Source organism: Salmo salar, chromosome 09 (assembly GCF_965601325.2).
Source record: "Salmo salar chromosome 09, fSalSal1, whole genome shotgun sequence".
In the NCBI taxonomy this organism is placed as follows: Eukaryota; Metazoa; Chordata; class Actinopteri; order Salmoniformes; family Salmonidae; genus Salmo; species Salmo salar.
Genome location: NC_138299.1, coordinates 31,654,104 through 31,798,282, shown reverse-complemented (window position 1 = coordinate 31,798,282; position 144,179 = coordinate 31,654,104). Strand labels below are relative to the sequence as shown.

The window sequence follows — 144,179 nt, the reverse complement described above, 5'->3', positions numbered from 1 at the left end:
GTAAACAAATGAGAGCACCTGTGGAGTGGGAGTGGAGCTAGGCACTGCAGGGCCTGGATTAACCTCCACATCACCAGAGGAACAGAGGAGGAGTAGGATAAGGGTATGGCTAAAGGTTATACAAACTGGCCGTCTATCACATTCGGAACAGAGACTAAAAGGAGCAGGTTTCTGGGCACGATAGCATAGATTTAAGGTATAGTGTACAGACAAAGGTAAGGTAGGATGTGAGTACATTGGAGGTAAACCTAGGCATTGAGTAATGATGAGAGAGATATAGTCTCTAGAGACGTTTAAACCAGGTGATGTCATCGCATATGAAGGAGGTTGAACGACATGGTTGGTTAACCTCTCACATCTAGACCTTCCGCTAGCGGAACACCTGCTCCAATATCCAATGATAGGCGTGGCGCGAATTACAAACTCCTCAAAAATACAAAAACTTCAATTTTTCAAACATATGACTATTTTCCAGCAATTTAAAGACAAGACTCTCCTTTATCTAACCACACTGTCCGATTTCAAAAAGGCTTTACAGCGAAAGAAAAACATTAGATTGTCAGCAGAGTACCCAGCCAGAAATAATCAGATACCCATTTTTCAAGCTAGCATATAATGTCACAAAAACCCAGAAGACAGCTAAATGCAGCACTAACCTTTGATGATCTTCATCAGATGACACACCTAGGACATTATGTTATACAATACATGCATGTTTTGTTCAATCAAGTTCATATTTATATCAAAAACCAGCTTTTTACATTAGCATGTGACGTTCAGAACTAGCATACCCCCCGCAAACCTCCGGTGAATTTACTAAATTACTCACGATAAACGTTCACAAAAAACATAACAATTATTTTAAGAATTATAGATACAGAACTCCTTTGTGCAATCGAGGTGTCTGATTTTAAAATAGCTTTTCGGCAAAAGCACATTTTACAATATTCTGAGTAGATAGCCCAGCCATCACGGCTAGCTATTTAGACACCCACCAAGTTTAGCCCTGACCAAACTCCGATTTACTAATAGAAAAGTTTGATTACCTTTGGTGTTCTTCGTCAGAATGCACTCCCAGGACTGCTACTTCAATAACAAATGTTGGTTTGGTTCAAAATAATCCATTGTTATATCCAAATAACGGCGTTTTGTTCGTGCGTTCAAGACACTACCCGAAGTGTAAATAAGGGTCATGAGCATGGCGCATTTCGTGACAAAAGATTTCTAAATATTCCATTACCGTACTTCGAAGCATGTCAACCGCTGTTTAAAATCAATTTTTATGCCATTTTTCTCGTAAAAAAAGCGATAATATTCCGACCGGGTATCTGCGTTTAGGTAAACAGACGAAAGAAAATAAAGCATGGGGTCGACTCGGGCACGAGCCTGAGTCTCAGAGTACTGTAACCAGCCACTATCCAAACGCGCTACTTTTTTTCAGCCAGAGCCTGCAAAGCCACGATTCAGCTTTTTGCCGCCTTCTGTGAGCCCATGGGAGCCGTAGGAAGTGTCACGTAACAGCAGAGATCCCCTGTAATGGATAGAGATAATCAAGAAGGGCAAGAAATTGTCAGACAGGGCACTTCCTGCATGGAATCTTCTCAGGTTTTGGCCTGCCAAATGAGTTCTGTTATACTCACAGACACCATTCAAACAGTTTTAGAAACTTTGGAGTGTTTTCTATCCAAAGCTAATAATTATATGCATATTCTAGTTTCTGGGCAGGAGTAATAATCAGATTAAATCAGGTACGTTTTTTTTCCGGCCGTGAAAATACTGCCCCCTAGCCATAACAGGTTAAGGCATATTGAGCAGGGCTAGAGGCTCTACAGTGAAATAAGACAGTAATCACTAACCAGGACAGTAATGGACAAGGCATATTGATATTAGAGAGAGGCATGCGTAGCCAAGTGAACATATGGGTCCAGTGAGTGGTTGGGCTGACTGGGGACATGGCGATTCAGACAGTTAGCAGGCCAATGCTAACAGTTAGTAGGCCGGGGCTAAACAAGCTAGCAGTTAGCAGACCGGGTCTAGCAAGCTAGCAGTTAGCAGACCGGGTTAGCAAGCAAGCAGTTGGCAGACTGGGGCTAGCAGTTAGCAGACCGGGGCAGGCAAGCTAGCAATTAGCAGACCAGGGCAAGCAAGCTAGCAGTTAACAGACCGGTGCTAGCAAGTTAGCCTTTGGGGGACGTAGCGATGGGGGTAAGTCTGTTTTTGCCTCTTCGTGCAGTGACGTCGATAGACCAGTCGTGGAATTAGTAGGGTTCCAAGTAGCTCTAGGTAGCTAGTAGGCCGCGGTTAGCAGAATGGGCCTTCAGCGGACGTCGCGCCTGAGGGGCCTGTTGGAATCCTTTGGCAGATTATGTCGGTATTCCAGTCGTAGAGGATCGGCGGGGTTCCGTGCCCCGTACCGGCAGTAGAAGGGGTCCGGATATTGTAGCCCAGGAGTGGGCTTCGGTGGTAGCACAGGAGCCCTGGCCGGGCTAGCTTCAGGCTAATTGGTGCTTGCTCCGGGATGGAAACGCTAGCCAGGAGTAGTCACCCGGGATTGCGGTTAGCTTGTTGCAAAGATCCAGATGAAAATGTTCAGAGTTTGCGGTAGGAATCCGGTGATATGGGGGGAAAAAATAATAATAGGTCTGGTTTGAGTCACGTTGTTCGAACTGGCGAGAGCTTTCCGAGTTAAAGGTTAGCTGATGACCGCTAGCAATGGTTTGCTGACTGATAGCTGGTAGGTAGTTAGCTGGCTAGCTTCAGTTGAGGGATTCCAGATCCGAAGTAAATAGAAATACTTTAGAGAAAAAAACAGATCCACGCCACATTGGGTGAGGCGGGTTGCAGGAGAGTATTTGGAAGTTGAGGTTTAGGAAAATATTTTTAAAAGATATGCGAAGAAAAAGATGTAAAAAGATATATACAAGGGACACGACAGGACAAAGACAAAGACGTTTGACTGCTACGCCATCTTGGATTAAGGCTATTAAGTCATGCCCCTCTTTGTCCTTGACCTTTCCTAAATAAGTCTATATAACACAATGCCGTTGTTGTTATTATGTGTTTTTATGGTTTTCCCCGTTGCTCCACCTTCATCTGACAGTAGGACCTATGCCCCTCCTTCTCCCGACTGTGGAATGTGCCGTGCACAATTGATAAACACCACGATAATTGCCTTGAAACTGAACCTAAACTAAACCAAAACTAATTTCACACATATATAACAACAGATTAAATAAATGAAGTAAATAAAGTATGATGGGGAGAAATGAGTTCTTCTGATTCTGAGCCTCAGCACCAAATGAAACGTGAGAGAGGAAGGGACAGCACCATTTAGATAGAACAAGCCGGTGACAATGCTATGGGCCGATTTTCAGCAATAAATGTCTCCACTGAGAGAGCAGGCCCTACATCTCATGCAAAAAACAACACTCACCAGCTTTCGTTGTTATGTGACATGCTACAGCATTCAGGGCTGTACTGTGGCTAAGGCGCACACGGTCAAGGACACACTGCCTGGGATCTGTCTGTTGATGAGCTGGAGGCGTTCATTTCAATTCTGTATATTCATGGAGCATTCGGTGGAAAGTGCGTGTATACGGTATAGTTGTCTTTGGAGAAAGCATGTCACAGGATCGCTTCAGAGAGATGTGAGATCATGTGTTACCTCCATTTTGATGACAAAGAAACAGACAAATTCGCCATGGTATCCGACGTATAAATAATTGATAGTTTTTGACTGCTGTCATATCGACAGTTATATTCATTGTAATGCCATTATTGATTTTGTACTGATTTTCAAGCACACTTGGCTCTTATAATGATGTTTAGGCTACTGATGTTTTCATAATTTGACCGTGTGTCCTGCCGACCGTACGTCTTAGTGGTTGGGGTATTTTTATTTTTTATTTTGTCATTAGAAAAATACGCTTTTACCATGTTCCAACACATACGCTTTCTGTTTCATAGTTGTAACAAAGGCACTCCACGAATAACATTGATTGAACACTTGAATTGTTGTGTTTTTTGTGTCTTTTTTATTTTACATTTAACCTACAGTAACATAAACTAATGAAAATGCTATTGTGTTATTTTAAATAATATTAAAATCCTATTTTAGTGTTAACGGTTTTAGTGTTAACGGTACTTACACCATTAAATGTAAATAGTTATGCTCAAATATAAAGGGATGCTACAACTCTATCAATAAAAGTAGGATGTTCTTTTCTGGTAGAGCACCTATGCTTTTCCACTTACCTTGTCATGTTGTCATGGTTATCAAGTGATAAAAGGAAAAGGATTCTGAGTGTACATTGGCTGAATGTAACTGGCGTAAAAGCATGGGAGCATCCGAAAGACTTCTCAGAAAACCGACATGGCTTGGTACACTCAGTCAGGATGCACTTTAGAGAAAATGCTTGTGACTCCTTCCTGAAGGATTTCAGCAGGCCACATGTCAAGCTGATGTATCAGTGTGCTGACGATGCCATAAGAGAGGGCTTCAGTGAGAGATAGAGAGAGAGGAGAGGAAGGAGAGGAAGCCTGGTGATTGGGTGGGTCTCCATCATGAGACTTTATCTGGCCACCCTGCTGTCAGATCACCCTCTTAATGACAATATAAATCCTGTTATGCAGTTTACATAACATAAGAGGGAGACAGATTAATCCTTCCTCAGCATATACAAGTATAAAATGAAAAACGTCCGTCTCCATTTGTAATATCTCTCACAACAGTCTAACAGAATTGTTATTCTGATATTTATCAGCCAATAAAACAAGGGGGCTGTCTAGCCTGGCATGTGCCGGTAATCCTTTAACGTGAAGACATAAAGGGTGGAAAGGGAGAAAAATCTCCCCAATAAGCCCTGTTTTCTCACCCCATTACACCGCTCCCTTGTCGGGAGGCTCCAAGGGAGACAGAGGATGCACTTTTGTCATGATGGATCAGGGGCCTACTTGTCTTTTCTGAGCCAGAGCAGTAATTGGGTTTCATAGTTAGGTGCACTCTACCGCAACTTGAGCCAGTTCGCCTGCAGATAACAAACAGATTTCGAACATTGTTGTTAGATACATACAGTGCCTATGAAATACACCAAAAACAATAGTTTAATTTTGCATACCTACACATCCATCTCATTATGCTTGATTATAGCACAGCCACATTATTTTTAAGAATTGAAGAGCATCACCATGCCAGTGAGATGTGTAAATGTAGGATGACTTACATATTGACTTACACAGTAAGTTGACAACAATTGTTTGTTACATTGTGCTCCTTTCATTGCAAACAGAAAGATATGCACTATTCTGTGATCTTCAAGGCTGCGATGTGGGTGGATTTCGTGACAAGCTGTAAGGCACCAACACACTAAGGTGCACACACACACACACACACACACACACACACACACACACACACACACACACACACACACACACACACACACACACACACACACACACACACACACACACACACACCCCACACAAGTTATGATCAAGGACATGGATTGCATGCTTCATCCTAACTGTGGAATGGGTCTGTCACTCTAAATCTTCCCTCCAAACTTTACATAATTAAAAATACAAGAGCCACCAGCTGTTTTATTCAGAAACGTTTTGACATGATCAGTTCTTAGGCTCTCAAAAGCTTTTCTTCAGTTTGCTGGTTATCTATATATAGAAATGTACTGTCTGTTTGGATGGATGTCTAGCTGTGGTGCTTCATCAAACCTGCAAGGGTTCAGTGGTGTATGAAACCTCAGTTAGTGTGTGAGTGTGTCATGACTGCGTTGTGAGCCATCTCGTCACCACACATAAACCCTCCTATGCTACGCGTGCCTGGTAGCGTCGCAGAAGGAAATGGAATCTGATATAATTCTCGAGGTGAGGCTGCTTGGATTATACAATGCCAACATTCCAAGGCCTTGATTAAGTCCCTCAATTAACATGGTGCTTCATCAGCATGCCCCACACATATAATCTACTCTAAGGGAGCGGAGAGGTAGAATGATAATATAATGATCCCTTTTTGATATGGGACATTAAACCCCAATCTCCCTCATCAGCATGTCATCAGGACTTCGCAGTGATTCCAGCAGCACCAAATCGATATCGGTTTCAATTGGTTGTCTTGTATCTTTTTTTGGGATGCATTACAGAGCTTGTTAATTGAGGCGGGCTCAAAGAGGGGTGTACTAATCAACATCACTGCTGACTGAGTGCTGGTTAACCTCATAACATTCTGACTTGTTTGAGGCCATGTGTGGTAGCAAGTAGTCAATCCATCATCTGGACTCAGTTAAACGCCCCCCTCCCCCCTTTCATCTATTTATTTTTTGCTCTCTGTCTCTGTGTCTATATCTCGCTAACCTCTCTCTCTCTCCCCTCTTTCTCTCTCTCCCTCCCCTCCCTGCTCCCTCTCCTTCCCTCTCTCTCTGCACTGATAAACAACTGAACATCTGATAAACACAGACAGATTCTAAGCCACTACCCTCCAGAGCCATACTGATGCTTGTGCTCGGTCGACAGCTGTTCCCAACATCCAAAACTGCTGTGCATGGGTAGTTAAAGACGTGGCTTGCTTGGTTTCCCATTTAGCAATGTAATTAATGTTACGGTCTGTGAAATCTCTAATTACTATGATTTACCCCAGCAATGAGGCGGGATGGGGCAGGTAGTACGGTGAGGAAGGGGGAAATAAGTAATCTAAGCAGCACTGTCACAGATCCCATCAAGACTTTGTGAGTTTAGGAAAGTGACAATCACAATTCTAATCAAGTGTGCACAATGTGTAGACAGACAGAAAGAATGCTCAATATGTTCCGCTTGTTAGCGTTTATCTTCTCCTGTTTGGCCTGTGCACAAACTGAAGCATAGTCTGTAACTGTGAAGGCTGTTTTGTATTTTTATAGACATTCATTCTTTAAGCCATAGTATGCATCGAACAATCACCCTGTTGCAGGTTAACTTTCCTGTAATGCAGGAAATATAAAACGTATAATGTATTTGAGTTTTAAAAAGTCTTCTGAAGTTTGTATTTTCCACTTAAAAAATGTACCAACCCTACAAAAATGTCCATTAATTATAATCCACATAATAATTCACATTTCCTGTTGATAATAATTCAAATTTCCTGTTGCTTTAGGATTATTTTCCAACTGTAGCAAACTGGCTCAAATTAAGATCCTACATCTGTAGATCTTTATAATGCCTCTAGGAGTGTTTCATCTTCTGTTCTGCAATAAGAATCCTATACAGATTTAGGATCTTCATTTGAGCCAGTTTACTACAGCAGGAAAATAATCCTGCATCAACAGGAAATGTAAATTATTATGTGGTTTATAATTAATGGCATTGTTTTGTAGGGGTAGATACATTTTTCATTACGGCAAATCAAGTCTGACATTTTGAAGTAGAAATTACAAACTTTAGAAGCCATTTTAAACCTTCAATATGCTTAAAGTTTGTCAGCAACAAAAGCATGATAAAATTAAGATCCTACATCTGTATTATACGCAGACCTGCACATAATCTTCTGCAAGTCTCTCCTTCCTTACCCAGTGAGAACACAGTTGAGCTTCAGAAGAAGCAGGTACAGAGGCTGTTTGGGTGGACATAGCTGACATGAGAAACAAGATTTTCTTGTCTGATGGAAGCAAGATTGAACTCTTTGGCCTGAGGGCCAAGCATCACGTTTGGAGGAAACCAGGGACCATCTCTACGTTGAAGCATGGTGGTAGCAGCATCATGCTGTGGGGATGTTTTTCAGTGGCAGGGACTGGGAGAATAGTCAGAATCGAGGAAAAGATGAACAGAGCGAAAACTTGCTCCAGAGCGAAGGTTCACCTTCCAACAGAACAAAGACCCTAAGCCAACAGCTAAGACAATGCAGGAGTGGCTTCGGGACAAGTCTCTGAATGTCCTTGAGTGGCTCAGCCAGAGCCCAGACATGAACCCGATCTAACATCTCTGGAGAGACCTGAAAATAGCTGTGCAGCGGCGCTCCACATCCAACCTGACAGAGCTTGAGAGGATCTGCAGAGAAGAATGGGAGAAACTCCACAAATACAGGTGTGCCACGCTTGTAGCTTCATACCCAAGAAGATTCAAGGCTGTAATCGCTGCCAAAGATGCTTCAACAAAGTACTGAGTCAAGAGTCTGTAAATGTGATATTTCAAAATTTCTAAAAACCTGTTTTTGCTTAGTCATTATGGGGTATTGTGTGTAGATTGATGAGGAAAAGCTATAATTTAATCAATTTTACAACAAGGCTGTAATGTAAAAAAAATATGGGAAAAGACAAGGGGTCTGAATACTTTCCGAATGCACTTTATAATGTTCTAAGTTGGAAAAAGTCTAAAGACACATGCAACATGGTGAAATGTTGTAATGTCCACATTGCCTGTCAGGACCTTTAAATCAAAAGTGCAGTTAAAAAATTACGAATAAGAATAAGAAATAAAAGGAACAAGTAATCATTATCCCTGTGATAACTGTATCTTGCTGCCATTATCTAGGATGTGAACAATGCACTACATCAAGTAAAACGCATAATTCTTGAAGAACAGTCCCTCTGGTCTGAAAATGTAATAGCTTTCCTATTCCACCCTGTACATCAATGATTCATCTAGTCATTATACCCTGCCTATGGGGTGATGTGTTCATGATCAGAAGTACAGTATACTGTAGCTACAGTATACTGGTCCCCATTGAACTCCCATTGCCCTACGATCAATTCCAGTTCTGTCTCTACCTGTGGTTCCTCCTGGCTTTATAAGCCATTAATCTTTTGCAAGGAGGTGCAGTGATCTCAGGCTAAATATAGCCCCATAGCTGAAGGTTTTTGCAGCGTTGCTGAATGAGTGATTGCAGCTGCCGAAATGTTCCTGCTTCTCTACTGAGTTACCCAGAGAAATATTCACTGGAAAGTGAAATTAAACTATAATTCAAATCTTTGAGTTAGAGTTAGAGTAAGCTTTTGATGAGACTGTTGTGGTTTATTCAGTTCAATACCCTTGTTAGGAATAATAACTACAAAGCAAATATGTAATTATTGAGCAATGATTTTTTTTTCAGCTGGCAGTCCTAACAATTTTTGTCTAAGTCCTACTGCATTCCAATTAGTAGTGTATCATATGGTGGTACCGTTTATACACTGAGTGTACAAAACATTATGAAAACCTGCTCTTTCCATGACATGGAGCAACTACATATGAATGTTTTGTTCACTCAGTGTATTTACTCAGGATATGTTGCGTTCGTGATGACATGTGACTATAGCATGTTACTAGTACTATATAATGCATTCATTTCGAAATTGACAATTTTTCTCATCTCAGCAGCCTCTTCTAATTAATAACATACACTATGTACACAAAAGTATGGGGACACTCCTTTAAATTAGTGGATTTGGCTAATTCGGCCACATCCGTTGCTGACAGGTGTATAAAATTGAGTGCACAGCCATGCAATCTCCATAGCAAAACATTGGCAGTTGAATGGCCTTACTGAAGAGCTCAGTAACTTTCAAAGTGATTACGTCATAGGATGCCAGCTTTCCAACAAGTCAGTTCGTTAAATTTCTTCCCTGCTAGAGCTTCCCATGTCAACTGTAAGTGCTGTTATTGTGAAGTGTAAACGTCTAGGAGCAACAATGGCTCAGCCGCAAAGTGTTCGAGAACACAGAATGGGACTGCCGAGTGCTGAAGTGCACAGTGTGTAAAAATAGTCTGTTCTCGGTTGCAACACTCACTACCGAGTTCCATACTGCCTCTGGAAGCAACTTCAGCACAAGAACTGTTCATCAGAGCTTCATGAAATGGGTTTCCATGGCCGAGCATCACCATGCACAATGCCAAGTTTTGGCTGGAATGGTGTAAAGCTTGTCGCCATTGGACTCTGGAGCAGTGGAAACGCATTCTCTGGAGTGATGAAGCAAGCTTTACCATCGGGCAGTCTGATGGACGAATTTGGGTTTGGCGGATGCCAGGAGAACACTACTTGCCCCAATGCATAGGGCTAACTGTAAATTTTGGTGGAGGAGGAATAATTGTCTGGGGCTGTTATTCATGGTTCAGGCTTAGTTCCAGTGAAGGGAAATCTTAATACTACAGCAATTCTAGACAATTCTGTGTTTCCAACAGTTTGGGGAAGGCCCTTTCTTGTTTCAGCATAACAATGCCCCAGTGCACAAAGCGAGGTCCGTACAGAAATGGTTTGTCAAAATCGGTGTGGAAGAACTTGACTGGCCTGCACAGAGCCCTGACCTCAACCCCATCGAACACCTTTGGGATGAATTGGAATGCCGACTGCGAGCCAGGCCTAACAGCAGTGCGCCGACCTCACAAATGCTCTTGTTGCTGAATGGATGCAAGTCCCCATAGCAATGTTACAACATTTAGTGGAAAGCCTTCCGAGAAGAGTGGAGGCTGTTATAGCAGCAAAGGGGGGACCAATTCCATATTAATGCCCATGATTTTGGAATGAGATGTTCGACGAGCAGATGTCCATATACTTTTGGTCATTACATTTTTTGTGTATTATATTTTAGTGACTTCAAATATAATTTTTGCCCAGGTATTTATTTGGAGTTTAGGAGTTTTATGGAACAGTTTTGTCTGGTTTTGTCTGGTCATGTCTGGTTTTGTCTGGTCATTCCTAACAGTAGTCTGTCTCAGTCCATTTACGACCACCTTGTCTATCTCTACCTCTCCTCACCCCCAATTTAAACCCTGATTCTGCCCACATAATGACTAGTGCCCACAAACCCAAGACTCTCAAATTAGGATTCTACATGAGCATTGTAAAGGCCAACAGTAATCAATTGTCTGATAGCTAATATGATGCACTGACTATCCACTAGAGTTTTGCTCAAGGTCAATGGGGTAGTCTGATATGCCTTCAGTTCTTCCCATATAGCATGTGCCAGCCTAATATGTCAGTGTCACTGTCAAACTCATCCAGTTTGGAATACAGTGTTACCTATGCTGAGCCATATATCGCCTAAAAGGACTGTAAAATGTGTCTGGTTTATTTAAAGGCTCATGATATGCTTTGTCTCTGCCATATGGAGATGGAAACATTCATTTCTGTCAGTGGTACTGTAACATGCAAATATTTGAGCATTGTTTATTGATGACATTCTATTCAATCCACTTTCAGAACTCAATGTGCCAAGAGTCCTACCCTAAATACGGATGCTTCAGAGGCTAATAACTAAAGCTGAGTCAATTGCCATGTTAGAATAGTCACTTCTTTATTCCAAAGTTTAATTAAATTCTATGATGCATCCGACAGAATGCCAATTTTGTCAATGTGTGTAATATTGACTCCAAACATAGTTGAATCAGCATTGTCCACCCCTAACCTCTGTCTTATTTATTGCACCATGCGGAAAGGCTTTTGAACATATCTGTATATCGTTTGGCTTTCTGTGAGTCATTCTATTCAATGAGACATCCAAGGTGACATAAAAATAGTTACCAAGTTACCAATTTCTATGCCCAGCTGACCGAAGTAGGTTAGACAAGGTACGGTGAAACCCAAGATGTGATATGGTGAAGATGACAATGGACATTCACAGATCTCTACTGTATGTCAGATGCTTGTCTCCTTCACCGTAATTCTACATCAGATGGATCACGTCTATCACCATCAGATACAGAAAACTGCCACTCAAACGGAATTAACTTCTCTCTGATGCATATCTCTGACGGAATCTCATCTTGAAATTAGTCTTTTTTTTTCTCGCCTCCTTTTTTGTGCTAATATTCAGTTCTTCCGACTGGGAAATTATTGACAGGCGCTTTGTCTTTGCTTCACTCCAGTGTGCTTGATTTAGATTGCAAATGTGACAGTCTTATCTGCATAACCACAGTATTAAAATTGGCCTGGTTTTCAAAGCAGCAGAAGCACGGGGCCTTAATGTTGCCTGTAGCTAGTTCTCCAAATAATCACCTTGGTAAATACAACATATTTTTGCAACAGGGAATATATGACTACCCCATTTAGTGGGTACTGTACATTTCAACACATAACAACATCCTAAATATATTTTCTGCCGAATTTCACATTGATAAGTCAGAGCAAGAAGTTGCCCCATGGGAGACGTTTTTATTAGCGACTGATCAATATTTGAATACTTCTGAGACGGACAATCATTGGGCTGGAAGTGATGCACTTGTCCCCATCTTCAAATGATTGACCATGATAACCATCTCCCATGTTGCTGTATTGATCCCTCGATGGGACGCTGCTGGGAAGTCGAAGCTAAAACACTATAGTAGAACTCACACTTTTCATTACCCTCATTGTGTTAGTTGTAACACCGAAAAATAATATTGGATTCTTGAGTATCCTGATATCATCTGTGTGTGTAGATAATAATGTGGACCTTGTATTGAGGGAGGACACTAGACACTAGAAACAGCAACCTTGTTCTCACCCCTCCTCCACTCCTATATCGTTTGGCTTTCTGTGAGTCGTTCTATTCAATGAGACATCCAAGCTGCCATAAAAATAGATACCAAGTTACCAATTTCTATGCCCAGCTGACTGAAGTAGGTTAGACAAGGTAAGGTGTGTAGATAATAATGTGGACTTTGTATTGAGGGAGCACACTAGACACTAAAGACAGCACCCTTGTTCTCACCCCTCCTCCCTCCCTCCTTTTCTCTCTCTGCTCTCTGCAATGCAGCATCTCTGCCAGGAAACGACTCTATCGACTGTCTGAGACTCTGCAGTCAGTCGTAGCCTCGTGGCCAAAGATTATGATGGATACCATTGATTTATTTCTGCTCTTCTCTTCCTGCCGTTTGTATTGAGTGTCTGCCTATATCCCTACACGGTGGGGTACTCTGTACACCGTGGAAGTGAGAGCGAACCTGATTCTTTTGGTAGCCGGACCCTTCACTGGTGAAACATGAACAAATAAAACACAATACCTCTTGCCTCGATCTTTACAAGGCGCAGATTACACACAAGATCTTTATATATTTAATCATGGCTTGTAAGGAATAAAGAAAGAGAGAAAGAGAGAGAACAGCTAGTGTGGTGTATAAATCAGGATAAATTCCAGCTGCAAAGACACAATCAAAGACAGCAGTGAGTAATTTTAATGTCATGCATATCATTTTGTTTAATGGTGGAGGCAAGCAAGGTATTTAAACTGTTTGTATTTTAATGGCTTTTTTAGCGTTGGCCAATATGATGGGCTGGGACTGGGATGAGCGTAGCCGTTCGGCAGGTCTATTTTACAGTCCTGTCCTCTGGGGAGCCCAATGTTATTTGTCACGCATGGCAGATGAGATAAGTTCAAATACAGAGATAAGTTAATATGGGTCATTTTATCCTTCAAATTAAATTGGGTTTTGAGGGCATACCTTTCACTCATAATCTGTAGAAATACACAGCTGTAAACCGACTGCTGGGAAAAAACATTTTTCAAACATGGCTAGATCATATACTTTCATTAAAGGACAACTGCATGCAGGAGATTTTCTCACTAAGCCATTACTGTCTCACCTTACTGTCATTATTTGAGAAATGAACGCCAGCATGTAAACCCATATAACCGCCCTCATGTTTGACATAGTTATAGTAATACTAGAAAATGCAAAGCCATATGTGAGGAAATCCATGGGTGACAGAACAATATAAAGAACAGATAGAGAGATATATGGAAGCCTTGGTCTAATGCAAAGCTCTATTTAATGGCAGTATATGTCAGCAGACAGGAGCTATATAGCTACCTAACCTGAAAATGGTCTTACATTAGACCAAGACTTCCATATCTTTATATATATATATATATATATATATATATATATATATATATATATATATATATATATGTATATGTTTAATTGTCACATACACCGGATAGGTGCAGTGAAATGTGTTGTTTTACAGGGTCAGCCATAGTGGTATGGCAGCTCTGGAGTAAATTAGTTTTAAGTGCTTTGCTCAAGGGCACATTGACATATTTTCTCCTTGTAAATTATTGTAACGAACCAGTGACCTTTCAGTTATTGGCCCAACACTCTAACCGCCAGGCTACCTGCCACCGTTAGTGACCTGGAATGGATTAGTGCCTGGACAATAGCCTTATTTGGAAGCATTACAAACTTAAACCACATAAATTCCAACATTAAGCTGTGGGTTGTCCAGATACACTCTTAGAAAAAAAAGTGTTATCTAGAACCTAAAAGGGTTCTTCGGCTGTCCCCATAGGAGAACCCTTTGAAGAATCCTTTTTGGTTCCATGTAGAACCTTTTTGGTTTCAGGTAGAACACTTTTGAGTTCCATGTACAACCTTTCACACAGAGAACTCTACATGGAACCCAAAAGGGTTCTACCTGGAACTAAAAAGGGTTCTGCTATGAAACCTTTTGGAAACCTTTTTTCTAAGAGTGTAGAATATCATTGACAATAGACTGTCACAGAGATAGATTTGATAAATGTGATAGTGTAGTAAAGTGTGAAAAGGCCTCAGCAGGTGACATTAACAGGCTTGTTCTGTGACAAAAGGCTGAGGTCTATTGGATAGCTATTTGCCCAGTTTCTCTGGCTGGTCACTGTTCAAGCCATTGGCCTAATTTACACCAGTAAAAGTGATGGGGTTGCCTGGCAGCTGAGCTAGAGCACTAGTGGTTAAATATATCATAGTTAGGATAGGTCAGACTTACTGGCCAATGGTAAGGATGCTGGACACTGCAATTCATCACGATGGGTGACAAATAACTGATCATTTAAATTGATTGGGGAGACAGGAAGGAGGAAATGGAGAAGCTTTGATTTGCAATGTAAAGGAAGTACAGGCTATAATTATAGCCATTTAAGCAGTGGGATTGGTGTCACCAATCTCTTTTGATATGTGCTTTTGCGCTCATACTATTCAGCATCACAAAAGGGGAGCAACGTCGCTGACTATTCAATGAGTCAAGAGGCTCTATTTTTTTTAACTCCTTTTGAAATTGAATTCCTATTATAAAAAAATTAAGAAAAATAAAGCAAAGGCAAGGTCATTCGAATAAGGCCTTGTGGATTATGCTCAGCATTCTAATTGATTGTAGAATAAAACATTTGTAGCTAGCTGGGAGAATTTCATTGTGATATAATAGCTAGAGAACTATTAGAACCCTTATTAACAACACTCTCCATGGTTACAGATTTGCACGATGAGACAATAGTTTTAATGACCAGTTGTGTAGTTCCCGGACCATCAGTATGCACCAAGGGAAACTACTCCTTTGTCAACATACAGATGTAGGATCTTAATTTGAAATATATTGTCACAGCAAAATAATCCTTCAGCAACCGAATTTGAACGTTTAGTCCATAAAGCTGCTAGGCTATCAGCTGGCCAAAAGTAGGCTATATGAAAAGTGCAATGTGTCTTAGTGTGGATTTTCAGGGAATTTATGTAAACCACGAAGCTCATATGCATTTTCTGCAGTGCAGGAAAATTCTCAGAAACAAAAGAGTGATCAAATTAAGATCCTATATAAACTCATCAAAAAAAGAAACATCCCTTTTTCAGGACCCTGTCTTTCAAAGATAATTCATAAAATCCAAATAACTTCACAGATTTTCATTGTAAAAGGTTTAAACACAGTTTCCCATGCTTGTTCAACGAACAATAAACAATTAATGAACATGCACCTGTGGAACTGTCGTTAAGACACTAACAGCTTACAGACGGTAGGCAATTAAGGTCACAATTATGAAAACCTAGGACACTAAAGAGGCCTTTCTACGGAAAAAAAAACACCAAAAGAAAGATGCCCAGGGTCCCTGCTCATCTGTGTGAACGTACCTTAGATATGCTGCAAGGAGGCATGAGGACTGCAGATGTGGCCAGGGAAATAAATTGCAATGTCCGTACTGTGAGACGCCTAAGATAGCGCTACAGGGAGACAGGACGGACAGTTGATCGTCCTCACAGTGGCAGACCACGTGTAACAACACCTGCACAGGATCGGTACATCCGAACATCACACCTGCGGGACAGGTACAGGATGGCAACAACAACTGCCCGAGTTACACCAGGAATGCACAATCCCTCCAACAGTGCTCAGACTGTGCGCAATAGGCTGAGAGAGGCTGGACTAAGGGCTTGTAGGCCTGTTGTAAGGCAGGTCCTCACCAGATATCACCAGCAACAACGTCGCCTATGGGCACAAACCCACCGTCACTGGACCAGACAGGACTGGCAAAAAGTGCTCTTCACTGATGAGTCACAGTTTTGTCTCACCAGGGGTGATGGTCGGATTTGCGTTTATCGTCGAAGGAATGAGCGTTACACTGAGGCCTGTACTCTGGAGCGGGATCGATTTGGAGGTGGATGGTCTGTCATGGTCTGGGGCTATGTGTCACAGCATCATCGGACTGAGCTTGTTGTCATTGCAGGCAATCTCAACGCTGTGCGTTACAGGGCAAACATCCTCCTCCCTCATGTGGTACCCTTCCTGCAGGCTCATCCTGACATGACCCTCCAGCATGACAATGCCACCAGCCATACTGCTTGTTCTGTGCATGATTTCCTGCAAGACAGGTATGTCAGTGTTCTGCCATGGCCAGTGAAGAGCCCGGATCTCAATCCCATTGAGCACGTCTGGGACCTGTTGGATTGGAGGGTGAGGACGAGGGCCATTCCCCCCAGAAATGTCTGGGAACTTGCAGGTGCCTTGGTGGAAGAGTGGGGTAACATCTCAGAGCAAGAACTGGCAAATCTGGTCCAGTCCATGAGGAGGAGATGCACTGCAGTACTTAATGCAGCTGATGGCCACACCAGATACTGGATGTTACTTTTGATTTTGACCCCCCTTTGTTCAGGGACACATTGTTCCATTTCTGTTAGTCACATGTCCGTGGAACTTGTTCAGTTTATGAATCTTGTTATGTTCATTCAAATATTTACACATGTTAAGTTTGCTGAAAATAAACGCAGTTGACAGTGAGAGGACGTTTATTTTTTTGCTGAGTTTATATACAGCAATTTGATAATGTGGAGATGATTCTACTTTTTATATGGAATTAAAAGCCAGTCAGTCTAGTTCATTAAATATCAAAACGCTCATCTAAATAATGTATAAAGCATTGCCCTAAAAACAATGCAAAAAGTAAACGTAGTTTTTGTTAATTAATCAAAAGTGCATCCACAGTCGACCGACCAGGCAGGCCAGCTAGGACACTAATTAATTCAGGTCCAAATGCATTACTTATTCATGTATGCTATATCAGTAAGCAGCACTTACCATTGTCTTCCCCTCTTTTAATTATTTAAGATCCACTCATTTTCCTCCCCTGGTTTTGTCTGACACATGCATATTATCTATTTCGTGCTGACAGGTGCCATTCTCTCCCGCAGTAAACTGCCCTAACCCAAAGGGGGTTTGAGTGTGTAAAATAAACATGAATTGTCGAGGTCTGCACAGACAATATCAAACTGGTAATGCATGTATTAGTATTGTTAGTTCCCTATTCAAATAGACATGTAATTCAGTATGAGCAATCACATTTTTATGAACGTTTCCAGCTCTCGTTCACCTTCAACAAGCATAGAGGGATAGCAGAGGCCAAGGGGGTGACACACTGAAGCAGGAGTGAGTGGTGGAGGACACCCTTTAGATATAAAGAGCTGTTTAAACATGAACACTTTTTAAGGTAAGAGTCATACTTAATTAACACATTCAAGTAATTTAGATAACTATAGCATCTGAAATAAAAATGCTATTAAAACAGATTTTTGGGGGGATTGAACCCAGCCAGGAATAGAATAGGGACAGGACACATTGGCTATGGACCTATGGACCCTGGTCAAAAGTAGTGCACTATATAGGGAATAGGGTTCCATTTGGAATGCAGTTATTATTCTGTAAACTGTGATCTTTACAGGATTCCGACCCCCATTATCAGCTCACACTGCAAATACTGACAAAAACAGTAACTTAAAGTGGAAATGGAGCGGAGTATTAAACATATTCCCTGCAGCGTAAATACAGTCCATAAATATTTAATCCCTTGATAAAGGTCAGTAACAACTACTGTATCATTTAAATACAAATTCAGAGCTATATTGTACGCTGAATTTTTTTTTAATACTAATACAACTGCTCAGAGAAAGAGATGTTTAACTTCTATGGGCTAGGTGGGATGCCAGCGTACCACAGCCAGTGAAATATCAGGGCGGCAAATTCAAAAACAACAAAATGTCATAATTCAACTTTCTCAAACATACGACTATTTTACACCATTTTAAAGACACACGTCTCCTTGATGTAACCACATTGTCCGATTTCAAAAAGGCTTTACAGCGAAAGCAAAACATTAGATATTATGTTAGGAGAGTACATAGACAAAAATAATCACACAGCCATTTTCCAAGCAAGGACATGTGTCAATAAAACCCAAAACACTGCGAAATGAAGCACTAACCTTTGACGATCTTCATCAGATGACACTCCTAGGACATTATGTTACACAATACATGTATGTTTTGTTCGATAAAGTTCATATTTATATCCAAAAACATAATTTTACATTGGCGCGTGATCAGAAAATATTTTGCCTCCAATACTGCCGATCAGCACAACAATTTACAAAAATACTCATTATAAATGTTGATAAAATATTAAACTGTTATTCAAGGAATTATAGATGAACATCTCCTTTATGCAACCGCTGTGACAGATTTCAAAAAAGCTTCACGGGGAAAGTACACTTTGCAATAATCTGAGTACTGCCCTCAGAAAAATACACCAGGCAATACAGATACCCGCCATTTTGGAGTCATCTAAAATCATAAATGGCATTAGAAATATTCACTTACCTTTGATGATCTTCATCAGAAGGCACTTCCAGGAATCCCAGGTCCACAATAAATGTTGTTTTTTTCGATAAAGTCCATAATTTATGTCCAAATAACTCCTTGTTGTTTGCGCGTTCAGTAAGCTACTCCAAATGTAGGAAGCGCGCCGAAAATTTCACGACAAAAAGTTATATTTACGTTCGTTGAAACATGTCAAATGTTGTAAAACATCAATCTTTAGTGCCTTTTTAACGTAAAACTTCAGTAATATTCCAACCGGACGATTGTCATTCTCTCGGTCATCAGACTCCAGGAGGTCTTGTTCGCTCTCTGTTGACTGCAAAAGCCTGAAACACGTTCTAAAGACTGTTGACATCTAGTGGAAGCCGTAGGAAGTGCAAATTGAACCCTAAGTCACTGTATACTGAATAGGCTCAGTTTTGAAAAACTACAATCCACTTCCCGGTTGGATTTTTCTCAGGTTTTTGGCTGCCATATGAGTTCTGTTATACTCACAGACACAATTCAAACAGTTTTAGAAACTTCAGAGTGTTCTCTATCCAAATCTACTAATAATATGCATATTCTAGTTTCTGAGCCAGAGTAGTAACCTGTTTAAATTGGGTATGTTTTTCATCCGGCCGTGAAAATACTGCCCCCTAGCCCAGACAGGTTTTAACAAGTAATTAATATTTTTTTTTTTAAAGGTAGTGGTCAGAAGTATTGTATCCCATTGTCAATACCTCAGCACCCTCCCCTTGCGGGGATAACAACGCTGAACATTTTTCTTAAATGTTTTATGAGATTGGAGAACACATCGGGAGGGATCTTAGACCATTCCCACATACAGAATTTTTCCAGATCTTTGATATCCTTTGTCTGAACTTATGGACCGCCCTTTTCAATTAAAAATAGGTTTTCCCAAAAAAATGGAACGTTGCTAGAAATGCCAGGGTCGATTTCTGGTCCTCGTCCAGCCCTAATGGGGTTGAAGTCTAGAGACGGGCCATTGCAAAATGTTGATTTTGTGTTCAAATAACAATTTATTTTTTATTTTGATGTGTTTTTGGAGTTACTGTTTTCCTGGAAAATCCACTTGCGTCCCTCCTGGTAGCGGCAACCAGGTTTCTATCTAAAATGTTCTGGTAAAAAAATTACTTGTTAAAGAAAATCTCTTTCTCTGAGCAATTGCATTAGTATAAAATAAAACATATTTTTTGTGTGCATATAAAATAGCTCAGCATTTGTCTTATGCTGTATTTTTTGCTAATCTTTATCAAGGGATCCAATCAATTTGCACCCCACTGTATATCATTTTAATAATTGTGATAGGGTGTGGATGTAACGATGTACGCTGAGAGTCGGGAAGCAAGTTCAGGGAGTGAGTGATTTAATCAATAAACGAAACATAAAACAAAACAAGAAACGTGAACAACGCACAGACAGGAAACTGAAACATAAACAATGACGCCTGGGAAAGGAAACAAATGGAGTGACATATACTGTATAGGGAAGGTAATCAAGGAAGTGATGGAGTCCAGGTGAGTCTGATGATGCGCAGGTGCGCGTAACGATGGTGCAGGTGTGCGCCATAACGAGCAGCCTGGTGACCTAGAGGCCGGAGAGGGAGCACACGTGACAGTGGATGTGATTATGTTGCTAGCCAGGTATCTACCCTATCCAGTATCTCTCCTTTGCCAGACATGGGTAGAGTCGAGCAATAATGGTCTGGAGCCTGGAGGAGGCTTTGTTTGCTCTCTCAGGCTGTTTGTTTGTGCTGCTGCTACCTGCCTAGCCCACCAAATAGGATATCATTTTTTATTTCATTTTGATTCGTGTGAACAGAAGTGCCTCGCGGCACAGACACTCCTCTTATCTATCAGGTCTCTCAGTCACAGGAGAACTGCCTGACTTTACCTCTGCCTTGAGTGAAGCTCAGAACACAGACAACAGTCTGTCACTACTCGTCATCAATCAGAATTCCGTATTTTAACGCTCACTGATATTTTGTTTACATTTAATATCGTACACTGACATTTATAGGGAAATATTTCATGCCCTCCATTAATTAACATTAAGATTCAAATCTAGTCTTGGAAATATCACTGTTTAAATTTCCAATGTATTCACGTACTTATGCATACAGTATTTGCATGTACTCAGAATAGCACAATAAGGTTCAACTCAAATTCTCATTAAAAGGTTAAACATTACATTAGAAAAAAGCTATAGTCGAAATCCTGTTTTGATTTAATTGGGTACTAAAGTAAATAATTTTGAGTGCATGAAATAGTGTTTCTTATAGCTTTCAGAACATATCTGTACTCGTGTGGTTGAGGAGGGAGTGTATGTTTTATTCATTAGCTGGCGTAGATGTGGATTATCGGAGTATGTTCATCAATAACATGGGAAATCTCACACACAGCTCCACAGGGGGTGGCTCTGCTTGTCAGGTTTGGGTGGGGGAGGTTGAGGGTTTACATTGAATGACTCCTCTCGTATTTCCCCAGCTTTGTTTTGTAACGCATTATTTTGATTGTGGCGTAAGTCTTATTGCAAGTGTTTCTTCTGTTTCCCCGTTCTGAATTACAAAGGTTATGGGGTTGATTTATTCTATTTATCTCTCCCTCTCCTTCTCTTTCTGTATCTCTCTAGGCAGAGCGTAACGCTTGGTAAGCCCTTGTGCTGGATCAACATTTCAACAGTGAGCTGCATTGCTGAAAGAAGCTCAAATCATACAACTCTGAGTGATCAACATAGAGTACATGGCCATGGACACATTTTATTCAGGAAGAAATATTTACAGTGACTATTGAGTGTGGAAATTACAATTTGCTGTATGTCATGATTGAATTCATTGGTACAATGTAAATGTTTTGGTGACGTATACAGTGTTGACTATGTATAATGAATGGTGACATACAGTGCCTTCGGAAAGTATTCACATCCCTTGACTTTTTCCACATTTTGTTACGTTACAGCCTTATTCTAAAATAGATTTTTTTTATCATCAATCTACACACAATACCCCATAACGACAAAGCAAAAACTGGTTTTAAGAAATGTTTTCAAAGTTAAAATAAAAAAACTAACAGAAATATCACATTTACATAGGTATTCAGAGATGTTCAAGTCCGGGCTCTGGCTAGGCCAATCAAGGACATTCAGAGACTTGTCCTGAAGCCACTCCTGCGTTGTCTTGGCTGTGTACATAGGGTTGTTGTCCTGTTGGAAGGTGAACCTTTGCTCCAGTCTGAGGTCCTGGGAGCTCTGAAGCAGGTTTTCATCAAGGATCGTCTGGACTTTGCTTTATTCATCTTTGCCTCAATCCTGACTAGTCTCCAAGTCCCTGCCGCTGAAAAACATCCCCACAGCATGATGCTGCCACCACCATGGTTCACCGTAGGGATGGTTCCAGGGTTCCTCCAGACATGACGATTGGCATTCAGGCCAAAGATTTCAATATTGGTTTCATCAGACCAGAAAATCCTGATTCTCATGGTCTGAGAGTCTTTAGGTGCCTTTTGGCAAACTCCAAGCGGGCTGTCATGTGCCTTTTACTGGCCACTCTACCATAACGGCCTTATTAGTGGAGTACTGCAGAGATGGTTGTCCTTCTGGAAGGTTCTCCCATCTCCACAGAGGAACTCCAGAACTTTGTCAGAGTGACCATCAGGTTCTTGGTCACCTCCCTGACTAATGCTCTTCTCCCCTGATTGCTCAGTTTGGCCGGGCGGCCAGCTCTAGGAAGGTCTTGGTGGTTCCAAACTTCTTCCATTTTAGAATGATGGAGGCCACTGTGTTCTTGGGGACCTTCAATGCTGCAGAAATGTTTTGGTACCCTTCACCAGATCTGTGCCACGACGCAAAACTGTCTCGGAGCTCTAAAGACAATTCCTTCGACCTCATGCCTTGGTTTTTGCTCTGACATGCACTGTCAACTGTGGGACCTTTAATAGACAGGTGTGTGCCTTTCCAAATCATGTCCAATCAATTGAATTTACCCCACATGGACTCCAATCAAGGATGGTCAATGGAAACAGGATGCACCTGAGCTCATAGCAAAGGGTCTGAATACTTATGTATGTAAAGTATTTCCGTTTTTAAGTTTTAATACATTTGCAAAAATGTAAACAAAAAAGTTTTTGTCATTATGGGGTATTTTGTGTTGGTTTCTGAGGATTTTTTAAAAATGTAACCCATTTTAGAATAATGCTGTAAAGTAACAACATTTTGAAAAAGTGAAGGGGTCTGAATACTTTCCGAAGGCACTGTATTTATCAGTAGCATCCAGTGTGTTATTTGTAAACAATACTTCTATTGTCAAATCTGTTAAATGTGTCTCTGGTCTCCAGTGTCTCTGGCCAGAGAATGACGTCTGCCATCAAGCCAATGGAATATTTAATCTATTCGCCTGTAGGAGTGTTATCCATTTCATTCAATTTCTGTTTGAGGAAGAAATACTAAACCCTATCTGTGCATCTCACCGCCTTTCAGCAGCTGAGGGAAGGCCATCATTATGATTCGCAGCACGATCCCACCAGGGTAAATGGAGAGCGTTTAAATGAACTGTCGAATTCTTAATTTCCCCCCTTTCGGAAAGTGAAATGGTCTGCAATGTTGAATTTTGTTCGGTGACAGAACAAAAATTGTCAAATATTAGCTTCCCAATGCCTTCTCTGCCTGGGCTTTCATCATTGGAGAGGCTGCATTTAATGATACAAAATAATTTGTAAATCTCTGTGGCAGGAAAGATTGATATAATTTTAGATACCGTACCACTGGGACATAGTCATAATCAACACCAAATACAAAATGGGGCCTAGAAACATACTTTCTAAATCAGCTAGCTCAGGAGTGTCATTTCCAAATCTACAAGTAATACAGTACAGTCGTGGCCAAAAGTTTTGAGAATGACACAAATGTTAATTTTCACAAAGTCATCTACCTCAGTGTAACGGCTGTCGGGAGAGAGAGTAGACCAAGGCGCAGCGGAGTTAGTGTTCATCATTGAATTTAATAACAGAAAGAACACTGTACAAAACAAAACAAGAAAACCGACAGCCAAACAGTCCTGTCAGGTGCAAAACACTAAAAACAGAAACAATTACCCACAAAACCCCAACCGGAAAAACAGGCACTTATGTGTGACTCCCAATCAGCAACAACACTCTACAGCTGTGCCTGATTGGAAGCCACACGGCCAAAATCAATTAAACAAACCAACATAGAAAAATGCACATAGAACGCCCACCCAATGTAACACCCTGGCCTAACCAAAATAAAGAACAAAAACCCCTCTCTATGGCCAGGGCGTTACACTCAGTTTGTATGATGGCAATTTGCATATACTCCAGAATGTTATGAAGGGTGATCAGATGAATTGCAATTAATTGCAAAGTCCCTCTTTGCCATGTAAATGAACTGAATCCCCAAAAAACATTTCCACTGCATTTCAGCCCTGCCACAAAAGGACCAGCTGACATTGTGTCAGTGATTCTCTCGTTAACACAGGTGTGAGTGTTGATGAGGACAAGGCTGGAGATCACTCTGTCATGCTGATTGAGTTCGAATAACAGAATGGAAGCTTCAAATGGAGGGTGGTGCTTGGAATCATTGTTCTTCCTCTGTCAACAATGGTTCTCTGCAAGGAAACACGTGCTGTCATCATTGCTTTGCACAAAAAGGGCTTCACAGGCAAGGATATTGCTGCCAGTAAGATTGCACCTAAATCAACCATTTATCAGATCATCAAGAACTTCAAGCAGAGCGGTTCAATTGTTGTGAAAAAGGCTTCAGGGCATCCAAGAAAGTCCAGCAAGCGCCAGGACCGTCTCCTAAAGTTGAGTCAGCTGCGGGATCGGGGCACCACCAGTACAGAGCTAGCTCAGGAATGGCAGCAGGCAGGTGTGAGTGCATCTGCATGCACAGTGAGGCGAAGACTTTTGGAGGATGGCCTGGTGTCAAGAAGGGCAGCAAAGAAGCCACTTCTCTCCAAGAAAAACATCAGGGAGAGACTGATATTCTGCAAAAGGTACAGGGATTGGACTGCTGAGGACTGGGGTAAAGTCATTTTCTCTGATGAATCCCCTTTCCGATTGTTTGGGGCATCCGGAAAAAAGCTTGTCCGGAGAAGACAAGGTGAGCGCTACCATCAGTCCTGTGTCATGCCAACAGTAAAGCATCCTGAGACCATTCATGTGTGGGGTTGCTTCTCAGCCAAGTGAGTGGGCTCACTCACAATTTTGCCTAAGAACACAGCCATGAATAAAGAATGGTACCAACACATTCTACGAGAGCAACTTCTCCCAACCATCCAGGAACAGTTTGGTGATGAACAATGCCTTTTACAGCATGATGGAGCACCTTGCCATTATGCAAAAGTGATAACTAAGTGGCTCGGGGAACAAAACATCGATATTTTGGGTCCATGGCCAGGAAACTCCCCAAACCTTAATCCCATTGAGAACTTGTGGTCAATCCTCAAGAGGTGGGTGGACAAACAAAAACCCACAAATTCTGACAAACTCCAAGCATTGATTATGCAAGAATTGGCTGCCATCAGTAAGGACGTGGCCCAGAAGTTAATTGATAGCATGCCAGGGCGGATTGCAGAGGTCTTGAAAAAGAAGGGTCAACACTGCAAATATTGAGTCTTTGCATCAATTTCATGCAATTGTCAATAAAAGTCTTTGACACTTATGAAATGCTTGTAATTATACTTCAGTATTCCATAGTAACATCTGACAAAAACCTAAATACAAATACCTAAAGACACTGAAGCAGCAAACTTTGTGGAAATTATATTTGTGTCATTCTCAAAACTTTTGGCCACGACTGTATATATGCAGGAATTTCAGAATGAGGGTAAGGAACCACACTCCATATATCCTAATCAGCACTCATAATCATGTTTGTTATCACTGATCTTCTACTGTGAAAGTTGGAAAAGCTCAGCTCCTTCAGCTTTGAATAAAGTTTCATAATTTAAGTGTCACGCAGCTCCCTATTCTGCAGAACATCTAAACATGACCTTTGAAATTCTCTTTGACAGGTACCCAATTTCAGAAGTCAGGCTTTCTGCTTTGAAATGGGCAGAGAGGTCCATTATGTTCTATATAATGGCACCTTTTGAGTTCCCTTTGAAAATGAGCAAGATGGCCAGAAGTGCTCCAACTCAAAAATGAAAAGATATTTGCATAATGCACACCTGCAGTTCTTTCTAATTCATTCCTAAAGTGCTTACTCTCTGCCCCAAAAAATCTGGCGACTTCAAAACGCAGAAAAAGCTATTAATAATGGCCCGGTGAAAGTTCTCTACCCCTTTATGCCATAGTTTCACACAATAATGAACAACAGCTAGTTTTCTTCAATTAGGCTTAATGACATTATTTTGTTAGAGCCTCTCTTTGATCAACATGATCAGTTAGAAATGGTTGCTTAGACGTACAAAAAAGAATATCCAAACATCCACTCGTTTTGATGATCTACTTAGATCTTCCTATTTATCCAGTGTTGCTCCTCAATGCTTTATCAGTAGCATGCTCTCTGTGGGAGACTACAGAGAGAGGATGAAACATTTTACTCCACTTGTGCGGCTTAATAAGGGAAGGGGGCAGTGAACGAACAAGGGCCTCTGTAGCTCCTCTGAGTTTCTGGTGTTGGCAGGGATTTGATAAAGCCAAGCACAAAATCCAACCCCTGGGTCTACCTTCTAGAACTTAATCTCCAGAGTTGAAAGCACAGCTCATTCAGTCCTAGCAGGGACGCAGTGGGAGCTGAGCTGAACCCAATCAGTCTGAGAAGCATACTCCGCTCATCACTTCAGTTACACAGTGACCTGTAGTAGCTACACTCAAATACACTTCAGAGAAGCAAACCTACAGGCTACAGGGGAGCCCTGCACAGAAAGGCATTCTGAAGATACATGTTGTTAAGTAGCCTCATGAAACCAAACTGATCTTATGATAGCTTGCATTCTGTTTCACTTGAAACTAAACGTGAATGCAGTGGTCACTCTGCTTGACCAGGCAAGCAAGTAGTTGACTGTTTGGATTCAAACTTCCATAGGGCTCTATATCATCTTCTTCTTTCTGATTTAAGGAGTTTGGAATTATTTAGAGCAACCCACACAACCTCACACCATATGACTCATAGAATGACATATAGAATCACTAGGGTTTCTGTGATATGACTTGTCAACCAACCTCTCATCTTGGTGCTCACCAATAAACCCATTCCCAGCTTGTATAGTCTACACATCCCTGTGATAAGCTCTAAAAGGTTGTTTGAGAAGACTATTGATCCATCCAATAGCAGGCTTGTTCAGGTAATCAGCCCCTCTAGCTCATGGCTCATATGATACAGCAGGGGCTATTCAACTGGAAGCCCACTGTCCAGATTCAGCACGTTTATCAATTCTGAACATTAATCAAATAAATCCCGACAAAAAACTGATGTTTATAGTGCAAAAAAGGGGTCCTCGTTTAACATTCTCCAATGGGAGAATCTGTTTTCCTGTAGTCTCGTCCATTAAGTGCTGTCAATCAATATCACCTAACGTACCAGTTACAGCCAATCAGAGCTGTCAACAGGGGTACAGGGTCAGTCTGCCCACCTATCAGCTCTTTCACTGCAGATGAGATCACTAAACTGCCTGAAACACCAGCGCGTGCTTTGAGATTAACTCAGCGGTGAATAAAAAAACACCATGGACTCAGTTATGCCTAACATAAACTTTATCCGATCAACATCTAGCCTGCAACATCGCTTGTTTTGTAATCTGCTGAGCATCATGATCTACTTTTACATAATGATGTTTGGTGGCTAAGCAAGGGTAATAATGCTCTCAAGAGAGCAGCCTACAGTATATGATCTTAAGGAGAAAGTTGTTTTTCTCTGTAATTTCCGTCACAGGAAAGCCAACACATACTGTATCTTGCGAAAATGCCTGGTTGAGGAGTTAATATCAGTTGTATGATTTTTAGTGACATCTTCAATCAATTGAATGGACTTAATTTGGGACTACAGGGGAGGGATAAAGCAGTTATTGACATGATTGAAAAACTGATATCTTTTCAAAATAAATGTTATCTTCTCCTCTTATTTGAGCCCAAACAATACGCACCATTTCCCTACACAGAGCAAATATATATATATATTCAGTCATCATCAAATGAGTTAATGTGATGCAGGTCAACTTTGTTATAAGTATAAATGTGTTCCATTATTTTAACAATTCGATGCACTGAATTAGGCTAATCTTAAAGCACTTAAAGCACTTGGGATTATTTTTCTTCAAACCAGTATAAAAAACAATGTACAGACACAATTATAATCTTATAAAGCTCTTTTATTTTAATTTAATGTTGCTAAAAGTTCATTTTAGCAACATTGAATTAAAATAAAAGAGCTTTATAAGATTATAATTGTGTCTGTACATTGTTTTTTATACTGGTTTGAAGAAAAATAATCCCATGTAGAAAATGTCTGGCTCCCCTGTAAATAACCTTTTTTCAAATCTGGCCCCCGTAAGAATATAGTTGTATAGCGCTGTGATACAGTATGTCTGGGTAATGCACCGGTGTTGTCTTATGGCAGTGATGGTGATAGAATGAGTCAGTCCTTCATGCTGTTAAGCTGTAGCAGCTCTAATGGCCAGTTCTGTTTCTCCATCACCCGTCTGTACTGAGCTGTCTGTAGAGTAAGCTCTGATCTAAAGTGAAAAATCCTCTGAAATTAAGACTCTGATCCTCCTTTCAGCCACCGAGGGGAAACGGTTCAGGGTATGGACTCGTTGTCTGTTAGTCTCTCTGTGCTGGACAAGACCAGAACATGTTCTTCCATCATTGTGCTTCTGTCTACACTTCCACCGTGCGGTGCTGTAATCAGAAAGCTTCAATTAGACTCAGGCATACACTTGAGGCTTTATAGAAGATTAATATCTTCTAACAAACAACTTAGTAAAATTGGGACAAAAGCTTTTGATATTCACAGCAAAAAAATGTCCTAAATTTATAGTTGATGGTCCTTTATTATAGTCAGTTGACTACCGTAAATTCCGGACTATAAGCAGCAACTTTTTTCCCAGGCTTTGAACATCGCGGCTTAAACAATGACGTGGCTAATATATGGCTTTTTCCCGCTTTCAATTTTTTTTTCTCCAAAAAAACACATTCTGTGACGTGCTTAGTTTTTTAGCGGCATGAAGCTTTCATTAGACCAATGAAATTGCCGAACGGGTTAAGGTCAAACAATTTTCTTGTTTAATGTTTAGATTAAATCGAGCGCTCTCAAACTTCCCATCATTCTGATTACGGTAGTCATTTTGTCACCCTCATCATGGCAAAGACACGGAGAAATGCATATGATGCAGCTTTCAAGTTGAAGGCGATTGATCTGGCTGTTGGAAAATGAAATAGAGCGGCTGCACGGGAGCTTGGTCTTAATGAGTCGATGATAAGACGTTGGAAACAGCAGCGTGAGGAATTGACTCAGTGCATAAAGACAACAAAAGCTTACTGCAAATTTTTTATTTTAAGCCGTGTTTCGTTAAAGCCTATTTATTTTTGTTACAAGCCGTGTTTCGTTAAAGCCTATTTATTTTTGTTACAAGCCGTGTTTCGTTAAAGCCTGTGTAAAGTTAATTTGTTTCAATGTACCGGTAGGCACCTGCGGCTTATAGATATGTGCGGCTTATTTCTGTTCAAAATATATACTGCTCAAAAAAATAAAGGGAACACTAAAATAACACATCCTAGATCTGAATGAATGAAATAATGTTATTAAATACTTTTTTCTTTACATAGTTGAATGTGCTGACAACAAAACCACACAAAAATAATCAATGGAAATCCAATTTATCAACCCATGGAGGTCTGGATTTGGAGTCACACTCAATATTAAAGTGGAAAACCACACTACAGGCTGATCCAACTTTGATGTAATGTCCTTAAAACAAGTCAAAATGAGGCTCAGTAGTGTGTGTGGCCTCCACGTGCCTGTATGACCTCCCTACAACGCCTGGGCATGCTCCTGATGAGGTGGCGGATGGTCTCCTGAGGGATCTCCTCCCAGACCTGGACTAAAGCATCCGCCAACTCCTGTACAGTCTGTGGTGCAACGTGGCGTTGGTGGATGGAGCGAGACATGATGTCCCAGATGTGCTCAATTGGATTCAGGTCTGGGGAACGGGCGGGCCAGTCCATAGCATCAATGCCTTCCTCTTGCAGGAACTGCTGACACACTCCAGCCACATGAGGTCTAGCATTGTTTGCATTAGGAGGAACCCAGGGCCAACCGCACCAGCATATGGTCTCACAAGGGGTCTGAGGATCTCATCTTGGTACCTAATGGCAGTCAGGCTACCTCTGGCATGCACATGGAGGGCTGTGCGGCCCCCCAAAGAAATGCCACCCCACACCATGACTGACCCACCACCAAACCGGTCATGCTGGAGGATGTTGCAGGCAGCAGAACGTTCTCCACGGCGTCTCCAGACTCTGTCACGTCTGTCACATGTGCTCAGTGTGAACCTGCTTCATCTGTGAAGAGCACAGGGCACCAGTAGCGAATTTGCCAATCTTGGTGTTCTCTGGCAAATGCCAAACGTCCTGCACGGTGTTGGGCTGTAAGCACAACCCCCACCTGTGGACGTCGGGCCCTCATACCACCCTCATGGAGTCTGTTTCTGACCGTTTGAGCAGACACATGCACATTTGTGGCCTGCTGGAGGTCATTTTGCAGGGCTCTGGCAGTGCTCCTCCTGCTCCTCCTTGCACAAAGGCGGAGGTAGCGGTCCTGCTGCTGGGTTGTTGCCCTCCTACGGCCTCCTCCACATCTCCTGATGTACTGGCCTGTCTCCTGGTAGTGCCTCCATGCTCTGGACACTACGCTGACAGACACAGCAAACCTTCTTGCCATAGCTCGCATTGATGTGCCATCCTGGATGAGCTGCACTACCTGAGCCACTTGTGTGGGTTGTAGACTCCGTCTCATGCTACCACTAGAGTGAAAGCACCGCCAGCATTCAAAAGTGACCAAAACATCAGCCAGGAAGCATAGGAACTGAGAAGTGGTCTGTGGTCACCACCTGCCGAACCAGTCCTTTATTGGGGGTGTCTTGCTAATTGCCTATAATTTCCAACTGTTGTCTATTCCATTTGCACAACAGCATGTGACATTTATTGTCAATCAGTGTTGCTTCCTTAGTGGACAGTTTTATTTCACAGAAGTGTGATTGACTTGGAGTTACATTGTGTTGTTTAAGTGTTCCCTTTATTTTTTTGAGCAGTGTATATTTTTTTTAATTCAGTGGGTGCGGCTTATATTCAGGTGCGCTTAATAGTCCGGAAATTACGGTAATCAAATGAGAAAAGAATTCATTGCACAATATAAATTGCATTAGGAAACATTGTGAAACGGTACAGAATCAATGTTAGATAGATAGCCTAAATCTTACTTGCTCAGAGCTATTTTGCAAGCAAATGTTTTTCATCAGTACATGTCATATATAAACCATCACAATTGGATGTTTGAGGTGGGTTAAGAATTCAGGTTAAGTATGCTTATAGGGATACTGCATGTCGTTGAGTCCCACCTGGGATTTCATCCTGAGACCTTGTTGTTGTTGTAGTCCCAGTTCCCAGTGTGACTCCCCTGCCTCACCACTACACATCAGTCTTCCAACATGCCATGCCAGCTCTGTCCTGTCAGGGAAAAGAGGCTTTGCCATGATAAATGAGCAGCAGTGTGAGAGCTGTCAAAGAGCAGGCAAGCCAAAGGGCCCTATGCATCCATCCTTCCCTTTCTGTGTCAAGTGGAAGAGATTCCTCAGACAAGGACCCACAGTAGCTGCCACTGCTCCTCACAATAAGGCCAATTATTGGGTGTTAAACCCCGGGGTTATTGACAATGTCAATCAAGTATGACAGTAATCCAGATATGTTAAGTCACATGTACGATACTAACGGGTCTAGTTTCAGTGCACATTTAACACAAGGGCAAGTAGTGTACCAATGTCAGTGTAATTGTCTGTAACACTGAACTTCTAGCATTCACCTTGTTTGCATCATTGTTGTCTTCTCATCCAACTTATATTAAGGGAGTGGTTGAATAACAGCTCATCTAAGGCTGCAAATAACTAAATCAACCAACCATTTTGAAAAACAAATTTAAGTGCATGATTGATTTATTAATGAATTCGTTTTATTGCTATTGAAGAGACCTTGTTATGTAAACTTTACTTGGCTCCAGTAGCTACCCTCCATTTGATCTCATATAAGAAAGCGAAAGGATGGATTCTTCTGATCCTGTGGGAGATATGTGTATCATAAGCCTGAGCTGTTGTTTGAACCAAAACAAATTAGTCAATGTAGGACCACCGACAGTATTTTGGACTAGAGCCTTCTCGGTCTGAAGACGTATAGTTTGAACTGCATTTTCATTACGAACATTGCTACATTCTAGCAAAACAACAAGTTATTATTTTTCTCCTGTCCCAACTTTTTGTGAAGGTAAGTATCTACTCACACTGTCTGTTGCTTCAAAACACATTTTCCTGATTCATCTTTAATACTCCTTTGTGTGCTCTAAATCAGTCTAAATCAAATCAAATGTTATTTGTCACATGCGCCAAATACAACAGGTGCAGACTATACCATGAAATGCTTACTTACGAGCCCTTTCTCAAAGATGCAGAGTTAAAAATAAGAAAATAAAAACACGAGGAGTAAAATACACAAGAATGAAACTATATATATCAATGTGCAGAGGGTATGAGGTAATTGAGGTAGGCATGTAGGCAGGGGTAAAGTGACTAGGCATCAGGAGCGAAGAAAGCACAAATAACAAATTGCTTAATAGGTTGTGCATCCATATCACTTTGTAATTAACTGCAGTGTCATGTCATGCAGCTAGATCGGCCTTTAATCTTTTTACACAGATTTGTACTGCAGGGATTTAGTGACTTATTAACGTGATTGTGCGTGCATGTGTTTGTGATAGAGAGAGAGAGAACGATAGAAAGGTAAAAGATAGAGAGAACAAACTTTACCAATATACTTGTGCTTGTGTAATTTAGTCACCTAAAACAGGATGCGGTAGGTAATAAAAGAGTAGAGAGACAAACAATGACAAACATGATAAATACACATTAAGACACATATGAAGGCGCCGGCAAATTAGTAGCCATAACATATATCTGATTCAAAGTTGTCTATCCTATTTTAGGGATTCAAACAACAAAGCATTCATAATAAGAAGACATCATGAATCAGTTAATCATTACACTCATTAAGAAGCCTCATCGCTGTGGGTAAGAATGACCATGTTCTTACAATGATACCAACCAGTGGAGGCTCCTCAGAGGAGGAAGGGGAATATCATCCTCCTCAGTGAATTTCATAAAAATGTAAACAGTAAAACATTAAAAAAGTTATGCTTTTAGATGTAACTATTTAAATATAATCACATCACCAAATAATTGATTAAAACACAATATTTTGTAAAGAAGGTCAACAGTAGCCTCAACAGCACTCTGTAGGGTAGCACCATCATGTTGCCGGAGGACAGCAATCTTCCGTCCTCCTCTGGGTACATTGACTTCAATACAAAACCTAAGAGGCTCATGGTTCTCAGCCCCTTCCATAGACTTACACAATAATTATGACAACTTCCGGAGGATGTCCTCCAACCTATCAGAGCTCTTGCAGCATGAACTGACATGTTGTCCACCCAATCAAAGGATCAGATAATTAATCTAGTACTGAAATCATAAGCTACAGATAGCTAGCACTGCAATGCATAAAATATGGTGGGTAGTTGACTCAAAGAGAGAGAAAGACAATAGTTGTACAGTTTTGAAAAAAAAATCCAAAATGAAGGAGAAGAAAGAGAGAACTATATATAGAGAGAGATTATCATTTCTTTCGGTTTCACTTACTTAGCTAGCAACTGCAGCTAGCTAGTTTAGCCTATTGAAACACCCTGCTCAATCAGAAGAATTCTGTTGCATCCCGGTTGAAGGAAGTCGGTTCTTTTTAGCTATTGCAACGAGAAACTCGACAGTATAAAGCATTGACATCACAAAGAGGTTTATTTCATACATGACAGAAGATACATAGCCGGTTCATCTGCACACTTGAATACCTTGGCCTGCCAATTAGACTATGCTCATCCAATCTGATAGATATTTCCAATATTACACATTGAACACGTGCATACCATTCTAAACAGGTGTGCATAATAAATGCTGCTTATCTCTCAAACACTACATATTCTATGTTAGCTAGTCGGCTGTGACTTTCCAATACAACGCTGGAACTGTTCCAAGTCAAGGTAAGCTTTTGGTTTTACTAACTTATTGCCACCGGGGCATACCAGTGTAACTGCTTACTGACTGTACACTGTAACATTACTGCATGATTGTAGAGGGTTTACTAACGCATTAGTTCTATTAGCTATGCTGACTATGACGTTACTTTAGCTAATATGGTGACAACAATGAAGGCTGTGTGTAGCGGTTATGATATGGTTTGGCTTGGAAAGTTTTTTTTCGCCTGGTCACATACAGCTAATGTGTTGTGCATTGAAGTCCACAAGCGAAGGGAGGAGAGCGCATGGGTGCGAGAAGGAATACAACGTGGCTGTGTTTACGCGTGATCAGGGTGTATACATTCCACCGATTCTGTTGAAAAATGTTTCTTAAACGGAAGCAAACGGAACAAAACTGAGTTACACATACTTGAATTTGTCCAATAGAAACTCTCGTTTGCAATTATTGGACTAATGATTACGTCCTATATCAGCTAGATGTAGGCAAGAGTGTGCAAGGTGTGTCCATGTGTCACTGCCTGTCACCTCAAATTTGTCTTTTGACCTGTGCACACCTACGTTGTAAACTTTCATTCATAGGCTAGGTTGTAGCAACCTCATGTGGGGTATAGGGACAGTTTGAGTATAATGTAGCAGCCTAAACCTATTGCTGTTACATTGAACTGGGTGAATGGAATATGAATGACAGTCATCCAATATGCTGTAATAGAAATAAGGCCATGCTCATGAAAAAGACATGTCCTCCCTCATCTTAAACCGCACTGACCGCCACTGATGCGAACACTATGGATAGCGCCCCCAAGTGTGTGTACTACTTTCTGATTTATAAGCATTCCACCCAAGCCTGACCATAGTGAATGCCTGAAACATATCGCCTCCAGCCATACATTGATGCACACAGTGATGGCACTGAGGGGGAGTGGATGTTGAGGTTATGCTTTGACACATTGCAGCTATTAGCTGAGGAGAGGGCTGTTTCTGACGGCTGCTGAGGGTGATTGGTTGACAAGATGGCTCTGAGAAAATGAAATGCTGTGTGCTGACACACCAGTCAAGGCTAGTTCATGTCTGAGAAACAGTAGGAGATAGGGTTCTACCTTTACCCTCCCACTCGCCAAGTGCCCTTTTGTGTGGTGCTATAAAAAAAATTTGGGGGGGTTATACAGTTTTTGTCGTTATTGTTCTGAACCAACTGCCCCCAAGTCATCGTGATATCATCGAGTTCGCCACCCTCCACCCCTACCCTGCCCTGTACAGAGCAGCATAATATTTGATTAACACTTGATAACACTTGATTTACATCGTCATCAATATTCGGATAGCCTACTAGCAGCAGCCCTTCATCATAGCAGCGGGTGCTGGAGGTGCTGCAGCAACCCTCATACATTTTATAAATAAAAAGTTATAGAATGACTGCTGTCCGTTGACATGAAATCCTTCAGAATAACCTACTACACCATGAGTAGGCCTATAATTAAGCCACAGATGATCAATAGCTTATTTTTTTAAATAGCCTAGCTGCAGATTGTGTGTAGCCCGTTAACAAGTCAGAAACACGCTGCAAATCTGTCAGTGAACAGCATGCAGACAAAACAGGCCTTTCGCAATATGTCAAATACAATTGCATGAAAACACAGGTTGGAAAGCAAATTGCACCCGCTGAAAAGTGAAGATTCTAATCTGTCTGCTGTCGGCTACCAAAAGATTTTATAAACTTCCAAATAGGCCTATTGAGTGAACATTGTTTTACAAAGTAAAACAAGAGAGAGGTAGGCTTTTGGCAGGAGAGCATTGCGGCCATCGCTGGCAAGTGAGCTGCGCATCATTGTGTGAGTCAGTGAAAATAAAAAGCTTTTATAGGATAACAATTTCCTCCCCATGTTGCATAATGTGTCTCAACACACCTAGGCCTGGGCCATTGATGGAATCAAGACAAATCGTTTTTATTGATCTCAGATTCTCAGTTCTCAAAGTAGCCTGCCATTTTGATAATTTGTGCAATAAGCTATTAAAAAGTATTCTGCCAAGTCCCCAGTCAAGTAAAATGATGTATAATTGCATGAAATACTTTTATAAAATACAAAAAAATACTGACTCTAGGCTAGTAAAAATTCTGTAGTCCCCATGTGTGCAACTTCTGTAAGTGCCTCTACTCTACTGCCACTACGCAAATGCGATTACATATGCAATGCTTCCTTATAAAGCTTTAAAAAATCTATATTGAGCTAGCCAACTAGCATATTTACATCAGCATCAACATCAGCCTACCCCAAGGCCGCTGGGATTTTGTTTAATAAAATATATCCATAAAAAGAGGGGCAAAGTCAAATCAAATTGTATTGGTCACATACACGTGTTTAGCAGATGTTATTGCGGGTGTAGCGAAATGCTTGTGTTTCTAGCTCCATTTTACATTTACATTTTACATTTTAGTCATTTAGCAGACGCTCTTATCCAGAGCGACTTACAGTAGTGAATGCATACATTTCATACAATTTCATACATTTTTTTTTTTTTCCTGTGCTGGCCCCCCGTGGGAATCGAACCCACAACCCTGGTGTTGCAAACACCATGCTCTACCAACTGAGCTACAGGGAAGGCAGCTCCGACAGTGCAGTAATATCGAACAAGTACTACCTAACAATTTCACAACAATACACACAAATCCAAAGTAAAGGAATGGAATTAAGAATATATAAATATATGGATGAGCAATGTCAGAGCGGCATAGACTAAGATACAGTAGAATAGAATTAAGCAATAAGGCCCGAGGGGGTGTGGTATGGCCAATATACCACGGCTAAGGGCTGTTGTCATGCATGCCTGGACACAGCCCTTAGCTGTGGTATATTGGCCATATATCACAAAGATGCCTTATTGCTATTATAAACTGGTTACCAACGTAAATTAGAGCCGTAAAATTAATGTTTTGTCATACCCGTGGTACACGGTCTGATATACCATGGCTGTCAGCCAATCAGCATTCAGGGCTCAAACCACCCAGTTTATAATACAGTGTATACATATGAGATGAGTAATGCAAAATATGTAAACATTATTAAAGTGACTAGTGTTCTATTTATTAAAGTGGCCAGTGATTTCAAGTCTATGTACATAGGCAGCAGCCTCCAATGTACTAGTGATGGCTATTTAACAGTCTGATGGCCTTGAGATAGCAACTGTTATTCAGTCTCTTGGTCCCAGCTTTGATGTACCTGTACTGACCTCGCCTTCTGGATGATAGTGGGGTGAACAGGCAATGGCTCGGGTGGTTGTTGTCCTTGATGATCTTTTTGGCCTTCCTGTGACATCGGGTGTTGTAGGTGTCCTGGAGGGCAGGTAGTTTGTGATGCGTTGGGCAGACTGCACCACCCTCTCGAGAGCCCTGCAGTTGTGGGTGGTGCAGTTGCCATACCAGGCGGTGACACAGCCCGACAGGATGCTCTCAATTGTGCATCTGTAAAAGTTTGTGAGGGTTTAAGGTGCCGAGCCAAAGTTCTTCAGCCTCCTGAGGTTGAAGAGGAGCTGTTGCGCCTTCTTCACCACATTGTCTGTGTGGGTGGACCATTTCAGTTTGTCAGTGATGTGTACATCGAGGAACTTCTCCATTGCGGTCCCGTCAATGTGGATAGGGGGGTGCTCCCTCGGTTGTTTCCATGATCATCTCCTTTGTTTTGTTGACGTTGAGTGAGAGGTTATTTTCCTGGCACCATACTCCCAGAGCCCTCACCACCTCCCTGTAGGCTGTCTCATCATTGTTGACAATCAAGCCTACTACTGTTGCAAACTTGATGATTGAGTTGGAAGCGTGGTGGCCACGCAGTCATAGGTGAACAGGGAGTACAGGAGGGGGTTGAGCATGCCCCCTTGTGGGGCCCTTGTGCTGAGGATCAGCGAAGTGGTGTTGTCACCACCTGAGGATGGCCCGTCAGGAAGTCCAGGACCCAGTTGCACAGGGCGGGGTTCAAACCCAGGGCCCAGAGCGTAATGATGAGCTTGGAGGGTACTATTGTGTTGAACGCTGAACTATAGTCAATTTACAGCATTCTTACATAGGTATTCTTCTTGCCCAGATGGGATAGGGCAGTGTGCATTGTGATGGCGATTGCATCGTCTGTGGATCTATTTGGGCGGTAAGCAATTTGAAGTGGGTCTAGGGTGACAGGTAAGGTGATATGATCCTTGACTAGTCTCTCAAAGCATTTCATGATGACAGAAGTGAGTGCTATGGGGCGATAGTCATTAAGTTCAGTTAACTTTGCTTTCTTGGGTACAGGAACAATGGTGGCCATCTTGAAGCATGTTGGAACATGAGTTATTAGCCCAGTTATAGATCATTTGTAGTCAGTAATAGGGGAGTGATTGCATCTTACAAGAGCACAAAATGAGCCAGGTAAATATTTGTTTTTTGTCTTAAAGGGGAAGTATTGTATTTTGAGACAGGCTTGAATAAGCTAAGTAGCCAATAGGCAGAGGGTAGAATAATTTGTCTTATTCTCTGTAATAATAGTATGGGAATAGCAATGCATTTTATTTTTGTAAAGTGGTTTCTTGCATCAAACAACACAACAACATGTTCAGTCCTTGTCTGAAGGACAAGTGGTTAAACAGGTTAATATCAATCCCTGCATGTTTTTTTTCAAAAGTCTCTTGGAATGTAGCCCTACATTGAACACCACACATTGGCTGCTACTGTAGGCTGAATGATAGAACATTTCCAACTATTTCCATGTTAAAATCTTATGGGATGCATTGTCGCCATTGTATTTTATGGTAGGTAACTCTGGTAGGCCTACATTATGATCAAATAGCCACACAGTAGCCTACTTGGCCAATGTTAAAATTGTAACTTAAAGCAGTTTCAGCTTCACAGTAAACATTTTCACTACGTTCAAGTTTGCGCTCAGCAGACCAATTTTTTTTTTTTGAGGGAACATTGGCGGGCGGATTAATTCTAGTAAAGGTCCAGAAAAAGAATGTGCTGACTTCTATTACAGTCTGCTAATACAGGACTAGTAAAGGCCCAGTGCACTACTTTTGTGTTTTTTTTTTAAACTAAATATATTTGAGTGTTTACCAGCATTTGTAACTTGAGTCTGATAACTATCTTTACAAATCAGTTAATCTGATAATACTTGTGGAATATAACAATACTTGCTTAATATATGTTTTCCAGTTTCTTGAAATACAACTTATTTCTATGTGTTAACTGAAATGGTATATTAGTTCCTTTTCAGTAGATGCTCTTATCCAGAGCAACTTACAGTAGTGAGTGTATACATTTTCATACTGGTCCCCCATGGGAATCATATCCACAACTCTAGCATTGCAAGCGCCATGCTCTACCAACTGAGCCACATCATCACATCACAAACCATTTGATGTCTCAATGTACTCAATTACTGTATTATTTTTCTTCACGGTGAAGGAAAGTCTACAGGTACAAACCTAGATGACCAGTAACACATTTACATTAAGTGGTTTGAAAGTATTGTAAATTAATACTGCACAAAAAAAGTGGTTGTTTTCCATGTTATTTGATCAAGAAAATAGATATACATATTTAAGGACAGGGTATTGTTATTTCTGGAATACATTAGAATGACAATCACAGAGAAAGGGACAGTTACAATTCCAAATATTGAATCCGGCAAGATACTGTTCTTAATATAGAACTACCTTTTTTGCAGAGATGCTGAAAAATAGTTTTGGCCCGCACTACAGACATCTATATCAGTTTGCTAATTCTAGTAAAGGCACAGTGCACTAGTTTTGTGAAAATATATAAAAACATATATACACACAGTTGAAGTCGGAAGTTTACATACATTTAGGTTGGAGTCATTAAAACTCATTTTTCAACCACTCCACAAATTTCGTGTTAACAAACTATAGTTTAGGCAAGTCAGTTAGAACATCTACGTTGTGCATGACATAAGTTATTTTTCCAACAATTGTTTACAGACTGATTATTTCACTTATTATTCACTGTATCACAATTCCAGTGGGTCAGAAGTTTACATATACATACATCTTGGAAAAATCCAGAAAATTAGTCAATTGGAGGTGTACCTGTGGATGTATTTCAAGGCCTACCTTCAAACTCAGTGCCTCTTTGCTTGACATCACGGGAAAATCTAAAGAAATCAGCCAAGACCTCCGAAAAAATATTGTAGACCTCCACAAGTCTGGTTCATCCTTGGGAGCAATTTCCAAACGCCTGAATGTACCACGTTCATCTGTACAAACAATAGTACGCAAATATAAACACCATGGGACCACGCAGCCTTCATAACGCTCAGGAAGGAGACGCGTTCTGTCTCCTAGAGGTGAATATACTTTGGTGCGGAAAGTGCAAATCAATCAAATGACCTTGTGAAGATGCTGGAGGAAAAAGGTACACAAGTATCTGTATCCACAGTAAAACGAGTCCTATATCGACATAACCTGAAAGGCCGCTCAGCAAGGAAGAAGCCACTGCTCCAAAACCGCCATAAAAAGCCAGACTACGGTTTGCAACTGCACATGGGGACAAAGGTCGTACTTTTTGGAGAAATGTCCTCTGGTCTGATGAAACAAAAATAGAACTGTTTGACCATAATGACAATCGTTATGTTTGGAGGAAAAAGGGGGAGGCTTGCAATCTGAAGATCACCATCCCAACCGTGAAGCACTGGGGTGGCAGCATCATGTTGTGGGAGTGCTTGGGACTGGTGCACTTCACAAAATAGATGGCATCATGAGGATAGAAAATTATGTGGATATATTGAAGAAACATCTCAAGACATCAGTCAGGAAGTTAAAGCTTGGTCGCAAATGGGTCTGCCAAATGGACAATGACCCCAAGCATACTTCCAAAGTTGTGTCAAAATGGCTTAAGGACAACAAAGTCAAGGTATTAGAGTGGCCATCACAAAGCCCCGACCTCAATCCTATAGAAAATTTGTGGGCAGAACTGAAAAAGCATGTGTGAGCAAGGAGGCCTACAAACCTGACTCAGTTACACGAGCTCTGTCAGGAGGAATGGGCCAAAATTCACCCAACTTATTGTGGGAAGCTTGTGGAAGGCTATCCGAAACGTTTGACCCAAGTTAAACAATTTAAAGGCAATGCTACCAAATACTAATTGAGTGTATGTAAACTTCTGACCCACTGGAAATGTGAGGAAATAAATAAAAGCTGAAATAAATCATTCTCTCTACTATTATTCTGACATTTCACATTCTTAAAATAAAGTGATGATCCTAACTGACCTAAGACAGGGAATTTTTACTTGGATTAAATGTCATGAATTTTGAAAAACTGAGTTTAAATATATTTGGCTAAGGTGTATGTAAACTTCCGACTTCAACTGTATATATATATGCAGTACCAGTCAATAGTTCGGACACACCTACTCATTAAAGGGTTTTTCTTCATTTTTACTATTTTCTACATTGTAGAATAATAGTGAGGACATCACATCTATGAAGTAACACATATGGAATCATGTAGTCAACCAAAAAGTGTTTATATTTTAGTTTCTTCAAAGTAGCAACTTTGCCTTGATGACAGCTTTGCACACTCTTGGCAATCTCTCAACCAGCTTCATGAGGTAGTCACCTGGAATGCATTTCAATAACAGGTGTGCCTTGATAAAAGTTAATTTCTGGAATTTCTTTCCTTCTCAATGCATTGGTGCCAATCAGTTGTGTTGTGACAAGGTAGGGTTGGTACACAGAAGATAGCAATTTTTGGTAAAAGTTCATGTTATGCCAAGAACAGCTCAAATAAGCAAAGACAAACGACAGTCCATCATTACTTTAAGACAATGAGGTCAGTCAATACGGAATATTTGCAGTGCAGTCGCAAAAACCATCAAGTGCTATGATAACACTGTCTCTCATGAGGACCGCCACAGGAAAGGGAGATCAGAGTTTCCTATGCTGCAGAGGATAAGTTTATTACAGTTACCAGCCTCAGAAATTGCAGCCCAAATAAATGCTTCACAGAGTTCCAATAACAGACACATCTCAACATCACCTTTTCAGAGGAGACTACGTAAAGCAGGCCTTCATGGTCAAATTGCTGCAAGGAAAGACACTTTTAAGAAGAAGAGACTTGCTTGGGCCAAGAAACACGAGCAATGGACATTAGACTGGTGGAAATCTCTGTCGTTTGGTCTGATCAGTCAAAATATGCGATTTTTAGGCAAAGGGTGGCTACTTTGAAGAATCTAAAATATAAATTTTTAAAATTGATTTAACACTTTTTTGGTTAATAGATGATTCCATATGTGTTATTTCATAGTGTTGATGTCTTCACTATTATTCTACAATGTAGAAAATATAAAAATAAAGAAAAACTCTTGAATGAGTAGGTGTGTCCAAACTTTTGACTGGTACTGTACATATATATGTATATATTTCTGATTCTTCTGGAGGTGCTGCAGCAAACTTAGCACCCCTACTTCCCGCCGCCTACAGTTGCATAGGGCAATTCTACACGATGCAAACCTGCATAAAGCAAGCTCAGCCCTGTGAATTTTATTGTCTAATCATGTTGCTCTCTCGGTGTCTGTGTATAGGAAACCCTAGTCCTTCTTTAAAATTGTATTAATATGAGCAAGTACAAGGTTGCTGCAGTTTGACAGTGTTTTCATACTCCCCAAGTCCAGGAGTTTTTCCAAGAGTTTGTTAAAACCATGTGACCTGATTAGATTAAAAGACTAATAATGTCATACCCTATAAGGTCTGGAGTTTTTCCTTGTTAGGTTACCAGATCAGGAAAAATTACGGGGACCAGAATCTTTTTGGACCTGTGGTGCCACCTCTGGCCTACCCTCTTTTCCTCTTTTCTTTAGGAGGTACTATAACTAGCTTCCTTAGAATTTGTGATGAGTGAGTGTGTTGTTGCAGAAAGAAATAGGTCTGTGCTAATGAATTTTGAGATGTGAATTATGAAACTCAATTTTATTTTATTTGAATAAGCACCTGCCCCCAGAAAAGCCTGTGCACAACCCTGCCTGACATCACTCCTAACAAAATTGTCTATCCTCCTCCCTCACCATTTAAGCAGGAAATGAGAAGATTGTTCTGTGGAAAGGAAGTGAGAGGCTTTAAGTTAACTGTGATGTTGATACATAAAGAGATATAACATAGTATATGACATTATAAAGGCTCATAGGTGCTTATAACAAGCCTTATACATGCCAGGCTTTAATACTAGAACCTCTGGGACTCCCTTTCATTCTGACTGCAATATTCTAACAGCATAGTTAATACATTTCATATATGCTTTCGCAAAAATATTGATTTGGTTGTGTTTATGGAGGTCTTAGGTAACAGAATATTTCATTACTTTTTATAAACACAATAGGATTTTTCAATGGTTTATGTAGGCTACAGTATGTAATAACAAAAAAATTCAAGTGCGCAATACATTTTATTTGTGGAATGCCTTTGTTACAACTGTGAAACAGAAATAATTTGTTGGAACGTGGTAACAGCTTCTTTTTATAATGACAAAATAAAAAAAAATACCCCAAAATTACCCAACCACCAAGACGCATGGTCAGCAAGACACGTGGTCAAATTATGAACACATCAATAGCCTAAACATCATTATAATTCACCAACTGTGCTTGATAATAGTGAAAATCTGCACAAACGCAATAATGGCATTTATAATGAATGAATATAAGTGTTGATATGACACCAGCAAGAATTGTCAGCTAGTGCTTACATGGTGTGCAATAGCAGTTGGAGCATGTCCATGTCACATAAACAATGAATGCTGGTGAGTGCGTTGCTGATGTTGTTTGTTACTTGAGATGTACAGGGCCTGCTTTCTCAATGATGACATAGAACAAGCCAGTGACAATCTAAACGGTGCCATCCCTTTCTCTCCCCTGTCTCACAGTTTCATTTGGTGGTGTCATGGGCACCTGCTCAGTGTGCACCGTTCTGGCTTTATTGAGTTTAGGCCTCTGAGGTTTAACAAAGAAAAAACTATTTTTTTCCCCTTCTAATGTATCAAATAAGATCAAACGAAATATCACATTTACAAAAGTATTCGGACTCTTTACTCAGTACATTGTTGAAGCACCTTTGGCAGCAACTACAGCCTCGAGTCTTCTTGGGTAAGACGCTACAAGCTTGGCACACTTGTATTTCTTGGCACACCATTCTTCTCTGCAGTTCATTTCAAGCTCTGTCAGGTTGGATGAGGAGCGTTGCTGCACAACTATTTTCAGGTCTCTCCAGAGATGTTCGATCGGGTTAAAGTACGGGCTCTGGCTGGGCCACTCAAGGACATTCAGAGACTTGCCCTGAAGCCACTCCTGCATTGTCTTGGCTGTGTGCTTTGGGCCATTGTCCTGTTGGAAGATGAACCTTCACCTCAGTCTGAGGTCCTCAGCACTCTGGAGTAGATTTTCATCCAGGATCTCTCTGTACTTTACACCGTTCATCTTTTCCTCGATCCTGACATGACTCCCAGTCCCTGCAGCTGAAAAACATCCCCACAGATTGATGCTGCCACCACCATGCTTCACCGTAGGGATGGTGCCAGGTTTCCTCCAGATGTGACGATTGGCATTCAGGCCAAAGAGTTCAATCTTGGTTTCATCAGACCAGAGAATCTTGTTTCTCATGGTCTTAGAGTCTTTAGTTGACTTTTGGCAAACTCCAAGTGAGCTGTCATGTGCCTTTTACTGAGGAGTGGCTTCCGTCTGGCCACTCTACCATAAAAGCCTGATTGGTGGAGTGCTACAGAGATGGTTGTCCTTCTGGAAAGTTCTCCCATCTCCACAGAGAAATCTTGGTCACCTCCCAGACCAAGGCCCTTCTCCCCCGATTGCTCAGTTTGGCCTATGAAGGGTCTTGGTGGTTCCAAACTTCTTCCATTTAAGAATGATGGAGGTCACTGTGTTAGGAACATTCAATGCTGCAGAAATGTTTTGGTACCCTTCCCCAGATTTGTGCCTCAACACAATCCTGTCTCGGAGCTCTACGGACAATTCCTTCGACCTCATGGCTTGGTTTTTGCTCTGACATTGGACATTATATAGACAGGTGTGTGCCTTTCCAAATCATCGCCAATCAATTACATTTACAACATGAAGTTGTAGAAACAGCTCAAGGATGATCAATGAAAACAGGATGAACCTGAGCTCAATTTCAAGTCTCATAGCCAGGGGTCTGAATACTTATGCAAAAAAGCTATTTCTGTTTTTAATCAATTTGCAAAAAAATCTAAAAAACTGTTTTTGCTTTGTCGTTATTGGGTATTGTGTGTAGATTGATGAGGAAAAATCTATTTTAGAGTAAGGTGTAACGTAACAAAATGTGGAAAAAGTCAAGGGGTCTGAATACTTTCCGAAGGCACTGTAGATCATTCAGTCAGTGTAGCCCCTACAGGCTAAAGGTATTAGTGTCCAACAGTCTGTTGTATGTTTCGGGAATAGTGATTCCTCCTTTCATGAAACACAGAGTAAGATGAAGACTAACTGAAGGCTGGACCTAAAGGGATGGGTGACTCAGAGGGGAAGTCATACCCTCAACAAAGTCCCCTGAGCCTGAACAAATATAATGACAAAATGTATGCATCTGTAGGAATAATTTAATGAATCATCCCTTCCATGTCATTTTTTTTAACCACCACTTATAATCTTAAATCCCCAAAATGTGATTTATGTTTATCCCAATGTGTCATCACTTCAAAGGCCCTGTGTCCAAGTCTCTGAGTTCTGAAGTCAAAGGCTGAATGCCTGGTTTGTGTCAGATGAATGAATGCTGTGGTGTATTTCCCTTTGGAACACATTGGCAATCATCCCATTTCTCCCCCCCTTAACCCTCCCTACCCCTTTGACCCCTCCTCCTCCCAAGCTGAAACACTCATTAAGAAGGCCTTCTGGACAAAAACAGCGGAGGGAATGATTAATTAGGATGTGGCTTGTTAAAATCTCATCGCCCTCAGCTCTGTTTTGATGCTGAAAACGTTTGCAAGCCCTGGAGGTGCGGTTCTTCCATTGTGCCTGTGGAGAGATTCAAAGAAAGAAAAGGAGAAAGCGACAGATCGAGAGAAATGGAGAGACAGAGAGGGAGGGAGAGAAATAGAGAGAGGGAGAGAGACAGAGAAATAGATAATGGGAGAGAGAAAGAGAGAGAGAAAGAGAGAAATCGATAATGGGAGAAAGAGAGAGAGCGAGAGAAACAGAGACAGATCGAGGGAGAGAAAGAGAGATAGACAGAGAGAGAGGGAAACAGACAGAGAGACAGATAGTGAGAGAGGGAGAGAAACAGAGAGCGAAAGAGACAAAGCGGGAGGGGGCGAACGTGTCTATTCTCTGCCCTGTCTCACTGTGCCATATGAGGGAAGAGAAGAGGAAGTCCTTACAAAGCTACTTACAGTTAAGTGTTTAGGGCTAAAAATTGCAGAGCAAAGTCTGTAAAGCTGTGAAACAGGACTGTTATTGTCACCATTGGCTGATTCACCAGAGCTCTGATGGGAAAATGTAAATAATATTGTGCATTCTTGTGCAGAGAAAGATGTCCCATGTTAAATCATTCCACACGGATGGCTAGTGGACTGATGCTAGTAAAGAAAATCTTCATGGAATAAGAGAGGGAAAATATAGTGAATGCGAAAAAGAGAGCGCTGTAGTAATTATAAGCAGTTTGTTGTGCTACTCCCAATCCTGGAGATTGTGATATTCTATTTTAAGATATTGTAATTATTTCAGCGTTGCACCTAAACAAAGAGACAAATACCATATGTTTGATCAGATTCTATAATCCATTGTGAATCCATAGTGTCAAAGGTCAGAAGGGAAAACAAGTCAGTTTGTTGCCAAGTGAGGCTTACAAAGCTACGTCATGGATTTGTTATATGACAAAAAAAACGGAACTCTGTTGTTTCCAATATATTATGGCGACACTTTTGTGTCTACTGACATGTATAGGCATGGTTTGCAGATGCATTATAGAGCTATAGTGCAATAGAATGACAAATAGTCCATAAAATGTACCCAAAGGTGACTCAACTTTCAAGTCTTTATGAGTTAACCAGTCATACACTAGTGCTTTGATGTGAGAGATCGAAGACTAAAACCAGGAACCTACTTGATTGAGACAAATGGGAGTGTGTAAGAATCCTGACAGTATACTCATCCCAGCTGGCAAAGCTGTTTGAAATGACATCATTACAACCTGTCGGTTATTATTTAAGAGAGAATGCCCGAGGAGCCGGTGTTTGGAGGATATATTGGCATGGTGTTGTAAGGCCCGAGACAAAGTCGAAGGCCAGCAAACCGTGTCAATATATCCTCCAAACACCAGCTTCGAGGGCATTATCACTTTTATACAACGGGTTACCAACATATTAAAATAATGATTGACATATTTTCATTAAAAACGTTATTTTGATTAATTTATTTATACAATTTCATCCTTCCACAAGATATAGTCCCGACACAAATCTACGGTTGCTACCCAAGCCGGCTGGTCGTTCGTTCTATTGGTTTGGTTGCCAGAGACACGACCCAGTCATTCGTTCTAAAGGATCCATTGCCATACTGGCTGGCAATATTCTTATCCCTTGCTTGGTAGCTAGTCAACTACAATAAGCTTACAGTCACCTCAAACAGTGCAGCCAGAATAACAGCAAAGTAACTGCATTTGTATTTTTTTCGAAGCTGTTTTTGAGTGACATTTATTTGGATACATCTATAACAATGAGCTAATGAGGCATCATTTTGCCTGGCATAGAATTTTTTAAATATATTTTTTACAATTTCACCTTTATTTAACCAGGTAGGCAAGTTGAGAACAAGTTCTCATTTACAATTGCGACCTGGCCAAGATAAAGCAAAGCAGTTCGACACATACAGCAACACAGAGTTACACATGGAGTAAAACAAACATAGTCAATAATACAGTAGAAAAATAAGTCTATATATAATGTGAGCAAATGAGGTGAGATAAGGGAGGTAAAGGCAATAAATAGGCCATGGTGGTGAATTAAATACAATATAGCAAGTAAAACACTGGAATGGTAGATTTGCAGTGGATGAATGTGCAAAGTAGAAATACTGGGGTGCAAAGAAGCAAAATAAATAAATAAATAAATAAATACAGTAGGGGAAGAGGTAGTTGTTTGGCTAATTATAGATGGGCGATGTACAGGTGCAGTAATCTGTGAGCTGCTCTGACAGATGGTGCTTAAAGCTAGAGGGGGGGGATAAGTGTTTCCAGTTTCAGAGATTTTTGTAGTTCGTTCCAGTCATTGGCAGCAGAGAACTGGAAGGAGAGGCGGCCAAAAGAGGAATTGGCTTTGGGGGTGACCAGTGAGATATACGTGCTGGAGCGCGTGCTACGGGTGGGTGCTGCTATGGTGACCAGCGAGCTGAGATAAGGGGGGACTTTACCTAGCAGGGTCTTGTAAATGACCTGGAGCCAGTGGGTTTGGCGACAAGTATGAAGCGAGGGCCAGCCAACGAGAGCGTACAGGTCACAGTGGTGGGTAGTATATATGGGGCTTTGGTGACAAACCGGATGGCACTGTGATAGACTGCATCCAATTTATTGAGTAGAGTATTGGAGGCTATTTTGTAAATGACATCGCCGAAGTCGAGGATCGGTAGGATGGTCAGTTTTACGAGGGTAGGTTTGGCAGCATGAGTGTAGGATGCTTTGTTGCGAAATAGGAAGCCAATTCTAGATTTAACTTTGGATTGGAGATGTTTGATGCGAGTCTGAAAGGAGAGTTTACAGTCTAACCAGACACCTAGGTATTTGTAGTTATCCACATATTCTAAGTCAGAACCGTCCAGAGTAGTGATACTGGACGGGCGGGCAGGCGCAGGCAGCAATCGGTTGAAGAGCATGCATTTAGTTTTACTTGTATTTAAGAGCAGTTGGAGGCCACGGAAGGAGAGTTGTATGGCATTGAAACTCGTCTGGAGGGTTGTTAACACAGTGTCCAAAGAAGGGCCAGAAGTATACAGAATGGTGTCGTCTGCGTAGAGGTGGATCAGAGAATCACCAGCAGCAAGAGCGACATCATTGATGTATACAGAGAAGAGAGTCGGCCCAAGAATTGAACCCTGTGGCACCCCCATAGAGACTGCCAGAGGCCCGGACAACAGGCCGGGAAGTAGTTGGTGAACCAGGCGAGGCAATCATTTGAGAAACCAAGGCTGTTGAGTCTGCCGATGAGGATGTGGTGATTGATGGAGTCGAAAGCCTTGGCCAGGTCAATGAATACGGCTGCACAGTATTGTTTCTTATCGATGGTGGTTAAGATATCGTTTAGGACCTTGAGCGTGGCTGAGGTGCACCCATGACTAGCTCTGAAACCAGATTGCATAGCGGAGAAGGTACGGTGGGATTCGAAATGGTCGGTAATCTGTTTGTTAACTTGGCTTTCGAAGACCTTAGAAAGGCAGGGTAGGATAGATATTGGTCTGTAGCAGTTTGGGTCAAGAGTGTCCCCCCCTTTAAAGAGGGGTATGACCGCAGCTGCTTTCCAATCTTTGGGAATCTCAGACGACACGAAAGAGAGGTTGAACAGGCTAGTAATAGGGGTTGCAACAATTTCTGCAGATAATTTTAGAAAGAAAGGGTCCAGACTGTCTAGCCCGGCTGATTTGTAGAGGTCCAGATGTTGCAGCTCTTTCAGAACATCAGCTGACTGGATTTGGGAGAAGGAGAAATGGGGAAAGCTTGGGCGAGTTGCTGTAGGGGGTGCAGTGCTGTTGGCCGGGGTAGGGGTAGCCAGGTGGAAAGCATGGCCAGCCGTAGAAAAATGCTTATTGAAATTCTCAATTATAGTGGATTTATCGGTGGTGATAGAGTTTCCTATCCTCAGTGCAGTGGTTAGTTGGGAGGAGGTGCTCTTATTCTCCAAGGACTTGAAAGTGTCCCAGAACTTTTTTGAGTTTGTGTTGCAGGAAGCAAATTTCTGCTTGAAAAAGCTAGCCTTGGCTTTTCTAACTGCCTGTGTATATTGGTTTCTAACTTCCCTGAAAAGTTGCATATCACAGGGGCTGTTCGATGCTAATGCAGAACGCCACAGGATGTTTTTGTGTTGGTTAAGGGCAGTCAGGTCTGGAGAGAACCAAGGGCTATATCTGTTCCTGGTTCTACATTTCTTGAATGGGGCATGCTTATTTAAGATGGTGAGGAAGGCATTTAAAAAAAATAACCAGGCATCCTCTACTGACGTGATGAGGTCAATATCCTTCCAGGATACCCGGGCCAGGTCGATTAGAAAGGCCTGCTCGCTGAAGTGTTTCAGGGAGCGTTTGACAGTGATGAGTGGAGGTTGTTTGACCGCTGACCCATTACGGATGCAGGCAATGAGGCAGTGGTCGCTGAGATCTTGGTTGAAAACAGCAGAGGTATATTTAGAGGGCAAGTTGGTTAGGATGAAATCTATGAGGGTGCCCGTGTTTATGGCTTTGGAGTTGTACCTGGTGGGTTCATTGATAATTTGTGTGAGATTGAGGGCATCAAGCTTAGATTGTAGGATGGCTGGGTTGTTAAGCATGTCCCAATTTAGGTCACCTAACAGCACGAGCTCTGAAGATAGATGGGGGGCAATCAGTTCACATATGGTGTCCAGAGCACAACTGGGGGCAGAGGGTGGTCTATAGCAAGTGGCAACGATGAGAGACTTGTTTTTAGAGAGGTGGATTTTTAAAAGTAGAAGCTCAAATTGTTTGGTTACAGACCTGGATAGTAGGACATTACTCTGCAGTAGATTGCAACACCGCCCCCTTTGGCCGTTCTATCTTGTCTGAAAATGTTGTAGTTAGGGATGGAGATTTCAGAATTTTTGGTGGTCTTCCTAAGCCAGGATTCAGACACGGCTAGGACATCCGGGTTGGCGGAGTGTGCTAAAGCAGTGAATAAAACAAACTTAGGGAGTAGGCTTCTAATGTTAACATGCATGAAACCAAGGCTATTACAGTTACAGAAGTCATCAAAAGAGAGCACCTGGGGAATAGGAGTGGAGCAAGGCACTGCAGGGCCTGGATTCACCTCTACATCACCAGCGGAACAGAGGAGGGGTAGGATAAGGGTACGGCTAAAAGCTAAGAGAATTGGACGTCTAGGACGTCTGGAACAGAGAGTAAAAGGAGCAGGTTTCTGGTGGCGATAAAATAGCTTCAAGGTATAATGTACAGACAAAGGTATGGTAGGATGTGAATACAGTGGAGATAAACCTAGGCATTGAGTGATGATGAGAGAGATATTGTCTCTAGAAACATCATTGAAACCAGGTGATGTCATCGCATGTGTGGGTGGTGGAACTGAAAGGTTGGATAAGGTATAATGAGCAGGGTGCCCACTTGTCAGGACACTTTTGTTCAGAGGAGCTAGCCAACAACACAGCTAACACAATCACTTCAAACTGAAGCTGGAAAGATTGCAAACTAGCTGCACTTTTTTAAGTTTGACCTTTTTTAAATGTACATGTCTTTGTATATATCCATAAAAATGATGCCAGTTGATTGATGATTTTTGACTGGCTGAGAAACGCTGCCTGTCTGTCCGCCTCGTCCCGACTCCCGACACGTTCATTACTATGGGACAGTTGGAGATCAAATTTCAGTATTGAAACAATGTTGCAAATGTCAGAGAGACAGACAGCAAGGTTTATACAAATCTCTGCTGTTGAAAAGTAAATGTTAGTCTAAAAGAAATGTGAGATAATGTCAACATGCTTGGAGATCAAGTTCGTAGAAAGCCTGGCTGGGCTGATAAGACAGTGGATTGCACAGTCAGATGGAACAGAGTAATTAGACATTTTAATGTCATCAATTTAGCCGGTGGTAAGAGTATTATTCGTAGCTGTCTATTTACCACCACAAACCGATGCTGGCACTAAGACCGCACTCAATGAGCTGTATACCGCCATAAGCAAACAGGAAAACGCTCATCCAGAGGCGGCGCTCCTAGTGGCCGGGGACTTTAATGCAGGGAAACTTAAATCTGTTTTACCTCATTTCTACCAGCATGTTAAATGTGCAACCAGAGGGAAAAAAAGCTCTAGACCACCTTTACTCCACACACAGACACGCGTACAAAGCTCTCCATCGCCCTCCATTTGGAAAATCTGACCATAATTCTATCCTCCTGATTCCTGCTTACAAGCAAAAATTAAAGCAGGAAGCAACAGTGACTCGGCCAATAAAAAAGTGGTCAGATGAAGCAGATGCTAAGCTACAGGACTGTTTTGCTAGCACAGACTGGAATATGTTCTCAGATTCTTCTGATGGCATTGAGGAGTACACCACATCAGTCACTGGCTTCATCAATAAGTGCATCGATGATGTCGTCCCCACTGTGACTGTATGTACATACCCCAACCAGAAGCCTTGGATTACAGGCAATATCCGCACTGAGCTAAAGGGTAGAGCTGCAGCTTTCAAGGAGCGGGACTCTAACACGGAAGCTTATAAGAAATCCTGCTATGCCCTCTAATGAAGCATCAAACAGGCAAAGCATCAATACAGGACTAAGATCGAATCGTACTACACCAGTTCCAACACTCGTCCGATGTGGCAGGGCTTGTAAACTATTAAAGACTACAAAGGGAAGCACAGCCAAGAGCTGCCCAATGACGCAAGCCTACCAGACAAGCAAAATTACTTCTATACTCCCCCCTCGAGGCAAGTAACACTGAAACATGCATGAGAGCATCAGCTGTTCTGGACAACTGTGTGATCACGTTCTCCGCAGCCGATGTGAGTAAGACCTTTAAACAGGTCAAAATTCACAAGGCCGCAGGGCCAGATGGATTACCAGGACGTGTACTCCGAGCATGCGCTGACCAAATGGCAAGTGTCTTCACTGATATTTTCAACCTCTCCCTGTCTGAGTCTGTAATACCAACATGTTTCAAGCAGACCACCATAGTGCCTGTACCCAAGAACACTAAGGTAACCTGCCTAAATGACTACCGACCCATAGCACTCACGTCTGTAGCCATGAAGTGCTTTGAAAGGCTGGTCATGGCTCACATCAACACCATTATCCAAGAAACCCTAGACCCACTCCAATTTCCATACCGCCCCAACAGATCCACAGATGATACAATCAATATTGCACTCCACACTGCCCTTTCCCACCTGGACAAAAGGAACATCTATGTGAGAATACTATTCATTGACTACAGCCCAGCGTTCAACACCATAGTGCCCTCAAAGCTCATCACTAAGCTAACGGAACCCTGGAACTAAACACCTCCCACTGCAACTGGATCCTGGACATCCTGATGGGCCGCCCCAAGGTAGGTAACAACACATCCGCCACGCTGATCCTCAACACAGGGGCCCCTCAGGGGTGCGTGCTCAGTCCCCCCCTGTACTCCCTGTTCACTCATGACTGCACAGCCAAGGATGACTTCAACACCATCATCATCATCAGCGGTAGGCCTGATCACAGACAACAACGAGACAGCTTATAGGGACGAGGTCAGAGACCTGACCGTGTGTTGCAAGGACAACAACCTCTCCCTCAATGTGATCAAATCAAAGGAGATGATTGTGGACTACAGGAAAAGGAGGACCGAGCATGCCCCCATTCTCATCGACAGGGCTGTAGTGGAGCAGGTTGAAAACTTCAAGTTCCTTGGCATCCACATCACCAACAAACTAACATGGTTCAAGCACACCAAGGCAGTCGTGAAGAGGGCACGACAAAACCTATTCCCCCTCAGGAGACTGAAAAGATTTGGCATGGGTCCCAGATCCTTAAAAGTTTCTACAACTGCTCCATCGAGAGCATCCTGATGGGTTGCATCACTGCCTGGTATGGCAACAGCTCGGTCTCCGACTGCAAGGCACTACAGACGGTGGTTCGTTTGGCCCAGTACATCACTGGGGCCAAGCTTCCTGCCATCCAGGACCTCTATACCAGGCGGTGTCAGAGGAAGGCCCTAAAAATGGTCAAAGACTCCAGCCACCCTAGTCATAGACTGTTCTCTCTACTAAGGCACGGCAAGCGAGACCGGAGCACCAAGTCTAGGTCCAAGAGGCTTCTAAACAGCTTCTACCCCCAAGCTATAAGACTCCTGAACATCTAATCAAATGGCTAACCATACTATTTGTATTGCCCCCCCTCCCACGCTGCTGCTGCTCTCTGTTATTATCTATGTATAGTCAATTACCTTGACTAATCGGTGCACTCGCACATTGACTCTGTACCGGTACCTCCTGTATATAGACTCGCTAAAACTGCATTGTTGGTTAAGGGGTTGTATGTAGGCATTTCACTGTAAGGTCTAAACCTGTTGTATTCGGTGCATGTGACAAATAAAAATAGATTTCATTTGATTTGGCAACACCGGATGGAATGCAGTTTTAACCAATCAGCATTCAGGATTAGACCCACCCGTTGTATAAATGGTTGTAATGACGTCATTTCAACTAGTTATCATTCCATCTACCACCAATGTGTATGACATGGGTAACAAACAACGTACTTTATTAAAACCAACAACGTACTTTATTAATGTACAGTGTCTATTTTGTATACAGCAGTTTTGTGTGTCTTAGACAATTTTCCCCTCTGGGACATTAAAGTTCATCCTATTTGTCCTATCCTATGTCACTACCCACAGAATTAGTTCAGCAGCATTGTACCGTTTGTCCAGGTTAAAATATCTGGGTTTTGTGTGGAAGAAATGATAAACCCATTTTGGAATTGTACTAAAACATGTAAATCCCGCTCTACTGGTACATGACATTGCAGGCTTAGAGCTCCATGCATCTGGCATCAGATTGATTCAACTCTCCTGAAGTGAAGTCCTTAGGTAGCGTGAGTGAGAATCATCAAACGTGCACGTCAGTTTCCATGCTACACGGATGTAAGCTTTATCTAGTAAAATGGATTTACTACTGTGACATTGACAAGTCCCCATACATCAGTAGTTATTTCCTATCAGCCTTTTTTTGTTTTTGTTTAACCTTTATTTAACTAGGCAAGTCAGTTAAGAACAAATTCTTATTTTCAATGATGGCCTTGGAACAGTAGGTTAACTGCCTGTTCAGGGGCAGAAAGACATTTTTACCTTGTCAGCTCGGGGATTAAATCTTGCAACCTTTCGGTTACTAGTCCAATGCTCTAACCACTAGGCTACCTGCCGCGCCTTGATACATTCCTCTGAATGAATGTGCCAGTAAAATAAGTACGCCTACTATAGTAGCAATTTTCTTATCTTGGTATGGATAATTCCATATGGATTCTGTCAGTGTTTCCCTAAATGGAGGTCCCGCCAGTGAAAGCCTACAATAGCATCTGGAAAAATTCACTTGGTTTAACTGGTAGGTCAGAGGAACATTTAACAAGCTATGGGAACCCAAAAACATTTCAGGACTAATGGATGAGGTTAGACTGAACCTTAGAGATGGTTTCTCAGGTACACTACATTACCAAAAGTCTGTGGACATCTGCTCACCGAACATCTTTCCAAAACCATATGGAGTTGGTCCCTCCCCTTTGCTTCTATAACAGCCGCTATAACAAACTGTTGCCACAAAGTTGGAAGCACAGAATCATCTAGAATGTCATTGTATGGTGTAGCATTAAGAATTCCCTTAGCTGGAACTAAGGAGCCAAGCCAGAACCACGAAAAACAGCCCCAGACCATTATTAATTATCCACCAAACTTTACAGTTGGCACTATGCATTAGGGCAGGTAGCATTCTCCTAGCATCCGCCAAACCCATATTTGTCCGTCGGACTACCAGATGGTGAAGCGTGATTCATCACTCCAGAGAACGCGTTTCCACTGCTCCAGACTCCAATGGTGGCGAGCTTTACAACACTCCAGCTGACACTTGGCATTGTGCATGGTGATATTAAGCTTGTGTTTTGTTGCTCAGCCATGGAAACCCATTTCATGAAGCTCCCAACGAACAGTTCTTCTGCTGACGTTGCTTCCAGATGCAGTCTGGAACTCTGTAGTGAGTGTTGCACCTGAAGACAGACAATTTTTACGTGCTACTCGCTACAGCACTCTGCGGTCCCATTCTGTGAGCTTGTGTGGCCTACCACTTTGTGGCTGAGCCGTTGTTGCTCCTACACATTTCCACTTCACAATAACAGCACTTACAGTTGACTGGGGCAGCTCTAGCAAGGCAGAACATTGACAATCTGACTTGTTCGAAAGGTGGCATCTTATGATGGTGCCACGTTGAAAGTCACTGAGCTCTTTAGTAAGGCTATTCTACTGCCAATGTTTGTCTATGGAGATTGCATGGCTGTGTGCTCGATGTTATACACCTGTCAGCAACGGGTGTGGCTGAAATAGCCGAATCCACTCATTTGAAGGGGTGTCCACATATTTTTGTATATATAGTGTATGGTAGGGCTAGCCTGAGAATATGCCTGTCTGTGATGAAGAGATTACCAACACAAGACCATTGAAATATACTTATTTCATATTTTTTATTTTACACAACATAACAACACAGCAGATGTTGTTTCTATGTACAGTTTTTTTTGTGCCTTTAAACAAAGGCAATATCAATGTCATTGAAAAGAAAGCTTGAATTTGTCTTGAAAAAATATCAATTTAATAAGAGGCCAAGTAACAAGTCTTTGATAGGTTTTTTTGTATTGTCTCTATATGCAGGAAATGTTATTTCCTTGTAATAGAAAGGCTTTTTGTGAAATCGCTCTTGTTCCTCTCGATCCCACATCCTGTGTCAGGGACAGCTGAATTCCTGTTGGTGCTCCTGGCAAAAGGACAACTGTTATGCAGAGGTAAGGCACCAATGCTTTTCTCTTGCCACAACTTTAACAATGGGACTATGTAATGTATAAGTGGACAGGTATGTTGGTTTTCTTTTTCTCAATGTTTTCCTTTTTCATTTCTTTGTTGTATGGGTATGAAAACACTGCATGGACTGCTGAGCTCTGGGCTCCGAGCCCTCCTGGAGATTCTCTCCATCGAAGGAAAGCAGGGATGCAATTCTGACTCCTACAAGGCAAGCATCCGTTTTATTGTTGGTCTTTGAAAATAAAAATAAAAGTAAACTGAAACCCGAGGAGAAAAAAAAAAAATGGTTCAAAAACAGATTTCCCAACTCTCTCACACACACACACACACGCACGCACACACACACACACGCGCAAACAGAACAGTCACACAGTGCTTTCTAGAATCCACTCTGAACTGGAATAGGTGGCCTTCACACTGTCTATATCTTCCTGTTGAAGTACAATCCCGTTCATGGACATACTCCGCTTAGACCACATATTCCCAAATTGTGTTGTCCCAACGTAGCAGTTTTGCTTGGACGAGTCCTCGTTTAGAGAGTACCTACGTTTGGCCCTCACCCCTTCCACTGGTAAGGTCAGGTACTTGGAGGAGGGTCTGGGGTGTGCACGTCTCAATATGGGGGTGTCCTTGACACGCGAGAAGGGTAGCGGGGAGTGGAATACTGGGGCGGACGGCTGCTGCAGAGCCGTGGAGTTGTTGCGGTTGGTATTCTGGGTCTCAGCATTGGGGAGGGCCTCTATATTGGGCTCAGGGGTGGCAGCAGCAGCGTAGGGCTTTGGTGCAGGCTTGCGCTTTGGCTTCAGAGACCCTGAGGATCCAGGTGTGTTCCAGCTTTGGGTCACCTGGGACGTAGCAGTAGAGCAGTCTGGGAGAGAGGTCTCGGACGAGTGCGTTAGCGTATCCGACGCGTGGCCAACAGCCTTTAGACATCCTCCACCCGCTCCGTCTGACCCTCCCATGGCCTGCTTGGACACAGAGGGTGTGACTGTGCACCCCTGAGACTGCGCCCCGTTGGTCTGTGAGTGGACGTTGGTGACAAGGGTGCCTTTGCCCGAGTCACTGGTGTTGCAGACCTTGTAGCGAATCATGAGGATGATGATGAAGACGAGGACAGAGGCCACAATGATGCCGCCGATGATGATGATCATGGTGCCTCCCAGGAACTGGGACTGCATGAAATGACAGCGCAGGTACTCAGACTCGGTGGTGAACTGGACGCAGCCCACCACGCGGGTGGCGGTGAGGGAGGTGATACCGTCGTCGTAGATGGCCAGAACACACAGGTCGTACGACGTCCCAGCAGCCAGGTTGTTGACCAGGAAGTTTTTGCTTGTGGGGGGAATCATTCTGAGAGGAGAGAAGGACAAAGGAAATATATATCAATGTGGATTTCAATTAAATGTGTTATGAAGACAATTCATGTCATTAATGCATACTCTTTTCTTACCAATTGTTAAAAATATACTTCTGTTTCTGGCAAGCAATTTCCTATAGTCTTAAAAAAAATGCTAGTTGCTGCATTTTATAAATATTGTTTCACATCTCATTATCCCAAAACTACAAGGCTAATAAAAATGAATATATTTTTGGAGAGCAATGAAACCTAAAATGTTCAAAGGCAACATAAACAACCTCAAGATGTTACAGCATACATTGACTAGGTGAATGCTAATGTTATTTATATTCCTGAATATCATTTGACCTCTAATGTTGTCTTTGCCATTGTGGTGTTTATTTATTTGGAAGAAAGTGGCCAAGAAAGCAGCATTTATTGGTGGCTAGCTGTGTTATTATCTCTCTTATTAAAGTTGTCCTCGCTATATCTGCCTAGGACTGTTCATTCTAAGAACCTGCAAGGACTCATTTCATGAACAACACTCTCAGGCCTGTCCATTCCTTCCCTCTTTTTTAACCAACTTCTGACAAATATTTGGAGAATTTAATGGTCTTAAATAACTGCCGGAAAATTCTGAACAGTTAACACATTGATCAATTCTAGAAATGGCTGACAATGGAAAGACTTTAAGCCAGTCATGGTAATTTTCGAGTGAAGGGATATCCATTTTTTACATTTACATTTTAGTCATTTAGCAGATGCTCTTATCCAGAGTGACTTACGAGTGTATACATATTCATCACTATACAAAAAGGAGTTAAAACAACATTACTTGGCAGAGATTGTCGTTGTCATTTAAAAATGCTTAGCTATATCGATCTTTCAAACTGTGACCGTCACAGAATAACCAGTAAATACTGTATTTTTTTCCTTTCTTTGTTGTTTATGATTTTGCGATGCTCAAAACCACATGGAACTGACTGCATTGCCAAAGAAATTCAATTAATTGAATCCTTTCATGCAGAAAACGTAGCTTATGGCAGGCACGTAACGTGGCTCTCTACCAGTGTAGAGTACTGTACATTGTCAAGAAAATTACTGTTCAGCTATTAAAATGTAAAAGATAAAAACAATAGCGCCCAAAAAGTAAACAACACTTCCACTGATGTATTTACTATTAACATTTGCTGAGCCTGAGGTTGTCAAACCAAGATAATGTAGGCTGACTTCACATGCAGGTTGACATCCTTGACATCCACCAACAGTCATCGGGCAATGTGCAGAGCACATCTCCATCCAGCCATGTCATCGCAATCTACAGCTAATGGAATGTTTTTCTTCTTCTAGTTTAAACCTATTTAAAATCACGTGAGACACAGACAACACAATTTTAACAAGATTGTTATGTTAGCCTGGGTGTGTTTATTGGACAATAACATGGAAATTGGGACCATTTAATTTGAATGAAGCTGTTTCTTTTATGCCTTAAGCACATCTGAGCCAGGTATTACCTGCCCCACAGGACTTTTTGCTGGCTAAAATGGCCCAAGTTGGAGTGCTTTAAAAAGAGGCTCATTCTCCTGATTTGTGTGCACATAAAAGCTTGCTGTACAATTTGCTTGATGCCCACATTTTTTAATCACCCCCCATTGAGTAATAAATATGCTTGAAAGGAAAATTACTGTGTGCAGGTGAAACAACCATGGGTGCAACTTTGGTTTTAGAAGTGGGGGGACATCTTTTTTTTTTTTTTTTTCATCCAGTCATCCACATCCACTCAGAGGTGTCCACATGGTCCTAAATCATACCATTGCCTAATTTTGTATCACATTCCAATTATAAAACTGGGGGGGCAAAAATGCAATTTCAGAATGTGGGGGGGACATGTCCTCCCCGTCCCCAGTGAAAGTTGTGCCCCTGGAAACAACTATAGAGAAAATTACAGTAAAACCGAAATGGCCTGTGCTTGTGGGATATATAGACAGGCGACATGCTATTCAAAAGGTCAATGTAACCCAGAGACCATTGGTGATCCTTCATATAAACACAAGAACACAAACTCAGGACTAGTGAGAGGGAATAATGTGATTTTGTAGTTGTGTGAAGCTTTAAATAAGTTATTTTTAAGACTATATTAGTGGAAAATGAGTAATACTCTTCAATGCACAACCTGAAGGTACGCTAATGTTAGAAACCCTTTCAAAAGAAGCCTGGTGTTCGCCACTCCCAACTCTCTGAGGATAGATGCTGCAGCCAGCCATTGCATGCCCTATGCTCAAAATATATAGGATTGGTTTTCATTCATGCCTCTACAGGCAAAGAGAGCAAAGGGATTGATCCTTCCCTATTAGATCAACATAAAAAAGTGACAGATGTATTCGTTAATGAATCGCAGACGGTTTCTTCCTACCCATTGGAGTTCTCCAACTACGTAAATCAATGTACTGCATGTGCCCATTGCAATTCCAGTTAGTTGTAGTTGTTGAGACTGAATTAGCCATTTTACTGAGGACCTCTTCGAAATTCAATAATCTCTTATTCACATCACAGAGAAAACAGGCCGGTTATGTGCTGCTTCACGATGCAGAGTTCAGCTCATCTTAATCTATATGAAATCATGACTGGGAGACTGCTGTCTTTCTTTGATCCCTCTGTCACACAGCCCGCCTGCTCTGAGCCAATGTGGGGATGTGAGTTTTGCTTTGCAGGGGTTTTACTAATTAATGTTCAAGGATTACAGAGGATCTAAAACAGATGTAATAACATTAGGATCGTGTTTTTGTCATTCCACTCCCATGTATTTTTTGTAAATATTTGTATGTTTACTCAATTCTGTTGTGCAAATACAGTCGCTCACTGTACAACAGCCTAACATGAAATGTAATAGATTACAATCCCACAAATCTAGCATGAGCTACTAGCTAAACATTTTTAAATCTCAGATTGTGGCTAGCGTAATTGCTAAGCAATTGAATATTGGTTGTTTAGTATAATGTGTTGCTTAATAAAGATGGTCACCATCATTTATTTTACAAACATGTGGTTAAAAGCCTATAAAACATCATTTTGGGTTTGCATGGTGTGTGAATGTGATTGAGAAGAAAAAAAAATATTATGCACAGATGAATCTCCATAAAAACATCTCTGAACCAATACTATAAGTGCACTTTATTGAAATTAAATCCATTAGGGCCATTACTAAATTCACCACGAATTTCATACACAAATCCGGTCAATAAAATCACCAAGAGGGGATTGAACGGAACCTACCTGTAAACGAGAGAGTCATCATAACTGCCATTGTACTGAATCTGGAACATCCGGATCCCAGGTATATTCCTCTGGAAGTTGAACTTGATCAGCGCAGTGGAGGATGTGGCCTCAGCGATGACCACCCGTTTATCTGTGCTAGTTTTGGTGTCCCCAGTGTGGTTGCTGCCGTTGGCCCCAGCCCTGGTGGATGTGGAGATGTCCGAGGAGCCAGGGTCAGGCTCCTGGATGTTGTTGGTGCTGTTGGAGATGTGTGGGAGTTTGATAATCAGCAACTCCACAGTCTGATGTGCCTCACCTGCCGGGTTGGACGAGATGCAGGTGAAGGATCCTGTGTCCTTCACTGTGCTGATCAGAATATCCAGGGTGCCGTTGGTGTACACAAGCGTTCGGGAGGAGTTTGCCACCAGCTTCCCCTCTGGGGAGATCCAGTGTATGGCAGGCTCAGGGTCCCCCCGGGCCTTGCACCTCAAGACCACCCTCTGGCCTTCCAGCACCCGCATCTCATGGGAGTGCCGGGTGATGAGAGGAGGTTCACACAGGAACTCCTCCTCAGGTATAGACCAGAAGTAGCGTCCGGAGAGATGCTGCGGTGAGGCGCATGTCTCCAGATCATCCTCTCGGCTCAGGCGCCTCAACCACAGCAGCTCACAGTTGCAGTGCAGTGGGTTCCCACCAAAGCTCAGCGCGAACGAGGGAGAGTTCATGATCCCAGACGTGGCCAAAACCTGGGCCCGCTGGAACAGAGGATCAGGAGGGAGCTTCTGTAACTTATTAGAGGTCACGTCCAAGCGGTTGAGCTTTTGGAGAAGAGAGAAGGTCCCCTCAGGAATGTAGTCGATCATGTTGTGGTCCAGGCTGAGGGTGGCAAGGCTGGTCATCCTCTGGATAGCCTCCCAGGGGATGGACTCCAGGTTGTTGTAGGACAGGTCCAGCTCCTCCAGGGCCAGCAGGTCATTAAAGGCCCCCAGGTGGATCAACGTCAGCTGGTTGTTGTTAAGGATGAGGTGGTGCAGTTTGGACATGCCGCTGAAGGTGTCATTGGCTATCCGGGTCAGACGGTTGCTGTTCAGGTGCAAGGCGCGGAGGTTCTCCAGGTCAGCGAATGCATGCGGCGTGATGAAGCTAATGGTATTCCTGGACAGGGTAAGGTCCTGCAGCCTGGTCATGTTGGCAAAGTCTTTCCTTTTGATGCTGGTGACGAAGTTGTCGGCCAGCCGCAGCTCCACAGTGTGCCTGTCAATGTTCGGGGGGGCAAAGAGGAGCCCTTTTTTGGCACAGAGGGTTGCGAGGTTGGGAGATAGTATTTGACAGACACAGCGCTTCGGACAGATCTGGGCCTTCACTGCCATTCCGATAACCAACAGACAGACCAGCAGTTTTTCCATTGTAAGTCAGGTTCAAACACCTGCAACATAAGACAGAGAGAGGGAGAGAAAAATAGATAATTTATCATCTGAACTGGATCATTTCATTCATTTCATGACACCAGCAGTGACACTGACAGCCTGAGTCGAAGATGCTCTGATACTTAGTTATATTTCACCCCAGTCTTGAACATCCATTTGTATAATGTGTCCATTTAGTCGGACAATACCCAGGGGTCAAAACTTGTTGAAATGACACTAGTATAACTAGAAACAGGTAGAAATGACACCAGTATAACTAGAAACTGATTGAGGTCAGTACAAATAAAAATGGGTTGAAATGACATCAGTACAACTTGAAAGTGGTTGAAATGACATTAGCACATCTATAAACTGGTTGAAATGATGTCAGTACAACAAAAAAATGGGTTAAATAACATCACTACAGATTCTGGTTAAATAACGTCAGTACAACTATAAACTGGTTAAATATTCTAACAGAAAGAATAAACGTGTGTTTACATGCATCACTAGCCTGTTCATACACTATAGTTCCAAACAGAGATTTTTACTTTAAAACACATCCCCTGCTGCTCTCCTCTCCTCTACACCCAGAGTGAGTAATGTTATCCCTGTGTTGGGGTCACTTACTCAGCATTAGAAGTGTGTGGGGGTGCCGAACAGAGGAGCTGTTTCATCTTGCTTAAGCCTGATCTGTGGACTGCAGCGGACACATCTAGCACATGACCCTGACACGCGGGAAGGTATCACTGCCATAATTACACTGAGGAAAGTAAGCTACTCTCTCAGCCTGGCTGCCTGGCTGCCTGCCTGGCTACCTGGCTGCCTGCCTGGCTGCCTGCCTGGCTACCTGGCTGGCTACCTGGCTACCTGCCTGGCTACCTGGCTGGCTAGGTGGCTGGCTACCTGGCTGGCTGCCTGGCTACCTGGCTGGCTGCCTGGCTACCTGGCTGGCTGCCTGGCTACCTGGCTGGCTGCCTGGCTGGCTGCCTGGCTACCTGGCTGGCTGCCTGGCTACCTGGCTGGCTGCCTGGCTACCTGGCTGCCTGCCTGGCTACCTGGCTGGCTGCCTGGCTGGCTGCCTGGCTACCTGGCTGCCTGGCTGCCTGGCTGGCTGCCTGCATGGCTGCCTGCATGGCTGCCTGCATGCTGCCTAGCTACAAAGGAAGGATGATGGGCAAATTAAATAAAGTCAATGTGATGAGGTGTGAAAAATTCTGACAGGAGAATTTAATTTCGTGCCATAGAGTGAATGGGATCATGTCGACATAACGGTCTATCAACATAGTCAGCCAGACCATACTTGACACTGACACATGCCAAAACCACAGGCCTGTATGATGTATGAATGTATGATTACCTCACGTTTGGAAAAGACCTCATTTAGCCTATAGGATGATCTGGCATGACACAGTATGTCATTTTTATGAAGGAGAAGAGGTACTCGTCACATGACAGGCTACTAAAGGTAGGTAAAGAGCCAATATCTGCATCCGAAATAGCACCCTACTGTCCCTATTCCCTATATAGTGCAATACTTTTAACCAGGGTCCATAGTGCACTGTATAGGAAATATGGTGCTATCTGGGACACAATGAATCACATGACATGCATGTCCAGTGAACTTGCATTGCATGGCAGCCTGTGTGATTTTCTAATCAGTCTTGTCTCCAGAGCACACAGGAAGGTCATACCACCACAGGGTAATGAAAGCAACACTGCTGCCCACTCACAGAGCAGACAGCAGGATCATGTTCATTACCACACTGTAATTCTTTACCATCGATTTTCCTTTCCAGGCTATACATACTGCTGTTTGTGTGTGCATGAGGGACTAGAAAGAACGAGGATGAGGGAGGGAAGAGGAGGAGGAGAGAAATAGGAGATCATAATGGAGAGAGTGCGCTCTCTCTCTCTCTGCAGTCTGTATTGCATATACAGATCTGCAGTGGAACATTAAATATCTGATTCATAGCTGGGTAGATCTGATTCACAAGCCTGGATTAGGGCCTTTACAACAATAAACAAGACATGATGCATCATGCTTAACGAAGTCAATTGCCATGGTCAGTGGTGTAAAGTACTTAAGTAAAAATACTTTAAAGTACTACTTAAGTCGTTTTTTGGAGTATCTGTACTTTACTTTTGAATTTATACTTTTGACTACTTTTACTTCACTACATTCCTAAAGACAATTAGGTAATTTATTTTTACTCCATACATTTTCCCTGACACCCAAAAGAACTAGTTATAATTTGAATGCTTAGCAGTAAAGGAAAAAGGTCCAATTCACATACTTATCAAGAAAATGTCCCTGGTCATTCCTACTGCCTCTGATCTGGTGGAGTCACTAAACATGGCTGTCAAGAAAAGGAAATTGTGCCATCTGGTTTGCTAAATATAAGGAATTTGATGTGTAGAATGTACTTTTACTTTGTACTTTTACTCAATTATGACAATTGAGTACTTTTTCCACCCCTGTACTTAAGTACATTTAAAATCTGATACGTTTAGACTTTTACTCAAGTAGTTTTTTACTGGGTTACTTTCACTTTTACATGAGTCATTTTATATTAAGGTATCTTTACTTTTACTCAAGTATGACAATTTAATACTTATTTCACCTCTGGCCATGCTGGAATGCCAGGACAAATGGAATGTGCCGGGGAAGGTTTAGCTTGCTTTCATAATTCTATATCCATGAACAAGAACCTACAATATAAATACAATATCATCTAAATCCTCAGCTAAATCACAAGTCTAAGAAAGACAGAGAATATGTACAGTAGGGTAATGGACCATCAATCAACACATTTTCTACATGCTTTGGCTTGAAAACAAAGAATGTCACAACTATGCAAATATTCCCATGCATATAAATTAGTAGCTGTTTTTACTGAGGCTAAAACCTCAATGCAATCTCTCAGTGACAGCCACGAGTGGTGGTTTATAAATAGCATTTATACACAGAGAGACTGCAGAGAACCTTAAAAAAGCACTGTTTGATGATTCCCCATAAAATCAGATATGAGAATAGCAGGTAAAGTAGGCACTTTGAGACTAATGGCCTGAATCCCTGCAGAGACACAGTACATACACTCCTGTCTGCTCTGTAAGTCCCAAATAGCATCATTTTCCCTATTTAGGCACTACTTTTGACCAAGGCCTGTAGGGCTCTGGCCAGAAATAGTGCACAATATAAAGAATAGAGTTCCATTTAGGACACAGCCTCGTAACTGTGTCACTGGAAACCAACCAGGACTATTTTCAAACTGAGGAGACTGTGTGGCATATAGCCAGCGATGCTGCCAGGAATGATTGCTAGTATAGCAGTTGTAATGAGGTAGTTGAGCTGAGCACACTATGACTCCCTGATCAACGTTGAGGAGTATGCCAAGATCATTCTTGGACACACAAACAGTAATGGAACATGTTCATGACATCTACTAGATACAGCGCCTTGCAAAAGTATTTACCCCCCTTGATGTTTTTCCTATTTTGTTGCATTACAACCTGCAATTTGGATTTCATGTAAATGGATATACACAAAATAGTCCAAATTGGTGAAGTGAAATTGGAAAAAAGATTTATAATAATTATGGAAAAGTGGTGCGTGCATATGTACTCACCCCCTTTGCTATGAAGCCCCTAAATAAGATCTGGTGCAACCAATTACCTTCAGAAGTCACATAATTAGTTAAATAAAGTCCACCTGTGTGCAATCTAAGTGTCACATGATCTGTCACATGATCTCAGTATATATACACAACTGTTCTGAAAGGCCCCAGAGTCTGCAACACCACTAAGCAAGGGTCACCACCAAGCAAGAGGCACCATGAAGACCAAGGAGCTCTCCAAACTGGTCAGGGACAAAGTCGTGGAGAAGTACAGATCAGGGTTGGGTTATAAAAAAATATCTGAAACTTTGAACTCCCACGGAGCACCATTAAATCCATTATTAAAAAATGGAAAGAATATGGCACCACAACAAGCCTGCCAAGAGAGGACCGCCCACCAAAACTCACAGACCAGGCAAGGAGGGCTTTAATCAGAGAGGCAACAAAGAGACCAAAGATAACACTGAAGGAGCTGCAAAGCTCCACTGTGTAGATTGGAGTATCTGTCCATAGGACCACTTTAAGTAGTACACTCCACGGAATTGGGCTTTACAGAAGAGTGGCCAGAAAAAAACCATTGCTTAAAGAAAAAAATAAGCAAACATGTTTGGTGTTCGCCAGAAAGCATGTTGGAGAGTCCCCAAACACATGGAAGAAGGTACTCTGGTCAGATGAAACTACAATTGAGCTTTTTGGCCATCAAGCAATGTCTGGCACAAACCCAACACCTCTCATCACCCCGAGAACACCATCCCCACAGTGAAGTATGGTGGTGGCAGCATCATGCCGAGGGGATGTTTTTCCATCAGCAGGGACTGGGATGATGGATGGCGCTAAATACAAGGATATTCTTGAGGGAAACCTGTTTCAGTCTTCCAGATATTTGACTTTGAGGGGGTGAATAGTTATGCATGCTCAAGTTTTCAGTTTATTTGTCTTATTTCTTGTTTGTTTCACAAGAAAACATATTTTGTATCTTCAAAGTGGTAGGCATGTTGTGTAAATCAAATTATACAAACCCCCCAAAAATCTACTTTAATTCCAGGTTGTAAGGCAACAAAATAGGAAAAATGCCAAGGGGGGTGAATACTTTCGCAAGGTACTATATTGATATATATAAATATGCGAGAGAGAGAGAGAGAGAGAGAGAGAGAGAGAGAGAGAGAGAGAGAGATGACATTGTAGGATTTGTCCTTGAGGCAAGTGGAGGCAGGATTATTCAATGTAGATGGGTATTCTTTATGGGTGCAAGTCACATACTCAAATGCAATGCTCTGCTAGCAGGATGTTTATCGTTTGTTTACGTATAAGCAAATTATAGGGTGTTACAGAATCCAGAATAGGAAATGCTAGAGCATTGAAAACACAACATTATCGCCTTCTTTTCATGATGGAACATTGTGTTTGCCCTGAATATGCAATTAACCACAAGAGTGTCAATGCAATTACTGCATTATTATTACATTCAACCAAAGTTCAGGAAGTCCATGCTAATTTATAGTCCGAAGGGGTCCTTTATTTAACACAGATTGAGGCAGATTTGAAAGGCATGTTTTACCTACTTTCAATGACTTCCATCTCCTATTAAACTAGGGAAACATCTGAACAAAAGTAGTATTCAGAATGGTAAAGTCCCAATTTATTACACAGCCAGACAAAAACCCTTCATAACTGTGTAAAATAAAAATGCTCATCTGTTTAACAGCATGCCTGCCTTCAGACTTCTAACTAAACTACAGGGTTCATATTAAGAGCATTCTACATTGCAAGAGCACAATAACAATGGCTTATGAAATTAACTCTAGCACATCACAGCACTCAAAGACAAGCAACAATGGCTAGTTACTAATAATCCTATTCGCCAACACAGTCACACTCAATGTTAAGGACAAGGTGGAGTTGTGCAAGAGGTACCGTTCTGTTTCTGTATCCTGTTCATCAATAAAGAATGGCTGACTGACTGTGCAGTGGAGTGCAAACAAAACTTCAGGGGGAGCATTAGGGGAGCGATGTGTGGAAGACACTCCACCCGATGAATTATGCATATAGCCAAAACATGAACACTCCTCTATAATTCACACTGATCAAATTTAACACACAACGCAAACATGAATATTTTAAGTGCTCTAAAAGGGGATGTTTCCATCACATTCAAAATCTGATCCTAAATGTTTAAGATATGTCAACACACGTGCAGGTGGTCTGGTGTACACAGAAAAGGGGGATGAGGAGAAGGATGAACGAGCCCTGTGGCTTGGCAGCTGGCCCTCAGGACAGTGAGAGCATTGACATGAATGTCAACTGGAATTAGGCTGGTATTGTGTCACGGTCCCTAAAATAACCACAGTCGAATCACATCAAGATGTTGACGTTTAACCTGGAATAACCTGGCCACACATTGTTTTCATCACACGCCAATTGCTCAATACATTTATTTTCGAAGTGTTATGGATCATATTTACATCTAACCTCAATGTAGCCAAAGCATAACCTTAAACCCCTAGCCCCTTAACCACTAACACCTAACTACTAACTGTTAACCTTATCATAACCCCTAACCACTAACCCCTAACTGTAAACCTTATCTTAACCCCTAACCCATAACCACTAACCCCTAACTGTAAACCTTATCATAACCCATATCTGTGAACCGTATCATAACCCCTAACCCCACACTGTAATCCGTATCATAACCCAAAAACCCTAACTGTGAACCGTATCATAACCCAAAAACACTAACCCTTAACTGTGAACCGTATCATAACCCAAAAACCCTAACCCTTAACTGTGAACCGTATCATAACCCAAAAACCCTAACCCTAATATAATCCTGAGCAAAAGATTATAGAAGATTTGACAACATCGTCAATATGAAAAATACTGAAATGACAATTTGGCACAAGTGACAAAACAGGCATGAGACTGTACTGTATGTTAATAAATATAGAAGCCAATGCAAATATAGTCACCTTTCTGATAAATGCTCTCGGAAACCTTGGAGCAGTAGAGATACCTCAAAGGGAATCACATGGTGAAGGGGTGCTAAAGGGTTCTTACAGTATCTCAGCTTGGCAGCCCTGCTGTGTACAGACTAGAGTCTCTGAGTGCAGGCCAGTATATACAGGCTCTACTCTACTCTGGTCTGACATTGGCATGGTAGCTTCTGTTAAACTGCAGTCATACTATTAACCCTCAGTGAGTGCTACCCAGAAAGGAGAGCAAGAGGAAAAAGAGAGGGAGAGATAGAGAGACAGAACAAGACAGACAGACACAAAGAGACAGAAAGAGGGGGAGAGATGCTGGAGAGAGGTGTTTCTTTTTCCAGAGAGAGAGTGATAGAGGAGGGTGTTACAAGGACCAGGGCAACACGGTGGCTTCATACTGTACTAACAGCCTACTTACATATTGATGTGTCTGTCTGTCTGTCTGTCTGTGTGTCTGTCCCTATCTATGTCTGTCTGTCAGTCTCTCTCTGTCTTTCTCTGTTTCCCTCTCTCTCTCTCTCTCTCGCTCTCTCTCTTTCCCTCTACTTAGAGAGAGAAAGAGAGAGAGAGAGTGGGGTGGACAGTGTATGGATGCTTTCTTTATTGTAATAAAAGTGATCGGCCTCAAAACAGAACATGTGCGCATGCACATACACAAAAACACACATGCACATACACTGATGCACACACAGTGACATACACAAAAACACACATGGACATTGAGATAGTAGCTAGTAGCCATGTCTCCAATATGAATATACCTATCAAAACAATATATTCTAAGCGATTTGTATGCATGCCCTGTGGTTGGTATGTTTTCTCACCAATATGCACTGTTCCCGGCTTTGGCTTTGTGGTAGTCATAGCAAGACGTAATGAAGCTGCTGAGCAAGACTAGGAAAGTCTGATTCATTCTTTCCCCGAACAAATTACATAGTCATTTCTTTCAGTTTCGTTTGGAGAAACATTTGCATTTGCGATTTTTGATTGTCTCTCTGCATGGCTTTGACATCTTCTTGCATTGCAAAGTAGAATAGTATGAGGTGCTAAGAAAATATTTCCAAAGTGAACATAGCTTCAAGCTGCTTCTACACTGCTAATTGTTTCTAAAGCGCTACAGTATACACTGAGTGTACAAAACATTAGGAACACCTGCTCTTTCCAGGACAGGTTGAAGCTATGATCCCTTATTGATGGCACCTGTTAATTACACTTCAATCAGTATAGATGAAGGGTAGGAGACAACGTACAGAGACAATTGAGACATGGATTGTGTATGTGTGAATGGGAAGGAAGGGTGAATGTGAAAGAAAAGATTTAAGTGCCTTTGAACGGGGTATGGTAGTAGGTGCCAGGTGAACCGGTTTGAGTGTGACAAGAACTGCAACATTGCTGGGTTTTTCATGATCAACATTTTCCCATCTGTATCGAATGTGTACACCAGTATCAAGAATGGCCCACCATCCAAGGGACATCCAGCCAACTTGACACAGCTGTGGGAAGCATTCGATTCAACATGGGCGCGCATCCCTGTGGAAAACTTTGTAAAGTCCATGGCCCAACGAATTGAGGCTGTTCTGAGGGAAAAAGGGGGTGCAACTCACTATTAAGAAGGTGTTCCTAATGTTTTATACACTCAATGTATGTTTTTACCTATTTTCAAACAGCTGAAGACGTAGCTTTACTTAGGTGAGGACTTTAGGGATGAAAATACTTTTTTCCTCAGTGATAAATGGCGGCGGCAGCATTTCCACTGAATATTTCACATAAATCACCATCTTAAAGAGGAAACATGAGCTGAAACCCAGCGCTGCATGCTGCAAAAGGCTGCTCCCCCAAGAGCCAGGCAGCAGCATCCGCCACTGTGCTGTATAAAGCAGGAACAGCCTCTCCCTGCCCTGCTCCCTCAGAGACTTTCATCACAAGGAGACAATGGAGTGTTCTGGAAGGAAGGCGCTCTGAGTCACACAGACTCTCTTTTACCTCTCTCTCTCTCGCCATCTCTTTCCATATTTGCTAGTTTAAATATACAATTGTTGTCTTGTCAGCTATTTGTGACGGTAAGTTGGGGGGTAAAAAAGTTTAAAAAATACATTGTCGACAGTATACCCATATCTTATTTCATTCGCACCACTTCCCTCTTTTCTGCAGCAATGCTTGGGGAGCTTCAATAACAAGAGAGGAACAACACTGTTCAGCATGAGTAACAGCATGACTGTGTGTGTGCTTGTGTGTGTGTGTGTGTGTGTGTGTGTGTACACATGCATGGGTGCATGTGTGAACCTGTTTGCCTGTTCACTCAGGCCTTTTTAATTGTAAAGGAACATAAATCCAGCGCTGCATGTAATGAGTTGCATATTAATAAACAGGCTGAAGCAGCTCATGACACTGTGACGAAGCTTATCGAGCTACCGACCTGATTTCCCATGGTTCCTTAGACATGTTGTTTACTGGTCACTGAATCGCAGGTTACCATCCAGGACAGTTGAACCTGTCCCCTTCCCCCTGCCTGTGTTTCACAAAGGAGAATATGTGTGAGTGTGTTGGTGCATGCGTGTGTGTGTGTGTGGGCATGGGGTGATGTGTAGCTGTTGTGTGGTCCAAGGCCTTCAGCAATAGACGAGCGTCAGTGGAGGAGCCGGAGGCCCCAGAATCCCATCAGGCTTTGCTGGGGAGAGAACCACCAGCGGGCCCATATGCTAAGCGGCCGGCGTGGTGGAGAGCTGTGGAGAGGGCAAGAGTAACAGGCTGTGTAGTGATCCGTATATATAGTATAGCTGGCCTCCACCAGGCCCAATGAGCAGCCAGGCCTCCCTAAGCCCATCTTTCATCTCCCCAGGAGAGCACAGCCCCCTTGCTACAAACCCTCAGTCTGGTGGGTCTGATCAGAACAAACTGACACCACGCTGCAAGTGTTCTAGCCCGGGAGGAAGGAGCTCTCAGTGGGTGATAACGACGAGGAGAGGGGGTTCCAGAAAACTGCTGCCTCAAATCACTACTAGCCTCCGTGACCCCTGTGCTTTGAACAGTGTTGGGGGAACGGGGGTCAACGGCAGCTTTGATCTGAGTCGTGACCACGTCCAGAACACTCCAACTGAGAAGCAGGTGGTGCAGAGATGGGTAGCCGCGAGGGTAATGGGTTCAAATACCTTGTCTTCCCTCTACCTGTCTCTTTACACCTCTGCACCTTACACTTAATTACATGCACTGTAAGCCTGTAAGATACTCTCCCTGAACTGTTCTTGGGTGAAGTTGAAATAATGGCACCAAGCTGAGCCGAGTAGCCAGCAGAAAACATCCATGGATATGATCTGATGTGGGAATCTGGATGAAGACCCAGATGAGATGAGAGGAGGAGCGGATAGATATGGAAGGCAGCCTCCAGCCTCCAGGCAGGCAGCCTCCAGCCAGGCAGCCTCCAGCCTCCAGCCTCCAGGCAGGCAGCCTCCAGCCTCCAGGCAGGCAGCCTCCAGCCAGGCAGCCTCCAGCCTCCAGGCAGCCTCCAGCCTCCAGCCTCCAGCCAGGCAGCCTCCAGCCTCCAGCCTCCAGCCAGGCAGCCTCCAGCCAGGCAGCCTCCAGCCTCCAGCCAGGCAGCCTCCAGCCAGGCAGCCTCCAGCCAGGCAGCCTCCAGCCTCCAGCCTCCAGCCAGGCAGCCTCCAGCCAGGCAGCCTCCAGCCTCCAGCCAGGCAGCCTCCAGCCAGGCAGCCTCCAGCCTCCAGCCTCCAGCCTCCAGCCTCCAGCCTCCAGCCAGGCAGCCTCCAGCCAGGCAGCCTCCAGCCTCCAGGCAGGCAGCCTCCAGCCAGGCAGCCTCCAGCCTCCAGGCAGGCAGCCTCCAGCCAGGCAGCCTCCAGCCAGGCAGCCTCCAGCCTCCAGGCAGGCAGCCTCCAGCCAGGCAGCCTCCAGCCTCCAGGCAGGCAGGCTGCTTAGATGGGCCGATAATGTGCTGAGTAGCTTCCCACTGGCCCCAGGCCTACTTATCGCCAATCACACAACCCTATCTCCTGAGATAGGGCAATTAAACAAGACAGAATCCATGCCCAGAGCCTGGGACTAAGCTGGAACTGACTGTCTGAATAGGATGTGAGAAGCCTACAGTACAGTAAGCCCATAGTATGGTCTTTTGGCAAATTCCACTGTGGTTGCACATGCAGTATGAATGCTATTCACTGTGAGATTATGTTTAAGGCAGTTTTTTCCCCTACTGACGGACACCGTGCGTCTGACTGCAAAGGGATCCATTTCATTTTGTAACAGGGTTTAAGCAGCTTTTTTATATATCCCCCTTTCAGAGACGTGATATCAATTGCCCTGGATTTGTAATGACTAGCATGGAAAACAGCTTAGCTCACCATTATCATTACTAAAACAAACCCATTAGCAGTTTATATGATGACATCACACATATTAAACCACAATGGAGACATTTGTACAATAGCTATGCCTCATTACCAAATGATAAATCAATAATTAAGTATACATTATTTCAGTTTCAATTTTGTTACAGTCTCACATCTGGTTCGATTCCAGGCTGTATCACATCCGGTCGTGATTTGGAGTCCCATTGTCCCAGCGTCGTCCGGGTTTGGCCGGGGTAGGCCTTCATTGTAAATAAGAATTTGTTCTTAACTGACTTGCCTAGTTAAATAAAGGTTACATTTAAAAAAATGTAAACATCAATGCCTGCTTGCCTTTTACTTTGTTTTCTACTCATGCAACTAATGCCACACCTTTTCAAACATCATATTGTGTTCACTGTCCTCTACTAACATAAGACAAAATATCCAAAGTCACAATTTGTGTTCACTATCTTTGTATCTCCCCCAGCATTATGTGCCAAACCATCTTTTAATAGTCTGTCAATGCGGTTTTCTGCTACGACCGCCCAAACATTTGATGTAAGCTACAGTAACTTCCATCTCTAGTGCCCTGTAAAGAAACCTGGCCTGCTGAATATATACAAAGTAGAGAACAGAGCAGCATACCCTTTAGAGCTGACACAGCTGAGAGGCTAGAGTGTACATGGATCAATAGCTTCAACTTTGCAGAATGGCTCTGATATTTATAAGACAGTGGAGAAGGCAGCGGCAGCACACCACCCATCAACTGGAGCTGATTTAAAAAAAAAAAAACTTGAACACTTATTTTTCTTCAATCTTAACTGTTGGTTAAGGGCTTGTAAGTACGCATTTCACTGTAAGGTCTACACCTGTTGTATTTGGTGCATGTCACAAATATAATTTGATTTGATTTGATTTGATTACCTCATACAGACAACTCTACCGAGAGCCTAGCTAAGCATGGTGGGATATAACAATCACTAGTGAAAGATTACAACATTTGAACCCTAAAACTGAGCTTAAACAACATTACGTATCATTGTTATGTTAGTGCAGAGGTGGGACCAAGTAACTTTTAAATATTAAGTCCCAAGGGCCAAGTCTCAAGTCGAGTCCCAAGGGCCAAGTCTCAAGTCGAGTCCCAAGGGCCAAGTCTCAAGTCGAGTCCCAAGGGCCAAGTCTCAAGTCGAGTCCCAAGGGCCAAGTCTCAAGTCGAGTCCCAAGTAGGATGTGGCAAGTAAAGTCCAAGTCGTGCATTCTAAGAGCAAGTCTAGTCGAGTCACAAGTCTCAAGACAAGTAAAGAAAATGTCCATACAAGCAATGACTTGTTCAACTAAAAATCTGTGTCTATTTATTGGGGCTACTAGACAGCTCTTGGCATTATTACATTTTTTTTGTAGCTGCATATTTCTTTATGGCAATTCTCTCTCCCTACAATTTCACGTTTGCGCTACACCTGATCTTATGGCTGTACAGCAAATCAACAATCTATTTGCTAGCTCACTCGAACTGGGTTGATTGAGAGTTTGCTGGTCCAATCAGAGAACCTAGTGTGCGTTTCACTAGCCAATCTTTTGCGATGCTGTGGCTATTGTCTCTGGCTGCATGGAGAGTAATCGACAGGAGACTCTGTGCCACAAAATGAGTGACAAAACATGACAATACTTGGTCAGATAATTTGATCAGTTTCAAGTCAAAGTCGAGTCCCGAGTCTTGTGGCTCCAAGTCCAAGTCATTTTCTTTTATATCAAGTCATCATCAAATTTAAGACTCGAGTCAGACTTGTGTCCAAGTCATGTGACTCGAGTCCACACTGTGATAGGGAGGACAATGATAGAGTTGTCTAAGACATACTGTGCATGTCCTGCAGCACAAACATAAAATGGCATGAGAATAATATAACACAACATGTTATCTATGCAGACTTAACTGAATCTCCCCAAAGCTCCAAGAAAGGGGAGTACTTTTTCATTATGCTCTGAAATGAGTAATGGCTTTGGCATTTGAAGAAAATACAACAACTCCAGATCCGGTCAAGTGCCACTCTCCTTTACAGAGTAAAACCCATCTGAAGTTACATGATCTACGAGTAAACCTTGCCAGGTAAATGTTCCCTTACATTTTCTCTATGTGGATTCCCAGTGGAGATTAAATGCTATGTTGTGATCAATAAACTTAATCTCATCACCTGCCCATGCTAGCAGAAGAATCATTTCTCTACAACGGAAGTGCTGCCTATCTGTGGCTATTATTCTTTCCCTTGTCATCTCCGGCTACGTTGGGGAACATGTCCTCGTACATGAGACGGACAGGAACACCCCTGGGACGCTTCATAAGTGTGTGCGTGCGTGTCTGCCTGTGTGTAGTGTATGTGTGGAGCCTTCAACACGTGAAACTGTGAAGAGCTGTGCCTTCAAACGTTGTATACATGTGCCTGAAACCATAGGCATGTAATACAACACACAGCTGCTACACATGTATGACTATCGCCTCTCTCTCTCTCTCTCTCTCTCTCGCTCTGTGTGCAGCACCTGGTTAAAAAGAGAAAACAGCCCTGCCAGTCGTACCACTGAATAATTCAAACAGTGTAGAATAGACAGCACACTAGCTATACAAGATCAGGAGCCCTGTGCAATTAAAGAGACATGAATAATGCAAAAACAAATAAGCACTTAGAAATGCATGGAAACTCTTTCATGAAGGGTGGTGGGGATCGTGAGGCAATTAAATGTGTTCATTCATTTTGGATTAGTTTTTTTGTTATAGATGAGGTGGGCAGGCTGATGACCCTTAACAGACGCAGCAGACAGAACGTTATGCTTATGTAACGACGTGTGTGCACCCTGAACCGAACACCTCTGACATGATGTTCCATAGTGCACATTGTGTGTCTTTTTGTGTGTTTGTGTTCCCTCCCTCCAACCACCCCTTCAACCCTCCCTCCATCCCTTCAACCCTCCCTCCAACCATCCCTTCATCCCTTCAACCCGCCAACCTTCCCTTCAACTCGCCAACCTTCCCTTCAACCCTCCCTCCAACCATCCCTTCAACCCTCCCTCCAACCCTCCCTCCAATCCTCCCTCCAATCCTCCCTCCAACCCTTCAACCCTCCCTCCATCCCTTCAACCCTCCATCCATCCATCCCTTCCACTCTCCATCCCTCCCTCCATCCCTTCAACTCTCCATCCCTCCCTCCATCCCTCCATCCCCTCCCTCCATCCCTTCAACTCTCCGTTCCACCCTCCATCCCTTCAACCCTCCGTTCCACCCTCCATCCCTCCCTTCATCCCACCATCCCTCCCTCCCTTCATCCCTCCCTCCATCATTCTATTTGCTTATTTCTTCTGGTAAAATCTGTAAATCCTCTTGTCTGAGAAAAATAGGATGTGCGTTTGCTGCACGGCAAAGTCAAGAGAATAACTTTGGAGCTTAACCCCAAATGTCTCAACGTAGCGGGCCATCTACTGAGGCCATCTGTCTGTTTGTGGTGCTAGTGCAGAGAGGAGGGCTGTTCCACAGACACACACGCTTCCTGTCCTGTTCTCTCTCAAAAACACCCGCTTCCTCCCAGCCTGGCCTGTCTACCATGACGCCAGGGATATGAACATAAAACGTGCTACAGATGGACGGGTCCAGAGTTCAGAGTTATTTCTACAGTTAGACTGGCAGCAGCACATACATAGTGGCTGTGGCTCTGCTGCTCTCATGAAACTTGTATGGGATCCAGAAAGAGAAAAATGACCTAATTCCTGTAGCCTCATTATGAGAGGAGACAAAGCAGACTGATTGTTGCATGAATATATGATTTGTTATTATAGCTAGGTGGTAGACCATGATGTCTGTTGAATGTGCTGTTTGTTTGTTTGTTTTCCCAAGACTTATTCCAAGACGATACTGTACCAAGCAGCAAAGGCTCGGCCTAGGCCTAATCATTTATACTGGGTGGTTCGAGCGCTGAATGCTGATTGGCTGAAAGCCAAGGTATATCAGATTGTATACCATGGGTAAGACAAAACATGTATTTGTAAGAGCTGTATCCAGGCACTGCTTCATGCATAAGAACAGCCCTTAGCTGTGGGATATTGGCCATATACCACACCCCCTCGGGCCTTATTGCTTAGTGTAGGATTCCTGTACTATACATTTGGATAGGCCTACAGCTGTATGTATATCAGGCACACAGCTCGGACACCCATGCATACCCCACAAGACATGCCACCAAAGGTCTCTTCACAATCCCTAAGTCAAGAACAGACTATGGGAGGCACACAGTACTACATAGAGCCATGACTACATGGAACTCTATTCCACATCAGATAAATGATGCAAGCATTTCAGTACACTCGCAATAACATCTGCTAACCATGTGTATGTGACCAATAAAATGTGATTTGAATCAGATTTTAAAAACAGATAAAAATACGCCTTATGGAACAGTGGGACTGTGAAGAGACACGCACACAGGCACAGACACACACGATAAGACACGCACCCTACACACACGTACACCTTTATTTTGTATTGTAGATACTGTATGTGATGGTAGAGTAGTGGCCTGAGGGAACACACTTAATGTATTGTGTAAAGTGTTATGAAATGTAATGCCATGTAATATTTTTTATTGTACAGTATATAACGTGCTTTACTGTTGCTGGACCCCAGGAAAAGTAGCTGCTGCCTTGGCAGGAACTAATGAGGATCCTGAATAAATAAAAATACAAATACTGCCAGTTCCACGGGTCTGTTAGCCATGAATATGGATGACAGAATGATGAACACTACAGAATACAGCAGGGGTGAAAGTAGATTTCATTTCTTACCAGTATGGGACACCAAAATGCGCACACACATTTTTATACTACAAAAATGACATGGTAGCCTACTCTGCTGACACGGACAAGCAGATCAATAAAAGCGATGTTGTCTGATACATATAATAGGCCTACAAAAAGGGGAGACACAAATACAATACCACATTGGTCTAACCTGGAGGAGGAAATGATTGTCCAAAAACAAACAAAGGTGGTACTGACCCAGTGAAAAAGATAGAGATTATGCACCCTCACCGGGGATATGGCCGATGTTCTCTGCTAGTGCTAATATGATAGACTACTGTTTGCTCAATTAAGTTAAGACAGATTAGTCTTTTCATTGTCATCTCTTTACAGCAATAGCCATTTGCTTTCCAAACTGTTTTTCCGCGATTGTATTTGAAATATTGTGATATGCCTGCCTCTCTGCTTTTCATTGACAGTCTCAACTCAACAATCATCTATTTGGTATTTGCAGAGTGCGCTGCCTAAATTTTGGGCCCTTTCCACATTAGGCTATGCGATTTAAAACAATTCAAAGCTTTTTTTTTTGTTGAAGCTAATGATCCTCTGTGGCCAAATCATGCTTTCTGGTGTAGTAGCCTATTTTTTATGATATTATTTATCTATGTATAGACAGGAGTAAGCTAATTAAGCTATATATTTTTTGGCCAATTTAATTAAATTTACTTTAGGGAAAGCTTAGCTTCCCCTAGCCTTATGGACACGCACTATGCATCCTTTTAATGTAGCATAAACACAACCAGTCGTGATGTTTTCATCTGATTGTCAGAGAATCACTTAACAAAGGCGCTCCTGTAGACTACCTACACACATTCGTCCACTCACAAAATAATAATTTCAGCATCCAAACCCCAACAGTGCACTGTGCAACCCGCAATTTGATGAATGGAATGAGACATCTGTTAGGAAACCTAGGTGTATTGTAATGACATTCTGTGATTGTCAATAGGCCTACACTTGTAGCCTGAATTAATGCATCCACTGTTGTCCACGCGCACCTCGGTCTAGGCCACTTATCTCCACCTTGTCCAGGAGCGTCTCAGCCACTCATCTCCACCTTGACAAAGTGTAAATGTTCTCCTCAAACCACAACATGGGGGCATGTTGTATTCATTGTGATAGGCTCATGTTTTACCGGTATGTTTTACCGGTATATCTTACCCCCACTATTTATTTTGCACACATTGTATGCAGAATGCATCTACAGTATGAGGCAGCTACAAGCAATTACATGGCACTGACTGACAAAACCTACTGCTTTTTGACTTAGGTCAAGACATAATATTCATATATTTGTTGTTACTAATCTATGACTTCGGCTTTCAGAAATGCATCGAACGGCTTTTCAACATCATGTTTTAATACAATAATGATGTGCAACTGCAACCATTACAGTTCTTTTTGTCATTGATTTCTCTTTGATCCAATGGCAGGCATACTGTATAGCCTTTACCTGATCCCCCTGCCTTTTTATTCCACTCACATTTCACTTCCTGTATTGATTTCACATTTAGGGATTAATGCAGGGCCTAATGGGCAACCACTCCAAATCTCTCTCCTCCTCCATCTGTGTGTCCACTGCCTAGCAGCAGGAGGCAATCAAAGCAATCATATACAGATATAGAATCTTAATTTCATTACCCTGTTGCAGGACAACTTTCCTGCAATGCATGATATTTAAAATGTGTAGTTTATTTTAGGTTTAAAAAGGCTTCTGAAGTTTGTCACATCTACTATCTTGATTTGTATCAAATGTATCAACCCCTAGAAAAAGTGTCCATTAATTATCATCCACATAATAATTCACATGTTCTGATGCTACAGGATTATTTTCCTGCTGTAGCAAATTGGCTCAAATTAAGATCCAACATCTGTATCACACCTAGGCATACAATCAGTCTATAGTTGACCCTGGACCTGCTGATACAAGGCGATCACACCTATAAATCAGTCTATGGCTGTTCCTTGACCTGTTGATTGAATGCTATCACACCTATAATCAGTCTAATTTGTCTACAGGCCATATCTCTCCTTTCCAGCTGATATTGTTTTGGTTAAATCTCAACCTCAGTGCTTTCAGGTCAACTCAGATGTTTTTCTGTCTGAGCAACTGCTGCTAGGGCTGTCATTTCCAAACAGAAGCAGCTACTTATAGAAATCCTAACGGAATGGCATGGTTTGTTCATAATGATAGAAGCAGGTTTGAATATATTATGCTAAGAATGCAGTTTTTAGTGAACAGTGGTAATCAGTGTCAGGGGCTCAACACCAAACAATTCAAAATAGGCTGCTAAAATCATCCCGATTAAATCCTGATTAAAAGGAAGAAGCAGTTTAGCGGTATTAGGGGCTGACTTTAGGACCATGCGGACACCTGGGACCGGAGGGAAAGCTGTTAGTATGGTTGGCTGGCTTTTTGGCGAGCGCCTCGACAGTAGCTGCAGGGAACAGTGCAACTTTTCCTCGAAACAGTGCAGAGGTAAAGATGGCTGTAGTACATGGCTTTGGCTAGGTAACTGCTGTTTGACTTGACATGAAACTAAACTAGAGGTTTAATCCCGGTGCTGAGCTAGTGCGTAGCAGCTAATTCTTGTACAACATGTGTTCGTAGAATGTTAAGTCCCTTATTGACTGAGGTGAATAAAGCGACAGCAACAAGGTGGTAATGGCTGGACATTTTTCTGTTCTCCAAATTGCATGTAGAGTTTCTTAAATTGTGTAGAAATGCAGTAAATGAGCTCCCCTGTGTGTAGAAATGCAGTAAAAAATCCTCCCCTGTTACTTTGGCACACCCTAGGCTTAGCTGAAATGATACTCTTGATCAGTGTATATTCAAAGCAAAGCGGAATATGGAAATGTATCGGTTCACTGTTTGCCATAGTGACATCAGTGACTGTCTAGCTAGTCCAACGGATACATCCATCCAGACAGACAGTCTAGCCGATGCCCTGTCCTTGAGGCCAGACATGTCTGTTTTGGAAACACCTTAAATGCATCCACAAACTGTCTATCAATGGGGGAAAAAACAGTCCTGAGTGTGGCCGCTGCCCCTGGGGGGGGGGGGGGTAACCGCTGGCAGTGCAGATGGAAGCAGAATACACCCCTCATTTAAGTGGGCCTATCTACACCTGCTGTTCTACTCTGCTCTCCTGGTTGGAAACTATTTCAGCCATTCAGCGATAGGCCATGTCTGACATCTCATCTCAGACATCAATCTCTCTCCTCTCTCTAGTCTCCTCAACTCTCTCCATAACAAAGTTTTGCTGCCAGGTGGAAGGCAGCCAGGTGGGAGCCTCAGAAGAGTCTCTAAAGAGATGCAGGCTATTGAACAGGACACAGTGGGTCTGTTTGATCTATCTAGCTGGTGGAAGTGGTCTTTATGTTCCGAATTCTGATTCTAGAAGTCCATTCAGTGACTGTATGGCTGCTCTCTCAGCTTTCTCTTAGCTAGCTACCTCAACTCTGTACGTTATTGACACACATCCCATTCTTCTGCTGAGAAGTAGGCCATCATATATTTTACCTTAGCACCCAGACAGAATGCTAGAGATGTCCCAACAAGGAGGGGAGCCAGAGTTGGAGCTCTGTTTAGCAGAGCAGAGCTGTAGGGGTTTGTGCCAAGGTCTAGATCAGTCATGGAGATCATATGATTAAACAAACCCTGGATTCAATTTTGTGGACAACATGCAGCTCTGTGTATATTTAACTAACTTAGCTATCTACAATAGTATTTCCCCAGTCCAGCAGCGTTTTCTGTTGTAGTGTTGAGGTCAGGTCCCATATTAGCCTAGCATGCAATGCCTGACTGTTATAGGGCAGCTGTCATTGACTCACCACACAGAGTCATTGAGAGGTCATTCCACTCGCCTCTCAAAATACATGACTTTCTACCTGCCTCAAGCAAGCGCAACCGCTGATTCTACAGTCTGTGCTATCTCTGCCGGCCATCTTCAAAACTTCATGGGCTTAATTCAAAGTGTATAACCCCCCCATACAACAGCCTATGCTACATAGCCCTTCAAAGGACAGAGGTGGGCAGATACCATGCTCTCACAGAAAGATAAGATAGTGATAGATAACAGGCATAGCTACAGTATTACAAGATTCTAATCAGAAATATTTGATGTTATAGCGAGGTTCCGTATAGTATGCGTTTTCTTTTTAATTATCAAGATGAGGAAACATCATACCACAGTGTAAAAGCCATACAGTGTCAGTGCTAGCTAGCTGGTTTGTTTCAAAACAATATTCCTGGGGTTAATTGGATCTGTGTGTGATGTCACCCTATTTGACTGCACTACAGCTGAGGCTACTGGCTGAGCAAGGCAAGCATTGTGATCTAAGGCTGAATAATAAACCCAAACTACACAGAATTCATGACCTGTATTGATTTTAATATAGAGGCACATTAATTCAAGCTCAGAGTTAAGTTCTCAACAAATATTTTACCTTCCCGAGACATATTTTTGGCTGCCATGTTGGGTTCCCTGTGTGTGAAGGAGAGATGCGTGATAATTAATAAGGACTGTCTTTAATGGTCCTCTGGTCACTTATGATGTACGATGTGCATCCTGTTTGGGTTACACAGCCTGAATATGTATGAAAAGCCATAAAATGTCATGACAGATTACCCACTCCCACCGCAGTGCACTGTGCCTTGGCGTCTGGCTTTGAAAACGCAAGACAAAATACAATCCGCAGTTGTGCAACTCCCATAAAACATATTATACTGTGTATGCTAGAACACGTCCTATTATTATACGTTCAGGAGAGAATAAACCGAAGGTTTTGTTTAGAATGGGTCTACCGTGCATTAAAATGCAGCTAGGTAAATCCATTAGGAATTTCAAACACTACGATTTTTTAGCTTGATGGTGTTCATGCAATGTCTACAAGACCTACTACAATATGCTTTCTGTCAATTCCCATGCTAGAAGCAAAGCTACTGAGATATTTCTGTATTTAACTGAGAGTTGGGAGAGTTTAAAACTCAAACTTCTCAAATCTAAGAAATATTGTCCTTGCGTTTCACAGTCTTGGGCCTGAGCAGTGTTAAATGTGCTAAAAGGTTGTTCTGGCGTGTACAGGCAGCCACAGCTCTATATCTCTGCGTGCTTGGCGCATAACTACAGCACACCATGCCATGCTGACGTCCCATCCCAGCATGCAACATGTCACAAAGACTCTCCTCTCGAGCCATTACACATGCCCCCATCAACACCAACACACCAATCAACCAACCTAGCTCATCAATCTGCCAATCTCCCCACCAGCTTCGATGAAACTCAAATGCATACTCCCGTCTGCGCTACGAAACAATATCCCAGCAAAGCGCTCTCTCTTTCCCTCTCTTAATCAATAAAACTGGTGCATGCTAATGATTACCTTCCTCTGAAGGTCAAGCAGACAACCTGCAAATGACTGGTGATGGAAAGCAATAGAAAACAGTGAAGGAGGAGAATAGAGATGGCTGCACTATGGGCTTATCCAATACATGCAGGGCCTCATTAAAGGGTCATTATGGGAGAGTCTCTCTCTCTCTCTCTCTCTCTCTCTCTCTCTCTCTCTCTCTCTCTCTCTCTCTCTCTCTCTCTCTCTCTCTCTCTCTCTCTCTCTCTCTCTCTCTCTCTCTCTCTCTCTCTCTCTCTCTCTCTCTCTCTCTCTCTCGATAGTTATTTGCTGAGCTAGATCGCTAATAATTCTACTGTCTCTATAGAAAGGTTATATTATCTGTCTGAGACCCCAATCATCATGCCAGCTGTGGAAGGGTGTGTTTGTATGTTTGTCGTTGGTATATTAAATCTCTTTCTCAAGTTTGTATGTTTGTCGTTGGTATATTTAATCTCTCTCTCAAGTTTGTATGTTTGTCGTTGGCATATATTTCCCTCCCCTCTCTCTAGCCCCCCTCTCCATGTCTCTCTCGCTCTCTGTGTGTGAGTTTGTATGTTTGTCATTAATTGGCATATTTTATCCCTGCCCACATTTCAAATCTCCCTGGGAGGTAATTAGAGAGTGGATTAATATTGTTACTGTGAAAACTAATATCAAAGCAATGCTAATTCACAATAACTAAGAATGGGCTTGAAGTCAACTTTTTCATGTATCCGCCTGTACCCGAATATCCGTGTGTGGCAAAAATTAGGAGATGAATTAAAATGACGTATTTAAAAGTTAAAGGAGAAGGATAAGCTACAATGACCAACAGGTAGGCTGCTACATAATATTTTGAATGGAGTTATTGTTATTTGTAACTGTAGGATGAGAAAGCACATGCACTGCAGCCTCAATTAGCCTAGCTAGCTAACATTAGCTAAGTAGCATCTCCCAGTTTGCTGCAGTCCAAGACAGGTAGTACTATGTAATCATATATGATGATAAATTACCTAGCTATGACAGCTATTAGTCAAATATAGGGCGAGTCGGCTTGGTTGGTTGCAGTCTCTCATCTCTCCCTTCCATCCTCCCTCCTCCCTGTGCCACTCGCTCACAGTACGCCTGGATAACTAGTTGTGAAAGATAGAACTATTGTTAGTTACTAAGAAAAGAAGGAAATCCCACACCAAATGAGCAGAGAATGGCCAACAGAAGTAAAAAATGGATTGTGCTTAGTCGTATTAGCCCATTGTACATAGATATATATAAAGGTATTGCAGCATGGCAGATGAAGCCATTCTAACCGAGAATATAACCCAGGACCCAGCAAGGCAACCATTTTGTGATGTGTCTAACTACTCAACTCTACCATATACTGCAGTTCAGCTTGGCTCTGACTAACAATGTCCGACCTGCTTCTCTGTCTCTCCTGACCTCGGTCCATGGTTGTTTCAGTGGCATAAGGCGCCTCTATCTCCTGTCCTCTAATGAACAGATCTCCTCCCAGCCCTTTCTACACCTCTGCTTCTTCATCTCCATCCTCTTCTCTCTACTCCTCCCTCATCTCCTCCCTCCTCTTCTCTCTTTCCTCTACTCCCCCTCATCTCCTCTACTCCCCCTCATCTCCTCCCTACTCATCCCTCATTTCCTCCCTACTCATCCCTCATTTCCTCCCTCATCTCCTCCCTACTCATCCCTCATTTCCTCCCTCATCTCTTCTCTCTACTCCCCCTCATCTCCTCCATCCTCTTCCCTCTACTCCCCCTCATCTCCTCCTTCCTCTACTCCCCCTCCTCTTCTCTCTTCCCTCTACTCCCCCTCCTCTTCTCTCTTCCCTCTACTCCCCCTCCTCTTCTCTCTTCCCTCTACTCCCCCTCATCTCCTCTCTTCCCTCTACTCCCCCTCCTCTTCTCTCTTCCCTCTACTCCCCCTCCTCTTCTCTCTTCCCTCTACTCCCCCTCCTCTTCTCTCTTCCCTCTACTCCCCCTCCTCTTCTCTCTTCCCTCTACTCCCCCTCCTCTTCTCTCTTCCCTCTACTCCCCCTCCTCTTCTCTCTTCCCTCTACTCCCCCTCATCTCCTCTCTTCCCTCTACTCCCACTCATCTCCTCTCTTCCCTCTACTCCCCCTCCTCTTCTCTCTTCCCTCTACTCCCCCTCCTCTTCTCTCTTCCCTCTACTCCCCCTCCTCCCTCTCATCTCCTCGCCTTCCTCTTTGGAAGGTGTGATGGTGAACAGCATCTGTCCACCTCTCCCAACCCCACTGCTTATGAATATAAGCTTAGAAATAAACTCATAGTGACAGTCTGGCCCTGTTTCGTCTCCCGCTGTGCAAATTACGAAGTGTTTAATTGAATCTTTACGGTTTAAACATTTATCTTTTAATGGGAGTCAAATAAGTAGCCTGCACTAGCACACCTCTGTAGAAGATCAGTATAGGAAGCTCAATTCAGCAGTGGAATGATGCAAAGAAGAATTGCAATTGTAATCTCTCTCTTTTCCCTCTCTCTCTCTATCTATCTCTCCCTTTCCATCCCATGTATTCTTACCCAGTTTATAGCTTCACAATAGCACATTGACATTAGGTTTGACAAAAGCCCAATCTAACGTTATGTAATATATAGAGTTTCAGTCATGCATGTAACTGTCTCCTGACTCCTATTTGACAGAGCAAATACTGGGGAGTGGAGACTGTCCTATCATCCTTTTATCTGTCCTCATGGGTTTATTCAACTCAATGCCCTAACTAGCTGGGCTCCTCCAGACACTTTCCTCATCTCTAATGCAATAAATACTTGAAATATCCCCACCACCACCATCAAGGCATTAACGTTATCTCCATCTCTCCCGAGATATTCGGCTCCCTTAATTATTCATCTGTAATATTCTGCCGACTCTTTGTTCTTTTCCGTGTGTTTGTCTTTAAGTGCACCAGGGAAAGAATATGGTACATTACAAAGTATTATATCAAACTGTAACTTAGGGTCACAGAGGAGATTAAATGAACCTGGTTGAGTGCATGCTCAGAGGATGCTCAGAGGATTAAAAAAAATTGTTGGTGTTTGATCAATCGTTTTTTTTAATTAAATGAGAGAAATGCAGGAACCTACATTTGTATTCAGCACAACTGTCTGCAGGCGTATAACTGGTATGAGCCTATCCTCAATGAAGCAAGAGACACCATTATAGTATCACACTGTGGCCTCTATGCTGAATACAGATGTGCACAAAGCTATTCCAATTCATTACTGTGTGTGGAGCAATATAAGAGGTGGCTCTCAGAGAACACTCAGATCAGACGCACCATAAAACCTGAAACCCAACCTCCGTTATCACAACGCGTCAGGAATCTCATTGGAATCTAGATTTAGATTCCTATTCAATCCGCAGCACAGAAAATACACTTCATAGCGCGGTTGACAATATCCCCACAGTCGCAGACTACATTCATGGTAAATGTTGCATATGCCGGCTCAATCTGAAATGACCTTTACTTCGGCGATACGGATTGAATACAGCACAAAACTCTTATGTTGCCTTGATGTTGTTATTCGATCTCATCTCTGATAAATACGCTGCATGTCTGAATTATGGCAATTCCCAATAATAGGACAAGTATGCTATAGGCTACATCGCCACAGAATTAGCCATTCTGTCAATCCACAGCAGGCATCAACCTTTAATTGCAGTGGGCTAAATCAGGGTCACATAGAGAGTTTCACATAGAGAATCTACTTTGAAACAAAAGTATACATCTCACACACATGGTTGTACCATGTCAGATATAGAGTTGAAATGTATTACATTTTCAGTTTGCATCCCAGTATTACACTTTATGTACATCACAGAAGTCTGAAATATAACAAAACTGTTTGACATAGAAACACCAGATTTTCGGCAGTAATATATATATATATATATATATATAAACTATGGAATTATGAAAAATATGAATAACATTCCACCCATGAGGCCACTAGGTCATTTGACTACAGGATAGGGTTTTTAATAATAGAACACAAGCCAGCCAGGACAGATGGCTGCCACCTCATAAGAGTTGGGGATTAGGGTTCCATGCTCCATCTCACTAAACGTGATGCATGACATACACACTGTACACTGTACCAGACTGGCTACCTCAATGTGCATCATTAGCAGTATCCTGAGTATGGTGCCAGAGGAACATCACTATTCATGCATGTATTCATATCCACCAGGCAAGCTCAATCAAGCCCTGCTGAAGTGTTAGAAAGAAACCCATTTGAAGGTCTGGTACAGTGGTCAATCACTAGCAGTATCCTGAGTAAGGTGCCAAATGATAATCCCTAATCACAAATCAAATAACATTGTATTCATCACATGCGCCGAATACAATTGGTGTAGACTTTACAGTGAAATAATAATAATAATAATAAGGTATTAGAGGTAGATATGTACATGAAGGCAGGGTAAATTGACTAGGTATCAGGATAGATAATAATAAGGTATTTGAGGTAGATATGTACATGAAGGCAGGGTAAAGTGACTAGGCATCAGGATAGATAATAATAAAGTATTTGAGGTAGATATGTACATGTAGGCAGGGTAAAGTGACTAGACATCAGGATAGATAATAATAAGAGTAAAATAAAGAACAGAGTAGCAGCAGCAAATGATAAGTGTAAAAGTGTGTGTGTGTAAGTATGTTTGTTTGTGTTGTGTCAGTATGCGTGTGTGTTATGTGTGTATGTGCGTGTGCGCATGTAGTGTTTGAATGTGTTAGGGATTTGTGTGGGAGTGACAGTGTAGTGTGTGTGTATATGGTGTGTATATAAAGTATAGTGAGAGAGCGTAGGGTCAGTGCAAGATAGAGTCAGTGCAAGATAGTTCGGGTATCATTAATTTACTATTTAGTAGTCTGGCTATCACACACACACACACACACACACACACACACACACACACACACACAGCTGTATATAGCTATACATCAGCTGTGTAATCACAATAAGACTGTTGTGGGAACAGACCCCAGGTGGTCCAACCAAATCAAAGCACCATCAATCATCCATATGGTTTAAACCACTGATCTCTTTGTTGGTTGCTTGGAAAATGCAATACATAAAACAGCTATTAAAATCAATGTGTGGTTTGGCTAATTGCATTCAAACTGAAATCACAAGAAGGTAATATTTTTAAATAATCTGCCCTTTAGAGTAATATGATTAAGAAGAGGAGGTGGGGCTGCTGGGAACACTGTGTGGCAGTGCTGTAGTGAGCCAAAATGGCTCTGTAGTTTCCTGTAGCTCTACCTCTATCACAGCCAAAGCATCATTCCTAATTGGCATATATCACTCCTCACCTCTCCACCTGATAGCTGATGCGTGGTGAGCGTTCTGGCACATAAATGGTCGCCATGCTTCACCCAGGTGGGTGCTACACATTGGTGGTGAATGAGGTGAGTTTCCCCATTACTATGTAAAGCGCTTTGAGTACCTCAGTTGGTAGAAAAGCACTATATGAATCCAATAAATGGCTTATTGTTACTATACAGAATAGCTCTGCAGCTTGTGTCTGTAGTTCTGCCTCTGTCTGTCACAGCCAAAGCCTCGTAAAGGGCTTTCCCATCAGTGGTGTGTATAATCTTGTCAAATGTGCCATATGTACAGCAGGGTACGGCAGGGTCCGTGTGTTGCTGGGCAGATTAAGGCCAGGCAGAGGAGAGGAAATACCCACCTATTTCACACAAATCTCATCACACTACAGGAAGTCAGCCCAGAACCTTACATACTACAAACACCCTTGAATGAGTAGGTGTGTCCAACCTTTTGACTGGTACTGTATGTGTCATGAAGGTGTTTTTATGAATGTATACATCTACCTATTTGATAGCAAATTATTGTTTTATCCCTTCTACTCTAGCTTCACTAAATACACTCTCACATCCATGCATCTACTTCTGGTAATATTTTCCCAAATGCAAATTGACCAATAATGTACCACCAGGACAGCTCTGCTGATTCTGTGTTATCAAATTAAACCTATAACCCCCAAAAATGTGATATTGGAAGCTAGAAATAGAAAAATAGAATGAAAACAGAAAATTGCATCAACTGTGTGAATAACAAGCCTGGTTCTGGACCCTTCTTGGTAAATACTGTATTTACAAAGTCCTGAGATATTACTAAACAATTGTTTTCCTCAGTGTTGATAACGACAGATGAACTCTCCGGCACCATCAACAGAATACATATGTTTCTTAGTGGGTTTAAATTTTAATTGCTATGCTTATCCCATGCTATAGAACAGGGGTATTCAAATCCGAGCTGGAGGTCCGGAGTACTGCTAGTTTTCTGTTCTACCTGATAATTAACTGCAACCTCCTGGTGTCCCAGGTCTCGATCAGTCCTTGATTAGAGTGGAAGAATAAAAATCAGCAGTAGAACTCGCTAACTTAACCTTTCCTATTCATAGCCCATGCTATCGAACCTCCAAACATCCCCCTGCTCTAGTGGTTGGCAGGTCTTCTGAGATGAATTGCCTTTTGGGTCTCAATACATAATTATTTCATGGGTCTTCTTCCCATAGACTCACTTACTGTGGTTTTACATGTTGTCTGAAGGTAAACTGAGAAATAATTTATATCCAAATACGTATGCGCTCATCCCTGGTACCTCCGCTGTAAAAATAACAGAACATGAAGTTCCGCTGTCATTTCATTTGGGATTTACCCCAGTGCATATCAATCTATCAATATTTTAGTAACTAGGGATCAGTGCCTCATCAGTCAAATGCGTAACCGCATCACAGACTCACTGTCCTTCACCACAGAAACTATTACCATTCCTGACTGCCACTTTTCTCCTGTTTAAACCAGCGGGTGGCTGCAAGATCAAAACAACCCACCGCTGTCACCTTGACAGCTCATTATCACAGACACCCCTCAAAGTCCATCCCACTCACAGACAGGCAGCCCATTCTAGTCACCACATTACAATGACACAAAGCTCACCCTGCATAAACAACACCAAATGAAGGAAATGAAAACAATCAAAACCACCAGGTATTTCAGTCGTTCCCAACTGAGGTTGTCTCCTACACTAATGAACTGTAACTCCTGATTTGGTTTGGGATCCTCCAGAAGCGTTAGGACTCCACAGCTTCCTTGGCAACGATCTATGCCGGTCTGATTCTATGCTCTCTTAAATAAGGTACATTTGATACCAGTCTTTTGTCTATACTATAAGTAAAAACTCTCCTAAAAACTTGCTTCCATTAAATATCACAAACCAATATTTATTTTTTATTTGAAATCCAAAACAACAAAGGTTCATTTACCTATCAGCAAGGTAAAAGTATTGTGTAATCTTTCAAGGTAATCCTGGATCATGGATTTAGGATCAGTAAAGGGATCTATTGCCATACTAGGTGTGTAGCCAGTCTGTCATGTGTTAAACAGACCACCAGGGTTAATCTAAACTATAAGATGTTATTTACATCACATCTGGATCTGCAGCTTATACAGAGCCTAGCAGACCTGATCCCCCGATTGGTATTTCATTCAATTATTCTTAATTAAATGTACATATCCAGGAATCCACTTTGGCCCAATCTCTATTAACCTTGTGCTTAAATGCAATGCTGCCTGGTGACTTTTAAAATTGACTCAACAATCAACTTCTTGTTCAGCAATTAACAAATCATAAAAACTAAGACATCCTTAAACACCACAAACACAGTAGGTAATTAAATGCTAAGAATAATGATTACCACAAAATCCAATGAGAACATCACAAAGGTCAGTTAGATTATAAATACATCTCTCTAATAAGCCTCATATCAAAGCTGTTTTACCAGCCGGCCATACCCTGTTGTGTGCACTCTACCACGCAGAACCCAGATCAAGAGCGAGGAGCTGTCCATGGTTCTGACACAATAACACTTCTAGCCTCCCAAACTTCTGACGCAATCTCACTTGTAACTGTCCATTGTGCTGAACTCTTGACCAAACTATAACAGTCCCCACATCACCAGTTTCATTGAAAGCATATGATGCAAAAAAACACATGGATATACAACATTTGGTAAACACAGCAAAGGGCATATACCACATCATTGTAAAATATAAAATATCTAGAAAGGAAACAGGCATCTTGGGTTACACTAAGTCAGCATACATGGGTCACATGATTTTTAACTGGGTGCTATGTCTAGTTTAATGTTCATGTCACGTCCTGACCAGTGAAAAGGTCATTTGCCATAGTAGAATGGTCAGTGCGTGGCATGGGGGTTGTTTTGTGTGTTTTGGAGTTTGTTTGTTTCTAGGGGAATGTGTTCTAGTTTTCATTTTCTATGTTTCGTTTTCCAGGTTTGGCCGAGTATGGTTTCCAATCAGAGGCAGGTGTCTTTCGTCGTCTCTGATTGGAAGCCATACTTAGGCAGCCTGTTTTCCTTTGGGTTTTGTGGGTGGTTGTTTTCCGTATAGTCGTTGTACCTTACGGAACTGTTGTTTGTCGTTTGTTTAAGTGTTCTCTCAAAAAATAAAAGAAGATGCGCACTATACACGCTGCGCCTTGGTCTGTCCCTTTCGACGCTTGTGACAGTTCAACTCTATCCAGGTTTCATCCCACCAGAGCTGTCAAGTCACACATCTGCTAACACGTATCTGTCTGAGACATACATGTCTCAGGTATCAATAAATGTGTTCAAACCTGTCATGGTATGTCTTCACAGACACACAGAGGGAAAAAGAACACGCATATCAAAGGCATAAAGATGGTGTAGTACCGTAAGTATGTGCTGATCGTATGCTCTCTGTAAGAACAAGTAATATTGGCCGTAAATGTGTTCAAATACTGTATGTCATGGTAACTCCTCACACATGCACCCAGAGGGCATATCAAAGGCAATATGCTGTAGTAGACTAGAGGATACAGTATGTACTTGTTGATCACCCAGGTAGAGTGCGGTGCTAATCCTGCCTGGGGGAGGATGTTTTGCAGCGTTTGATTCCCTCAGTTACCCTACCACAGTAACAGCAGGATCATCACACCATGCTCTTTACTTCCTTGGCTCGGGCTCGCGACATCACAGGGTCTTAAGCACTGCTAGTGTAATTAAAACACGTCTCAGAGCTACAGGGACCGCTGCCACTACATCTCCAACGGCCCAAATCCCTCACAGATAAAAAAAAAAAAGACAAATCTTTCAAATTATATCACAACAATTGAAGAAGTCCACGGGCCTAAAATGAATACATAATGCACTATACAATATTTGATTTTGAATACAGGCTTATTTGTTTATCAAAAATACATTCCACTCTCCACTCCACCCTTAGGCCTATAGGTTGTAGGATAAAGCTGCAGTCCCTCTTCAGTGCTGCCCAGCCCCTCAGAGCTGCAGCAGGCAGCAGTATGGACTTGGAGGTACAGTAGCATAAATTGAATTATAGCACCACCAGCCACTGGCAGGGAAGCTGCAGCTCAGTTTACCTATATACTTGGTCAGAGGATATGGAGTACAGAATACCCTTACATACAGTACATACAACTGTACATTGCATAACTACTGTTTATTAAGTGAAATGAATTATATAGCATATCACAATGTGCATTCAAATGACTATTTCAACCATTTCTAAGAGTGGTTTAGGAATTGAGAGGGGCTGCTCAACTACCTACATATTTGTTTTCTATTCCCCTGCCGTCTAGAAGTAAATGTGTATATCAACTGCATATATGGTAATAATAGTGCTTTGCTCATATGCTTTCATGTGACAGGTGTGAGATACATGTCAATGGATAAACATGCGCAGGTAAGCCTCATCAGAACACAGAGACGTGTCATCGTCTCCTCATAATGACGCCATAAAATAGTATACGTTTGACTATAAAGCACAACAAACACATTGTTGAAACCAATACCGTGACAGCTACCCTGTCCCATTAAGGATGACATGTCGTGGGGTCTGAAGTATTGAAATATGTCGTGTTTATCAGATTTGATTTATAGAAGCGCACGTGCGTAAAGATAGGCTACCCGACAACCAGCGTTGATGAAATAAAATAAACGCCTTGTGATATGGAATTCAAATGGGCATTGACGTAGTCTATTTTACTCACTAGATGTCATAGTTTTGATGCACAAATGGTACCACAAGTACAGAAAGCTAACTCAAACACAAATACGCGCGCAAAAACACTGCGTAAGGAGTGAATTTCCTAAGACACATTGTTGCCATTCTAAATAACATCCATGCATTGTCTGTACCTATACATACAATATATACTCCATATGTCTCACCAAAGGATTATTATAGAATAATGTTGCTCATTTACGTATGGTCGCTATACATGTAATTCCAGTGCATCAAGCATATGTGGGTGGTTATGTGGGCTGCATCAAGCAGCCAGACAGTGGTGCCATGGTAGTGAGCATGATATATCGCCTAGGATCGGGCAAGAAGATGACGACGCCTGAATCCTCTATCATCATTTGAACCTATGCCAAGGTTGAAGACTATTGTAACATGCATGGGTAGCCTACATTATGTACACACATTTCATGGGGGACATTTAGCGGAGTTATCAATCAAGCTGAATTGGCATGGGAACTCAGCTTGCATATAAATGGAGGTGATTTCAATCTAGCTCCTCGTGACAGGGTGAGGCAGTAAAAGAGGGTGCCTGCGTGAACACACCCACACACCATCATTACCACCACATTTTGGACCCCAGGAAGAGTGGTGATCCTAATAAATAATGGGGATCCTATTAAAATACCAATGTACCACATTCACCCAAATCAAGATAAAGATAGAACAGGCCTAGCGATTGATAGCCTACACGGCACCACAACTGATCCTATGTATAACATTTCAACCAGCGACCTGGCCAAACAAATGATCCCACTGCGTAATTTTGATCCGCACCCATACCCTCAAATTGATAATATTGCAGTCAGACAGACTGAATTCCTTAAAACGACCCATTCATTAAGGCTTATTTTTGACCTTGCGATGTACCTGAATACCTGGTTATACTGCTCACACCTAGTTTTCAACAACGTCCTGCAGGTTATCTTGCTTTGGAACCTAATGGGTTCTGCCTTGACAATCGTAGCCCACATCTTAACACTGTTTTGTTCTATATGTCGACAAACGACGAACCAAAGAACACAAAAAGGACTGATGAAAATGTACAAACATTCTTAACATCTAAACTGTAAAAGTTTACCTTGAAGAAGGAACGCCAGTCCTGATCTGAGCACCGAGGGTCAGGGGAATCGAATTTTCTCACATTTCATATTTTCCCATGTTCCTTTTTGTTTTGCTCCATTGGATTTTGGCTAAATTATATCGATACAAGGTGCGCTGGATTTCATAGCGAACAATTCCGCACAGCCCATCTATTCAGAGTGCCCGAGTAATATGCCATCGATTTGTACCCCACAGAATCCAATCCACTTGTGCTGCTTTTCTTCCGAGTTTAAAATAAAGATCCAAATAAACCAACACAGAGAGACAGTCAAATTCCAACGCGGTTCGACAGAATCCTTTGCTGAAAAACGGGCGTTTGCTTTTCCCTCAGACTCGCTAAAGCCCTTGCCATTCTCCTGCCGCTCGTCGACACACCTCACAACAGTAGAGGCTTTCCTCCGCAGTAACACCGGCTTGCTCTATTTAGCCGATTGCACGTCTCTGCAGCCGAGTGCGATAAAGTGGCTGCTATGGGGAACTCGGAACAACTCTCAGCAGGGAGACCTTTGCACCTCTGCACCTTAAACGCACTTCCCCCCGCTGTGCCTCTACGCCGAGTTAATCCACAGTGACTGAGTGCTGCTTGCCCTCCATCCAAGTTATCAAAAGGCTTGCTCCTTCAGTCCTTCTTCAGTTTATTCTCAGCTATTCAGCCCCGCAACAGCGCTGTATTATCCAAATATATGCTTCTCAATGGAGTTTCGATTTGACACCTCGACCAAAAAGAAGGGACGCATATTACACTGCAAAAATGAACGGTTCTCCCCCTATTGCCGTCGTTGTGCTTCCCTCCCCCCAAATACTTAGTTCTACTAGTCGAGAAGATTTAACAAACTAAGAGCTTTAGCAGCAGTTACTGGGACATGTGATGTTTGCTATTTTCCCTCTCCTTTCGATTGGAAAAAAATGGAGGAAGTCATCACGGATTGGCTCAGACTCACGTTCGTTCGCACTCCTTGATTCAGCATTTCACTCTGTAGGACCTACTAAAGAAGTGCTGGTGGTAGAGCTTTTGCAGGGAAGACGGGATAGTATTGCATTGAACAAAAGAGGTAGGCCTAAAGAACGACGCCACATGGGCAATAGAACCGCTCTGATGTCAAACAATAGGACCCCGTGCATAATCTTGGAGGAAACGACTGCACGCACCCGACAATTGTAAAAGTTGCATAACTTTTACAATTGACAATGATTAATACATCTGTTGTATTTGTGCACTAACAATTAAGAGGGATACTGACAATAATATAGTTTATAGTCTTCGCAGAGGTTATGCCTTTACATAGTTTATAAAACATTTGCTAAATTTAGCAACGGCAACTGACGTATTTTGGGTAACTGCAAGGAATATTGCAAGAGTAGGATATTGGCTCATCTAACAACGCACCTGATGTTTACGTATACCCCGCCATATCCTATTCATAGGCACAGCAATGCTGATAACATGGGAGTCTGACATCATTTTTGAGTGGGATACCAGGTTTCAGATTACTTCCAAACGGTGTCTTGTGTTTCAGCCCCAGGGACAGCGCCAACTTCTTCAATGGCATCAAGGGACTCGAGTACAGAACTTTAATATACACTGCTCAAAAAAATAAAGGGAACACTTAAACAACACAATGTAACTCCAAGTCAATCACACTTCTGTGAAATCAAACTGTCCACTTAGGAAGCAACATTGATTGACAATAAATTTCACATGCTGTTGTGCAAATGGAATAGACAACAGGTGGAAATTATAGGCAATTAGCAAGACACCCCCAATAAAGGAGTGGTTCTGCAGGTGGGGACCACAGACCACTTCTCAGTTCCTATGCTTCCTGGCTGATGTTTTGGTCACTTTTGAATGCTGGCGGTGCTTTCACTCTAGTGGTAGCATGAGACGGAGTCTACAACCCACACAAGTGGCTCAGGTAGTGCAGCTCATCCAGGATGGCACATCAATGCGAGCTGTGGCAAGAAGGTTTGCTGTGTCTGTCAGCGTAGTGTCCAGAGAATGGAGGCGCTACCAGGAGACAGGCCAGTACATCAGGAGATGTGGAGGAGGCCGTAGGAGGGAAACAACCCAGCAGCAGGACCGCTACCTCCGCCTTTGTGCAAGGAGGAGCAGGAGAAGCACTACCAGAGCCCTGCAAAATGACCTCCAGCAGGCCACAAATGTGCATGTGTTTGCTCAAACGGTCAGAAACAGACTCCATGAGGGTGGTATGAGGGCCCGACGTCCACAGGTGGGGGTTGTGCTTACAGCCCAACACCGTGCAGGACGTTTGGCATTTGCCAGAGAACACCAAGATTGGCAAATTCGCCACTGGCGCCCTGTGCTCTTCACAGATGAAAGCAGGTTCACACTGAGCACATGTGACAGACGTGACAGAGTCTGGAGACGCCGTGGAGAACGTTCTGCTGCCTGCAACATCCTCCAGCATGACCGGTTTGGCGGTGGGTCAGTCATGGTGTGGGGTGGCATTTCTTTGGGGGGCCGCACAGCCCTCCATGTGCTCGCCAGAGGTAGCCTGACTGCCATTAGGTACCGAGATGAGATCCTCAGACCCCTTGTGAGACCATATGCTGGTGCGGTTGGCCCTGGGTTCCTCCTAATGAAAGACGATGCTAGACCTCATGTGGCTGGAGTGTGTCAGCAGTTCCTGCAAGAGGAAGGCATTGATGCTATGGACTGGCCCGCCCGTTCCCCAGACCTGAATCCAATTGAGCACATCTGGGACATCATGTCTCGCTCCATCCACCAACGCCACGTTGCACCACAGACTGTCCAGGAGTTGGCGGATGCTTTAGTCCAGGTCTGGGAGGAGATCCCTCAGGAGACCATCCGCCACCTCATCAGGAGCATGCCAAGGCGTTGTAGGGAGGTCATACAGGCACGTGGAGGCCACACACACTACTGAGCCTCATTTTGACTTGTTTTAAGGACATTACATCAAAGTTGGATCAGCCTGTAGTGTGGTTTTCCACTTTAATTTTGAGTGTGACTCCAAATCCAGACCTCCATGGGTTGATAAATTGGATTTCCATTGATTATTTTTGTGTGATTTTGTTGTCAGCACATTCAACTATGTAAAGAAAAAAGTATTTAATAAGATTATTTCTTTCATTCAGATCTAGGATGTGTTGTTTAAGTGTTCCCTTAATTTTTTTGAGCAGTATATTATTTTAACATCTTAAAGGTTTCTGCATTTTCGAAGCAAATTCTTGTCGCATTTGTATTACAATTACGCTGGAATGATGTAGGGCTATAGTTCCCAGTGGCCATGCCTCATGAACACGCCAGTGTAAACTAAAGTTCGATGACGTATTAAGATTATGCAATCTCCTAACTTTGTCAAACACTAGTGCAGGGTTTCCCAAACTCGGTCCTGGGGACCCCAAGGGGTGCACGTTTGGGGTTTTGCCTGAACACTACACAGCTGATTCATATGGTCAAAGCTTGATGATTAGTTGATTATACGAAGAAAAAATAATAGTAATTATGAAATGTATGCATGCATTCGCTACTGTAAATCGCTCTGGATTAGAGCGTCTGCTAAATGACTAAAATGTAAATGTAATGTAAATGTAAATTTGAATCAGCTGTGTAGTGTTCAGGCAAAAACCCAAACGTGCACCCCTTGGGGTCCCCAGGACCGAGTTTGGGAAACCCTGCACTAGTGGATACCCCTATTCCCTCATTGGTGCTTATTATACAACACATTTTACATCAGATACTGGTACATTCTTATGTCAATGAGCTTCCAGGGCCTCTATTTGTATTGATTACATGGTCTCTACTGGGGATTCTCAAGTCATTAAACCGTCAAAAGATTACCTATTGATGGTTATTCTAATGAGTTACCCTGCGGACTGTCTCAGTGTCGGTCTGTGGTGCCTGCCGCTGACAGATGTGGTGAGATGGGGGAGCTGTTGTAATATGGAACAATGGCTCACAAAGAACACTTCCTGGAAGAAAACAAATGTATTTGACCGACATACTATACCTGTGATCAAACTACTGTGAAACTTTAGTATTTTTGGTCTAAAAACAGTACACCAGTGGAGGCTGGTGGAATGAGCTATAGAAAGACAGGCTCATTGTAATGGCTGGAATGGAATTAAAGCAACGGAGTCAAACGTGGTTTCCATATGTTTGATGTGTTTGATACCTTTCCATTTATTCCATTCCAGCCATTACAACGAGCCCATCCTCCTATAGCCCTTCCCACCAGCCTCCTCTGCAAAACACCAGAACGCACGTTACCTCTGTCACAAATACTCAATAATTTCCAGAAAATACAGACTCACTGAAATTATATTACTAGACAATCATTAGAGGAAAGGGGGCTTTTACCCACAAGGACATAATCATATATTACAGACCACCACCTCTCAGAGTTGTGTAGTTTCCATACAACATACTCTCAAGACCCCTCCACACAGATGGAACGATAGCACCCAATAACGACATCTGAAGTACAGTTATTATGGCCATTCGGAAAGTATTCAGACCCCTTGACTTTTCCACATTTTGTTACTTTACAGCCTTATTCTAAAATGGATTGTTTTTTCCCCCTCATCAATTTACACACAATACCCCAATAATGACAAAACAAAAACTGTTTTTTAGAAATGCTTGCAAATTTATACCAAATAAAAAACTTAAATATCACATTTACATAAGTATTCAGACACTTTATTCAATACTTTGTTGAAGGTCCTGAGCACTCTGGTGCAGGTTTTCATCAAGGATCTCTCTGTACTTTGCTCCATTCATCTTTCCCTCGATCCTGATTAGTCTCCCAGTCCCTGCTGCTGAAAAACATCCCCACAGCATGATGCTGCCACCACCATGCTTCACCATAGGGATGGTGCCAGGTATCCTCAAGACGTGACGCTTGGCATTCGGACCAAAGATTTCAATCTTGGTTTCATCAGACCAGAGAATCTTATTTCTCATGGTCTGAGCGTTCTTTAGGTGCCTTCTGGCAAACTCCAAACAGGCTGTCATGTGCCTTTTACTAAGGAGTGGCTTCTATCTGGCCACTCTACCATAAAGGCCTGATTGGAGGAGAGCTGCAGAGATGGTTGTCCTTCTGGAAGGTTCTCCCATCTCCACAGAGGAACTCTGGAGATCTGTCAGAGTGACCATCTGGTTCTTGGTCACCTCCCTGACCTAGGCCCTTCTCCCCCATTTGTCCAGGTGGCCAGCTCTAGGAAGAGTCTTGGTGGTTCCAAACGTCTTCCATTTAAGAAAGATAGAGGCCACTGTGTTCTTGGGGACCTTCAATGCTGCAGACATTTTTTAGTATCCTTCCCCAGATCTGTGCCTCAACACAATCCTGTCTCAGAGCTCTACGGACAATTCCTTACACCTCATGGCTTGGTTTTTGCTTTGAGGGACATTTCCAAATCATGTCCAATCAATTAAATTGACCAATCAAGTTGTAGAAATATCTCAAGGATGATCAATGGAAACAGGATGCACCTGAGCTCAATTTTGAGTTTCATAGCAAGGGGTCTGAATACTTATGTAAATAAGGCATTTCTGTTTTTATTTTTAATAAACCTTGTTTTTGCTTTGTCATTAAGGTATATTGTGTGTAGATTGATGAGGAACATTTTTTATTAAATCCATTTTAGAATAAGGCTGTAATGTAACAAAATGTGGAAAAAGGGAAGGGGTCTGAATACTTTCCGAATGCCCTGTATATCACCTACACTACCAGTCAAAAGTTTTAGAACACCTACTCATTCAAGGGTTTTTCTTTATTTTTACTATTTTCTACATTATAGAATAATAGTGAAGACATCAACACTATGATATAACACATATGGAATCATGTAGTAACCAAAAAGTGTTAAACAAATCTAAATATATTTGAGATTTGAGATTCTTCAAATATCAAATGTCGTGAAGAGGGCACGACAAAGCCTATTCCCCCTCAGGAGACTGAAGAGATTTGGCATGGGTCCTCAGATCCTCAAAAGATTCTACAGCTGCACCATCGAGAGCATCCTGACTGGTTGCATCTCTGCCTGGTATGGCAACTGCTCGGCCTCTGACTGCAAGGTACAACAGAGGGTAGTGCGTACGGCCCAGTACATCACTGGGGCCAAGCTTCCTGCCATCCAGGACCTATATACCAGGCGGTGTCAGAGGAAGGCCCTAAAAATTGTCAAAGACTCTGGCCACCCTAGTCATGGACTTTTCTCTCTGCTACTGCATGGCAAGCGGTACCGGAGCGCCAAGCCTAGGTCCAAAAGGCTTCTTTACAGCTTCTACCCACAAGCCATAAGACTCCTGAACAGCTAATCAAAGGGCTACCCAGACCCCTCGTTTACACTGCTGCTACTCTGTTTATGATCTATGCATAGTCACTTTAACTCTACCTACAGTACATTTACATATTAATTCAATCACCTTGACTAACTGGTGCCCTCGCACATTGACTCTGTACCGGTACTCCCTGTATATAGCCTCGCTATTGTTATTTTACTGCTGCTGTTTAATTATTTGTAACTTTTATTTTCTATATTTTACTTATCTATTTTTTATCGTACCCTTTTTTATTTTTTTTGCCTAAAATGACATACCCAAATCTAACTGCCTGTAGCTCAGGACCTGAAGCAAGGATATGCATATTATTGATACCATTTGAAAGGAAACACTTTGAAGTTTGGGGAAATGTGAAATTAATGTAGGAGAATATAACACATTACATAACGTAAAAGATAATAAAAAATAAAAAACTTTTTTTTTTCTCGTTTTTTTTGTTCCATCATCTTTGAAATGCAAGAGAAAGGCCACAATGTGTTATTGCAGTTTAGGCGCAATTTAGATTTTGGCCTATAGATGGCAGCAGTGTATGTGGAACGTTTTAGACTGTTCCAATGAACCATTGCATGACTGTTCAAAATGTGGTATCAAGTCTGCCCAAATGTGACTAATTGGTTTATTGATACATTTTCAAGTACATTGCTGTGCACTCTCCTCAAACAATAGAATGGAATTCTTTCACTGTAATAGCTACTGTAAATTGGACGGTGCTGTTAGATTAACATGAATTTAAGCTTTCTGCCCATATAAGACTTGTCTATGTCCTGGGAAATGTTCTTGTTACTTATAACGTCGTGCTAATCACATTAACACAAGTTAGCTCAACCGTCCCGTGGGGGGGGGGGACACCGATCCCGTAGAGGTTAATGATGTTATGCTATGTTGAAAAGGTGAACATACATCTGGCATATCAATTAAAGTGCTACTATTAAGAATAATGTGAAAGTCTCCTCATTATGATTTTACAGACACATTTTACAGGTCCTTTTCCTGATGGTTTGATGAATAAAAATCGTCACTCAGTGTTCCTTGGTTCTATGCCATCAACATGATCTCATGAAGCTGACAACACACAGGCTTTCCTTACAGCACAGGTTTAGGCAATCTATTATGGTATTTCATATGTTGTGTTATGCGTACAATGAAAGAGATACAGTGAAACCTGAAAGTCTCCTCATTATGATTACACATTGGAACTGAACTGTACACGAAAACCCTATCAATCATTCTCTGACAGCAGGGGATTTACAGTAAAGGCAAAGCACTATAAGAAGAACAATTTATAATATTTTAGAGAAAAAAAAAGAAATCACATAACCAGCATTGTGATACTACTGTGTATCAGTATAAATTACATATATTGTAGTCACACGTCCTGAGCGAGAAGCAGATCATAGGTAGTTTCACAGTAGTTAGTGAGAAGCAGATCATCGGTAGTTTCACAGTAGTTAGCGAGAAGCAGATCATCGGTAGTTTCACAGTAGTTAGCGAGAAGCAGATCATCGGTAGTTTCACAGTAGTTAGCGAGAAGCAGATCATCGGTAGTTTCACAGTAGTTAATTGACTGTATATCATTGTGTTTTATTCTCTCCCATTCTATACATTGGAGATACAGTGTAAACAATAACCCATCAGATTTTCGCAAAACAATTGACACAAGATTATGGTGAATTACATTGTAGAGACTAATTGTATAGACTGCTGTAGAGACAAAGTGCATGGCTATTTTAGAGTAAACTATATCAATTAGATAACTAACCACATCACTACATCACATGGTTAGAGAGTCAGTGAGATAACCAATTGCTGACTCTTGAAATTTGTTTGCATCACGACTTCCACTAAGTACAGGCTCACTGGTTATGATTAAAGACATTTTGATACAGCTATACATACTTGGAAACAGGCCATTTTATGCAGTGTATGCTGTGGCAATTCCTTCACATGATGAAATAAAAGCCATATTAGAAGAATTTACACTAACATGTATGTGTGCTCCTCATGGAAAGACATATCACAACGAGGGAGGGAGATTGGGAATAATAATCCACTAACACTGTAAATCACGTACCTGTCCTATTGATCAGACACACATGCATGGTGCCTTCACTCACACACCTGTGGTCTTCAAACTCATCTCATCTGATTTCCTTAATGGTTCAATGCAGCCATATTTTTATCTCAATATAAATTCATTTCTGGGTAACAATTATGTACCTTACTGTGATTCTTTTTTTTACAATTTTAATCGAAAACAAACAAAAATAGCTTCTTAGCAAAGAGCATTTTCTCAAGCAAGAATTTTGCTAGGACTGTCTGTGAGTGGTCTGAGCAGGGAGGGGAAAACTGAAAACTACTGTAGCTGTTATTAGCAGAGAGGTTTTGAACTGTCTTTCTTATTGGTCTATTAACTAATTTACCACCTGGTAAACAGCTCAAACAGCTCTTACACTAAAAGGACATTATCATAATTTTCACAAGTTCAAAGTATTATTCCAACCTCATAGTGTGGAAATATATATATAAAACACAGGAAAATCACATCTTTGACTGCACTGGGCTTTTAAACGTGACGTTTTAAATGTATGTACAGTTGAAGTCAGAAGTTTACATACACTTAGGTTGGAGTCATTAAAACTCGTTTTTCAACCACTCCACAAATTTCTTGTTAACAAACTATAGTTTTGGCAAGTAGGTTAGGACATCTACTTTGTTCATGACACAAGTACTTTTTACAACAATTGTTTACAGACAGATTATTTCACTTGTAATTCACTGAATCACATTGCAGTGGGTCAGAAGTTTACATACACTAAGTTGACTGTGCCTTTAAACATCTTGGAAAATTCTAGAAAATTATGTCATGGCTTTAGAAGCTTCTGATAGGCTAATTGACATCATTTGAGTCAATTGGAAGTGTACCTGTAGATGTATTTCAAGGCCTACCTTCAAACTCAGTGCCTCTTTGCATGACATCATGGGAAAATCAAAGGAAACCAGCCAAGACCTCAGAAAAAAAATTGTAGAACTCCATAAGTCTGCTTCATCCTTGGGAGCAATTTCCAAATGCCTGGAGGTACCACGTTCATCTGTACAAACAATAGTACGCAAGTATAAACACCATGGGCCCACGCAGCCGTCATACCGCTCAGGAAGGAGACGCGTTCTGTCTCGTACTTTGGTGCGAAAAGTGCAAATCAATCCCAGAACAACCTTGTGAAGATGTTGAAGGAAACAGGTACAAAAGTATCTATATCCACAGTAAAACGAGTCCTATATCGACATAACCTGAAAGGCCGCTCAGCAAGGAAGAAGCCACTGCTCCAAAACCGCCATAAAAAAGCCAGACTACGGTTTGCAACTGCACATGGGGACAAAGATCGTACTTTTTGGAGAAATGTCCTCTGGTCTGATGAAATAAAATAGAACTGTTTGGCCATAATGACCATCGTTATGTTTGGAGGAAAAAAGGGGAGGCATGCAAGCCGAAGAACACCATTCCAACCGTGAAGCACGGGGGTGGCATCATCATGTTGTGGGGGTGCTTTGCTGCAGGAGGGACTGGTGCACTTCACAAAATAGATGAAGTGATGATGAGGAAAGAAAATGATGTGGATATATTGAAGCAACATCTCAAAACATCAGTCAGGAAGTTAAAGCTTGGTTGCAAATGGGTCTTCCAAATGGACAATGACCCCAAGCATACTTCCAAAGTTGTGGCAAAATGGCTTAAGGACAACAAAGTCAAGGTATTAGAGTGGCCATCACAAAGCCCTGACCTCAATCCTATTGTGAGCAGAACTGAAAAAGCGTGTTACGAGCAAGGAGGCCTACAAACCTGACTGCACCAGTTCTGTCAGGAGGAATGGGACACAATTCACCCAACTTATTGTTGAAGCTTGTGGAAGGCTACCCAAAACGTTTGACCCAAGTTAAACAATGTAAAGGCAATGCTACCAAATACTAATTGAGTGTATGTAAACTTCTGACCCATTGGGAATGTGATGAAATAAATAAAAGCTGAAATAAATCATTCTCTCTACTATTATTCTGACATGTCACATTCTTAAAATAAAGGGGTGATCCTAACTGACCTAAGACAGGGAATTTTTACTAGGATTAAATGTCAGGAATTGTGAATAACTGAGTTTAAATGTATTTGACTAAGGTGTATGTAAACTTCCGACTTCAACTGTAGTTCTGTCCTTGAGCTGTTCTTGTCTATTAATGTTCTGTATTATGTCATGGTTCATGTTTTGTGTGGACCCCAGGAAGAGTAGCTGCTGCTATCGCAACAGCTAATGGGAATCTTAATAAAATACCAAATACCAGATAATGGTAATAGAGAATGTATATTCCCCAAGGGACTTATTTCATGGTGCATATTTGGATAGGCTTCATGTTACGTTGGTTTATTTTTGCATTGGTTGTTTTTCCTCTATTGGGTGGTCTAAATTTAGTGGAGAACATTGAAAAAGAGGGCTAATTACCCTGATGGAGATTAACCAGCTTTAATTTTATGCAACAACCAAACAGGAATACATTAGTGACAGGTAAGGTATATGAGATATGCTTTCTCCCTTTGGTGTGTTTCCTAGTTAATGAAGCTACCGATTTGAAAATAGTTTAAACTTTGCCCTTGAGCTGGTGCCTGCATGAGCTGTTCTTCCATACAACTAATTTATATGCAGGTGAGTAGCTTCTTTATATGTGCCAGGGATGCAGCTGGAGCTGGAGTTTGGTACATCCATTGTATCCAACTATCTAACTAGGACCATCAAGACATAGCCATGAAGTCCATAGGTCCCCATATCAAAACACTCTGTCTGGCAGGCACGTGCACAGATAGGGCTCAACCAGTGCCCAAGCACCTGCCCTTTTGCCCTCCTATGAAAAAGTGCCCTCGCAGCTCAGTGGATTTTATTTTATTTTATGAATTACCTTTAAATGTTATTTAGAGTTTTATTATTATAATTTTTTTAATATATAATGAATTCCACATCAAACTAGCTAATTTCATAAGCTCTTGAATAAAATAAAAAAACTCTCGACCCAAAAGTGCACTGGTCTGACTTGCATGCAGTTGCCACTGGCTGCGGGCGCTGGGCAGGGAGACATGAATACTGGTAGGAGGCTACTTTTGAGTTGGATCTATCATGTATCTCTCTCACTGTTAGAGGAAAAGAATAGGGCAATTCGACTGCTTGCTAGTAAGAGGCAGATGTCAGCAGTAGAACAAATTCAAATCAAGTGAAAACTATTTTGTTTCAACAGCATAGCTAACTAGCTAGCAAGCTAGCATATTTAGTCTATATCATCGTTCGCTCTGATCAGCTTATAGCCACTCTTTTCCCGATGTCAATCATCTCTCATTGTCTCTAGGTCTAGGACTCACTGGCACTAGCTGGCTTACAATGTGTGATGAATGAGTGGGTTGTGTCAGAAAATAAATAGGCCTATAAATGTTGATATGCTGCAGGTATGTTATGATGTTCTGATTTTCGAGTAATGAATTATGAAAGTCGATTAGATTTTTTTTCTCCTTTTTGGTGGTGGGGGGTGGGGCAGCACTATTTTATTTTGAGCATTTTCCCTCCCAAAGGTCTGTGCATGGCCCTGCTGTCTGGGTTTTTAAGTCTAACTGTATTTTAATAGGAAGATGAGATTACCTTTACACTGTACTCTTTGTATTTTGCCCTCCTGCTGTTTAGTCTCTGTGGTCTTTCATGATGTGCCTTCATTGTAGCTGACCAGCAGACGATACAGTACCAATCCAGCATCATTAAAGCATGTGTGTATACTTCAGCGTGTGTACATTGGCTGAGCAACTGAATATGAAGTGTTTGAGACAGCTGGTCATGTGTGGTCTGATCTCTGATTGGGGGAGCACGGGGGTGGGGGGAGTGGGGGTGTTAAGCTCAATGTGACACAGACGCCATTTTGTTCTGTTTTTCTAGTCTGTAGTACATTATGCTCCCTGCATGCACACACACACAGACGCGCACACACACACCTGCTGGTAATCCATCAGTCTTCTGATCCGGCAGAGAGAGAGAGAGAGAGAAAGAGAGACAGTGAGAGAGAGAGCAGCCAGAGCGGCCAGGCATAAACCTCCTTCAAGTGATATAGTCACACGCTTATCTGTGACATAGACAGCTGCCAGAAACACAGGCTCACTCCTAGAGACAATGGAAACAGAATCCCCAAGTGGATTCGAAAGACAAGAATCCTCTGCATAACATTATCCCCATCCACTCCTGTCACCAAGCCAAATTCCTACGTTCATGGAAATGAAAACATGTTATAAACATTATCCACACATATTGAGAGCTGGAAGCTGCCTTGTTGATATTCAAATATATCTGGAATCAAAAACGTGTAATAAGGTGCAATAATTAGCAGCACTTCCAGCACATTGATTATTTCACAATGTTCCACCACACTCCAACCGTGTACATTTGGTGATGTTTTCACTCTGTACATTTGTTTTGGGAAACCCTCATTAAAAGTTTTGCCAGTTAAGATGAGTACATCATTAAAACCTTGTAGTGCCCAAAGCTCCATTGAATGCAACAAATGAGATACTGATCATAGCAATGTGTTTTTTTATGCAATGTTCCCTAACACTCTTTGCCCCAGACATACAACACAGAAGGCTGAACTCCTCACCAGACTTGAAGGTTCTACTGTTAGGTGAGGTATGTGGCATGGATGAAATCCTCAATTTTTACATTTTAGTCATTTAGCAGACTAAGGAATGAAATACACAACCCTGGTGTTGCAAGTGGCATGCTCTACCAACTGAGCTACACAGGATATATGTGTTGTGTCTGCCAGTGGGACAAGTCATTGGATATGTCCGTCATCATTACAGGGCAGATGAGGAGTCCGGGGCCTGGACTAACACAAGCACGCACACCCGCACATGTGCACACACACACACACACCCACCCACCCACCCACACACACACACACACACACACACACACACACACACACACACACACACACACACACACACACACTGGAGAGAGGCTTGAGAGGGGCTGGAGAGGGGCTAACATCACATCAGACCATTAAAGAGCAGAGCGGAGAGTGGCTGACAGCGACGCTATACTCACATCACAAGTACTGTGTGCTTTACTATCAAACCAACTGCACAACACTTTCCAGGAACATTGCTATTGCAGCTAACAATGAAAAACACAGCTGATAATCATGCCCACACTACCTTGTTCTCCTTTAAAAGAAAAGCACCTAGATCATTTTTACATATTTCAGAGCATGGTGCCATAATAACTATCCCATTTGTACTTGTTTATACAATCTCAAGCCCCTTACCTTGAGCTTGTGTTCCTCAGTGATAGGTCATTTCAAGCAGACAGATAAGATTTGGTCAATTTAGTGATGCCATTGAAATCTGCAGTAATCTGTATGATGTAGTCCTATAGTGAAACACAAGGGGACATGGCTTTGCTATGCTCAGATTAGCTAGACAAAAACGTCTTTACCAGACAAACAGTGTTCAATTTAATGCCAATTAAAGGTGGATAATGGTGTGAAATAAAGGGAACAAAGAGAAAGCAGGCAGAGGGAAGACTACTCATCTGTGAGACTTCTGACTGTTTTGTTGTTTCAAAAAGTATGTGACCAGTTTACCTGTTAGACAAGAGATCAATGTGACACAGCAGAGCACTGTTTAAACCAACACCAAGTCTAGAACGCCAGGCCTTCAAACTAAATGACTTCCTAGGTATCTATGGTAACACAAAAAACATGATGCTACTCGCAGAAAATGGTTAATTGTTTTTCACTGTCTCTCTGCATAATACCTAATGTCCACATCCACATTCAAAGTGGTATGAGTGCTGTTCAGACATGTTAGATGGCCCATGCATTTAGGGAAGGGGAGGCAGCTGAGTCTCAGAGGAAAAGGCAAGCTGTTCCAACTCCATCAAAGACAGGATCTGCGTCTGAAATCGCACCCTATTCCCTTTACAGTGCGCTACTTTTGACCAGGGCCCATAGCTCTTGTCAAGAGTAGTCCACTATATAAGGAATAGGGTGCCATTTTGTTCCTGTTGCTTTGTCTGAGCAGAGTGGGGCTCTGTACCATGGTTCCAACATAGTCCACTAGCATACTACTAGGAATGATGTAAGTTACAGTACTTGGGCATGCATTCTGAGTTAGGTGCTAGTAAGGATATTGTAATGTGATAATAAGAGAGTGACAAGCTAGGAAGACTAACAAATTTAGAGGGAAAAGTTGATATCTTGGTTGGATTTGGTTAATCTCTCCACTATTTTGTTTTATGCATTGATAAAAACAGGAGAGCGTGTCTGTTCTGAAATCCACTAGATCGCTGCTTATATACCAGACCATTTTATTCCTCAAAGAGAACTGTGAATACTCCCCATACTGTGAATCTCCTGTACCGGAGTGCCAAGTCTAGGACAAAAAGGCTTCTCAACAGTTTTTACCCCCAAGCCATAAGACTCCTGAACAGGTAATCAAATGTCTACCCGGACTATTTGCATTGTGTGATCCCCCAACCCCTCTTTTTTACGCTGCTGCTACTCTCTGTTTATCATATATGCATAGTCACTTTAACCATATCTACATGTACATACTACTTCAATCAGCCTGACTAACCAGTGTCTGTATGTAGCCTTGCTACTTTTATAGCCTCACAACTGTATATCTGTCTTTTTACTGTTGTTTTATTTCTTTACCTACCTATTGTTCACCTAATACCTTTTTTGCACTATTGGTTAGAGCCTGTAAGTAAGCATTTCACTATAAGGTCTACACCTGTTGTATTCGGCGCACGTGACAAATAAAGTTTGATTTGATTTGATCTGCTTGACCATTGTTGTTTACTGGCTGTGTAGACCGTTTTAATGTCAATGCCAAGTCACTTTAGTCTCACTCGCCAACAGTACAGACTATACTGTACAAAATCCTATGTTGCATTTTGAACAAGAGAATAAATGCAGAGTAATGTGCAGCAAAAAAACTTAAGCCACATCTTCAACAACATGCAGCCAGAAAACGAAGGCAGGAAGAATGTGAACTGAGCTCAATGGGAATAATAAGGAGAGTTTGTTCTCACTATTTATCAAGCAGTGTTAAATACTCAATATCACAAGTCACATTTAAATAAGATGTCAATATATATAGTCACCTGTCACTCATTTCAGATCAATTATTTCCCTATGAAGTTTTATCATTCTTTCTTAGGACTAAACCAGTATGGCTGGTAGTTTATTCTTGAAACTTAAACTCCTGATTTTTAAACATTTCAGATCATATACCCTTGATGAGACAGGGATTAATTTGTTACGGGCGTCTCGGCCAACCAGTACAGTTATAACAGCAATGGAAATAAGAGTGGGATGGAAAATAATTTTGTTTCCCCCATGAAGAAATGTTTTTATTATAATAGTATTGGTGCAGCCTGGTCGATTACAGGAGCTCAGTGCTGCACTGTTAACCAGCCCTGTCCCTCTGAATGAATCAGAATCACCTTTATTGCTGATAGCAATAGACACCAAATAGAGATACAGAAACAGACAGAGGAATTTGCATAATGTTTACATACATGATATGCAATAAAGAGAAACTGTAGGAATGTGTAATTTACAGGATTAACCACCTTAATTGGGGAGGACAGGCTCATGGTAATGGCTGGAGTGGAATAGGTGGAATGGTATCAAATACATCAAATACATGGTTTGATGCCATTCCATTTACTCCATTCCAGACATTATTATTAGCCGTTCAAACGGTTTTGGTCATGATTGACCTGAACCGTTTGCCAGAGGAGAGTTTTTGGAAAAGGGGGTGTACCCGGTCAGCAATTATCTTTCCTGCACGCTTCCTTGACCTGGAGTCGTGCAGGTCCTCAATGGAGGGAAGGTGGCAGCCGATGACCTTCTCTGCAGACCAGACAATGCATTGCAGTTTGCCCTTGAAGACTATCAATGTGCATTAAATTGTTTTTTGCAACAAAGACCCTTGCTAATTCAATAGGGATCTAGGGTGATGAAAGTGAGTTGATTTGGGGATATTGTCTCAACACAGCCATGGGTGAAATGGTGATTGTAAGGGAGAATGGATGAACAGAGACATGAAGAATTGGAGCAGATATTGAGTTTATGTTTGCTAATGTAATCACTGGTAAGAAGGCCACTTCATTCAGCTAGTGCTCTGCTATGCACTTAATGTATCTGGTTGAAGCAGCATTTGGATACTCAACAAAGCATGCACCAAGAAAAATACATGGCCAGTGAATGAGACTCATTCAAAAAGAGCAAACCCATTCAGACGCCTTGGGCAGCTGTCCTGAGCCACATGGAGAGCTGAAAAAAATATGAGAGAAAGAGAGAGAGAGAGAGAGAGAGAGAGAGAGAGAGAGAGAGAGAGAGAGAGAGAGAATGAGAGAAAGAGACAGACAGACAGACAGACAGACAGACAGACAGACAGACAGACAGACAGACAGACAGACAGACAGACAGACAGACAGACAGACAGACAGACAGACAGACAGACAGACGGAGGGAGAATGAGAGAAAGAGACGGACGGACGGATGGACGGACGGACGGAGGGAGGGAGGGAGGGAGGGAGGGAGGGAGGGAGGGAGGGAGGGAGGGAGGGAGGGAGGGAGGGAGGGAGGGAGGGAGGGAGGGAGGGAGGGAGGGAGGGAGGGAGGGAGGGAGGGAGGGAGGGAGGGAGAATGAGGGAGGGAGAATGAGAGAAAGAGACAGACAGACAGACAGACAGACAGACAGACAGACAGACAGACAGACAGACAGACAGACAGACAGACAGACAGACAGACAGACAGACAGACAGACAGATGGAGAATGAGAGAAAGAGACAGACAGAGAGACAGAGAGCAGAGAGCTGTGGGTTGGTAGCACACTACATTGCTGCCTGCCATAAGATGAGGGACAGTGTCTGACTGACCAATCAACCTGCACATGTCCTCTACTGTATGCCTATTGTTATTGTTCAACGTATGGCTATTTTGACACTCGGTTATTGTTGTTATTGTTGTCCCGTTGACAATTTGGATTCTTATTATTTTCATATTGTAAATATCCAAAGTAAGCTTTGGCAATATGTACATTGTTACATCATGCCAATAAAGCAGATTCAATTGAATTGAATTGAGAGAGAGAGAGAGAGAGAGAGAAAGAGAGAGAGAGAGAGAGAGAGAGAGAGAGAGAGAGAGAGAGAGAGAGAGAGAGAGAGAGAGGAGAGAGAGAGAGAGAGAGAAGTTGGTGTTTGCATTCCAGGCAGCTCTGACACACATGGTCAGCTTGGCTGGGGACAAAGGGAGGGAGGGGGATAAAGAGAGACAGAGAAAGAGAGAGAGCAAGGGAGAGAGAGAGACTGTGAAAAGAGAAAGAAAGTGAGGGCAGAAAAATAGACACACTGATGGATAGCTCCGCACACTCGTCCCAATATGTCAAGCAGCTAGGGTCTGACCACCACAACACAGCATGGGTCAGCATCAGACCAGGCATTGCCTTTGTAAGCTTCGCAGGTTGGCATATATTGTCATGAATCTTTCCCTTTGGGCAGCTATACAGAGTGGTCACTAGCTGGCACAGCCACAAAGTAATAATCTAACTTTAAATTAAGACCAAAAGCTATGGTATAGCCAATTTTGACTTTACAGCTGGCCCATCTAGCAGAAATGGCTCAGTTCTGCCTCCAGGGCAAGATCATGATAATAAACGTCAACCTGCATTAGCTACCCGCCTGGCATGTTGACACAACATATCCCTCTACCCCTCCCCTCCCCCTTCTAACCCCTAGAATACATCTTAACGAAATAGAGTGATCAGCTCAGCCTTACTGGGACCACACAGCAGGACAATCAAATGACCATCACCCTCACTCGACAGTCAGACAGCATGACAGGCAAATGACCATCACAAGGGAGTCAGAATGACATGCAGTCAAAGGACCATCACAAGGAAGTCAGCATGCCATCACCCTTAGACAATAATCCACCCGACATAGCGTCAAATGATCCCTGTCATCAACCAACCCACAGCCTCCTCTACTTTAAGTTTGTTCCAATTTACAGTAGTCCTTTGTTGAGCAATGTTAAATAATTTACCTTTTGAGAAAATAGTTCCCTTAATTGAAATATTTCACCCCAAAAATGATTTGTTGGAATGTTAGAATATGTGTTGGAATTCCAAAGTGGCCTACTATAATCAAGTTTTGTTCAACAGGTGGCCAGCCCACCAAATGACCTATGAGAAAGAGTCCAGCTGTCAGTAGGTTCCACCTGCATGGCATCCTGTGGCCTTTCGATAATTCCACAGTAGCCTCTCTCCAGACTACACACACACACACCCACACCCACACCCACACACACACACACACACACACACACACACACACACACACACACACACACACACACACACACACACACACACACACACACACACACACACACACACACACACAACTAACAGCTGGGGTTCAGTGGCATTGCACTCACCCTTGGAGGATCAAAATACACTTTCTGCTAATGAGCAGTTCAGGTGGCAGATGAGAGAGCGAAATAGAGATGGATGGAGAGAGAGAGAGAGAGAGAGATAGAGAGAGAGAGGGGGGGAGTAGATGGGGAGAGGTAGATGGAGAGAGAGTGAATGGCTGAGAAACAGAGATATTGATGGAGAGACGGAAAAGAGGAGAGCACCAACAGCATACCCTGTCACCTGTCAGTCTACCCCGGACCCGGTATGAGTTGTAATGAACATTAGGTGGGTCGGTCATCAGGCAGGCCAGAAAGCTCCTCTCGGTGACAAACAGGGAGACTGAGCCATTCTGACAGCCACAGCCCTCCTGTGAACCCCTCTCATTGAAAACCTGTGTCACGGAAACATTGCACTCTCCGCTCCAAGCCCCCCCCCCACACACACACACGCACACACACGCACACGCACACGCACACGCACACCCTTGAAATAGATCAGTTAGTCATGTATGGAGGAGAAGGGGATATGGGGATATGGGGAATGGGGGAAAGGGGTTCGGGGAAGAGACCTCCTGTTCTATTCTAATCTCAGACCGCCTGTTTCTGAAGTTAAATTGCTCCACTCCTTCAGCCCATAGCCCGGCTGTGACGATACCAGTGTCACAATCTTTTTTCCATGACAAAAATCAAACACAAAGCAAACCACACTCTTTGGTCCTTTAAAAACCTGCAGTAAGTAAAATATTGTGTGCTACAGCTTGGAAAATAAATACATGTTAGGGCTGTTTTCCTAAAGAATTGAAATCCACTTCGTGTTTTGTTTCCTTGCCACATTACAAACAAGTATCATGATGATGGTATCATCCAGGCCCTGGTATCGTCCCGACACACGCATACGCGCACACACACACACTCTACACACATGTACATTGCAATATTGTTGTATGGTGCTATAATACATTTTGTATTGTAGATATGTAGTGGTGCAGTAATGTTATATGATGTACTGTTTTATCTTTAGTTTTATATGTAATGTAAGTACCTTAATGTGTTTGGACACCAGGAAGAGTAGCTGCTGCCTTGGCAAGAGCTAATGGGGATCCCTAATAAATAAAAATACACATATAGAGAGATGATAAATAATGTCAACCAGTCTGCAGCAGATCTGCTTGAACGAGCCCTTACAGAGTTCAGTTCTGCCCTGTGCTCTTCTCTCCTAATCAGTGTTGAGGCCTTTCTCCTGTTTAATCACCGTGCTCTGCTACTGAGATGAGATGTCCGGACCAGCGGTGAGCCAGGTTCACGCAACAATCAGGACAGCTACGATCTGCTCTGACTGACTGCGTCCCAAAGGGCACCCTATTCCCTATATAGTGCACTACTTTTGACCAGTACCGTTAGTCAGCACCTCAGCTAAAGAGTATTTATCCATTCTTTATTTCTTTACTTCATTGCCACTTTTTCTTTCAGTCTATGTTTCCCAGCTGGTACTGTATGTTGACCAGAGTGTTTCTAGCAGGGGGGCAGCTATATGTCAGGTGTTTATAGCCAGTTTTACTCCTCTCTATTTTGTAGGCTTTGGACAGCTCTAACTAGAGCCTGGATGTTGGCAACCGGAGGCATGAAGCAGATGTAGCTCCACCTGCACTGGAAAACCTGGCCCCTGTCTGTGTGAGCATGTAAGAGGCAGCCAGGGGAGAGCCAGGCAGAGAGAGAGGAAAATGAGTGTGCCGTTCAAGCAGCGCTAAAATCATGATGGACAGAAAAATGTAATCACGAGCAGATAAGTGGGAGCCCTTTTTTAAGATGTAAGTAACGGTCATTGTTCCAGCCAGACACTCAAGATGGGCGGCAATTTAAGTGATACATATTACACATGCAACCAGATATCTGATTTAAATTGGATGGCCGACCTACAGTCCATGTCAAGAGAAATCAAAAAGCCTTCTAAATCTATGAAGATGATTCATGTAATTGTGATTGGCACACGTCGGCATGAATCTCACTCTAAAACAGCAATTTAACTGACAATTTACTGATGTAAATTTAAGGCACCTACAGTGAGGGAAAAAAGTATTTGATCCCCTGCTGATTTTGTACATTTGCCCACTTACAAAGAAATGGTCAGTCTATAATTTTAATGGTAGGTTTATTTGAACAGTGAGAGACAGAATAACAACAAAAAAAATCCAGAAAAACGCATGTCAAAAATGTTATAAAATGATTAGCATTTTAATGAGGGAAATAAGTATTTGACCCCTCTGCAAAACATGACTTAGTACTTGGTGGCAAAACCCTTGTTGGCAATCACAGAGGTCAGATGTTTCTTGTAGTTGGTCACCAGGTTTGCACACATCTCAGGAGGGATTTTGTCCCACTCCTCTATGCAGATCTTCTCCAAGTCATTAAGGTTTCGAGGCTGACGTTTGGCAACTCGAACCTTCAGCTCCCTCCACAGATTTTCTATGGGATTAAGGTCTGGAGACTGGCTAGGCCACTCCAGGACCTTAATGTGCTTCTTCTTGAGCCACTCCTTTGTTGCCTTGGCCGTGTGTTCTGGGTCATTGTCATGCTGGAATACCCATCCACGACCCATTTTCAATGCCCTGGCCGAGGGAAGGAGGTTTTCACCCAAGATTTGACGGTACATGGCCCTGTCCATCGTCCCTGTGATGCGGTGAAGTTGTCCTGTCCCCTTAGCAGAAAAACACCCCCAAAGCATAATGTTTCCACCTCCATGTTTGATGGTGGAGATGGTGTTCTTGGGGTCATAGGCAGCATTCCTCCTCCCCCAAACACGGTGAGTTGAGTTGATGTCAAAGAGCTCCATTTTGGTCTCATCTGACCACAACACTTTCACCAGTTGTCCTCTGAGTCATTCAGATGTTCATTGGCAAACTTCAGACCGGCATGTATATGTATTCTTGAGCAGGGGGACCTTGCGGGCGCTGCAGGATTTCAGTCCTTCACGGCATAGTGTGTTACCAATTGTTTTCTTGGTGACTATGGTCCCAGCTGCTTTGAGATCATTGACAAGATCCTCCCGTGTAGTTCTGGGCTGATGATTCCTCACCGTTCTCATGATCATTGCAACCCCACGAGGTGAGATCTTGCATGGAGCCCCAGGCCAAGGGACATTGACAGTTCTTTTGTGTTTCTTCCATTTGCGAATAATCACACCAAATGTTGTCACCTTCTCACCAAGCTGCTTGGCGATGGTCTTGTAGCCCATTCCAGCCTTGTGTAGGTCTACAATCTTGTCCCTGACATCCTTGGAGAGCTCTTTGGTCTTGGCCATGGTGGAGAGTTTGGAATCTGATTGATTGATTGCTTCTGTGGACAGGTGTGTTTTTTACAGGTAACAAGCTGCGGTTAGGAGCACTCCCTTTAAGATTGTGCTCCTAACCTCAGCTCGTTACCTGTATAAAAGACACCTGGGAGCCAGAAATCTTTCTGATTTAGAGGGGGTCAAATACTTATTTCCCTCATTAAAATACAAATCAATTTATAACATTTTTGACATGCGTTTTTCTGGATATTTTTGTTGTTATTCTGTCTCTCACTGTTCAAATAAACCTACCATTAAAATTATAGACTGATCATTTCTTTATCAGTGGGCAAACGTACAAAATCAGCAGGGGATCAATTACTTTTTTCCCCCACTGTACATTAGATTGATATTAATTTAATAAGCAACTCATGTTGATTTGAGACCCCTAACAATCAACACAATATACATATTTCTTAAATGGAAAAGTATCAGTGTCATTTGGAGCTGACAGTTCACGGTTAATCATCTCTTCTCAGAGGTATAGGGGAATGTATGGAAATTGTTGTGCCAATGAGAGAGAGAATATGATAGCTAAAAAGACAGAGAGTGAGAGAGCAAGAGCGAGAGAGAGTGAGCATGAGAGAGAGTGAGAGATAGAGAGTGCATAAAGAGAGAGAGAGGGAGAGAGAGAGAGAGAGCAGAGAGCATAAAAGGGAGGAGTGTAGAAGTATAAGGATGGATATTATTTCAGCCAAACTAGGTCTCTCTTAAATCTGAGACAGCCCATTATATGAAAAAGTACTGCAAACCAGCACAGCCAGTGTGATTATTAGGATTTAGTATAGTGTCCTTAGGGAATGGGAGAATAAAAGCAGTGTGCCTGTGAGAACCAAGGCCAGTGGAAGGAGATGTTTTGAGGCAGTATAAAACCAACAACTATTTCTCTGAGATTTAAGACCTATCCCCTGACCCGAGGGATTGTAAATTGCAGAAAGAGAGGGGTACATTTTTCCCCCTCAGTCCTCCACACATTTCATTCACTCCCAAAAGAGAGGCCACACACGTCTTACCACCTTGCTTCAGGAAAACAGTGAGTAATAACACGAAGATGTGGAGGATGGAACAGGAAAGGAAAGTGAGAGTGCCGCCTGCCACCGATTAAGCTCTCTGCCAAGGAACTATTGGCAACGACTGGGTATCACAACCAATCTCTTTAGCTTCCAGTCCACTCTGTGCCTGTCAGAAAGCTTAGAAGGTTGGAGGATGTGGCAGTGCTGACTATTTGATTTCTGGGATTCTTTTACACTGTATTGTGAGTTTAATTTGAATCCCTTTTTAAAAGACCACGTTTGATTGTTAGGTATAATCTATGACTGCTTGAACATCAGTTGAGAAACTGTTGTACTGTGGTTATCCATCTTAATTTTTTTTGTGTTGCTAGATTTATTTCTGGCGAGAACAATCAAGGGGATTCAGACAGCTCCAGTATCAGAGGGCTTCTGAGGCTTAACTGTGAACAAGGTAACATGATTATTTACACTTGAGTATTGGAGGGTTATGAATGAATGAAACACATTGACTTATTTGTTAATCTAAATACATAAATAAATTCTGTTTAATGATCCTCAGGTTGCACAGCAGATGTTGTGGAAAGATGTGAGCCTAAAGGCGCGGATGCTAGACTGACTACATGAACAAGATGGAACATACGTCAGAACACTCAAAGGGAGATGCGCACATGTATTAATGTAGCTCTGTCTAAAGAAATAACCAATATTTACATTGTACATGTTGAGAATGTGTCAAAATGTTCCTCGCCAGATTTCGGAAAGTATTCAGACCCCTTGACTTTTTCCACATTTTGTTACGTTACAGCCTTATTCTAAAATGTATTACATTTTTTTTCTTCATCAGTCAACACACAATACCCCATAATGACAAAGCGAAAACAGGTTTTTAGAAACATATTTACAGAAGTATTCTGACCCTTTGCTATGAGACTCGAGATTGAGCTCAGGTCCTGTTTCCATTGATCATCCTTGAGCTGTTTTAACAACTTGATTGGAGTCCACCTGTGGTAAATTGAATTGATTGGACATGATTTGGAAAGGGACACACCTGTCTATATAAGGTCCCACCGTTGACAGTGCATGTCAGAGCAAAAACCAAGCCATGAGGTCGAAGGAATTGTCCGTAGAGCTCCAAGACAGGATTGCAATGAGGCACAGATCTGGGGAAGGGTACCAAAATATTTCTGCAGCATTGAAGGTCCCCAAAAACACAGTGGCCTCCATCATTCTTAAATGGAAGAACTTTGGAACCATCAAGACTCTTCCTAGAGCTGGCCACCTGGCCAAATGGGGGAGAAGGGCCTTGGTCAGGGAGGTGACCAAGAACCCGATGGTCACTCTGACAGCTCTCCGGAGTTCCTCTGTGGAGATGGGAAAACCTTCCAGAAGGACAACCATCTCTGCAGCACTCCACCAATCAGGCCTTTATGGTAGAGTGGCCAGACGGAAGCCACTCCTCAGTAAAAAGCACATGACAGTCTGCTTGGAGTTTGCCAAAAGGCACCTAAAGACACTCAGACCATGAGAAACAAGATTCTTTGGTCTGATGAAAACAAGATTGAACTCTTTGGCCTGAATGCCAAGCGTAACATCTGAAAGAAACCTGGTACCATCCCTACGGTGAAGCATGGTGGTGGCAGCATCATGTTGTGGGAATGTTTTTCAGCAGCAGGGACTGGGATACTAGTCAGGATCAAGGAAAAGATAAATGGAGCAAAGTACAGAGAGATCCTTGATGAAAACTTTCTCCAGAGGATTCACCTTCCAACAGGACAATGACTCTAAGCACACAGCCAAGACAAAGCAGGAGTGGTTTCGGAACAAGTCTCTGAATGTCCTTGAGTGGCCCAGCCAGAGCCCAGACTTGAACCCGACCTGAAAATATCTGTGCAGCTACGCTCTTCATCCAATCTGACAGAGCTCGAGAGGATCTGCAGAGAAGAATGGGAGAAACTCCCAAAATACAGGTGTGCCAAGCTTGTAGCATCATACCCAAAAACACTCAAGGTTGTAATCACTGCCAAAGTTGCTTCAACAAAGTACTGAGTAAAGGGTCTGAATACTTATGCAAATGTGATATTTCCGTTTTTTTTTTATCAATTTCAGAATAAGGCTGTAATGTAACAAAATGTGGAAAAATATGGAAAAAGTCAAGGGTCTAAATACTTCCCGAATGCACTGTATTGTGTCTTTGAAGTAATTATTGGTACAGATTCAGCTTGCTTTTTTATTGGGAATATTGGAAAAAAGCTCTTCAGAATTCACACCATTAATTAATAAAAAATATGCCATAAACCCTGAGAGAAACGTGAAACTATTTATATGGAAATGCTAATGAAACAGAGCAAGGTTATTCAGCAGACTTATAGAAGTGTGGGTTAAAAGCTGTAACACTAAAGTCGATTTATTAAAACCTTAGATGGCATAAAGATTTCATGCTTTACAGAGCCTCTGAGAAACCATAAAACCATAAAATGTACATTTTATTTTCAGAGGAGTTAGATATGTTTAGTTTAAAACACATTAGAACTGCGGTGTCAGGATTATAAAGGATTGAGGGTGGTAATAAGCTTTTTGTGTTTTACAGGCAATCTGAGAGCCTCTCAGTAGAAATACACCTCTGGTAATGGACTTACCTATGGTAACTGAGTTACCATGGATGGGAACGCTCCTCTAATTGCACACTAGCGTCTTAACCCTTTCCAGGTTCAATATTGGCTGCGAAGAACCTTGGAATGTAGATGAGCTTTTTAAAGAGATTCCAGAAAAGATGTGCTGCACATGGCTTGTCATTGCTTTCAGAGATTATTTAGATTCAGAAGGATGCATGTCATTAAATAGTTGTAAGTGCAGGAATGTGTAATAATAATAATAATAATAATAATAATAATAAACTTTATTTGTATAACACTTTTCAATACACATTACAAAGTGTTTCACATCATAAAATTAAAGTACTAACAAATAAACAAAGACAGGAGGAAGGAGAATGAAAAAAGATGAATTAGTTAATTAAAATCATCCTTTGAAATGATCCATTAAGCATCTTTATAAAAGTGTGTCTTCAGCAAGGATTTAAAAAGAGGCACTGAATCTGCATGCCTGCATGCAGATGCACATTGGTAAATTTAAGAGCAGTTGTGGAGTTAATGATGTAAGATTGAGTGGGGAGCGAGTGAGGACTGAGTGGGGAGCGAGTGGAGAGCGAGTGGGGAGTGAGAGGGGATGTACAGATTACTTTAACACCAATCTGACAGGCTCAACAGATTCTTGTCAATCAGGCATATAATACTGTACATCTGTTTTCCCCAAACGAGTGTATGGGTATCCACAAGGGTATGGAAGCGAGCTCCAGGAAGTAGATTTGACAGAATTTGAGTGTAGCTGTAGCTATATTTTGTTTCTATTAAGCCATGTTTTCCTCACAATGTATGGACATTATTTTAAGTAGAAATTCTGTTAGTATCAGTTGAGTGTAATTTACTCTTAAAATTGGTTTTAGCAAGCAAAGGGGTCAGCCAATCTATTTTGGTTAATGGTGCCGTACACAGGGAGCTGGTTCAGGTCAAGTGTGCACAACAATCACTTAGAGCGCTTTCTGTACACCAACTCAACTACTGCAAGGACAGGTCAGAGATTTTATTTTATTTTACCTTTGAGAAGAGAAACATACAAAATCTCTCAATATTTTGCCCTGTCCTTATGAAGGGAGGTTGGAGAAGAGTACAATATTGTGCCCTGGTCCTGGCCCCATGGTGATGGATGCTATATGTGACCTTCCAGTTTCTGCCCCTGTCGCAGCCACACAGCCACCGGGGAGGTCTCACAGCAGCATCTGCTCCGGTCACAAAACATCATAATCCTCTTCACCACGTTGACCTCGTCACCTTGCCCCTCCTGCCCCGGGCTGGACAGAACAGGACAGGACATGACCCACTGGCAAGGGACAGAGAGGTCACTTTCTAAAACTCGGGGTTGGGTGAAACTATAGATGTTCTGATAGACAGGGGACACATTTGGGCGGTATGTGATAAGCATCTGCTATGTGGAGTAGTGACCTACAGTACAATCCATCCTACAGGGAGGCAGAGCAGAGCACTGTCTGCTGCTATTATGGATGTTTGAATATTATGCTTTCATAGGGTTGTTATTGTGATTACAGAATTAATTATATTCAATTTCTCATTCATTTGACTCACAGCTTCAGCTAAATACGGATGATGCTTATAGTGCTTATTGCTAAGCCCATTGTCGTCCACTTTCTATAATTTAGTTGATAAAAACGTAGTCATAGAACTGACAATGTTGTTCTCATTTGTGGAGGCAATCCTGTCAACACTATTAACACTGGGATGTGTTCTCCCTTAGGACATAAATTCCTAGTGTGTTTCTGTGTTTACAGCTTCTCTCCCTTCTCTAAGTGCTACTACAGTACTTAGTATCTATTTCCAAGTCCTTCCTATTACTGTATGATTCATGTTTGTCAGGGTCCTTCAGGGGTCTGGCAGAACCAGAAACCCTCAAAGAAACAGACAAAATGTATCCTAAGCTGTAAGATAGCTTAATTCAGAATCAATGCTTTGAGTACCGTAATTTCCGGACTATTAAGCGCACCTGAATATAAGCCGCACCCACTGAATTTTTTATTTATTTTTATTTTGAACATAAATAAGCCGCACATGTCTATAAGCCGCAGGTGCCTACCGGTACATTGAAACAAATTAACTTTACACAGGCTTTAACGAAACACGGCTTGTAACAAAAATAAATATGCTTTAACGAAACACGGCTTGTAACAAAAAATTCCAAATTAGCAGTAAGCTTTAGTTGTCTTTTTGCACTGAGTCAATTCCTCACGCTGCTGTTTCCAACATCTTATCATCGACTCATTAAGACCAAGCTCCCGTGCAGCAGCTCTATTTCCTTTTCCAACAGCCAGATCAATCGCCTTCAACTTGAAAGCTGCATCATATGCATTTCTCCGTGTCTTTGCCATGATGAGGGTGACAAAATGACTACCGTAATCAGAATGATGGGAACGAAAACTGTAGTTTTAATCTAAACAGTAAACAAAAAAGTTGTTTGACCGTAACCCGTTCGGCAATTTCATTGGTCTAATGAAAGCTTCATGCCGGCAAAAAACTGAGCATGTCACAGAATGTGTTTTTTTGAAAAAAAAAAAAAAATTGAAAGTGGGAAAAATCCATATATTAGCCGCGTCATTGTTTAAGCCGCGAGGTTCAAAGCCTGGAAAAAAAGTTGCGGCTTATAGTCCGGAATTTACGGTATGTGGTAATGATGCATGTGTTTGATGACTGAACTGTTGTCTTCTGAATTAGAGCCAATAGTGTTTAGGAAATACGCTGGAGTTAGTAGGAGACATGGGCTGTCTCCTTTCATATTTGATAAGCTTATATTGGGAATTAATCACATCTGCGGCAAATACTATATTTCCATTTGTAATGAATAAATGAAACCATGCATGATGGATTTATGTATTATCTTCCCCAACTAATTCATTAATGCAGTGATGGTGCCTTTTTTTCACAAGACATAATCATAAAAAAAAGTGATTCTTCACGGTGACTCTGACACACTTTTCTTTGTCAGCAAACCATGAAAGTGAAAGATGAATAATTGAGTCTTTGAACACCATTCAAACCAGAGGAGGGTGCAGGGATGCATAGCTATTTTGTGTGTGTTTTTTGGCGCTGATCATAACTTTATCTGGACATCAGAACAGCAATCACTCACCTCGATCCGGATGAAGCCTTCTACTTCAGTGAGTCTTCGCCACAGGACATACTGCTCGGACCAGGCCCTAATATCGACACTTGGAAGAGGGAAAAAAATGTCACTATAGATGTCGCCGTGGGGGCACATTGATGAGACTATGGCGACGAGTGAATAAATCGCCCTTACCCACTGTTATATTGGCGAATGTGCAATCGCTGGAGAACAAACTGGACGAGCACCGTTCGAGACTATCCTATCAATGGGACATTAAGAACTGTAATATACTATGCTTTTCGGACTCATTGCTGAACAAGGACATGCATAATGTATAGTTAGCTGAGTTTTCCATGCATCGGTAGGACAGAACAGCAGCTTCCGGTAAGATCCGTGGGGATGGGCTATGTCTCTATGTTAACAAAGACTGGTGCATAGTCTCTAATATTAAGGAAGTCTCAAGGTTCTACTCGCCTAAGTTAGAATACCACATGATAAGCTGAAGATCATACTGTTTACCAAGAGAGTTTTTATCTATATTTGTCAAACCTGTCTATTTACCACCACAAACCGATGCTGGCACTAAGACCGCACTCAAAGAGCTGTATAGGGTAAACAAGAAAATTATCATCCAGAGGCGGCACTCCTAGTGGCTATTGATTTTAATGCAGGAAAACTGAAATCTGTTTTACCTCATTTCTACCAGCATGTCACCTGTGCAACTAGAGGAAAACTACAGCAAACAAAGGCCCGAACATGACCCGTTCACATCGACGGGGCTGTAGTGGAGCGGGTTGAGAGCTTGAAGTTCCTCGGTGTCCACATCGCGAATTACCTATCATGGTCCAAACAAACCAACACAGTCGTGAAGAGGGCATGACAATGCCTCTTCCCCCCGAGGAAGCTGAAAATATTTGTCATGGACCCTTAGATCCTCAAGAAGTTCTACAGCTGCAACATTGAGAGCATCCTTGACTGGCTGTATCACCGCTTGGTATGGCAACTGCTCGGCAGTTACAGAGGGTAGTGCGTACGGCCAATACTTCACTGGTGTCAAACTCCCTGCCATCCAGGACCTCTATAATAGGCGGTGTCAGAGGAAGACCCCAAAAAATCATAAACTGTTCTCTCTGCTACTGCACAGCAAATGGTACCAGAGCGTTAAATCTGGGACCAAAAGGCTCCTGAACAGTTTCTACCCTCAAGCCATAAGACTGCTAAATAGTTAACAAAATAGCTACCTGGACTATTTGCATTGAACTCTTTTTCACTCTATGCACACCCACTGGATTCTACCAACACACACACACACACACACACTCACACATAACAAGTACACACAGGGACACATTCACCACTTACATGCTTACACACTCATCACATAAACTGCTGCTGCTACCTATTATCTATCCTGTTGCCTAGTCACTTTACCCCTACCTACAGTTGAAGTCGGAAGTTTACATACACCTTAGCCAAATACATTTAAACTCAGTTTTCGTCTCAGATGGTGTTTTCAAATCAAATCAAATCAAAGTGTATTTGTCAAGTGCGCTGAATACAACAGGTGTAGAACTTACAGTGAAATGCTTACTTACAGGCTCTAACCAATAGTGCAAAAAAGGTGTTAGGTGAACAATAGGTAAGTAAAGAAATAAAACAACAGTAAAAAGACAGGCTATATACAGTAGCGAGGCTATAAAAGTAGCGAGGCTACATACAGACACCGGTTAGTCAGGCTGATTGAGGTCGTTGGGTGCCCGTAAAACTGCTGCCATTTCTTCCGGCACATCTCCAAAGGTATGTTTGTGCACAACCTGAATTTGAGCCGTAATATAATAGACGTTTTCTTGTATCATTCCATTTCACATACACCTTAGCCAAATACATTTAAACTCTGTTTTTCACAATTCCTGACATTTAATCCAAGTAAAAATTCTCTGTGTTAGGTCAGTTAGGATCACCACTTTATTTTAAGAACGTGAAATGTCAGAATAATAGTTGAGAGAATGATTTATTTCAGCTTTTATTTCTTTCATCACATTCCCAGTGGGTCTGAAGTGTATATACACTCAATTAGTATTTGGTAGCATTGCCTTTAAAATGTTTAACTTGGATCAAATGTTTTGGGTAGCCTTCCACGAGCTTCCCACAATACGTTGGGTGAATTTTGGCCCATTCCTCCTGACAGAGCTTGTGTAACTGAGTCAGGTTTGTAGGCCTCCTTGCTCGTAACACGCTTTTCAGTTCTGCCCACAAATTATCTATGGGATTGAGGTCAGGGCTTTGTGATGGCCACTCCAATACCTTGACTTTGTTGTCCTTAAGCCATTTTGCTACAACTTTGGAAGTATGCTTGGAGTCATTGTCCATTTGGAAGACCCATTTGCAACCAAGCTTTAACTTCCTGACTGATGCCTTGAGATGTTGCTTCAATATATCCACATAATTTTCCTACCTCATGATCCCATCTATTTTGTGAAGTGCACCAGTCCCTCCTGCAGCAAAGCACCCCCACAACATGATGCTGCCACCCCCGTGCTTCACGGCTGGGATGGTGTTCTATTGCTTGCTAGCCTCCCCCGTTTTCCTCCAAACATAACGATGGTTATTATGGCCAAACAGTTCTATTTTTGTTTCATCAGACCAGAGGACATTTCTCCAAAAAGTACAATCTTTGTCCCCATGTGTAGTTGAAAACCGTAGTCTGGCTTTTTTATGTTGGTTTTGGAGCAGTGGCTTCTTCCTTGCTGAGCGGCCTTTCAGTTTATGTCAATATAGGACTCGTTTTACTGTGGATATAGATACTTTTGTACCTGTTTCCTCCAGCATCTTCACAAGGTCCTTTGCTGTTGTTCTGGGATTGATTCACACTTTTTGCACCAAAGTACGTTCATCTCTAGGAGACAGAACACGTCTCCTTCCTGAGCGGTATGACGGCTGCGTGGTCCCATGGTGTTTATACTTGCGTACTATTGTTTGCACAGATGAACGTCCTACCTTCAGGTGTTGGGAAATTGCTCCCAAGGATGAACCAGACTTGTGGAGGTCCACAATTTTTGTCTTGGCTGAGGTCTTGGCTGATTTCTTTTCATTTTCCCATGATGTCAAGCAAAGTTTCCCATGATGCACTGAGTTTGAAGGTAGGCCTTGAAATACATCCAAAGGTGTACCTCCAATTGATTCAATAATGTCAATTAGCCTTTCAGAAGCTTCTAAAGCCATGACATAATTTTCTGGAATTTTCCAAGCTGTTTAAAGGCACAGTCAACTTAGTGTACGTAAACTTCTGACCCACTGGAATTGTGATACAGTGAATTATAAGTGAAATAATCTGTCTGTAAACAATTGTTGGAAAAAGTACTTGTGTCATGCACAAAGTACATGTGCTAACCGACTTGCCAAAACTATAGTTTGTTAACAAGAAATTTGTGTTGTGGTTGAAAAAATAGTTTTAATGACTCCAACCTAAGTGTATATAAACTTCCGACCTCAGCTGTATTTGGCTAAGGTGTATGTAAACTTCCGACTTCAACTGTACATATCTACCTCAATTACCTCGTACCCCTGCATATGGACTCGGTACTGGTACCCCGTGTATATAGCCAACCTATCATTGCTCATTGCTTATTGTGTATTTATTCCTTTTGTTACTTTCCCCCCCTTTATTATTGTTGGGAAGGGTCCGTAAGTAAGCATTTCACTGCTAGTCTACACCTGTTGTTCACGACGCATGTGACAATTAACATTTTATTTGATCTGAGGCAAAGAGGAAATAGCCACAGTGAAGCGTTGTCATGTCCTGACCAGTAAAGGGGTCATTTGTAATTGTAGCATGGACAGGGCATGGCAGGGGGTGTTTGTTTTGGGGTTTTTTGGTTCTAGGGGATTCTGTTTCTTTTTCCGTGTTTGGTCGAGTATGGTTTCCAATCAGAGGTAGGTGTTTTTCGTTGTCTCTGATTGGAAGCCATACTTAGGCAGCCTGTTTTTTCCTTTGGGTTTGTGGGGGGTTGTTTTCCGTTATAATCTTGTACATTACGGAACTGTCGTTTTGTCGTTTGTTAGTATTTTTGTTTAAGTGTTCACTTTATCAAAATAAAGAAAGAAGATGAGCACTATACCCGCTGCGCCTTGGTCTGTCCCTTTCAACGCCTATGACAAGCGTTTAGCTTTTTCTGGCTTGTTTTCTCTCAAAGGTCATCATAGTCTCCTTTAGTACTGGGTGAGATAATGTGTGGTGTTGGCATATTCTGGAGTTAAAGTTCAGCAATTTGTTGTCTTATTTACGTCACTGTAAGTGTGACTGTCCACAAGTCCCAATTACGTCCACAATTTTTTATTTTTTTTACTCCCTACCTTTCAACTCTGTCATATACAGAGTTGAAAGGAATTTTGCTGCAGCATTTTTTATTTAACTAGGCAAGTCAATTAGGAACAAAATCTTATTTACAATGACAGCCTAGGGACAGTGGGTTAACTGCCTTGTTCATGGGCAGAAAGACAGATTTTATCTTGTCAGCTCAGGGATTCGACCTAGCAACCTTTCAGTTCCTGGCCCAACACTCTAACCACCTGCCACCCCTAGTTTTGCAATTAATAACTTGGACCATAGCACTACCCGCTGACTAACCGCTAATCCCCTTAAAGCATGATGACACAACCTTGGCCTGCCTAGATTCAGGTTCCTGTACGTGCAGCTAGCTAGCTCCTGGGCCTGTGAAATTGCCTCCCAAGGCTCTGGTGCTGGTCAGCGTTTAAAGCCGACCAGGCGGAGATGGGGATGTGTTGGGGAAGGGCTAAAGGAGGAGCAGGGATGTAGCTACACACTGTTTGTTTTCAGGATTAATGTCTTGTCTATGCAGGGCTTGTGTGTTTGTTCAGCCAGAGTGGGAGAGGAGGAGGGAGGAGGAGATCATGTCTGCTTGTTCAAGGGTGTGGGTGCATTTATTTTCTAATGCCCAGGCTTAAAAACAGAATTGGGGCAATCCTGTGCAGTATGTGCATTGTATGTAAGCATTTAACAATTTGTGCTTATTCTTGCTAAAAGTTTAAGACAACCCTATGTAGGGATTGTCATGTAGCATACCAATAAAGTGTTTACTATGTATAGTTCACAGATTCTAGTAGCTAGCAGACTATCAAAGCCTCATCCAACACAGCAACAGCAACACACTCTGGCATCTCCTGACAATGAGAAACGGCTGGAGCGTGCTGTAAAATGTGCTGTGAATAATTTGAAAGGCGAGAATTGCAGAAAATATCCCCTCCTTACGCAAGTGTAGACTTCAATTTCAAAAAACGCATTGTCGGGTTCTAAAAAACATTTCCGAACGACATTTTGTGAATGGAAGGTAAATGTCTATAACAGACGCCTTAACCATTACCTTCTCTGACGGGAGCGTGCAAAGAGAAAGAAACCCACTGAATTACAAAACCATAAAATGTGGCGATAAAGATGTGAAACGTCTACTTAAACCTCATTACCCACACATTCCACAAATCCACACCAATATGGAAGTGAGAGGAACGTTGGGGATAGGGGATGTAGTTAAGACATATTTTCCAAACTGGAAACCTTCAATGCCTTTTTCCTCCTGACGTCTCTTTGATCGCTGACAGCCGAGTTGTATGCGTGACACTGTTTCCCGACAGTGGTGGAGATTTCTTCATCAAGCTGTATGGCACATAGAGTCCCTCACATCTGTGGGCTTCCGAACCAATTTCTATTTTCAAAGAGCAGACATTTTCATCAGAGGGAAATCAAAACATCTGTTAATTTTCTTCAGATCTTTTTGAAAAACATATTAAGAAGGGGTGTGTTCATTGCATGAAAAAGAAGATTAGCATGTTTATTACTCCACAGACATGACCCCAGGTGGGCAAACTTTTCACATCTTTCTTTTAACTGAGATGGGCAGTGTAGATAGCATTCCTCCTCTGCCACCTCCTCCTCCACATCCTCCCCCTCAAATGTACACCTGCTTCCACCACAATGTTGTTAAAAGTGCTTTCAAGTCAAAGGTTCCTTCCCAATACAGTAAGAATATTTGGCACAGTCATGGTAAGTGCGTACAGCAGTTTCACGCTAATCTCATGCTATTTTACATATTTTACCTTGAGGCTAAGAGAAAATGTTGCCGTTTTAAAGGTCATTTCCTGCAATTAAACACATTTTGCCATGGGGCACAGAGAAAGATCTGCAGTTTAATAGCTAATCGTATGCTATTTTACACATTTTGCAATGAGGCTGAGAGAACATTTTGCTGGTACACCCATATTTTATATACAGTACCAGTCAAAAGTTTGGACACACCTACACTACTGTTCAAAAGTTTTGGGTCACCTAGAAATTCCCTTGTTTTTGAAAGAAAAGCATAATTTTTTGTCCATTAAAATAACATCAAATTGATCAGAAATACAGTGTAGACATTGTTAATGTTGTAAATGACTATTGTAGCTGGAAATAATTGCAAAATAGTTTTCTAATGATCAATTAACCTTTTAAAATGCAAAACTTCCATTAGCTAACACAACGTGCCATTGGAACACAGGAGTGATGGTTGCTGTTAATGGGCCTCTGTACGCCTATGTAGATATTCCATAAAAAAATCTGCCGTTTCCAGCTACAATAGTCATTTACAACATTAACAATGTCTAGACTGTATTTCAGATCAATTTGATGTTAATTTAAATGGACAAAAAATGACATTTTCTTTCAAAAACAAGGACTCATTCAAGGGTTTTTCTTTATTTTTTCTATTTTCTACGTTATAGAATAATAGTGAATACATCAACACTATGAAATAACACATTTAGAATAATGTTGTAACCAAAAAAGAGTTCAACAAATCAAAATATATCTTATATTTGAGATTCTTCAAAGTAGCCACCCTTTGCCTTGACAGTTTGGCACACGCTTGGCATTCTCTCAACCAGCTTCATGAGGTAGTCACCTGGAATGCATTTCAATTGATAGGTGTGCCTTGTTAAAAGTTCATTTGTGGAATATATTTTCTTCTTAATGTGTTTGATCCAATCAGTTGTGTTGTGTCAAGGTAGGGGTGGTATAGAGAAAATAGCCCTATTTGGTAAAATACCAAGTCCATATTATGGCAAAAACAGCTCAAATAAGCAAAAAGAAACAACAGTTCATCATTAGTTTAAGACGTGAAGATCAGTCAATCCGGAAAGTTTCGAGAACTTTGAACGTTTCTTCAAGTGCAGCCACAAAAACCATCCAGCCCGTGGGCCCCTCTGCCTTGGTATAGATTGGGCCAAGGTAAGAGATGAGGCCGAAGCCAAACAAATAGACACTTCCTTCTGGTTGTATCAAATGGAAGAGCAGATTGCAGGCTGAGTTGACAAAGTCATTAAATTCAGTCATGTTAAATCCCGAATGTATGCTTAGTTTATTCCCCACACGTGTGCATTCATCGTTGATAGATGGACCCTGGGGGTCTAGAGAATCCTAGAGGGAGAGGGGAGTTTTTAGAGCACTGGATTGATTTTGTTATTATGTTTACTTTCTCCCTATGTGCTTTTGAGGCAGTGTATCCCAAAATATACATTTTCTTTTTCATTTCCCACACTCTACAGGGATTGTAATACGTACACCAACAATGTATTTATCCCATCACCAACTGGCATACTAAATCTAATGTTTTTATCCCATCACCAACTGGCATGCTAAATCTAATGTATTTATCCCATCACAATTGGCATGCTAAATCTAATGTTTTTATCCCATCACCAACTGGCATGCTAAATCTAATGTTTTTATCCCATCACCAACTGGCATGCTAAGTCTAATGTATTTATCCCATCACAATTGGCATGCTAAATGTAATGTTTTTATCCCATCACCAACTGGCATGCTAAATCTAATGTTTTTATCCCATCACCAACTGGCATGCTAAATCTAATGTATTTATCCCATCACCAACTGGCATGCTAAATCTAATGTTTTTATCCCATCACCAACTGGCATGCTACATCTAATGTATTTATCCCATCACCAACTGGCATGCTAAATCTAATGTTTTTATCCCATCACCAACTGGCATGCTAAATCTAATGTATTTATTCCATCACAATTGGCATGCTAAATCTAATGTTTTTATCCCATCACCAACTGGCATGCTAAATATAATGTTTTTATCCCATCACCAACTGGCATGCTACATCTAATGTATTTATCCCATCACCAACTGGCATGCTAAATCTAATGTTTTTATCCCATCACCAACTGGCATGCTAAATCTAATGTTTTTATCCCATCACCAACTGGCATGCTAAATCTAATGTTTTCATCCCATCACCAACTGGCATGCTAAATCTAATGTTTTTATCCCATCACCAACTGGCATGCTAAATCTAATGTTTTTATCCCATCACCAACTGGCATGCTAAATCTAATGTTTTTATCCCATCACCAACTGGCATGCTAAATCTAATGTATTTATCCCATCACCAACTGGCATGCTAAATCTAATGTTTTTATCCCATCACCAATTGGCATACTAAATCTAATGTTTTTATCCCATCACCAACTGGCATGCTAAATCTAATGTTTTTATCCCATCACCAACTGGCATACTAAATCTAATGTTTTTATCCCATCACCAACTGGTATGCTAAATCTAATGTATTTCTCCCATCACAATTGGCATGCTAAATCTAATGTTTTTATCCCATCACCAACTGGCATGCTAAATCTAATGTATTTATCCCATCACCAATTGGCATGCTAAATCTAATGTTTTGATCCCATCACCAACTGGCATACTAAATCTGATGTTTTTATCCCATCACCAATTGGCATACTAAATCTAATATTTTTATCCCATCACCAATTGGCATGCTAAATCTAATGTTTTTATCCCATCACCAACTGGCATACTAAATCTAATGTTTTTATCCCATCACCAACTGGCATACTAAATCTAATGTTTTTCAAGGAGTTAGGAGTTTTCAGAAATGACCTAAAGGATATGAGATATGACCTTTGGGTGGATGAATGGAGGTGGGGTTTATCTTCTCTAGGCTTTCTGCTTCTTTGGAAACTAGCGACTGAAGTTATTGTATTCACAAATGTTTATTTTGGAAGAGTGAGGAGAGAAAGAAAGTGAGAGAGGGAGAGGGAGAGAGAGAGAAAGTGTGTGTGGGTGGGTGTGCGTATGTATGTTATTAGTCTGTGTTTTGCTGCCATGAGATCTTTGTACTCTATCAATCCAGACTAGGCCTGCCAGCCCTGGCAGTGGCTGTCTGTGTGATTATATTAAAAATCTCTGTGGATGTGTGATATTACTGTGGTCTTCAGTGCCCTCCTTCCCCTCCTGCCCAGCTCCTTCAAAGCCTGTTCCGCAACAATTTTTATATTAAAAAGATAAAACCGATTCAGGTGCAGGTAGTGAAATGTCAGCACTCCTTCCCTTGCCGATGGTATTCACATTCGTATTTAATTTTTTGTAAATGCCATAGAATATTTTTTTTTTAAATCTTGCTTGTCCTTGGTTGGTGTTTATGGTTCGGGAGACAGGGGAGGAGAAGGGGGATGGGGCTCCTGTGACTGAGTCCTGGAGTCCATATCACTGGCTGTGTTTCTTTGAAAGGATGCGGTCCGGCAGGGAATCAGAAGCTATGATGATGCCTGAGAAGCTGTTTAAGTGTTGAAGGATGACTGACTGGCAGAAAGGAGGGAAGGAATTGATGGCCGGTAAATACACATACTGCAGGGGGACGAGAGGGACAACAGGGACCAAGGACGAGTAAACATTACATAACAGACAGACACTCATGATTAGGGTTGTTGTGGTGACCGTATTAACGCCACACCGGCAGTTATGAGTCATGACCGCCGTAAAATTCTAAGTGGCCGTTGAGTCATGGTAATCTCTTCTTATGCACTCTGGACATGCGTTGGCAGTACCCAACTTGCTAACAGCCATCAGGTTCTAATTGCCTGGTAAACAGGGCTCTATTGTCCCTCTAACCACTCTGACGTCAATGCAAATGCAATCAAAAAGCACATTTAAAAAAAAGAATAATCAAACAGTATCATGCTTTTAAAACTCATCTTACTGTGATCCATCAATTCGAAGAAAGCAGTTCAACAGGTTGAAACTGAGCAGAAAACATGGTTGTTGTGGATGTTGTTTCAAAGCCTAGCACAACGAAATGGACAGCGCTTTCTAAGGTGATGATTCATTCAAAACACCCATAACCATATTAGAGCTTATGCATACACATCAAATCAAACTTTAGTTTTCACATGTTCCCGAATACAACAACTGTAGACCTTACCGTGAAATGTTTACTTACAAGCCCTTAACCAACAGTGCAGTTCAACAAGAGTTAAGAAAATATTTACCAATAAACTAAAGTAAAAAAACAATAAAAAGTAACACAATAACATAACCTCCTCCTTTTCCGCAGCAACCAGTGATCCGGGTCAACAGCATCAATGTAACATTATTGCTTCCGTCCCTTTCCTCGCCCCTACCTGGTCTCGAACCAGAGACCCTCTGCACACATCAACAACTGCCTCCCACGAACCCTCGTTACCTATCGCTCCACAAAAGCCGCGGCCCTTGCAGATCAAGGGAAACCACTACTTCAAGGTCTCAGAGCGAGTAATGTCACCGATTGAAATGCTATTAGCCAAGTTAATAAACAAATCACTGACCATTTCGAATTGCTCGGTACCTTCTCCGCTGTGCAATCCGGTTTCCGAGCTGGTCTCGGGTGCACCTTAGCCACGCTCAAGGTACTAAACGATATCATAACCACCATCAATAAAAAACAGTACTGTGCAGCCGTCTTCATTGACCTGGCCAAGGCTTTCGACTCTGTCAATCACCGTATTCTTATCGGCAGACTCAATAGCCTTGGTTTCTCAAATGACTGCCTCGCCTGGTTCATCAACTACTTTGCAGACAGAGTTCACTGTGTCAAATGAGAGGGCCTGTTGTCCGGACCTCTGGCAATCTCTATGGGGCTACCACAGGGTTAAATTCTCAAGCCGACACTTTTCTCTGTATATATCAATGATGTCTTTCTTGCTGCGGGGGATTCCCTGATCCACCTCTACGCAGACGACATCATTCTGTATACATATGGCCCTTCTTTGGACACTGTGTTAACTAACCTCCAAACGAGCTTCAATGCCATACAACACTCCTTCTGTGGCCTCCAACTGCTCCGCTAGTAAAACCAAATGTATGCTTTTAAACCGTTCGCTGCCCGCACCCACCCGCCCAACTAGCATCACTACCCTGGACGGTTCTGACCTAGAATATGTGGACAACTACAAATACCTAGGTGTCTGGCTAGACTGTAAACTCTCCTTCCAGACTCATATTAAACATCTCCAATCCAAAATCAAATCTAGAATCGGCTTCCTACTTCGCAACAAAGCCTCCTTCACTCACGCCGCCAAACTTACCCTAGTAAAACTGACTATCCTACCAATCCTCAACTTCGGCGATGTCATCTACAAAATAGCTTCCAATACTCTACTCAGCAAACTGGATGCAGTCTATCACAGTGCCATCCGTTTTGTTACCAAAGCCCCTTATACCACCCACCACTGCGACCTGTATTCTCTAGTCAGCTGGCCCTCCGCAACATATTCGTCGCCAGACTCACTGGCTCCAGGTCATCTATAAGTCTATCCTAGGTAAAGCTCCGCCTTATCTCAGCTCACTGGTCACGATAACAACACCCACCCGTAGCACACGCTCCAGCAGGTATATCTCACTGGTCATCCCCAAAGCCAACACCTCCTTTGGCCGCCTTTCCTTCCAGTTCTCTGCTGCCAGTGACTGGAACGAATTGCAAAAATCGCTGAAGCTGGAGACTTATATTTCCCTCACTAACTTTAAACATCAGCTATCTGAGCAATTAACCGATCGCTGCAGCTGTACATAGCCCATCTGTAAATAGCCCACACAATCTACCTACCTCATCCACATATTGTTTTTATTTACTTTTCTGCTCTTTTGCACACCAGTATCTCTACTTGCACATCCTCATCTGCTCATTTATCACTCCAGTGTTAATCTGCTAAATTGTAATAACCTCGCTACTATGGCCTATTTATTGCCTACCTCCTCACGCCATTTGCACACACTGTATATAGACTTTCTTTTTTTTCTATTGTGTTATTGACTGTACGCTTGTTTATTCCATGTGTAACTCTGCATTGTTGTTTGTGTCGCACTGCATTGCATTATCTTGGCCAGGTCGCAGTTGTAAATGAGAACTTGTTCTCAACTAGCTTACCTGGTTAAATAAAGGTGAAATATATATATATTTTTAAATTAGCACCCAACCCGCTAACTAGTTGGCCATTTCATACCGGTTACATATATTTAAAAACTTTTTTAAATGTAGATGTTCCAAAGGCACACATCAGCTGCTCGTATGCGGCTTGTATGCATGGAGGCATGGAGATCCTAAACGTGTTCATGTTACTTAAAGATCAATTACCGTGAGACCGGCAGTCTTTTGCATGACAATAACTGGCAGAATTTCATGACCACCACAGTCCTACTCATGTTTTCTCCAGAGGATCAGAAGTCCTGGGATCATCTGAACTGATTAAATTATCTTTGACCAACGTCACTAGGGGATTACTGGCAGTGGGGATGTGGAAACATATGTCAATATTATATGTTATGTCATGTTTATATGGGAAAGTATTGCATAACACACAGCCAGTGTTTTTAGCAGGTGCTGGAGATTAACGTTATATTACCCCCCCCATTTTATTAGGTACAACCATCTAGTACCAGGTCGTACCCCCTTTGCCCTTATGCTGCTTACGCCAAATCCTGACTCTGCCATCAGCATGATCCAACAGGACCAGGTGATGTTTTTCCATTATTCAATTGTCCAGTGTTGGTGATTGTGTGCCCACTGGAGCCACTTCTTCTTGTTTTTAGCTGATAGGAGTGGAACCCGGTGTGGTCGTCTGCTGCAATAGCCCATCCGTGACAAGGATCGACGAGTTGTGCATTCCGAGATGTCGTTCTGCACACCACTGTTGTAGTGCGCCATTATTTGTCTGTTAGCTTGTCTTATTCTTACCATTATCCTTTGACCTCTCTCATCAACAAGCTGTTTTTGCCCACAGGACTGCCGCTGAGTGAACGTTTTTTTTGTTTGTCACACCATTTTCGGTAAACCCTAGACACTGTCGTGTGTGAAAAGCTCAGGGTCGGCAGTTTCTGAGATACTGGATTCGGCGTGCCTGGCACCGATGACCATACCAGGCTCAAAGTCGCTTAGGTCACTTGTTTTGACCATTCTAATGTTCAGTCGAACAGTAACTGGATGCCTCGATGCCTGTTTGCCTGCTTTATATAACATTTCAAGGCCACATGATTCACTGTCTGTAGGAGCGATCAATTTTTTGTGAACGGATGGTGTACTTAATAAACTGGTGTATACAGTGCCTTCAGAAAGTATTCATACCCCTTGACTTATTCCAAAATGTTTTGAGTTACAGTCTGACTTCAAAATGTATTAAATTGCTAATCATTAACTTCACCATGCTCAAAGGGATATCAATCTGCTTTTTTTAAATGTATTTCATCTACCAATAGGTGCCCTTCTTTGAAAGTCATTGGAAAATCTCCCTGGTCTTTGTGGTTGAATTTGTGTTTGAAATTTACTGTTCAACTGGGGAACCTTACAGATAATTGTATGTGAGGGTTAAAGAGATGACGTAGTCATTCAACAATCATGTTAAACACAATTTTTGCACAGAGAGTGGGTGCATGTAACTTATGTGACTTGTTCAGAAAATGTTTACTCCTGAACTTATTTCGGCTTGCAATAACAAAGGGGTTAAATACATTCCAGCTTTTCATTTTTAATTAATTTGTCCAAATTTTGTAAAACATAATTCCACTTTGACATTATAGACCAGTGACAAAATATTTCAATTCAATCAATTTTGTATTCAGGCTGTAACGCAACAAATTGTGGAAAAAGTCATGGGGTCTGAATACTTTCTGAAGGCACTGTATATCAGATAAGAAACGAATATGGATGTTTGGATGGACGGACGGAGTACTATGACTATGAGTATATTCATATTTCCACAAATGTTGAACAATACTATTACTTTCCCAAATTGGCTGCCCCATTTTCCTTCTCAATTCCACTCGGTGAGGCAGAAAGTACTCAACAGTATGGCTGTTGCATCATTTTCCAATTTTATTCCTCCACCATTTTGTTTTCATTTAGCAAAACAGGTCCATTACAGTATGAAATAACAGTTTTTTTTGTTGCCGCCTTCCCCTGAACATGAATAAAATACCATGTAACTCAGTCAGTATGTATGAATGATTCCATCCTAAAAAGGATAAATAACATTCCTTCAAGGAAAAACTATGCAAAATAACCCAGAAAAAACATTGTTTATTTCTTCTTACAGTCTTACATTACATCTCATTGATTGAGTGGTTACTTGTTTTACGGCTTGTTTTTCCACCAGTGCATCTGCATGACTGATGTTTTTCTGCATAAGACTGGACACTACTCAACTTCCGAGACTACACCAGGTCTTGCATAGGTAGTGGAACTCATAAGACAACTCATCACTGAATGTGTTCGACATTTGAGCTACCACTATAAAGATAATGTTCATGGGTATTCCAAAGACCTCAGCATAACAATTCTGGCCCTCAACAATATATTATGGATTTTTTTTGTATCTGAGGATTAAAAATACTTATAAAAGAAGATACAATTATTTTAACCCTGGCGCTCCTCATATCTGCATATATTCGTTGTTCAAGGCTGCAGATCTGACCATATTCTTCAGGGACTCTTCCTTAAAAACAGACAGGTCAGAGGAAGGGAGGGAAGGAAACCCAGGATAACCACCACTGCAGGTGGAAGGGAGGGAGGGAGGTCCAGGACAACCCCCCACACAAGGGATACATCAATATTTTAGGCATTTTAATGGAAACAGCCATTGATTCAATGTTAGACATAAAAATACAAATAAAAATAAACATCATGGCTATGTCCGTACTCATACCAACAAACACCCATAATGTGTAGTTAGAAGTATTGGGGGTTATACAATTTCTTTCAACATACATAATGGTATTTTCAAATGTTGCCTGGAAAGATTTATCAGTCTAAGTCAGTGGTTCCCAACCTTTTTTGGTTACTGTACCACCGACTGAATTTTGCTCTGTCCGAAATACCTCTGAAGTACCCACTCATGAGCATTTTACCAGTAGGCCTATGGTCTCATGATTCTTCTCAAGTACCGCCTGTGGATAGACCAAGTACCCCTGGTTGGAAACCACTGGTCTAAGTTGAGTGCATTATAGGATATATTTTGAGGTCTCTGGAGTCTCTGGAGACCCATTAATTTAACTCTGAAGGTCACTAATCTAAGCTGATTGAGCTCCTTCGTTGCTGAGGGTCATCATTAGTCACAATATGAAATTCATGGTCGTGTCCCTCAAGTGTAGTCTACTATTGATTCTAGGAAAATCGATTATTGTCAAGACCTTACAACCAAGGTTGTAACATTTTTGAAAATTATGATTTTAAAACTTTACAACTAAGGTTATGATGACACTTTTTTGGGAAGGATCTTGAAAAGAGAGCTGAGCCCAGAGGTATTCAGGAAGACTCCAAGAGCTCTCTCTCTCTCCATGCATTTCACTGTGGGTAAAAAGGGTCCCCAGTTCTTCGGCTGTCCCCATAAGATAACCATTTTTGTTTCCAGGTAGAACTTCTTTGTAAAGTGTTCTACATGGAACTCGAAGGGATTCTACCTAGAACCAAAAGGAGTTCCTCAAAGGGTTCTCCTATGGGGACAGAAGAATAACCTTTTTAGGTTCTAGATAAGAGTGTACAGTTGAACTCTCAGCGTTGACTGCGGCTGCATTCACAAAGATCAAGATCTTAAGTACATTCAACTATAGCAAACCATACTACCTCTATTCAAAGTTATTCTGTGAGCTTTTAAATCATAAAACCCCTATTCATTCTTGTCTTGCAGACAATTGCGCTATGGTTCTAAGAAAAACCCTTGGACCTACATTAAATCAATGATCACATCTACTTCCAACTATAGTAAGCCATACACTACTTATCCTTAAAGATAGTCTGTGGACCTAATCCCAAACCCCTATAGCAGATGAATGGATAGATAGGTATGGATGAAACGCAAAGATAAAGGCGGTCCCTGACTGCATGGAATAATTTAAACCTAGGGTGAGAGGGCTATCGGCAAGGTGAGATGGTTTAGTAAGGAGAGGGTGGTCGGCTTGTTCTGGAAAAGCTAAAGAGGCTTAACGAAGCAAGAGGCTTACATTAAAAAGAGAGTCTAGGCTAAGGCCACTAGGGAGTGTTGAGGAGAATGTCTTAATTGCTTAAAGGAATGGCTTTAGTTACTTTTTCTTTTTGTATAAAAAGAAGACTGTAAAGTCACCAGGAATTCAGCACCAAACATTTTTCAATTTAGAAACTCTGTTCCCAAGTATTCCCACAAATAAAAAAATTACACCTGGCCCACCGACCATCCGCTCCAACAAAGAACATCCATCTGCTGAATTTAGTTGCCTACCCCTGGCTTAAACATTGTGGAAATACTATAAATGACAACAAATCTACGTATCAATTAAGTTCTCAGAGATGAGGCAGTGTAGTTTTTGCAATATATGCTCATGGTTTTGAATATAACTCCATGATAGTGTTACAAGCTTTGGTTTTCCATTTATGTTTAGAGGTTGGACTTTTGCATGTATAGCTCGTTAGCACGTAGGGTGCAATGATTGATGTTACCTTGTTAGTCAGTATGTGTTGCACCTGTGCTGGTTGCCATCTCGTTAGTGGGAAGGTGTTTCACCTGTGCTGGCCCAGGTGCTATTTAAGAGTTGCTGGGCCAGTGCTCCAGTTGTTTTGAGCGATGTGGAGTGTCCACACATTTAGTTGGCTGGCGTGCCCTATTTGAGTTCCCTGATTTTGTTTTTCCCCACCTATTTGGTTTGCTTCCTGTCTTTGAGTTCGGTGTCAGGTTTTTATTTTGTTTTCCTTTTCTTGGGTGCTCATGGTGGGTGGGTTTTAGGTGCCAGTTGTTGCTAGTCTTCTTTCAGTGGACACCTCCATGAGTCTTTCAGAACCCCTCCTAAAATCCCCACCTGTTTTGTTTTGGTTGTTGTCAGTGACACTTTGTTAGTTCACTCGTCTGTTTTGAGAGCCATTTTTGATTTTATTGCTCAGGAACGTAACAATGGAGAACATTAACTCTGTAGCGGTGTGTCTTAGTAGACAAACAACTCTACAGTACATTGTCTGGGGTCTTATCTACAGTTTCTTAGGAGACTAAGCTGGTTCCCAGGAAAGACATGTGACTGACAGTTTGAGCTATCAAGTAGGGGTCAAAGAAGGTTGTGTTTAAACTGTTCAAGTCATCTTAAGCTGTCCTGTCCTTGGTCTTGGTACAAACTTAGCGAGGCAGGAGTACGCTATAGTGACACTTGTTTAATGTACTGCTTACCTGCTCCAACTTCATGGTATGGAGGTGTTATTATGAAAGTATGTAAAATTGTTGAACAGATTACCATATATTTGAAAGGCTGAAAATAGAGAACCACATTGATCATATAAAACAGTTCCCACACATTTTATAGTTCCTAAAAAAATTAAGACCATCTAGTTGAAACACTTCTAATTCTGTTCAATTACATTTATTTGACACCCATTATTAATCTAAAACAATTTCTGTGTTGGCAATTGTGAGGTAATGACCGAATGTCTTATTTGCCCTTTTTGATTTGGCATTTTAGTCCTCCGGCTAGGACCCATTAAGCTCTAACCCATTGACGGCTTCCCTTAAGTGTGGCCCTTTCACTTAAGCATGGCTCTTTCACTTAAGCATGGCTAATTGTTCCTGACAGCAGAGAACTACTCCTCTGGACCAGAGGAGCACAGACCTAGCCAGCCAGAACCTCTCAATATCAAATGTGTCCAGTCTGATTTTTTTGGGCCGTAGCTTGAAGTGGCTTATCAGTATGGATATTCAGAATGCTGCTTGCTTGTTCAGCAGAAACTAATGTGAGAGGCTGGAAGGGCCTTGGGAGTTTCTCTCTCTTCTAATGTATATGACCTGTTTACAGCTGCTGGAGTGACCCTCCATTGGTTATATGGATTCTTTACGGGAAGGTGATTGAACAAGATCATGTGGAACATAAATGTCAATACATCTCAGGGGTTCTATTCTGCAAGATGCAGTAATGGCCCGAAAGACATGTAGTACACTTCAGGTACATTGTTTTCATTGCTAGATAACTGCTTTATTACACATTTTACTATATGACACTTTAAAACAAAAATGAAATCTGTATAGCTCATCTCTTCATCTATAGGGAGTATATATAATTCCTTACCAATCTCCACAGTGTTTTCATACTGTAAGGACTGGAGAAGTCAGATTTCCCATTATGGTAGTAGTTCATTTTTACTGCAGTGGGCGAAATCAGTGTTTCTTGGTAGTCAAACAAATCTACTTTGAAAAAGAGTATACACCTCACAGACATGCTTAAGGGCTTTTAAAAAGAATACACCTGTACCACGTCAGATATAGAGTTGAAATGTAACAGATTTTGAGATTGGATCCCAATATTCACAGAAGACAAACATAACTAAACTGTTTGACATAGTAATACTGTATTTTCTGAGTAAAAAAAAGTAATCAGGTTGAATAATTATGAAAAATATTAATAAATCAAATCAAATTGTCAGTGCCGAATACAAGAGGTGTAGACCTCAAAGTGAAATGCTTACTTACAAGCCCATAACCAAAAATGCAGTTTTAAGAAAAGTGTTAAGATGGTATTTATTAAAATAAACTGAAGAAAAAAAAGAAAATAGAAACAATATACACTGCTCAAAAAAATAAAGGGAACACTTAAACAACACAATGTAACTCCAAGTCAATCACACTTCTGTGAAATCAAACTGTCCACTTAGGAAGCAACACTGATTGACAATACATTTCACATGCTGTTGTGCAAATGGAATAGACAAATTATGGGCAATTAGCAAGACACCCCCAATAAAGGAGTGGTTCGGCAGGTGGTGACCACAGACCACTTCTCAGTTCTTATGCTTCCTGGCTGATGTTTTGGTCACTTTTGAATGCTGACGGTGCTTTCACTCTAGTGGTAGCATGAGACGGAGTCTACAACCCACACAAGTGGCTCAGGTAGTGCAACTCATCCAGGATGGCACATCAATGCGAGCTGTGGCAAGAAGGTTTGCTGTATCTGTCAGCGTAGTGTCCAGAGCATGGAGGCGCTACCAGGAGACAGGCCAGTACATCAGGAGACGTGGAGGAGGCCATAGGAGGGCAACAACCCAGCAGCAGGACCGCTACCTCCGCCTTTGTGCAAGGAGGAACAGGAGGAGCACTGCCAGAGCCCTGCAAAATGACCTCCAGCAGGCCACAAATGTGCATGTGTCTGCTCAAATGGTCAGAAACAGACTCCATGAGGGTGGTATGAGGGCCCGACGTCCACAGGTGGGGGTTGTGCTTACAGCCCAACACCGTGCAGGACGTTTGGCATTTGCCAGAGAACACCAAGATTGGCAAATTCGCCACTGGCGCCCTGTGCTCTTCACAGATGAAAGCAGGTTCACACTGAGCACATGTGACAGACGTGACAGAGTGTGGAGACGCCGTGGAGAACGTTCTGCTGCCTGCAACATCCTCCAGCATGACCGGTTTGGTGGTGGGTCAGTCATGGTGTGGGGTGGCATTTCTTTGGGGGGCCGCACAGCCCTCCATGTGCTCGCCAGAGGTAGCCTGACTGCCATTAGGTACCGAGACGAGATCCTCAGACCCCTTGTGAGACCATATGCTGGTGCGGTTGGCCCTGGGTTCCTCCTAATGCAAGACAATGCTAGACCTCATGTGGCTGGAGTGTGTCAGCAGTTCCTGCAAGAGGA

At 42.1% G+C, this 144,179-nt stretch overlaps 1 protein-coding gene across 1 annotated transcript; it reads right to left on the bottom strand.

Annotated features, from left to right (window-relative positions):
* Positions 1 to 56,563: 56,563 nt before the first annotated feature.
* LOC106611182 (leucine-rich repeat and fibronectin type-III domain-containing protein 5) lies at positions 56,564 to 96,331 on the bottom strand. Its single transcript, XM_014211139.3, has 3 exons — positions 95,274 to 96,331; positions 61,526 to 62,933; positions 56,564 to 58,266 (listed from the first exon to the last, which is right to left on the bottom strand). The coding sequence occupies exons 2-3, from the start codon at positions 62,911 to 62,913 to the stop codon at positions 57,282 to 57,284; spliced, it is 2,373 nt and encodes a 790-aa protein (XP_014066614.2). The 5' UTR covers positions 62,914 to 62,933; positions 95,274 to 96,331; the 3' UTR covers positions 56,564 to 57,281.
* Between the last annotated feature and the right edge of the window lie 47,848 nt (positions 96,332 to 144,179).

Bases quoted from the DNA above. Each gene is read 5' to 3' on its own strand.
- LOC106611182 (XM_014211139.3), bottom strand. From the start codon at position 62,913: ATGGAAAAACTGCTGGTCTGTCTGTTGGTTATCGGAATGGCAGTGAAG. The intron at 58,267-61,525 runs GTAGGTTCCGTT...CTCTCCTCTCAG, and splicing joins GATGACTCTCTCGTTTACAG to AATGATTCCCCCCACAAGCA.